The 144,179-nt window shown below is 43.1% G+C and overlaps 2 protein-coding genes across 2 annotated transcripts; one reads left to right on the top strand and one right to left on the bottom strand.

Moving 5' to 3' along the window:
- Window positions 1–34,703: 34,703 nt before the first annotated feature.
- On the bottom strand, window positions 34,704–117,165 carry TRAPPC11 (trafficking protein particle complex subunit 11). The gene is made up of 30 exons (XM_082243437.1): window positions 117,036–117,165; window positions 112,025–112,249; window positions 111,780–111,949; window positions 109,904–109,974; window positions 107,675–107,789; window positions 107,358–107,457; window positions 103,430–103,503; window positions 101,215–101,311; window positions 100,977–101,110; window positions 99,549–99,696; window positions 98,028–98,121; window positions 90,413–90,492; window positions 90,131–90,209; window positions 82,245–82,299; window positions 81,857–82,002; window positions 79,142–79,203; window positions 78,924–79,056; window positions 73,502–73,632; window positions 71,924–72,079; window positions 66,793–66,980; window positions 66,548–66,696; window positions 65,407–65,528; window positions 60,551–60,670; window positions 56,991–57,056; window positions 54,306–54,462; window positions 45,885–45,996; window positions 44,556–44,647; window positions 41,894–42,027; window positions 41,552–41,719; window positions 34,704–35,293 (listed from the first exon to the last, which is right to left on the bottom strand). The coding sequence occupies exons 2-30, from the start codon at window positions 112,226–112,228 to the stop codon at window positions 35,249–35,251; spliced, it is 3,402 nt and encodes a 1,133-aa protein (XP_082099563.1). The 5' UTR covers window positions 112,229–112,249; window positions 117,036–117,165; the 3' UTR covers window positions 34,704–35,248.
- A 428-nt stretch (window positions 117,166–117,593) lies between these two features.
- RWDD4 (RWD domain containing 4) lies at window positions 117,594–143,847 on the top strand. Its single transcript, XM_082243849.1, has 6 exons — window positions 117,594–117,754; window positions 122,160–122,240; window positions 132,262–132,371; window positions 132,464–132,614; window positions 135,562–135,679; window positions 143,746–143,847. The coding sequence occupies exons 1-6, from the start codon at window positions 117,731–117,733 to the stop codon at window positions 143,829–143,831; spliced, it is 570 nt and encodes a 189-aa protein (XP_082099975.1). The 5' UTR covers window positions 117,594–117,730; the 3' UTR covers window positions 143,832–143,847.
- The last annotated feature ends 332 nt before the right edge of the window (window positions 143,848–144,179 follow it).

Here is a 144,179-nt window from a genome sequence, read left to right as displayed (position 1 = left end):
AGTAATGAAAGCCCAACCATACAATCCTATATACACAATCCTATACCGTTGATCCAGAGGAAGGCGAAAAAATCCCAGCAAAGCATGATCCAATTTGCTACAGCAGGGGAAAAAAATTCCTTCCTGATCCCCCGAGAGGCAATCGGATATTCCTATTAAGTCCCGATTCACATTTGTGCGATGCGGGAACGCTGCGAATATGCAGAGTGATCCCACATTGCATCCGCACCCCTGGCAGCTCACACTGCCATATGCAATACGCAGGGAGTGTCAATTAAAAGTTAACGACACCCCCAGTTGCGATCGCATATCGCAATGCGATCTGCAAGTTCGCACAGAATCGGATCGCACTAGTGTGAACCACTATGGGATCCGATGCTGCTGCAAATAAAAAAAAGGGTCAGGTGCGTGTTTAGTGCGGATGCGGTGCGAATTCAGCCGTACAAAGTGTATGGCTGAAATTTGCACCGCACATGAGATCACATGTAATTTAGGAGCAGTGCGCTCCAAATTACATGCGATCTCCGTGATCGCACTAATGTGAACCGGAGCTGAACCCTAAATTGAATATTGAACCCTAAAAATTAAAGACTGGGATGCCATTAAAGTTTAAGTGCGTTTGCAATATGAGAAACACAGACACCAAGGGTTGTAACATAGCTGAAAGGAATGGAAGCACAGTTTTATTTTTATTTATTTATTTTTTTATTTTACACTATAATGAATATGAATACTATGAGGAGTATGAGAAATACAGGTATTAAGGGTTGTAGGACAATGGAAAGGAGTTGTTATTTTTTCATAGTTTTTTGCACTTTTTCCTGCACATCTTTTTTTTTTTTTTTTTACAATGATAATTATCAATACTTATCAATAGAGTTGAGCTGACACCTGGATGTCCGTGTTCGGTCGGTCCGGCCGAACTTGAAAAAAAAGTCCGGGTCCGTGACCCGGACTTTTTCCGAACTTGACCCGGACACCGAACCCCATTGAAGTCAATGGAGACCCGAACTTTCAGGCACTAAAATGGCTCTAAAAAAACAATGGAAAGGGCTAGAGTGCTGCAAATGGCAGCAAAATGTAGTTAAGAGCATGGCAAGTGCTCTGCAAACAAATGTGGATAGGCAAATAACTTAAAACAACAAAAAAAAAACAGAAAAATAAAACAATTTTCTTCATCTGTGAAGGACAAGGCCCATATGGAGTAGGAGGGAGGTTGATGTGGCGGTGTAGGTGGAAGCGGCGGTGGAGGGGGACGAGGTAGCCAACACTGCTTTTTTTTAGTCATTTTAAATTAGGGTACACCCCAAAAGAATGAGAAAGATCAAAAATATAACAATGGCTGGGTAAGGCCGGTATCCATCTCTATTCTGCACAAGGTACGGAAAAGTCCTGTGGGATCCATGCCTGGTTCATTTTAATGAATGTGAGCTTGTCCACATTGTCTCTGGACAGGCGGTTGCGCTTGTCTGTGATAACGCCCCCAGCCGTGCTAAATACACATTCAGATAATACACTGGCTGCAGGGCACGCCAGCACCTCCAAGGCATAAAGGGCAAGCCCAGGCCATGTGCCCAATTTGGAGACCCAGAAGTTGAAGGGGGCAGACCCCTCATTCACTACATGTAGGCGTGTGCACACATACTGCTCCACCATGTTGGTGAAATGCTGCCTCCTGCTAAGATGTTCCATATGAGCTGCTGGTGCTGCTGTTTGTTGTGGCGTGCTGACAAAGCTTTTCCACATTTCGGCCATGCTAACCCTGCCTTCTGAGGTGCTGGCGGTGCCCTGGTTGCGTTCTCTTCCTCCTCCTCCTCCTCTGCCTTGGCCTTGTGCTTCCACTGTGGCCCCACTGTCAGGTAGGAATGCCAACAGCATCGCGTCTACCAGCGTGCGCTTGTACTCGCGCATCTTGCGATCACGCTCCAGTGAGTGAATTAAGGACGGTACGTTGTCCTTGTAACGGGGATCCAGCAGCGTGGCCACCCAGTAATAAGCACAAGTTAGAATGTGGGCAACTCGGCGGTCGTTGTGGAGACACTGCAGCATGTAATCGCTCATGTGTGCCAGGCTGCCCAGAGGCAACGAAAGGCTTTCCTCTGTGGGAGGTGTATCGTCTGTGTCCTCTGTATCCCCCCAGCCACGCACCAGTGATGGCCATGAGCTGGCCTGGGTGCCACCCTGCTGTGAACATGGTTCCATCTCCTCCTCCATCTCCTCCTCCTCATCCTCCTCATCCTCCAGAACTGTGCCCCTGCTGGACAATTGTGTACCTGGCGTTTGTGGGTGCAGGAACCCACCCTCGCAGCCACTTGTGAATGACTGCCCTGAAAGCCTTGGAAATGATCCCTCTTCCTCCTCCTCCTGTGCCACATCCTCTTCCATCATCGCCCGAATCGTTTTTTTAAGGAGGCAGAGAAGTGGGATAGTTAAGCTGACAACGGCGTCATCGGCACTGGCCATGTTGGTGGAGTACTCAAAACAGCGCAACAAGGCACACAGGTCTCCCATGGAGGCCCAGTTATTGGTGGTGAAGTGGTGCTGTTCTGCAGAGCGACTCACACGTGCTGCAGCTGAAACTCCACTATGGCCTGCTGCTGCTCGCATAGTCTTTCCAGCATGTGCAAGGTGGAGTTCCACCTTGTGGGCACGTCACATATGAGGCGGTGAGCGGGAAGGCCGAAGTTACGCTGCAGCGCTGACAGGCGAGCAGCAGCAGGGTGAGAACGCAGAAAGTGCGCACAGACGGCCCGCACTTTCTGCAGCAGCTCTGACATATCGGGGGAATTTTTAAGGAACCTCTGCACCACCAAATTCAGCACATGCGCCAGGCAGGGGATGTGCGTCAAACCGGCTAGGCCCAGAGCTGCTATGAGATTTCGCCCGTTATCGCACAACACCATGCAGGGCTTGAGGCTCGCTGGCAGCAACCAATCATCGGTCTGCTGTTTCATGCTCCTCCACAACTCCTGCGCGGTGTGTGCTTTTTCCCCCAAACAGGCAAGTTTTAAAACTGCCTGCTGTCGTTTACCCCTGGCTGTGCTGAAGTTGGTGGGGAAGGTGTTACGCTGACCGGATGAGGAGGCGGTAGAAGATGTTCACCCCAAAAGGGTGTATATTGAATAGCGGAATAGAAAAAAGTATATAAAAGGTGTATCTCACACGTACCGATACAGACTATGCCGCAATTTAATTTTTTTCACCCCAAAAGGGTGTATATTGAATAGCGGAATAGAAAAAAGTATGTAAAACGGTGTATCTCACACGTACAAACACAGACTAGGACCCGATTACAATTTTTTGTACCCTAAAGGGAGGATGAGGAAGAGGAGTAGGAGGAGTTCGGAACAGGAGGCAAACTAAAGCGCCCTGCAATCCTCGGCAGTGGAAGGAGATGCGCCAAACAAATTTAAAAGGTGTATCTCACACGTACCGATACAGACTATGCCGCAATTAAATTTTTTTCACCTCAAAAGGTTGTATATTGAATAGCGGAATAGAAAAAAGTATATAAAACGGTGTATCTCACACGTACAAACACAGACTCCCCTTTAAATTTGTAATTTTTAAATAGCAGATTAGAACAGCACTGTGTGTAAAGGCTGTATGTCACAGTAACGTATGAATGAAAACATGAATAATTATTTTTCACTTTAATTGGTGATTTTTCAATAGCAGATGTGAACACAGCAGTGTCTTATGTTTTATGTCATGGTCAGCAGCAGGCTATGAAGGGAAAAAAAAAAAATTCCCCTTTAAATTAGTAATTTTTAAATAGCAGATTAGAACAGCACTGTGTAGTAAAATATAGCTGAACGCTGCACACAACAGACTGATAAAAATATTTTTTTTTCTCCCTCCTCCTCAGTGGGCTCAAGTGAGGGCAAAAAGATTGTTCACTGCACCACCCCCCACACAGCAAAATCGATGTAGATCGCTAACGGACGATTGTTCTGTCCTGTGTCTCCTAATCTCTCCCTGCCTACTCTCTCCAGCCTGTCCCTAAAATGCTTTTCTATCTTTCCCTGCCTACACTCCGACCTGTCCCTACATTCTTTTCAGCCACAATGTTTATTTTTCCTGTCTCTGTCCCTAATCAGCAGCAGCCAGCACCGTTGTGTGTGCTCTCTCCCTACACTAGAACAGACTGACGCACACCGCGCTGTGTCTCGAGCTTATAAAGACCTGGGTCACATGCTTCAGCTGGCCAATCACAGCCATGCCATTAGTAGGCATTGCTGTGATGGCTTCTATGGCACACCAGTTAAACGCTTGTTGATTGGCTGTTGAAACCGCGCCATTAAAAGCGCGCCATTACATACAAAACAGGAAATAAAATTACCGAACACGGATTTTAAACCCGAATATACAGTAAAGTAATAATAACAGTCCGTGTTCGCTCAACACTAATCCCTACGTGAAAATATCCAATTTGGGCCCAAATAGCCATTTTCCCTCCCCGGTATCATGTGACTCATTAGTGTTACAAGGTCTCAGGTGTAAATGGGGAGCAGGTGCGTTAAATTTGGTGTTATCACTCTTACTCTCTCATACTGGTCACTGGAAGTTCAACATGGCACCTCATGGAAAAAAAAAACTCTCTGAGGATCTGAAAAAGGAAAAGAATCATTGTTCTACATAAAGATGGCCTAGGCTATAAGAAGATTGCCAAGACCCTGAAACTGAGCTGCAGCATGGTGGCCAAGACCATACAGCGATTTAACAGGACAGGTTCCACTCAGAACAGGCCTGGCCATGGTCGACCAAAGAAGTTTAGTGCACGTGCTCAGTGTTATATGCAGAGGTTGTCTTAGAGGTTGTCATAGACTTATGATGCATTATGAGGGAGGATTATAACACTTGTCAGGTTTTTTTTTTTTGCCGTCTGTGTCCCATTTAACCGCTTCCATACAGAGCAGTTAGACACCCTTCCTGCCCAGACCAATTTTCAGCTTTCAGCACTCTCACACTTTGAATGACAATTGTTCAGTCATGCTACACTATAACCAAACAAAATTTTTATCATTTTTTTCACACAAATAGAGCTTTCTTTTGGTGGTATTTGATCACAACTGGGGTTTTTTTTTTTCGTGATATATGCAAAAAAAGAGCAAAAATTTTGAAAAAAAAACACTTTTTTTTAGTTTCAATTATGAAATTTTGCAAAAAATAAATTTTTCTTCATACATTTGGGCCAAAATGTATACTGCTACATGTCTCTGGTAAAATTAACCCAAATTAGTGTATATTATTTAGTCTGTGTGAAAGTTATTGAGTCTAGAAGCTATGGTACCAATTACTGAAAATTGATCACACCAGATGTACTGACTGCCTATCTCCTTTCTTGAGGCCCTGAAATGTCAGGACAGTACAAATACCGACCAAATGACCCCTTTTTGTAAAGTAGACAGTCCAAGGTATTTAGTAAGAGGCATGGTGAGTTTTTTGAAGTTGTAATTTTTTCCCACAATTCTTGGGAAAATGAAGAAAAAAATTTTTTTTTCTTTTTTTTCCCACAAAGTTGTCAATTTATAAGCTATTTCTAACACATAGCATGTACACAGCAAAAATTACACCCAAAAATACATTCTGCTACTCCTTCCGAGTATGGCGATACCACATGTGTGAGACTTTTACACAGCCTGGCCACAAAAAGAGACTCCACGTCCAAGAAGCACATTCAGGCGTTCTAGGAGCATAAATACACATAAAACTTTCTTAATACCTATCACACTTTTCAAGGCCCTAGAGCACCAATACAATGGAAAAGTCCACAAAATGACCCCATTTTGGAAAGCAAACACTCCAACGTATATTCTATGAGGCATTATGGGTCGTTTGAACATATCATTTTTTTCCACAGGTTTTTGGAAAATGTGGGAAAAAAATGAAAACTTTTTTTTTTTACACAAAGTTGTCAATTTATAGGATATTCCTAACACATAGCATGTACACAGCAAAAATGACACCCCAAAATACATTCTGCCACTCCTCCTGAGTATGGCGATACTACATGTGTGAGACTTTTTCACAGCCTAGCCATATAGAGGGGCCGAACATCCAAGGAGCATCATCATGCATCCTAGCCACTTGCCTAGGCCTATTTTTGACATTTGGTGTTTACAAGCTAAAATCAGTTGTTTTGCTAGAAAACTGCTTAGAACCCCCAAACATTATATATTTTTTTTTAGCAGAGACCCTAGAGAATAAAATGGAGATTATTGCACTATTTTTTATCACACCGTATTTGCGTAGCGGTCTTCCAAACGCAATTTTTTTGGAAAAAATTCACTTTTTTTAATTAAAAAATAAGAAACCAGTAAAGTTAGCCCAATTTTTTTCCATAATGTGAAAGATAATGTTACGCCGAGTAAATAGATACCCAACATGTCATGTTTCAAAATTGCGCACGCTCACGGAATGGTGACAAACTTTGGTACTTAAAAATCCCCATAGGCGACAATTTAAAAATTTCTACAGGTTGCCATCTTTGAGTTACAGAGGAGGTCTAGGGCTCAAATTATTCCCCTTGCTCTAACGATCGCGGCGATACCTCACATGTGTGGTTTGAACACCGTTTACATATGTGGGCGGGGTTTCCGTATGCGTCGCTTCTGCGCGCGAGCTAACGGGGACAGGGCGCTTTAATTTTTTTTTTTTTTTTTTTTTACTATTTATTTTATTTATTATTTTTTATTTTTACACCGTTTAAAAAAAAAAAAATTGATCATTTTTATTTCTATTAAAAGAAATGTAAATATTCCTCGTAATAGAAATAGGCACGACAGGACCTCTTTTTTGTGAGATCTGGGGTCAAAAAGTCCTCAGATCTCACAAGTACACTAAAAGATAGAAAAAAAAAAAAAATAATTATAATATAAAATGAAAAAAAAAAAAAAAAAGGACCTTTAAACCGGTTGCTAGGCAACAACATTTTCCGTAGCTCCGGTCCTCCAAGACCATAGAGTCAAGTGAGGGCAAGCTTGCCCTCACTCGACATCCTGTCTGTGAGGATTCGGGACCGGATCGTTTTCCCCGCTGCCGGCGGGTCCGGTAAGCGGGGAAAAGGACCGGAACGCGTCGGGAGGGGGGGGGGGGGCGCCTCTTCCGCCATCCCGGAAGGGTGATCCCACGGCGAATCCGCCGCTGGGACCACCCTTATCGGAAAGCCAACCGTCCACCGTTTAAAAAAATACCAGGGTTATGGCAGCTATCTGCTGCCATAACACCGGTATTTAGGTTTAAACGGACGACGTATATAAACCTTTTTGGACTTGGACATGGTGGCTGTATGAAGGGTGACAGGTACTCGGGTACTGATGAGCAGGTGGCAGGTACTCGGGTACTCCGATAGGCAGGTGACAGGTACTCGGGTACTCTGATGGGCAGGTGACAGGCAGGTGATAGGTACTGATGAGTAGTACTCACTGACTGATAGGTGATAGGTGATACTGTACTGATGGGTACTGATGGGTACTGATGATCAGTACTGATACGTGATAGGTACTGATGAGTACTGATGAGTAGTGATGGGTACTGATGAGCAGGCGGCAAGTACTTGGGTACTTCAGGCGTCAGGTACTCTGATGAGCAGGTGGAAGGTACTCGGGTACTCTGATGGGTAGGTGACAGGTACTCAGGTACTCTGATGACGGGTACTCCGTTGACAGGTACTCAAAGTACCCGAGTACCTGTCATCAGAGTACCCGAGTACCTGTCATCAGAGTACCCGAGTACCCGTCATCAGAGTACCCGAGTACCTGTCATCAGAGTACCCGAGTACCTGTCAGAGTACCCGAGTACCCGTCATCAGAGTACCCGAGTACCCGTCATCAGAGTACTCGAGTACCTGTCATCAGAGTACCCGAGTACCTGTCATCAGAGTACCCGAGTACCCGTCATCAGAGTACCCGAGTACCTGTCATCAGAGTACCTGAGTACCTGTCATCAGAGTACCCGAGTACCCGTCATCAGAGTACCCGAGTACCTGTCATCAGAGTACCCGAGTACCCGTCATCAGAGTACCCGAGTACCTGTCATCAGAGTACCCGAGTACCCGTCAGAGTACCCGAGTACCTGTCATCAGAGTATCCGTCATCAGAGTACCCGAGTACCTGTCATCAGAGTACCCGAATACCTGTCACCAGCCCATCAGAGTACCCGAGTACCTGTCATCTGAGTACCTGATGACAGGTACTCGGGTACTTTGATGGGCTAGTGACAGGTGCTCTTTATTGGGGGGGGGGCAATCAGTGTGTTTGGGGTGCACTGTAATTGGTAACTAGCTGTTACCACACTCTCTTCCTCACACAGGATCAGTGTGTGAGGAGGAGAACACGGTGACAGCTAGTTACCGTGTTCTCTGTTGACATTTGTGACCGGCTGTGATTGGACACAGCCGGTCACGTGGTAAAGAGCCAATTTCATTGGCTCTTTACCTAGATCGGGGATCGACTCTGTCCGAGGGACGAGCCTCGTCCCCGATCGCTGCTCTGCGCGCCCCCGGGGGCGCGCATTGCAGAGAGAACGAGCGGCTCGTGCTGGAGCCGCTCATGTGATCGGCTGTGATTGACACAGCCGATCACGTGGTAAACAGCCAATTTCTATTGGCTGTTTACCTTGATCAGTGATGGGCTATGTCCGAGGGACGAGCCTCATCCCTGATCGCGCCGCTGCGCGCCGCCGGGGGCGCGCAGTAGCAGCTAGAACGGGCCGACGTCATATGACGGCGGCCCGGATCTAGACAACCACTTTGCCGACGTCATTTTACATGACTCGGTAAGGAAGTGGTTAAAGAAAGTTCCCTTCACTTTTCACTTTCTGTCCCATAGCAAAAACAGGAAGTGAGAGGAAATCCCTCCAAAGTAAGGGGAATCCATGATTTTCACCTGGGCCACCAGAACTAGTGTTCATCAGGCAGGAGACTAATGAAACATTAGAAAAATTGTGAACAAATAAACAGAAACGTCAAAAAACGTGAAGTCCAATTATATGACAATCAATCAATGAAAAAAACAGAGAGAAGAATATTGTGTTCACTGTTTTAGAAGTGGTGTCCCTTCACCACGTTAAAACACCATCACCTTAGGTAAAGATGTAATCTTACCACAGAATATGGACCCTTTATTATGGAAGGACACATGTGCTTTGGTATATCCTCCATTACTGGTCAACCATTGGAGACAAACAGCATCGGTGTTCAGTCAGCCAGAGGACACTTCCAGTCAACTAGCCTCAGGTTGTCCGTAATGATGGTATTGAACCCAATAAATAAAAAGGATCTAATAGTGTAAAACCCTCTTACGAGTGGGAGCTTATTTGCAACATATTGCATTTACATGACTCCAGCCAAATAAAAGCATGTACAGCATAAACAACAGCAATCAGTTGAACATCCAGGTAACGCGATGATAGATGTAGAACACTCAGCCCGACTAGTTTAGTCACAAAGAGGACTTCTTCGGGGGCACGTGCTGGCACATTTGACCTTCCATAATTGTGGGTCCATATTCTGTGGTATGAGTACATCTTTACCCAAGGTTATTGTGTTTTCACGTGGTGAAGGGACTTCACTTCTAAAACCGTGAACACAAGATTCTTCTCTCTGTTTTTTTCATCAGTTGGTTGGCACATACATCCGACCTAATACTTTTATTTGATTATTTTCAGATGGAAAAAAGATTATTTGGATTGTCGGTCATTCGTATGTCTTTTGGGCGTTCAAGAGGGCGAGACAGAGGGTTTACTCTGAGAATTTTGGACTGGACCCGGAGAAATTCAAAGTGTACTGGTATGGTAGGAGGGGCATGATTTGGGCTGATCTATTATTTGAGTTAAACAGGTTACAATCGTTGTTTCCTCCCCCGGACGCACTTATAGTGCATTTGGGAGGAAACGATATTGGCCAAGAAAAAACTTTAGAATTCGTTTTCAGAATCAGGAACGATCTTTTTAGTTTTGGGTTTTGTCATCGCCTAATACTGTTATTATCTTTTCTGAAATCGTTCAAAGGCTGAGATGGTTATTTTCACCTTCTTTGAAGAGTTTTGAAAAGATTAGAAGACGGATTAACAGGTCATTGGCTAAACTTTTGCCTAGGATAGGTGTTTTGTCTTTCAGACATAAGGAATTGGAAGGGGGTACGGAAGGATTGTACAGGGATGACGGGGTGCATCTTTCCGAAATAGGATTGGATGTTTTTAACGCAGACCTGTCGGATTGTGTTGAAATGGCCGCGGTCCGGGGTCGTTGGTGACAGAAGGGGTTAGTTTTCCCCCTTCTGTCTTTTGGAAGTTGATGCTTTAAATTTGATTTTATTTATCCGGCCTGAGCTGTGGTGGCTAGGCTGTTGAGTGTGTTTAAATGTTTATTATATATTTATTTATTGAACGTTTTTAAAAAAATTAACCAATAATAAATGGCCGCGGCCTATATATTTTCCAAATAATACAGGTGTCTGCCTTTTATTTTATTTAAGTAAAGTGTTAAGATGTTATTGGATCCTGCCTACTGTCCCATGTGTAAGGTGGGGACACCACAGTGCACTAATGAGGGTAGCAGCTTACCAAAAAGCCGTGACTACTCAACTTAATGAGAAAGCCTCACCAGGTAAAACAAATCAAAACGACTCCAGACGCAACGTCCACACGCCCCTTCTCTGAGCCGGCTGTTTGTCCGATGCTGATGAGTTACTTGCGGGACGCCGCAATCGAATCTCCAGCATACCGTTTCCTATGTGCTTGTTTGTGCTAAATACATGTGAGTAGTTTTTTAATAAACATCATTTTATATCTTGATGGGATTACGCGATGGTCTTTTCTATTACTTTTCTTCCATATATCCATCTGACCACTATGGAGCTTCCTTAAGGAATTCATTTTCCACGGCGCTGCTCATGGTTCCTTGGATTTCCTGTGATTTGTTTTACATGGTGAGGCTTTCTCATTAAGTTGAGTAGCCACGGCTTTTTGGTAAGCTGCTACCCTCATTAGTGCACTGTGGTGTCCCCACCTTACACATTCCCTGGGTGTCACAAAAGGAAGGACTGTTATCATCATTTTTTGGATTTGTTTCACTTTGGACTTTTCTTGGGAACTTATAAACACTTTCTATTCTTTTACATGCAATTTTTGTGTATACTGTGATATTCATGTTTTCACTGCATCTATGATCATTTTTTAAGTTTAGCCCTGCACTTTTTGTGAATATTCATACTAGCTCATTATGTGTTTCTCTTTCAGCTTGTAAAAAAAAAAAAAAAAAATTAACTGAGTTTACAACCTCTTTAACTTGTTATATTATTTGCAATTGAAGGGGTTGCACATATTCCTCATATAGGCCCTCCAGTGGTTGCTTCTTTAAGCCCACGTTCACATTGGTACAGTTTGGCATGCGGTTTGACATGTCAAATCAGTGCAACGTCGACTTTGAGGCGCCGCACCGATTCCCAAAAGTAGTTTCTGTATTACTTTTGACGGCTTCGGGGGACGATTTCCATAGACATCTGTGCAGGGACCCACATAGATGTCTGTGAAATCGCCCCTGAAGTCAGACTGAAAAGCCGGCTTGAAATCGTGCGAGTTCAGCTGAACTCACACCATTTTAAAACGGCCTCAGTGTGAACCTAGGCTCAAGGACCAGTGCATTAGAGTTCTGTAGTGTGCACTTTTAGCCAATTTCATTTTTTTTTGTTTATTTGTATAGACCAAATTGAATCTAAAGGGTCTATTTATAAATATTTTTACACAAGATTCACCAAGGATTTCGCCCATTTTTCCCATTGATTCGAATTAGAAAATTGTGTGAATCTTAGTGAAAGATGTATGAAAACATTCTGTAGAGTTCTTCTTTACTGATTCTCTAATAGGAGGCAGGAAGTCCAAAAAAAATTTGATAAGATTTGTTACAACCATTTCTTGATAGACTGGTCATCCCTAGATTTCTTAGGCTCAATTCACACCTGAGCGTATTGTTTTTTAGACTTTTTTTTTTAGACTTTTATGGGCGTTTTTTTGGGCATTTTCCAGACGTTTTTAAGACATGTTTTCAGGCATTTTTTGCAGGCGTTTGGAGGCAGGCATTGACATCTAATAAAAACGCTTGTAATCTGCCAAAAAAGAAGCTCATGCACTTTTTTGAGCTTCAGGCGACAAAACGCTGATATGTGAACAGGGGCCATAGAAATTAATGGGATTTTGCTTGTTAGGCATTTTGAGACTTCAGAGATGAGCATTTTATGAGCTAAAAAACGCTCAGGTAGAGTTAATAAAAATGAACCCCCTGATCACCTCTTTGTTTTGTAATCACAACAGCGAGTGGCACTGAAGTCTGAAATGGATAAGAAAATATAACAAAAGTACGTTCATGTCATGAAAACCTATTTGGGATGTTCCTCTGCAGCCGGTCTCTTTGAAGTGTGATTTGTTGAACAAGTTCTGCCTAGTTTTTCTGCTTTCACTATTCTATTATCAGTGGGTTTTAGGCCCTTGAGGCTCTCCTAATGCAGAAGGTGTGTTCCTTGTTACCATACTGGCCCTATTTGTTTATTGTCAATACACTTAGCTCTCATGTCCCACACCCACGGCCCTAAAGAACATGAATGGGAACAAATGACCCCTGTTGTTATCAATATAGTGAAGTCTCCTCCTATGATGAGTGTCCACAACAGCAGTGTCCTGGTCAGCAAGGTACGTGGTGACAACTTAACACCTCATCTTGTTGTGGAGTGAGTGCAACATTATCAATCAATGCAAACGGAAACCAATTCAATACGCCCTTGTCATTCTCCTCAAACAATGTAAAGAACACCAAAGGCTGATTAAAGATAAACCCCAAGCTGTCTACTTTGCTGATTCTTAGGTGTGTAATGGTAAAAATATATGACAAATGGGACCACTCTGATGCCGTTCCCCAGAAATCTGCACGCATAGTTACCTTTTATTGTTTTGAGGAAAGCTTCTGGGCCTGCATCCCTTTAGACGTGATTTCCTATTGGAAGTATCTCACTTCTTTTCTGTATCTTTTGTCTTGTATTGTTTATTGATACTGGAAGCGTATTGTATTGTTTTATATGCCCCCATTGGTACCTTTTATTTCAAATCCAGCAGTACATGAAATGTGCCTTAATTTAGATCCCTTGTGTACATAGAGTATGGGGCTTTTTCAATAAACTGTGCAAAGAGCTGTAACCAATAGCAGACTTATGCCCTGTACACACTATCAGATTATCTGAAGACTTTTGTCTGCAGACTTACCAAAACCATATAATATGAGGTCAAACCTAAACACTTTCAATTTGTATGCAATCCGGCAGGCCCTTGAACTACATAGAAAAGGTAAATCTGAAGACAAAAGTCTTCAGATAATCTGAGTGTGTACAGGGCATTACACTAGCACAATAAATGTCTACAGCTAAGGGCACATAGGGGTTGATTTTCTAAAACTGGAGAGTGCAAAATCTGGTGCAGTTCTGTTTTTGTCAAAACTTAAAGGGTAACTCCACTTTTGTGGGGGAAAAAATAGTAAATAAAGAAAAAATAATAAAGCATGTACAATACACAAATCATATTGTAATTGGATGTTATTAAAATTTACCTTTCCTTTTCAATCTGCAGCTCTGAAATTTCCTGAAAATGCAATACAATATGGCTACCTGGAGGTGTTTTGTACACAGAATGCGTAGTGAACCCCCCCCCCCCCCCCCCCCAGAAACATAATTCCCTGCTTGTATGATTGGCTCAACAATTTTCCCAGAAGTTTGCCCTAAGATACAAGTCAGATTTCAGGCATCCCCTGCAACAAAAATGTAATTTTTGGTGAGATACTTCCAATAGGATGTAATGTCTACAGGAATGCAGGCCCAACAGCTTTTCTCATTGGAGCCCTGCAGGTGCACTGCTGATTGCTAATTATGAAACCACTTCCATTAGATCGGATGATCTAATGGAACTGCCTGTCCGTTATCATCCGATCCTATCCGATCCTCCAGACGGATGGAAAATAGGGTTTCCATCCGTCTGGATTTCACGCACAGGATCGGATGCCATGCTGTGTTTCAGTTGGTCTGTCTAGGGGATAGGAGTCACACCGGTGCAGAGATTCTGTCAGCTCTGCAAGGGCAGGCTCAGAGATGGTTGACACCACGACAGCTTGAGCCAGGAATGGTTGTATGCGATAATGGCACCAACCTTCTATCCGCCCTCCGACCGGGATACTTGACACATGTTCCATGCTTGGCACATGTTCTGAATCTGGTGGTGCAGCGTTTCTTGAGCAGATACCCAGGCTTCCAAGATCTCCTGAGGCAGGCCAGGAAAGTCTGTGGCCATTTCCGCCATTTGTTCAATGCCAGTGCTCGCTTATCTGACATTCAACGGGAATTCAACCTGCCCGCCAATCGCCTAATTTGTGACATGCCCACCAGCGGCTACACATGCAGCAGAGGGCCATTAATGAGTACCTGTGTGAGTATGGCACAAGGACAGGGTCAGGGGAGCTCGGCTTTTTTTTCGCCACGCAAGTGGATTTTGATTAAGGATGCATGCATTGTCCTGTCACCATTTGAGGAGGCCACTCGGATGGTGAGCCGTGACGATGCATGCATTAGTGACACTATCCCGCTAGTCTACCTGCTGGAGCACACGCTGCGTGGAATCATGGACAGGGCACTTGAGGCAGAACAGCGGCAGGAAGAGAAGGACTTCCTTTTCTCACCAGGCCCCCTTTATGCAGATATCATTCCTGCAGGGCCACAAAACACTCAGGAGGAAGAGGAGGAGGAGGAGGAGGAGGATTTCGGCAGTATGGATGTAGAGGATAGGATACAGCAGTCTTCAAGGGATGGTTTTTATTCTCCAGAAACCCCAGGAGTTGTACGTGGTTGGGGAGAGGTTGCTCCTGCTGACAATGTCATCCTTAGTGACACAGAGGACTCAGGAGCTCATGCCTCCTCCAACTTACTTTGCATGGGCTCCCTGATTCTGCAAAGCCTGCAAAAGGACCCGAGGATTCGTACTATCAAGGAGAGGGATAATTACTGGTTGGCAACCCTTCTTGATCCACGTTACAAGGGTAAAGTTGCAGAGCTCATTCTGCCTTCGCAGAGGGAGCAGAGGATGAAACATCTTGAGGAGGCCTTGAAAAAAAAAAATTGTGTACCGCCTTTCCAGACACTGGGAGGTTTAGATTTTCCGGACGTGTTTCTGAGGCGTCGTTCAGCCAAAGGAGGAGCGGTGGAGAAGACGGCCAGCTGACCGATGCCTTTAAACAGTTCTTTTGTCCTCAGCAGCACCCAGGGCTGTTAGGTTTAAGCAACCATCACCTGCGTCTCCATCATATGGTGTATGATTATCTAGGCGCAAGAGCAGACTTGGAGACCTTTCCAGCTGCGTATCCACTGGCTTACTGAGTCTTGAGGATGGACAACTGGCCAGAACTTGCTCAATATGCAATGGAGCTACTGGCCTGTCCTGCTTCCAGCGTGCTTTCCGAACAGACGTTCAGTGCCGCTGGAGGTTTTGTGACAGACAAAAGAGTGCGTCTGTCCACAGACTCTGTTGATCAGCTGACTTTCATCAAAATGAAGCAGTCCTGGATCAGCAAGAGCTATCAAGCCCCTGATGCTGATGTAACAGATTGAATTTGCTAGGGGTCTGCCATTCCTTGAAGACTGCATATGCTGCCTATCCTATTCCTCTACCTTGATTCTGCTAACTTCCAACAATGTTTTTGGTTTAGGTCACTACCAACCCCCAAGGCCTAATTTTTCTGCACTTGTATGACAGGTGCATACAATTTAAATGTCGTATGTCATTTTTAACAGCAGGCCCTGTTGCTGTGCCCTGCTAACTGTGAGGGGTTATGGTGTTCAGGCACCACCAACACCAAAGGCCCAATTTTTGGCACTTGTGTAGCACATAAGAATTCCATGCAAATTTGAAATCACACCAGCAGGTCCCATTCCTGCACCAAGCAAGAGTAACTGCGATGTCTTGGTTACGGTTTTCAGGCACCACCTTTCACAAAGGCCCACTTTTTGGCACTTGTATAGCACATGCGATTTCAAATTTGCATGGAATTCTTACCAGCAGGTCCCATTCCTGCACCCAGCAAGAGTAACTGTGAGGCTTTGGTTAAAAAAAATACGGAAAAAAATAAAAATAATGAATAGCAACAATCATATTTCATTGACTTGACTAATAAAAAAATAAGGATAAAATATGATTGGCTACTATAGGCACTGTACACATCATTACTGCCTTGTTAATATTGTCATGCTATATTAAATATACCATTAAATGTCTTATGTCATTTTTAACAGCAGGCCCTGTTGCTGTGCCCTGCTAACTGTGAGGGGTTACCGTGTTCAGGCACCACCAACACCAAAGGCCCAATTTTTGGCACTTGTGTAGCACATAAGAATTCCATGCAAATTTGAAATCACACCAGCAGGTCCCATTCCTGCACCAAGCAAGAGTAACTGCGATGTCTTGGTTACGGTTTTCAGGCACCACCTTTCACAAAGGCCCACTTTTTGGCACTTGTATAGCACATGCCATTTCAAATTTGCATGGAATTCTTACCAGCAGGTCCCATTCCTGCACCCAGCAAGAGTAACTGCGAGGCACTTGTATAGCACATGCGATTTCAAACTTGCATGGAAATCTTACCAGCAGGTCCCATTCCTGCCCCAAGCAAGAGTAACTGCGAGGCCTTGGTTACGGTGTTCAGGCACCACATACGGCAAAGGCCCAATTTTTGGCACTTGTATAGCACATGTGATTTTAAAATTTACATGGAATTCTTACCAGCAGGTCCCATTCCTGCACCCAGCAAGAGTAACTGTGAGGCCTTGGTTAAAAAAAATACGGAAAAAAATAAAAATAACGAATAGCAACAATCCTATTTCATTGACTTGACTAATAAAAAAATAAGGATAAAATATGATTGGCTACTATAGGCACTGTACACATCATTACTGCCCTGTTAATATTGTCATGCTATATTAAATATACCATTAAAAATAAAAATTAAAACAAATGAATGACACTTTCACTGATTTAAGATGCAGAGAGACTTACAGTGGAGCATAGCACTGGACAGGTGAGAAGGAGCTGCCAAAGTTAACTTTTCCTATTAACAAGCTGGTGATTGGTTGCTAGGTGGTCCGAAAATAAACTTTGGCAGCTCCCGTCCTGCCCCCACCTCATCTAGTTATTTGCCAATTTCCACTGTATGCTAGGCCCTGCTAAGAGAATGACAGGGGGGCGGAGGCTGGGAGGAGAATCAGCTTCCATTCAACCCTGCCTTTTCCCCCTTCCGATGCCGCTCCACACTTGCCCTCAGCTTATTTCCACTCACCTAATGCGAGCAGGCAAGTGGAAATTTTGAGGGCTGCTGTAGTATACTTGGACTTTGCAAAAACAATTGCAAGGTTCCCCATAGATGGCGAACATGTCTATAGGCAATGAACACTTTGTCTGTAAACAGATAAAAAACTGGCTTCCATGGACGTCCTGGGGTTGCAGTAGTTATACCGGGATGATGCCTGCATCTACAGGCATCATCCCAGTATAAAACGTTTCTCTCTGTGACCCCAGAAAGAATAAGCAGTGAATATGTTGTCACTTTTGGTTCCGCCTCTTTGTTCACCTGGCCGTTAGCAGCCAGGTGAACAAAGAGATCAGTCTAATTGGCTGCATTGGAGGCGAGAGGAGAGATTTGGGGTCTAATAGTGATAGCAATAAAGGTTATCCCAAAAAAAGAAAGCGTAAAAAATTTAATTTGGTATGAAATAAATAAAAATAAAATAATGGAAGCACCCCGCCCACTCAACCCCCCCCCCCCCTTCCTGTGCAACGCATACGTTACTCCTGCACGCTGAAAAGGATTCAACTGAAAAGGATGTCACAAAATGAATACTGTTACTGAAATGTTTTTGGCCCTTAGCAGTTGAATGGGTGTTCTTTTTATATTAATGCTGCACGGTCTTGGCTGATGACTATATCTTTTCATTTAGAGATCCACTGCTACTTATACCCTCGAAACCGCAGTCTTCCAGAAACTGCCTCACATTCACAAGCGAAATCGTTTTGTGTGGAGTAGTTCTTTTTCACTCGTATAAACTCCCCTGTGGGTATTGCTCTTAGTGTGTGTTTTTGGTAGCAGTTGGAGGCTAACCAGAGAGAATTCCCTGCACGTCTTTCTTCAAGTGCTGCTCCTAACTGTTCCAGTGGCTGCTTCACCTGTAAGGACCAGATTTACATAATGGATCTGTTCAGGATGAAATGTGCTGGTAAATTCCAGGTTGCAGTCATTTTGATTTAAATACATCAAAAAAGCAAACTAAAGCTTGTTTGGTGTTAGTTCATACAAAGATCAGGTCGTCTATTAAGTGACCATGCCATGCGATGCTGTTGCTAAAAGAATTTCTCAAAAACAAAACCGTTTTCTCCTAGAATGCCAGCTGGTTTAAACAATAGATGGGACATAGACTTATTTCTGAAGTAAATTAATGTAATACATTATTGAACAAAAAACTTTCTTTGAAAGGTCTATAGTCATTTATATACTATTGGTTTTCTGATGTGGTGTTATCTGGTGTGCACCCTCCATGCGTAACCATTTGATGTTAATTGGTTTTAATTGTAATTATGTTCAGTCCTGCCCCCTTCATTGGTTGGGGGGTGGGTTTTTACAATATTTAAGCAATGCCATTTTAATGTTAATCATGCTATAAGTAAGGCTCTGATAGTCGAAACATGTCGGCATTGATCCTGTGTATATGATGTAGCCAAATAAAGGATAATACCAAGGAGTTATTGAGTTAATATCTGCTTTAAATACTCTACAAGGAGGCCAAGATATTTAGCTGGTTGCCTGGAGGTCAGTTTTAATTTAGTGCTTTTGTGTATACTTTACTAGAATTTTCAATGTATTTGCAAAGTGCATTTAAACAGGATTGCATAGACACTAGAACACTCAAGGTCTAAAATGAAAAGATCACTTGTTTTAAGTCATGGCTGTGCCCCTTGGCCTATTGTAATATTGGGATCCCTAGCAGATACTACAATGTCAAGGGGAACATGGCAGTATAGTAGGTGGATACTGATCATTTTCTATAGCAACCTCCTTTCTGGGCAGTTGCATGGATACTTCCATAGACGAGGTCCTATGTATCCTAACCACAAGTTCAGGCCTCACAACTATGTAGATACTTATGGCTCAGTAAAGTTTGGAAACCTCCTCATCCACAACATTAGATGTATATTTCGCTCATTCAGGATTGAGGTGTGGAAGCAGATGTCTGTAAATAATCACAGGATTCTAACTAAATCACAACACTAACTCAGAGGATAAGCAGCTAAGTCAATGCCTAACTCGTATACAAAACAATGGCTGACAGAAACCTTTATTTCAGCATTAAGGTAAGGACACAAATCTGTCAGTGTTACGTGCTTTCACCATGCTGCCAGGCAGTTGGCTGTGTTTGTATACCAATGTTCCATGCATCTTCCATTCAAGCCAACCGTGGGTGGGTCATGCTTATCAGAATACTGTTGCAGTAACAATAATCACTAAGTAAATGAGGAATTGTGTGCAGGCTTTGCTTTATTGCACGATATCACTTTGTATTACTGTTTGGCAACAAACAATTTACGTGTCTGTTTTAGAAGAATCTAATTGAAAGGAATAATTCATAATGTACCTAAAACTGAAATTCTGTTTAGCATGGAGTGAATACAATAAGTACACTTTTACTTACATTTTTTTTTTCTGCTTCAGCTTGGATATTCTTACACCATATAACCAAAAGTATTGGGACCCCTGCCTTTACACACACATGAACTTTAACCACTTGCCGACTGCCGCACGACTATATACGGCGGCAGGCAGCCCCTCACAGGCAAAGTGACGTAGGGATACGTCACTAGCCTGTGAGGCTCTAGGGGGCAAGCGCGCGACCTGTCCCTGCTCGCTTGCGGACCCCCCGCGCGTGTGACCGGCGGACCCGATGTCCGCCGGTCACTCGCAATCGTCGGGTGAGAGGGAGAAAGGTAGGCGGCTAATGTAAACAAAGCCGCCTGTCATTCTCCCCTGTGTAAGAACAGAGATCATACGGTCCTGCTATGCAGGATCGTATTTCTCTGTTGTTACACACAGCCACATCCCTGTACAGTTAGAAGCACGCCCCTAGGGACAGACTTAACCCCTCCTTCTCCAATAAAGTTAACACCTTCCCTGCCAGTGTCATTTTTACAGTAACAGTGCATATTTTCAGCACTGATTACTGGAGTAATGTCACTGGTACTCCCAAAAGTGTCAAAAATGTCAGTCAAGGGTCCGATCTGTCCGCCGCAATGTCGCAGTCCCGCAAAAAAAAAAAAAACACAGATCGCCGCCATTACTCGTTAAAAAAATTAAAATGACAAAAATCTTTCCCTTAGTTAGTAAACGCAATAACTTCTGCGCAAACCAATCAAAATACGCTTATTGCAATTTTTTTTACCAAACATATGTAGCAGAAAACAAATTGGCCTAAAATGTTAAAAAAATTTAGATTTTTACATTTTTTTTGGGAATTTCATATAAAAAAATGTTAAAAAATTATTGTTATTTTTGCAAAATTGTTGCTCTTTTTTTATTTATAGCGCATGATCAAAAAATTGCACAGGTGATCAAATACCACCAAAAGAAAGCTCTGTTTGTGGGAAAAAAAGGACATCAATTTCATTTGGGTACAGCGTCGTACGACCGCGCAATTGTCCGTTAAAATCACGCAGTGCCTAATCGCAAAATAGGCCCTGGTCAGGAAGGGGGTAAAATCTTCCGGGGCTTAAGTGGTTAATAGCACCCTATTCTTAGTCTTTAGGGTTCAATATTGAGTTGGACCACCCTTTGCAGCAATAACAGCTTCAACTCTTCTGGGAAGGATGTCCACAAGGTTTAGGATGTGTCCCATGTGTCTATGGGAATGTTTGACAATTCTTCCAGAAGCACATTTGTGTGGTCAGGCACTGATGTGGACGAAAAGCCCTGGCCTGCAGTCTCTGCTCTAAATCATCCCAAAGGTGTTCTGTTTTGTTGAGGTGGGGACTCTGTGCAGTCAAGTTCCTCCACCCCAAACTTGCTCCTCTATGTCTTTATGGACCTTGCTTTGTGCACTAGTAGTTTGGTATATTAGATTATGGTGTGGGGTTGTTATTCAGGGGTTGGGCTTGACCCCTTATTTCCAGTGTTGCCCTTAGTAAGGCGTCAGCATACCAAGATATTTTGGAACATTTCACGCTCTCAACTTTGTGGGATCAGTTTGGGGATGGCCCCTTCCTGTTCCAACATGAATTCACATCAGTGCATAAAGCAAGTTCCATTAAGACATGGATGAGCGAGTTTGGAGTGGAGGAACTTGATTGGCCTGCACAGAGTCCTGACCTCAACCCAATAGAACACCTTTGGGATGAATTAGAGCGGAGACTGCGAGCCAGGCCTTCTCATCTACATCAGTGCCTGACCTAACAAACGCACTTCTGGAAGAATGGTCAAACATTCCCGTGGACAGCCTTCCCCGAAGAGTTGAAGCTGTTCTAGCTGCAAAGGATGGGCAAAATCAATACTGAACCCTTGGGACTAAAGCTGGATACACACTATACAACTTTTGTTGGTAGATTCCCATTAGATTTACCTTCAATTATGTAGTGCAAGGGCCTGCCTGATTGCATACAAATTGAAAGTGTTTAGGTCTGACCTCATATTATATGGTTTTGGCACGTCTAAAGGAAACGATCTAAAGAAAATTGTATAGTGTGTATCCAGCTTTAGACTGGGATGCCATTAAAGTTAATGTGCGTGTAAAGGCAGGCGCCCCAATACTTTTGGTAATATAATGTGTCTGTATAGTCATTCTATTCATACAGACATACAGTGCATCCGGAAAGTATTCACAGCGCTTCACTTTTTTCACATTTTGTTACGTTACCGCTTTATTCCAAAATGGATTAAATTCAATAGATTCCTCAAAATTCTACAAACAATACCCCATAATGACAACATAAAATAAGTTTGTCCAATCAACTGAATTTACCACAGGTGGACTCCAATCAAGTTGTAGAAACCTCCCAAGGATGATCAGTGGAAACAGCGTGCACCTCAGCTCAATTTTGAGTGTCATGACAAAGACTGTGAATACTTACAGTAACACACGAAAGTGACTACACCCCTCACATTTTTGTAAATATTTCATTATATCTTTCATGTGACAACACTGAAGAAATGACACTTTGCTACAATGTAAAGAAGTAAGTGTACAGCTTAGTGTAAATTTGCTGTCCCCTCAAAATAACTCAACACACAGCCAATAATGTCTAAACCGCTCGCAACAAAAGTGAATATGTCCAAATTGGGCCCAATTAGCCATTTCCCTGCCCGGTGTCATGTGACTCGTTAGTGTTACAAGGTCTCAGGTATGAATGGGGAGCAGGTGTGTTAAATTTGGTGTTATTGCTCTCACTCTCTCATACTGGTCACTGGAAGTTCAACATGGCACCTCATGGCAAAGAACTCTCTGAGGATCTGAAAAAAAGAATTGTTGCTCTACATAAAGATGGCCGAGGCTATAAGAAGATTGCCAAGACCCTGGAACTGAGCTGCAACACGGTGGCCAAGACCATACAGCGGTTTAGCAGGACAGATTCCGCTCAGAACAGGCCTTCCGAATGCACTGTACAAGCCAGTACTCACAGTGACATTTCGGTCTGCATGAGCATGAGTCACTTCTGACAGGTTTTCCTGGCATCAAGAGAAAAATGGTGATAGGGAGGGACCTCCAGCTGATTGACAGCCTCAGCTCTGTTACTGTGTGAAGGGGTGTGTGTCCATTCCTTCCAATTAGCTCTCCTAGTCCTAACTGATTTCATTTCAGATCTCTGGCCCCTGCTTTTCAGAGCTGAGAGAACCTGTCTAAATTATGGATGTAGGGAGAAGATGGCTGTAGATAAACAGGCACAATTGACGCAGGAGGATTTCTTTCATCTCTGTGTATCACCTGAGGGCAATCACTTCACTGGGTATTTGTAAGGATTTATAACCACCTTAAAGGAAATGCAGTGAGAGAAGGATGGGGGCTGCAACTGCTGACATTTTTCCTTAAAAATGTAAAGTTTCCTGGTGGCCCGGTGTCATGCACCATCTAGACCCGAGTATACTACATTCCAAGACTGCTTTTTCATAAGACAGCTCCTATGCTACCAAAAGAAGTACTTCTTAATCTACAACCTGCTGGGATCACTAAGCACCAATTCACTTTGTGACCCATCTCCTGACAGCTGTGAAACAGACAATTGCAAAAGCCTGGTTAGCTGACACCCTGTCAGAATCTGAAGATAAATGCTGTATGCAGTAGGTGATGATAAACTAAAAATTCACAGCCAATTTACAAGGAAGTAGGACTAAATTTCACCAGATCTAGGAACCCTGGGTCTACCACCTCCTCCTGAAGGACTTTGATCGTTGCTTGAACTCTAGTGCACATGGAGTTTTCTGGCTAGGATCCCACAGCGAACTGTGGACACCATGTCCATCTTCACCACTCTTCAAAACATCCCTGCTTTTTTTTTATATATTCTTGCTTTCTACCCCTTTCTCCTAAACCGTGATTGAGCAGATTTTCTGCTCGTCTGTCATTAATCCCGAACAAGAGGATATCAACGAAGACAGTGTTACCTGTTATTTCTATGTGCTTCTAGAGAGGAGGACCCTCACCTTGCCAACATCCAAAATATACACTGCTCAAAAAAATTAAAGGAACACTTTTTAATCAGAGTATAGCATCATGTAAATTTAACTCCTGGGATATTGATCAGGTCAGTTAAGTAGCAGAGGGGGTTGTTAATCAGTTTCAGCTGCTTTGATGTTAATGAAATAAACAGGTGCACTAGCTGGGCAACAGTGAGATGACCTCCAAAACAGGCGTGGTTTTACATGTGGAGGCCACTGACCTTTTCCCCTACTCATCTTTTCTGACTGTTTTTCACTAGTTTTGCATTTGGCTAGGGTCAGTGTCACTACTGGTAACATGAAGCAATACCTGGGCCCTATAGAGGTTGCACAGGCAGTCTAACTCCTCCAGGATGGCACATTAATATGTGCCATTGCCAGAAGGTTTGAGGTGTCTCCCAGAACAGTCTCTAGAGCATGGAGATTCCAGGAGACACACAATTACTTTATGAGAGCTGGACAGGGCCGTAGAATGTCCCTAACCCATCAGGAGGACTGGTTTCTGCTCCTTTGTGCAAGGAGGAACAGGATGAGTACTGCCAGAGCCCTACAAAATTACCTTCAGCAGGCCACTGGTGTAAATATCTCTAATCAAGGAGAAACAGATTTCATAAGGGTGGTCTGAGGTCCCGACATCCTCTAGCGGGCCCTATGTTCACAGCCTGGCACTGTGGAGTTCGATTGGCATTTGCATTTCAACACCAGAATTGGCAGGTATGCCACTGGCACCCTGTGTTTTTCACAGATGAGAGCAGGCTCACCCGGAGCACATGTGACAGCCACGGAGAACGTTATGGTGCCTGTAACATCAGCATGACCGGTTTGGTTGTGGGTCAGTGATGGTCTAGGGAGGCTTATACTTGGAGGGACACACAGACGTCTACAGGCTAGACAATGGCACCCTGACTGCCATTAGGTATTGGGATAACATCCGTGGACCCTATGCTGGTGCAGTGGGACCTGGGTTCCTCCTGGTGCAGGACCATGCTTGGCCTTGTGCTGTGAGTATGGAGGCAGTTTCTGGAGGATGAAGGAATTGATACCATTGAAAGGCCCTTATGCTCGCCTGACCTAAATCCAATAGAACAGCTCTGGGACAATATTATATGTATGGGTGGTTCCTGCGCTATCCGAAGTCGTATATGTTTCCCTTCCTGCTGCTGCACCACAATACTGGTACCAGGAACCAGTCAATACAATAGTGTAATTTGGGTGGGTGGTGCGCTTCAGAAGTGGAAATGTAACTTATAAGGGTGTGGCTTAAAACATGGCTTAAAATAGTGAATATATAAAATAAAAACGTGTTCCTGTGATAAAATTGTGTTATCGTTAAATTATGCCGTGGTGATCAAACAAATTCAAATGTAAATAAACTATTACAATATATCTTCTATACGAAAAAAGTGCTGAGTACTTCAATTTCATAAAAAATCAGTGAATCAATAATCCGTTAATAAAGTATAAATATATAGATGGAACTTCAAAACCAATTAAAGGTGCTTTGTGCTTTCTGAAATAAAATAAATAAAGTGCACTGTTCAAGGTGTCCATTCATAAAAATCCAAAAATCAGGTACAATTCCCTTCAATAGCTTCAAAGAATAGTAAACGTGCTCTCATGCAAGAAATAAGGGTGTTGTGACTTGCTGCCTCCACCAGGTGTCACATCTAGGTGTTCTATATTCTCACCTCAATAAGGTGTATATTGCGCCTGTATGTAAAGCTTAGCCTCCGGGTAACATGTAGGCTTTTGCTAATTCCAATCTCCTGTTTCGACCTCCGGGTGTTTTCCTGTCCTGTCCTTTCAGCTTTTGGGGTGTTAAGCTTTCTGACGTCCTTAACTCCTTATCGTAACCTCGGGCTCAGTTAAAATAGAGGGCAATCATGGTGCAGTATATCAAATCAGGTTTATTGTTAAAAACATAGTTGCACTTACAATTTGTAGATCATTCATTCGCAAATAATATATGAATGCAGCGTGGGGAGCGATATCGCTCCGATCTCCAACGTCACTTCCGGTAGTCTGGCGGCTCCTCCTACGCGTTACGTCACATCACGTGACTTCCTCAGGGACAATATGTTTCAGTCCATCCAACATGCCCAGGTTTCACCTCAGTCTGTTTAGTAGCTCAGTGATACCCTGGTCCAGATCTGGGAGGAAATACCCCAGGACACCATCTGTCGTCTCATTAGGAGCATCAGGCTTGCATACAAACTACTGAGTACCATTTTGAGTTGCTGAAATTTCAGCGAATTGGACTAGCTTGCTGCATCATTTTTTCACATTGATTTTCGAGGGGGTCTTTGAATTTAGCCCTCTGTAGGTTAATAATTTTAATTTCCATCAAGCGATGTGGCATCCTTTTGTTTCTAACACATTACCCAGCCCAAATCAGTATAGATATCCAGCATGATATTTTTCCCCATTGAGATCTGATGGGATTTAAAAATGTTCCTTTAATTTTTTTGAGCAGTATATATATATATATATATATATATATACACACACATATATATATATATATATATATATATATATATATATATATATACATACACACACATACATACACTCTACTCTACTACGCCTGGCTGGCTCCTGTATTGGTAGTAGTGGGGATTCCCTTACTGGGAGTTTCACATACCTCCCTTTCCTTCCCTTGAGATGACCCCTATGCCCACCCCACTGATCATTTATCGCCCTCTTCTCCGCATCTGAAATTGATCAGGCAAGCATAATATATGTCTGAACACAAAAATATATGTGGATAATATGTAAAGATAGAAGTAATAACTGAAAATATACCTTATATGTGATTTTGATATGTGTATAATATTGTATAATTCTGAATCCAATAACAGCACCCACCCAATCAGTCCTGAAGAAGCAAGTTTATCTTGAGAAACGCGTTGACGTTAAAATATGGAGCAACATTGGGCCGCGTCTTGGTGATCTACATTGACACTATATCTATTGATTCCACTGTTGGACTTCAACATACTTTATGATATATTGTGGCTTTTTATCTCCATAGAATAAGATTGGGTATCTGTTGACTCCTTGTAGAGGGAGGGTGTTTTTTAATGCTTTCCTGTTTGTCAACTTTTAATGTATTTCTAACAAAACTTGGTAACTTTTTAAATATACAAAATCTCACAAAAGTGTGTACACCTCTCACATTTTTGTAAATATTTTATTATACCTTTTCATGTGACAACACTGAAGAAATTACACTTTGCTACAATGTAAAGTAGTGCGTGTACAGTTTGTATAACAGTCTAAATTTGCTGTGCTGTCCCCTGAAAATAACTCAAGAGCACAGCCATTAATGTCTAAACTGCTGGCAACAAAAGTGAGTACACCCCTAAGTGAAAGTGTCCAATAGGGTCCAATTTAGCCATTTTCACTCCCTGGTGTCATGTGACTCGTTAGTGTTACAAGCTCTTAGGTGTGAATGGGGAGCAGGCGTGTTAAATTTGGTGTTATCGCTCTCACTCTCTCATACTGGTCACTGGAAGTTCAACATGGCACCTCATAGCAAAGAGCTCTCTGAGGATCTGAAAAAAAGAATTGCTGTTTTACATAAAGATGGCCTAGGCTATAAGAAGATTATCAAGAACCTAAAACTGAGTTTCAGCACGGTGGCCAAGATCTTAACGCAGTTTAACAGAACAGGTTCCACTCAGAACAGGCTTCGCCATGGTTGACCAAAGAAGTTGAGTGCACGTGCTCAGCGTCATATTCAGAGGTTGTCTTTGGAAAATAGACGTATGAGTGCTGCCAGCATTGCTACAGAGTTTGAAGGGGTGGGGGGTCAGCCTGTCAGTGCTCAGGCCATACGCCGTACACTGCATGAAATTGGTCTGCATAGCTGTCGTCCCAGAAGGAAGCCTCTTCTAAAGATGAAAGCCAACAAGAAAGCCAACAAACAGTTTGCTGAAGACAAGCAGACTAAGGACATGGATTACTGGAACCACATCCTGTGGTCTGATGAGACCAAGATAAACTTTTTGTTCAAGCGTGTGTGGTCGCAACCAGGTTAGGAGTACAACAAAGACAAGTGTGTCTTGCCTACAGTCAAGCATGGTGGTGGGAGTGTCATGGTCTGGAGCTTCATTAGTGCTGCTGGCACTGGGGAGCTACACTTCATTGAAGGAACCATCAATCCCAACATGTACTGTGACATACTGAAGCAGAGCATGATCCCCTTCCTTCGGAGACTGGGCAGCAGGGCAGTATTCCAACATGATAACGACCCCAAACACACCTCTAGGATGACCACTGCCTTGCTAAAGAAGCTGAGGGTAAAGGTGATGGACTGGCCAAGCATGTCTCCAGACCTAAACCCTATTGAGCATCTGTGGGGCATCCTCAAACGGAAGGTGGAGGAGCGCAAGGTCTCTAACATCCACCAGCTCCGTGATATCATCATGGAGGAGTGGAAGAGGACTCGTGGCAACCTGTGAATCTCTGGTGAACTCCATGCCCAAGAGGGTTAAGGCAGGGCTTGAAAATAATGGTGGCCACACAAAATATTGACACTTTGGGCCCAATTTGGACATTTTTTTGCTAGGGGTATACTGCCTTTTATTGCCAATGGTTTAGACATTAATGGCTGTGTGTTGAGTTATTTTAAGGGGATAGCAAATATTCACTGTTATACAAGCTGTACACTCACTACTTTACATTGTAGCAAAGTGTAATTTCTTCATTGTTGTCACATGCAAAGATGTAAATATTTTATTATAACAATGTGAGGGGTATACTCACTTTTGTGAGATACTGTATACCGCCTCATGCTGTGCCTATAAAGTAAATTTTTTTTTTGAGAAGTTAGTTTAGCTTCTCTTTTTTGTATATACTCTATGTACTTATCTTACAAGGCAGAAAAGCATTTTTCTGTATTACTGTATCCGTTGCTATATACTTCAGTACACTGATACAATCTCCGATGTTCAATTTCAGACATTCCCTTTAGTGCCTCATTGTATTTTGTACTTTTGCGCTTAAATTTAATAAAAATATTAAATCAAGAAAATGTTAAGGAGACTGGCTATATCACTGATCCAATGGCTTTAATAATTTAGGTCACTGATTAGGAGCAAGAAGGCACCAAGTAATGTCAGAACAAAGTCACAACTCGTAATCTGGAAACTTTTTCTAGGTGAGAAACTCACCCAGCATTGGAGCCACTGGATCAGTGTAATAGCCAGTCAAGTGTTTTCAAAAGAAGTAGGTGGCCATGCCAGCCTCCATATTTGTCGGTGCAGTTTTTTTTTTTTTTTTTTAAATACATTATAACCTGCGTGGAGTTTGCATGTTCTCCATGTGCTTGTGTGGGTTTCCTCCAGATTCTCCGGTTTCCTCCAACACTCCAAAGACATGCTGGTAGGTTAATTGGCTACTGTATAAATTGACCCTAGTATGTGTATGAACGTGAGCTAGGGACCTTAGATTGTAAGCTCCTTGATGGCAGGGACTGATGTGAATGTACAATATGTGTAAAAGTGCTAGGTACTAAATAAATACCTGAAATGATTAAAAATAAATAAAACAAATTACAGCACATGAAATAAAACATGGTAACTATGCTATTTATGGTATACCCCCTTGATGATATTGTTAGGCTTACCTCCTTCTGTAGGTTAATACATTACTACTGAGGGGTGGTGTTCAGGGGCCGAGGTCAGATATACACATAATTGCACTGCTGGCTTTGTTCATGGCTACAGTGTCATTTGTTTCAGCATCTCGTGACATTGAAGCTTGGGCCTTTGTACCCTTTCCTTTTGCATTGACCCTGCTTAGCAACTGTTTTTGCATTATGTGAAGTATGCTGTAACACTGTTTAATGATGGTGCAGTGATGTTCTGGTTTACTGTAATTTATGCCCTGTGACCTCATTTTTTTTACACTGCTTTGGCTCTGTGGTTTTGTATGCGTGCATCTTTTCTTTCTGTATGTGCTTTCTTTTTTTTTGTTTGACAAAAAAGTTGTTAAAAAAAAAAAATTATCCATTTTTAAAAAAAAAAACAAAAAAACAAAAAACAAAAATATGCTATCTATTCTATATACACAGACAGTAATTTATGCCCTGTGACTTCATTTTTTACACTGCTTGGGCTCTGTGGTTTTGTATGCGTGCATCTTTTCTTTCTGTATGTGCTTTCTTTTTTTTTGTTTGACAAAAAAAGTTTTTCAATAAAAATGATCTGAAAAAAAAACTATGCTATCTATTCTATATACACAGACACTACCCTATTGCATGGGAATTCACATACAAATGCTGCCACCTGTTGATGAACAAAGGTTTTGCAGATTTTTCTTAACGGAAATACAATAATGGGATTCAGGTCAATATTTTTTTACAAGCTTTACAGTAATGAGAAAACAGTCAGTGAATATATTTTTTTCTAACCTATAATAACTTTGAAGCTTAGTGTTCTCTGCACTCCAACCTATGATCAGCGAAGTGCACTGTGTAATAAAATGCTGCACTAATTTAACACAACTAGAGGATGATCAAATGAAATGTAATCAGTATACGGAGGTTTACTTCTTCTGAGAGATAATAAAGGAACACTCTAACCACCATCACCACGTCAGTGATTTGAAGTGGTCATGGTGGTAGGAATCAGAAACACTGCACATGCTCGCCTCCCCTCCCTTCCGAGGCAGCCTCTGCCTACCGTTAGTTGGAAGCCGCTTTGGCCATGCCCCCGACCCGACTTCCTTCCTCCCCAGCAAAAAAAAAAATTGTCAGTGGGCAATGGGCCGCTTTGCCTGGGGTTCCGGGCCGCATGTGGCCCCCGGGCCGCAGGTTGGACATGCCTCATGCCTGTTTTAGAATAAAAGGCAGCATTGATTCTCAGGGACAGTCTTTTAGGATTTCAACCACCCAGCAGAAAGCTCATATTTCCTTGGGGGGTCACCTATCACCTGCAGCTGGAGATCCCTTACAAAAGAAGAAAACACTGACTAACCAAAGACTAAACACTACAAAATAAATTGCCCCCCCCCCCCCCCCCCCATAATTCTTCAGTGCTGCAATAATTTACTACTTAGAACTGCAGAGAGAACCTTTAGTTGGCAGAACAGTTTTGCAGAAGGGACTACAGTATTGAGGATCTGATGGTCAGTGTTCTGATAGGGGGGCCCTAAAAACGTATGAGTGTAAAGGATATGCAGATAAAAATAAATGCAGAATAATTAAGGGACACATTACATGCAGGGAGCCTTATGGTCGTGAGAACACAATAATTACTGCTAGACAGAGGTGGGGGACTTGAGTCACATGACTTGACTTGAGTCAGACTTAAGTCACCAGTTTGAGGACTTGAGACTTGCTTTACTAAAATTAATAAAAGACTCGACTTGACTTTGACTTGGTATTCATGACTGGAGACTTGACTTTGACTTGGTATTCATGACTGGAGACTTGACTTTGACTTGAGACATGTGACTCGAATTGACTTTACTTTTTAAGTTATTAAATATTTGCATTTTCTCAAGATGTTTTAAAGCAAAATGAATGTGCCTGTTATGTTTCTGTCACCACAGTCACTAAAACACCTCAGTGTGTTCTGATTTTTAGGACACTGGCTGTTTAACAATGGAAATACTTAATATGTTTTTAGTGACTGTGGTCTTGAAACATGACCGGACAAAGGATTTTGAGCTGTTTGGGAATTCAAAGTGTTTCTTTAATATGCCAAGAAAAAAGCACTAAGCAGTTTTGTTAATGTTGAAAATAAAACAAAAACCTTTCCTGACCACTGGCTTAACTGATTTAAAGGTGAAAATTGGGGTAGATCAGTATTTTGACTTGACCAAAATAACTGACTTGACTTCTAGCAGGGACTCGACTTGACTTGCTTGCTTTTCGCCACAGTAACTTGGGACTTGCTTGAGACTTGAAGGTTAAGACTTGAGGCTTGCACATGTGTGACTTACTCCCATGTCTGCTGCTAGTGGCTATAGCCGCCAGCAGTAATCTCATGCAGGAAAAAAAAAAAAAATTGATGGATTGACTTGGGTACAATCAGCCTGCCCATACATGGATTGAATCTTGATACTTGTAAGGCCAGCTTTAGTGGTCATATTGGTAAAGCTTACAACTATAATCCTTGACAAGTAACAGGACAAAACGTTGTGATCAAAAGGTGCTGATATTACCATCTCTGCTTCAATATCTGGACTCTTTCAAACAGATTTCTTGCTTTACTGATCCGTATCTTCTAATCTAGATCTTGGTTTGTAGTTTACCTTTTGTTATACAGGTATGCAATCTTTCACTTAACTACTGGGACTCTTAAAAGCATGTACTACAAATTATATTAACCCCTTTGCCGACGTAATGCAAATAGGTGGCCTTCTGCTTCAATGGGTTGTACTGAGGTGATGCCTGCAGTTTTTTTTTTTAGAGCCAACGATCGGCTTTCTTGTAATAAAAACCGATGCAGCTAAGCAGCCACTTGCCTGCTATTATGAGCAGCAGCAGGAGGGGATAACACCCCGCCTCCCACCAGTGGCTCGCCCAGGTCTCCCCTCCCACCAGGAGGCCCGAGCGACCAGCCAGCACATCCGCTGGCTGGCTGGAGACCTAAAAAAAGCCAGAATTTTGCTTTGATAGGGTCTCGGATCTCGTAACCTAGAAGCGATGTCATGACATCACTTCCAGTTAACTGAAATCTTAAAGGTGCCAGATTTAAAAAAAAAAAATGTCAGAGTTCAAAACTGCCAAACTTGACATTTTGAATGCTTTAAGTGCAAAAGAGGGATTTGGGGTTTTATAGATCCCCCAAAAAACACCTGACATGTTACTACTGCTGTCACAAGGGATGTTTGCATTCCTTGTGATAGCATTAAAAGTGATAAAAAAAATAAATACATTAAAAAGGTACAGTGTAAAAAAAATAAAACAAAAAAGAAAAAAAAAATTAAAATTAAAAGCGCCCTATCTCTCTGTGCTCGCACGCAGAAGCCAACGCATACGCAAGTCACGCCCGCAAATGTAATCGTGTTCAAACCACACATGTGAGGTATCGCGGGATCATTCGAGTGAGAGCAATAATTCTAGCTCTCCTCTGTAACTCTAAACTGGTAACCATTAAATGTTTAAAGTGTCGCCTATGAATTTTTAAGTACCGTAGTTTGTCACCATTGCACGAGTGTGCGCAATTTTAAAAGCATGACATGTTGGGTATCTATTTACTCAGCATAATAACACCATCTTTCACATTATACAAAAATATTGGGCTACGTTTACTGTTTTTTTTTAATTTGTGAAAGTGTATTTTTTCCAAAACAAAAGCGGTTAAAAGACCGCTGCGCAAATACAGTGTGACATAAAATATTGCAATGACAGAGAATTTTATTCTCTAGGGTTTCTGCAAAAAAAACAATATATAATGTTTGAGGGTTCTAAGTAGCAAGTGTCAGAAGTGGCTTAGTCTTCAAGTGCTTAAATTGGCCAACACAAGGTATTGCTTTTTTTCCCTATACTTACTTGCTACTATGGTTGAAGCTAGCCATACACAGAGCTTTCTCTCTCAGCCTGTGCTAAACAGCCTGAATCTACGCAGTGGGCTATTGTATTCTGACAGGCAGCAGTAAGGGCTGTCAGAATACTTAAATGGTACCTGCAACTGACTGAATACAGCTGCTGTTTAGGTCAACAATTTTCAACTCGCCTCCTTCAACAAGAGACAGTAGAAAAATGGACTTTTGTTGATCTTGGTGTTTCCGACAGGACCATCCACTAGGCGAATTTCTGCTGATTCAGCATGAATTAGTTGTAATGAGATGTCTTTATGGCCAGCTTAACAGGTTAAAGAACTTTTCCTAGGAGTCAATGTAAGTCAGCGACATTACAAGAACCCTTCTGCTTGTAAATCTTCTTTGGTGGAGTCACCACATGTTGTCACGTTAGGCTCCCATTAGGTACTGAAAACTCATTGATTTTGCACTGCCCACCTCCACTCAGAAATATGAAATCCATTTTGTATAGCTTTTTTAGCTAAAAGTTTTATTGAACAAGTTTTATCTTTCAAATTTATTTTTATTGAGTTTGTTTCACATTATGATGCATGTGCACCTATTGCTGGCATCATTGATAGGTGGTACAATGTGTTTACGTTGATATATATATATACGGAATACCATATAAAAATTAACACATAATTTACTTTTAATAAACTCTGTATAATTTAATTCATATTGTGAGTAGCAAATTCTTAACAAAGGAAAGGGCTCCATCCATTTCGATCAGATAATACAAGTGACTGCTACATCGGCATTATTAGAATGCTAAGATGAGTGAAAATAAACACAAATGTTACCAAACAGGCATACTTTACTGCAGATGTTGGATCCATTTGAGATCACCAACATATATATATATATATATATATATATATATATATATATATATATATAACCCCAACCAATGACCATTTCAGATCCTTCCAGAAGCCCTTCTATAGGCTTGTTTGACCTGCAACCACCTGACCATCTGACCGATTTCAGTCTAAAAAGAAGCTGTTTTTCATACAATGGCATCACTTCATTCTCTTTAGCCTCCTACATACAGTTAATCATCTGTTAGCCACGCTGTTATACAATTTACGCCAGCCTCTCTCAACCTTTTTATCTCTAAGGAACCCTTAGAAAAAAATTTCAGGTCTTAGGGAACCTCTGCTAAAAACAGTTTATTGGTGGTTAATGACAAAAATGCACCTAACATTGGTGGTCAGTGGGAAGAAGTCCCTTTTTACAGTAATGGACAGTGGCATTGATCCTGGAACTATGGAGGAACCATCAGATGGGAGGCCAATTAGTCACAGCTCAAGGAACCCCTATCAACCTCTGGAGGAACCCTGGTTGAGAATGGCTGACTTACAAATTCTGCCATTTCTAAAAAGACCCGGCTTTGATTGATATCATTTGCAAATAGGAACATGTACACAGGGAGTTGTTTAGTCTTACAAAGAATCATGAGATATGCATTTTAGCTAATGTTGTACTGCCATAAACAGCCAATAAATACAAGAAGCTGAAGTTGCATACAAAAAGCTGGCTGCTTAGCAGACAACAAAATGAAAATACTTACTGTTAGTTTGCGCCATGTCTATATGAATGCCAAGGTAGGACTGAGGTGTGCATGTAGTACGTAGCTTAATCCTAGCTTTCTAAATATAGATGTTGACTTGAAATAATGAACAAGGCTCCAGTAGCCAAGCAATAAATTTGCAGAAAGCTACGCAATCATATACCGACTGCCACAATAGTTTTGGGAGTAGTGCTTTGCCCAAATGTTGATACTGTTAAACAAAATTAACAAATACATCTTGTAAAAGAGCACTTCACACAGTCCCAATAATAAAAAGTTGTTTTCAGTTTTAAGAAAACATTATCAGTCAGAAGCAAAACTTAAGAGATGAACAGATATGAGAGATAGGAAAACACTGGATTTGTCTTCCTATGCGGCCTCTATGGAGTCCTCATCCACTCGACGGCCTTGTGGCTGTAACAACAAACAAGAATTACTCATAAGTCTATTCCTTATGGATATGTTTTCATTTTTGTACAAAAATTTAGGACACTCATACCCTACCCTTTTACACTAATTATTTTAATACCAAAGGTAATAAGAAAAAAAACAAATTTAAAGGCAAATAAGCAATACAAAATATTAGCAGTATGCATATGGTATAGACTTCAACTGAGTGTTGTTCCAGCATTGTCCTGGGACCTCAAATCCTCCCCTACCACTTTTCTTTTTACCACTCTATTCCTATATTGTGCTCCTTCTCCTACCCATTTTTGTTTCCCAGACCCCAGCCTTTAGTCCCCCCCCCCTCCCCAATTCGTCCATATATCTATATATTCTTGTCTTTTTGAACTCTGCCCATTTTCTCTATTTATTAGAAAAACTGTCTACTTGTTCCTCATCTCTACTACTCAGATATTCCATGTTATATTTATATATTCAGTTATGCGACACCACTCTTTACTGTGGGACCTTCTGTCTCTAACCATTTTTTTGGAATTGTCACTTTCGCTGCATTCAACAGGTTTGGGGGCGATCATATTTCTATACTGCTTTAAGGACATGTCTATGGAACAGGCATGTCCATGGATCATCCGTGATGTTCACACCTATAAATTTCACTAATAAGTTGTTTTACCTTCAACCAAAATTCCTGAATCTTAGGGCATTCCCACCAGATATGAAACATTGTACCATGTGCCCTGCAGCCCCTCCAACACAAGTTTGATTTTTATGGCTTGCTTTTTTGCGCTTTTACCAGTGTTATATACAGTGGGTACGGAAAGTATTCAGACCCCCTTAAATTTTTCACTCTTTGTTATATTGCAGCCATTTGCTAAAATCATTTAAGTTCATTCTTCTTCCTCATGAATGTACACACAGCACCCCATACTGACAGAAAAACACTGAATTGTTGACATTGTTGCAGATTTATTAAAAAAGAAAAACTGAAATATCACATGGTCCTAAGTATTCAGACCCTTTGCTCAGTATTTAGTAGAAGCCCCCTTTTGATCTAATACAGCCAGGAGTCTTTTTGGGAAAGATGCAACAAGTCTTTCACACCTGGATTTGGGGATCCTCTGCCATTCCTCCTTGCAGATCCTCTCCAGTTCTGTCAGGTTGGATGGTAAACGTTGGTGGACAGCCATTTTTAGGTCTCTCCAGAGATGCTCAATTGGGTTTAAGTCAGGGCTCTGGCTGGGCCATTCAAGAACAGTCACGGAGTTGTTGTGAAGCCACTCCTTCGTTATTTTAGCTGTGTGCTTAGGGTCATTGTCTTGTTGGAAGGTAAACCTTCAGCCCAGTCTGAGGTCCAGAGCACTCTGGAGAAGGTTTTTGTCCAGGATATCCCTGTACTTGGCCGCATTCATCTTTCCCTCGATTGCAACCAGTCGTCCTGTCCCTGCAGCTGAAAAACACCCCCACAGCATGATGCTGCCACCACCATGCTTCACTGTTGGGACTGTATTGGACAGGTGATGAGCAGTGCCTGGTTTTCTCCACACATACCGCTTAGAATTAAGGCCAAAAAGTTCTATTTTGGTCTCATCAGACCAGAGAATCTTATTTCTCACCATCTTGGAGTCCTTCAGGTGTTTTTTTAGCAAACTCCATGCGGGCTTTCATGTGTCTTACACTGAGGAGAGGCTTCCGTCGGGCCACTCTGCCATAAAGCCCAGACTGGTGGAGGGCTGCAGTGATGGTTGACGTTCTACAACTTTCTCCCATCTCCTGACTGTATCTCTGGAGCTCAGCCACAGTGATCTTTGGGTTCTTCTTTACCTCTCTCACCAAGGCTCTTCTCCCCCGATAGCTCAGTTTGGCCGGACGGCCAGCTCTAGGAAGGGTTCTGGTCGTCCCAAACGTCTTCCATTTGAGGATTATGGAGGCCACTGTGCTCTTAGGAACCTTAAGTGCAGCAGAAATCTTTTTGTAACCTTGGCCAGATCTGTGCCTTGCCACAATTCTGTCTCTGAGCTCTTCAGGCAGTTCCTTTGACCTCATGATTCTCATTTGCTCTGACATGCATTGTGATCTGGAAGGTCTTATATAGACAGGTGTGTGGCTTTCCTAATCAAGTCCAATCAGTATAATCAAACACAGCTGGACTCAAATGAAGGTGTAGAACCATCTCAAGGATGATCAGAAGAAATGGAAAGCACCCGAGTTAAATATATGAGTGTCACAGCAAAGGGTCTGAATACTTAGGACCATGTGATATTTCAGTTTTTCTTTTTTAATAAATCTGCAACAATGTCAACAATTCTGTGTTTTTCTGTCAGTATGGGGTGCTATGTGTACATTCATGAGGAAGAAGAATGAACTTAAATGATTTTAGCAAATGGCTGCAATATAACAAAGAGTGAAAAATTTAAGGGGGTCTGAATACTTTCCGTACCCACTGTATACCATCTCGATAGACATTTGTAGCTCATTTCAACGGTATTCACATCTATAGCAGTACACTGTACGGCTCTCAGTATGGTACTCACTTCATGCTCTTTTAACCGCTTGCCGACCGCCGCAAGTACATATACTGCGGCGGTCAGCCCCGGCCAGGCAAAGTGACGTATATATACGTCACTAGCCTGTCACCAGCTTGTGAGCCAATAGCGGGCTAACGCGCGCCCCGGCTGAGGCGTTCACTAAGGAGTCCGTGCGTGTGACCGGCGGACCCGATGTCCGCCGGTAACACTGCGATCGTCGGTAGAGAGGGAGAAAGGCAGGCGGCTAATGTAAACAAGCCGTCTGTCATTCTCCCCTGTGTAAAAATGGAGATCAGACAGTTCTACTATGTAGGACCATTGATCTCTGTTTTTACAGTAGTAGCCACAGCCAATCACAGTTAGAAGCATGCCCCTAGGACACACTTAACCCCTTCCCTGTCAGTGTCATTTTTGCAGTAACAGTGCATATGTATAGCACTGATTACTGTAGTAATGTCACTGGTAGCCCCAAAAGTGTCAAAAATGTCAGTCAAGGGTCCGATCTGTCCGCCGCAATGACGCAGTCCCGCAAAAAAAAAAAAAAAAAATCGCAGATCGCCGCCATTACTCGTTAAAAAAAACCCACCAAAAATGACAAAAATCTTTCCCTTTGTTAGTAAACACGATAACTTTTGTGCAAACCAATCAAAATACGCTTTTTGCGATTTTTTTTTACCAAACATATGTAGCATAAAACAAATTGGCTGAAAATGATTTTTACATTTTTTTTGGGAATTTCATATAAAAAATGTGAAAAATATTGTTATTTATGCAAAATTTACGCTCTTTTTTTGTTTATAGCACATGATCAAAAAATCGCACAGGTGATCAAATACCACCAAAAGAAAGCTCTGTTTGTGGGAAAAAAAGGACGTCAAATTCGTTTAGGTACAGCGTCGCACGACCGTGCAAAATTGTTCATTAAAGTCACGCAGTAAAAAAAAAAAAAAAAAATCGCAAAAAAAAAAAAAAAAAAAAAAAAAAAAAAAAAAAATCGCAAAAAAAACCCCTGGTCAGGAAGGGGGTAAAATCTTCCGGGGCTTAAGGGGTTAAACATGATCCTATTTATTTTTCCCAAATTTCTATGAATGGAGGTTTCCTCATTCCCACCATCTCAGTTAACATCTTGTATATCTGAGACATAGTATGTTTTGTATTTGTTAATGGATTACAGAGCTTTTCCACAAGGTTCAGCTCTTTCTCTGATCTGATGGGCTGAGGAAGACATCCTACAAAGTGTTTTAATTGAAAATATCTCCATTCATGTTTCTTCCCCTTGTGTTGAGTTCGTGGTATGACCTAATTTTTGTGGGTTATGTCTTTTAGCTTCCTGTTTTTACCCAATTACCAAATTGTTTCTCATTTCCTGGTGCAAAATATTTTGCGCCTTCTAATGGTAATAAAGGAGAGTTGTATTCCCACTTGGCTTGGCTTGTCTGTAAATAATATCCCAGATCTTATATACAACTCTCGTTATTTCATGTGTGTCTGTGTGTATTTCCCTATACTTTGGTTGAATTCAAATGTTTTTATCCAATAGTGTACCGCTTAATGTGGTTTCAATCTTAACCCATCTTTTATTCAAATTTTTTTTGTCCATTCTATCATACGTGAAATTATAACTGCCGTGTAATATCTTTTAATATCTGGTGCTGAAAATCCTGCCTGTGATTTATCTCTACTGAGCATACTGCACTCTTGGTTTTTTTCCCCTGCCACATAACATTTAACAACATTGTTTTTATGGTTTTAAAATATGCCGGTGGTATGGCAATTGGTAACATTTGGAATCTATATAGTATTTTGGGCAAAATTATCATCTTAAATGTATTTATTCTCCCTAACCATGAAAGTGGACAGCTCGATATTCTTCTGATGTCTGATTTTATCCAAATTTAACATGGGTTTATAATTAGCTTGGTACAGATTTCCCAATAATGGGGTTAAATTTATCCCAAGGTATTTTAATTTTGATTTTGCCTAGGTGAATGAAAATTCCCTCTGCATTGCCTGCTCTTCTTTTTTATTTAACCCGATATTCAAGATTTCTGATTTTTTGGATTTATCTTCAAATTTGATAGTTCCCCATATCTCTTCAACTCCTTAATAATTTTTGGAATAGTTGCTCTAGGGATGGTGATATAAAATAATACATCATCTGCATATGCTGCGACTTTGTGTTCCTCCTGTCCAACCTTCACTCCCCTTAGAACCATATTGTTCCCAGGGCCGGACTGGGTATGAAAACCAGCCCTGGAAAAAATTACATACCAGCCCCATAGCATTGCGTCGTCATACCAGCACAACGTTGAGTTCTTGTTCATAAAAAGGTAAAATCATGCATTTTAAAGCACATTTAATGAGAGCATTATTTATAGATAAGACCGATATAAAAGCACAGAACGGACTTGTATATAAAGAGCACAAAAAAGCTGCTGGCGTGCGTGCAGTGTGGGAGACTGGGAGGGGGAGGGATCGTCGGCGCCAGACGATGCACCAGCCAGAGCCAGCACCGCCGTCCACCGCGCAGGCGCAGCCGGCCAGCCGCCCCGCCGTGATGTCATGCCGCTCACAGCGGGAGCGCAGAGGGGGCCGGGGCAGTGCACGCAGCCTGCATAGCGTCAGCGGCCGCCGGCCAATCAGCGGCGAGCGCGAGCGGCCAATCAGCAGCAAGCGGCCCCAATCAATGCAATCCTTAAAGCGGCACTGCGGGCGGCCGCCGGCCGGCAACACTTAAAGCGGCGCTCTGCGGGCGGCCCTATTAAAGCGGCCCCAGGGTCGGCGGCCCACCGGGAATAATCCCGGTATCCCGATAGGCCAGTCCGGCCCTGATTGTTCCTTATAGTCACCAATAATGGTTCTAATGACAGAACAGGGCGAGAGAGGACATCCCAAACTCCTCCCATTGTGCTTTTCAAAGCGGGGTGATAGATTATCATTCACTTATACCAATGCTGTTGGGTTCCTATACAATGCTCCTATCTCCACTGGGTCATCTTTGGGCCAATTTCCAAATCCTTTATTGTTTTGACCATAAAGTCCAAGTCCACCCTATCGAATGCTTTCTCAGCATTGATTGACAACTAGAGGGCTGGGATGTTGTGGTCTCTAGCCTTATGTAGCAGCAGTTGTGTTCTTATCCCATTGTCTTTCCCTTCTCTTCCTGGGATAAAACCTGTCTGATCTGCATGGATCCACTCTTGTCTATAGTTTTGTATCTGCGTTCAACAGTGCTATTGGCCTATAACTAGATCATAAGGTTCCATCATTCCCATCTTTAGGTAGTACCGTTATATAAGCCTGCAGTGATTTAACTCTCATCTCACCCTTTTTCCCTATTTCATTCATATATGAGCAGAGTTTTGGGACTAATATTTCCTTGAACCTCCTATAATAGCGAGTAGTATACTCGTCCGGACCTGGACTCTTCCCAGTTGGAGAGTTTTGTAGGGCCTCCCTTATCTCCTTGAGATATTGGTGTCTCCAATACTAATTTATCTTCTGCTACTTTAGGCAATTTAGATTCCTTTATATATTTTTGTATCTTTTGTATTCTATGCTGTTCCACTTCATATATTTCCTTTTGATGTACGGTGTATAGAGTTTTAAACAGGAATAATTCAAAGGTAAATTCAGTATTGTTCAGACTGTTTAAGCTCTAAAAATTTTTGTCTACTGTTACTTCTGCAGGGACCGTATACAACCTGGCAATAGAGTGATATCTTAAAATGGCTGAACTCACCTTCACAAATATATGAGTGGGTAGGAAACGCTTCAGCATATGACTGGTGTAGTTTGGAAACCTCAAAAGACTGATGTTAAGAGATGGCAGTGGTTGGTATCCTGCCATTAGTGGGTAGAAATTGTACAGCATCTCCTGCTCAGTGCCAGGAAGGATTTGGAGTCGAATCTACAAAACATGACTTATGCTGAGTGAGAAGCCAAATGATTAGGACACCAAATATGCAGCGTCTAGCCAAAAAAAGCAAGATTAACTATTATATAATGTACTTGAAAAAAAAATTCAGTAGCTCAAGTAAATGTGAATGAATGCTTCCATTAAACATGAAATGACAAGGCTTACTTGCTTAAGTCCAGAAAACATGAAGGCGTCGCTTGGCTCCACTGCAATTTCAATATCCTGAACTAGCCCTGTCTTGTTCTGTAGATGATACTTTACTGGCAGAGACTCTCTTACTCTTCCAAAAGATGGGAGATCTAGGAAAGAATAAAAAAAGTTAGCCTTTAGTCACACATATTAGATCAATCTCGGTAACAGGACATTTCAATGTAACAAGCTGCAAGGTATGCAGGGTGAAACACAAAAAGTAAAAGAAACCTATTACCCTTCCGCACACCTTAACACCTCTAGCGCATGGGTGAAAAAAAACCCCGAGTTTGTTGCTGTGCAGTGTTGTCTATAGGACGGTGCACACAGCTGCAAAAAGATTCGTAATGCAGCAATGCGTTCAGTCACAAAAAACCAAATAACTAAATTTTACATTTGAGCGCAGTAATATACATTTATACACATATACACTGTATAGACATGGATGAGCAAGTTTGGGGTGGGGGGAACTTGACTGGCCTGCACAGAGTCCTGACCTCAACCCACCTTTGGGGTGAATTAGTGCGGAGACTGGGAGCCAGGCCTTCTCATCCAACATCAGTGCCTGACCTCACAAATGCCCTTCTGGAAGAATGGTCAAACATTCCCATAGACACTCCTAAACCTTGAGGACAGTCTTCCCAGAAGAGTTGAAGCGGTTATATCTGAAAAGAAGGGCCAACTCAATATTGAACCCTACAGACTAAGACTGGGATGCCATTAAAGTTCACATACGTGTAAAGGCAGGTGTCCCAATACTTTTGACAACATAGAGTGTGAGTGCGCATATATATATATATATATATATATATATATATATATATATAAGTAAAAAAAATAAAAATATATATTATATATATATATATATATATATATATATATATATATATATATATACACACACACACACACACACACACACACACACACACACAAAATACTAAAATACTAGTGAATATACGTAAAACACTGGCAGCTAAAAAAAAAATTCTAAATTTGCATATGTGCACACACGCCTGTATAGAAAACGCGAGGTCTTTATGGAATATCACTTGTGTTTTATACTCTGCAAGCAAGATTCTGTTCCTGTGTATAAACATCAGAAAATTATTACGTCTGAGCGCAAGATTCCTTAGTGTTGGTTCACACCAGAATCGCACAGGAGCGTGCTGCGCAATTAAGTGTAATGGTTTTTTTAACCCATTCATTTGGGTAAAAATCATACTGGATTGCACCAAAAGTAGTGCATTTACCACTTTTTAAAACACACTGTAAACAGACTGCATGGTAATACGATACTATATGATCCGATGCAGGCAAAGGTACTGTGTTTGGGGTGTTGTTAGGACTATATTGGCACCCACAGCAGATCGCATACTCAATGCAAACAAATGTGCACTTTACTGCAAAGGCTCGTTATAGATTAGGGTGGTGGCCACTTTTTTGTACAGTTGGGTGAATTTGATGCAGGTAAACCTGCCCTTAAAGAGGAAGTAAACCCGCCTCTGCAACTTTTACCTATAGGTAAGCCTATGATATGGCTTACCTATAGGTACTGTAAATATCTCCTAAACATGTACCGTTTAGGAGATATTTACCTTACATGCAGCCAGTGACGTCACTGGCGCATGCGCTCTGAAGGAACAGCCGCTGGTGCCGTTCCTTCAGAGCCCCGTGCCGTGACCGTCGGCTCCCGCGCGGGTGCGCGGGAGTGACGTCACCGCGGCTCCGGCCAATCAGATGGCCGGATGTCGTGATCCCAGAAGACGGGCGACTGAACATGTCGCCCGTCATACAGGTAAGCGGGCGGCACGGCGGGGGCTCGTTCTAAGGTAAGTATTTCATAATGAGCTAGTATGCGATGCATACTAGCTCATTATGTGTTTCTCTATCAGGTTGAAAAAAAAAAAAAAAAAAAATTGTAATGGGTTTACAACCTCTTTAATCTAGGCACTGCTTTAGGACAGCTGAACACAGAAAAGCCTTGACAAAGGCACTGCAGCTTACGCATATATTTGCAAATGTGTTTTTAAACATGATCTGTTAGACACAGTCAATTGGATTTTTTTTTTCACGTTTTTTATTTTACAAAGCAGCAGGTTCCAACAACAAAGAACATAACAAGACAAATACAGTAATGCCAAAGTATCAATAACACAATGAACCTTCTTGGCAGTTACTCAATTCGATTTTTTGCACGCTAGCTGGTGAGGGTGCTGGGAAGTCTTTGCTTATGATGTGCATTGCCCTTCCATTTACACCTTACTGCAAAGGCTAGTTAAAGGGTGGAGGTGGCTGCCACTTTGTTGCACACACTGTGCACAGAACGCGGGTTGCCCCGCACTGCGTTCTGGTGTGAACAAGGCCTTAATCTAAAAGCTGTGCATCACAAGCCTTTTCTGTACACCTTGGCAGGACTCAAATCAGTTTTTGTTACTAAAGATTTCTAGTATCCTGCATGTCATACTTTTATTTTTTTAGTTACATACTTTATATTAATAGCTGGTACATTGGTACCTCTCATCTACAATAATATTTTATAGAAAAAAAAAAAAAAGCTAAAGCTGCTGCTAATGCAAAGACAGAATGGAAGATAGGACAGAGATGACCTTGCAGCAGAGGTTATTGTGTAAGTTACCTGCTTTAATATGGAGTGGAATGCTTTCTACCATCACATGTGGCAGTGTTACCACGGTGTTAACAATGGGTACATTTTCTCCAGCTGAGCTCCTATAAAATAAAATATGCAACCGTTACAAAAGCATGTTTAGTTAAAAAAGGTTTAAAAGCTCAATGACTGCTTGTTAACAATGGTGCTATAGGATCTCTGCTGACAAAGATTGGTAAAGCAGTGTATTTGGATATGAGGTATGGAACTTGATAGTTTAAAACTAAACGAGACCATATGATCATGACTTCAGTCACATTAGCTCAATTCCACATTACACCAGGAATATAAAAAATCACTTAATTTAGGTCCACATATTTTATATGGGCAGATATTGACTTTCCATATGGCTAGTCTGACAACCATGTGAATATAGACTGGCCAACAAAGAGGTTTGTTGCGTCACAATCACTGGGAAATAATGCTTGCAACTACTTAATCTTTGCTAATAATGGGTTCCCTTAAGGTGAAACCAGACATTTTTGGTCAGTCCTAATTAAAAAACAATTGCAAGTGTACAAAATGTATTTGAATTCACAGTTTTTAACATTAGTAAAAAAAAAAGTCTTATACAAATAAACAATAAATATAAGGTGCTTCTGTGTTTCAGTGTATGTAGTACTTTGTGCTTGTTGACTGCTCCTGTAGACGGACAGTACCATCTCTACTCAGAAAGGGGAAGGTGCATGTGCCCCTTTTCGGAGTCATTCACCTGTGTGTGACTGCCATTGAGGTCTGTAATTCTCAGCACAGTGGTAAACCAACTAACTAAAAATGTGTAGGTCACTCTTAACAACTGGTGGCTGGAAGGGGTATGCACAAATTTTAGATGATTAAAAGAAAAAACATTTAAAATCCTAATTACAGAAATGAATATAGAGCAAGACCAATATCTATCTATTTAGCCTGCACAGACTTCTACTAAATCAGACAAATAAATTATCAATGCAAAAATGCTCTCTGTGGCTAGTGGATTTACACATACACAACACCTACAATTCTTATCCAATCATTTTTATTCCAGTCTTGGCTGCATGACCGTTTAAAACTGTTCAAATACAGTCTTTGTGAGGTTCTACTCTGATTTAGTACTGGAAGAAGTACTGTAGTCTATAAATGCATCAGGAAGGAGTGAAAGTCCTCAGCCAGTTCACCGGCTTTTTTTTTTTTTTATTGTAACAAGTCACTGAAAGGGATGCATAATATGTCTTGCCTTTTGTACTAAAAACAAGAAAAAAAACAAAATAACAGACAAAAAAAGGAACCGACTCCAAGGTATATACCTATATACCCACTTACCGCTTCCAAGATATAATATAGCTGCCAGTGGCCACACCATTCTGAGGATTTGCTACAGGAGGACACTGGAGGCAAAAACATTCACTGGCACTCTCTCCAGTCTGTAAGACAACTGTAAGCAGAAGGGCAATTAGAATCCAGTGTGTATATATATATATATATATATATATATATATATATATATATATATATATACACACACACACACACACACACACACACACACGCATCTATGCTCTTTGTTCAGATTTTAAAATAATGGAATTTTTGTACTTATCGTAAAATCCATTTCTCTGAGTTCATTGACGGACACAGCGCTCTATAAATCATAACTAGTGGGTTATATTGCCTCCTCCAGGAGTAGGACTAGGCAGAACAAAAAACACCTGGCTACACCCATGGGCCATCCTCAGCTGGTATTTAACCCCCCTCTCTGCTCTAGGTAATCAGTTTTAGTACCAAGCAGTATTAGATGTTTAGAGGGGTGGGTGCTGTGTCCATCGATGAACTCATAGAAATGGATTTTAAGTACAAAAATCCCATTTTCTCTTTCGTTCATCAACGGACACAGTGGTCCATAAATTATAACTAGTGGGACATCCAAAAGCAGTGGCAAAAGGAAAATGAGGGGTTGGGAAAAAAACCCAAGGCTAAACATAGGAGCCCTTAACCAGAACACAGGAGCCTTAACCGGGTCACAGGAGCACAGTCTGAAAAATAAAGGTTTAAAGAAAAAACACCCCTCAAGAGGGAACAGCCCCTCTTAAACAGTAGCCTGCAAAACGTTGCGGCCAAAAGAAGCATTCGCAGTTGTCAAAGGATCTACCTTATAGAATTTTGTAAAGATATGTTACGGGTGACTAAGTGGCTGCTTTGCAAACTTGCGATATCGAAGCCTGATGACGGTAGGCCCAAGAAGCACTCAGCGCCCAACTTGAATGCGCCTTGAAAGGGAAAGGTGGAACCTGACCTTTAATGGAATAGGCCTGAGCCACCGTCTGTCTGATCACCTGTAGATGCTAGCCAAAGAAGCAGCCAGCCCTTTTCTTGGTCCATCCATAACCACAAAAAGGGAGTCTGACCTCCAAGAAGACTCAGTAGCTGCTAGATACACCCGAATCGTGCAAACCACATCCAAGGTATGCAAAGCAAGTTCCTTGAAATGAGCCGGCTTGGGACACTAGGAAGGCAACACAATGTTTTCATTCAAATGAAAGTCAGACAACTTTGGGAAGGAATGATGGACAGGAACGAAGAACCACTTTTTCCGATACCCTGCAGGCTGAGGTAATAGCCACCAATAATGTCAATTTCTGGGATAACGTAGGCAAGAGAATCTCCCAAATATTCTCAAATGGAGGTTTCTGGAGAACCAAAACCACTAAATTTTAATCCCACGGCGGCAAAAAAACCCCAAAAAAACATACAGGTGGGGCCCCCTGTCGAAGGTACGAACTATGTACCCCCTGAATGAAGGTACGAACTAAAGAGTGCATGGCTAGGGGTCGCTGAAGAAGATTGCCAAGGCAGACACCTTGCCCTTGATGGTACTCAAGGCCAACTTCTGATCAACGTCCTGTTGAAGAAAGGTTAAGATCCGAGCCACAGAAAAGGATCGAGTAAGAGCGCCAATCGACTCACTCCAAGAAATGTACACTTTCCACGTACGATGGTAAATCTTGCTGGAAGACGACTTCCTCACCTTCACCATAGTAGGGATCTCTGATCCAGACAGACCTCTATCCCTCAGTACCTGGCTTTCAATAGCCAAGCCATTAAAACCAGCGACTGTAAAGCAGGATGGTAGATCACCCCTCGGGACAACTGGTCTTCTCTGAGAGGAAGCCCCCAAGGGACGTTTACAGCCACAAGAATGATTGGAAGATCCTCGCTCTTGATTCCTCGCAGGAACTGCGGAAGAAGCCTTAGCCGAGGAGGATACTGGTCTTACCGTGGCCCTTGGACGCCTGCGGCGTCTGTCAGAGGAGCCCGTGACTTCGTCACGAACTTCAGTATCCTCCTGTGGAGCTGAACCTGCTAAAGGACCTGCATGTAAGACTGTGCAAACAGAACTGTCTTGAAGGTGGATACCACCAGACTCAGAACCTGCATGCAAGATGGGAGAGAGAACTATCTGTGTGACAGCAGCCCGTGAATCACGGCCTGTGGTCCCTGAAGTTTGTGCAGAGGAAGGACCAGCCTGGTCAGAAATAGAATCAGACCTAGGTAAATCAATTCCCTGGACAGGGATAGGAGGGATCCCTAGGTAGTTCAGACATCACCTGAACCTTTGCAGGAATTAAATCCGCACAAGGAGGCTCGGGACCTAAAAAAACTGAAAATTACAAGCTTTGTCCCCCTTTCTGGGTACCCCCCAAAAAAACATTTTATGGATCTTCTTGACGCTCACCAAAGTCGTCCACGGGGCCGGAAACCAGCAAAGATGTTCCCCCACCCCAATAATGGGTGAGGGCAGACCTTCAAGCTGAAGGAGTCTTGTCTACAGGTCTGGGGAAGCTAGCGCTAGGCTTACCCGACCAAGGTTGCTTGGAACCTCCCAGGGAAGATTTGAAAGATCTATTTCCCTTATTCTCCGTCCCAGAAGCACAAAATAATTTTCTATGGGCTGAGAATGAGGGCGGGCCCCTGTCTTTGCAGTGAGGCTCCTTCCCTTTCCTTGACTGTGGCAGGAAGGTACCCCCCCCCCCGTGATACCCTTAATGATGTCATCCAGGGTAGCCCCAAATAAGCGATCGCCTTTGAAAGGGCAGATCAATGAGAGCTTTGTTAGAGGCTTGGTCTGCGGACCAATTCTTAAGCCACAGCACGCGCCTAATCACCACCGCTGAAACAGAAAGTTTGGACAGCACAGGAGCTGTATCCAATGCTGAATCACAAGCAAACTGCAGCCCATGGACCAACCGGGTCGCTAAATCAACATAAGCAGCGGGGACCTCTGGTGCAAAAGTTTGGCTCATTCAGGTTGGGGTTGAGACACTAGGGCTGAGGCAAAGACTGGCCGCAATATCTAGGCATAGTAAACATGCTGCGTGCCACAGCCTCCGCTTTTTGTCAGCCAGGTCCTTAAAGGATGGGGATTCCTCTACTGGAATCATGGTTGCTTTATTCAACCTGGAAACAGGATTGTCCACCACTGGTGGACTAGCCCAAAAGGGTAACGTACAGCCAAAATGTTTGGGGACCACAAATGGTCATTTTGGTTGTAAGGCACATAAGGAAACACCTTTGGAGTACGATGCGACTTGTGCGTACCAAACGACACAGCCACGTCCGAGGCATTCACCAGCGCTTTTTCACTTGCTGCTGTGACCATGAAGGAATCAGCCTCAATATCGGATGGATCAGGGGGTATGATATTAAATCCCTCTGGATGGGCCGCGTCTATGGCAGCATCATGCTCAGAATCAGATGAGACAGCCTGAGCAGGGGATGCTTCCTCCTGGGCCTTTTCCCACACTCCACTTTCACCCGGGACACTAAGGACTGCAGGACCATTGTCAGTGCAACCAGCTGGGGTTCTGAGGAACCTGCCACCTTCATGAGGGGGTCAGTGGGGGAGATGTGACCCTGAGGCTCCATAAGGAAAGGGAGACCTTGCAGTACAAAAAACGATCTTTTGGTACCACTAAAGGATGCCCTTGAGGCACCTATCAGCAGAGAGAGAGACAACAGGGACCCCCAAAGACTCACCCTATCGACCGGAGGAGCGCCAAGTATTCGAACACAGCATCATCATGGACGCTATCCCTGTTCATATGTCCCGGGCGCAGGAAGAAGAAACGAAGGAGGAAGAGGAGGAGCTTCGGCATCCCCATGAGGCTTCAGTTGTTTCCAGTATCTCCCAGACTAAGGGAAAATGGCCCTTGTGACATCATCCGGCTACACAAACCTGGCCGCCAACCGGAGACCAGCCAGACTAAGGGAAAATGGCCCCTGTGACATCATCCGACTACACAAACATGGCTGCCAACCTAGAGACCAGCCAGACTAAGGGAAAATGACAACCATCAGCAACAAAACACTGAAGCATGCTGCCAGGATCTTTCCTGCACCCTCTGCAATGCTGCACCCTCTCCAAAGGGACCCCCCTGAAAGTAGGACACACGTTTAGGGGAAACTCTGCTGTGCACTCTGAGTGCACCTAGGGGTCTCCTACACTGGGACCCCTCTAGACTACCAGGGCAGGAAACACACTATCCCAGGACCCTTATAGAGTGGCAATAGTGGAGGAGACCCCCAGGGGTCTCTGCGCATTCTCTGCTCTGGGACCCCCACCAGACTCTAGGTCCAGACAGGAGGGAATGGGAGTGGGGGAATCCCAGCTCAGTGAGAGATATAAGGATGGGAGGAGGGAGCCTGCAGGCAGGTCTGACCGTCCCTGGAAGTTACCCGCGTCCACCCCAAAGAAAACCACCAAAAGGGGAGAGGGGGGGGACTGTACTTACACTTCCATTGTGCGGGTAACGCTCCAGACAGAACTCTTTGCCATCAAAGTAGGGGAACTGTCAGCCAAGAGACCGCTATGACTCACACCAAAGCCCGGTCATTTACAACCCTGCGAGACGTTTACCTCGCAGGCCATCCTCTGTCCGTAAAGCTATGTCGCGGCCGACCTAGTGCGTAGCTGCGGTCTGCACGTGCTCGCTGGCTGGGGGACCACTGGATCTAGATTATCCAGCCCGTCTCCCAGCCGGGCAGTTGACTGTAGATCTCCTGAGAGAAAATGAAAAAGATGTAAGGGAGGAGAACATTTCTAGGACCAGAGATCCCAGCCAGGAGCCTAGGTCCTTACTCCTGACTAGACAGATTAAAACTGATTACCTAGAGCAGAGATGGGGGTTATATACCAGCTGAGGACGGCCCATGGGCTTAGCCAGGTGTTTTTTTTTCTGCCTAGTCATACTCCCGGAGGAGGCAATATAACCCACTAGTTATGATTTATGAAGCGCTGTGTCCGTCGATTAACGAAAAAGAGAAATATTTTTTAATTGTTCATACAAGAATGGATTGTGTTTTTTGTCTGCTACAGTATTTGTGGTTAGGCAGTGACAATGTACCACATTTTTAAAAAGCCTTCAATTGACTTGTAATTAAGTTTGCCATGCATTTTGCCAGAAGCAAACTTTGAGTGTCACAGTATACAATTATTTTAAATTGGATTTTAAAATGGTTTTAAACTGCTCACTGGTCAAACTGGAAAACCTTTGCATTTTCTAAATGTATTACTTTTTTCCTTTAAAACATAAAACTTGAAAGACAATACCACCAAAAAAATCTTGATTTCCCACTGAAAAAAAAAAGATGTCTCTCTCTCCCATACAAAGGTTATTGCTAAATAAACATACAGTGCCTTGCGAAAGTATTCGGCCCCCTTGAACTTTGCAACCTTTTGCCACATTTCAGGCTTCAAACATAAAGATATAAAACTGTAATTTTTTGTGAAGAATCAACAACAAGTGGGACACAATCATGAAGTGGAACGAAATGTATTGGATATTTCAAACTTTGTTAACAAATAAAATACTGAAAAATTGGGCGTGCAAAATTATTCAGCCCCTTTACTTTCAGTGCAGCAAACTCTCTCCAGAAGTTCAGTGAGGATCTCTGAATGATCCAATGTTGACCTAAATGACTAATGATGATAAATAGAATCCACCTGTGTGTAATCAAGTCTCCGTATAAATGCACCTGCACTGTGATAGTCTCAGAGGTCCGTTTAAAGCGCAGAGAGCATCATGAAGAACAAGGAACACACCAAGCAGGTCCGAGATACTGTTGTGGAGAAGTGTAAAGCCGGATTTGGATACAAAAAGATTTCCCAAGCTTTAAACATCCCAAGGAGCACTGTGCAAGCGATATTGAAATGGAAGGAGTATCAGACCACTGCAAATCTACGAAGACCTGGCCGTCCCTCTAAACTTTCAGCTCATACAAGGAGAAGACTGATCAGAGATGCAGCCAAGAGGCCCATGATCACTCTGGATGAACTGCAGAGATCTACAGCTGAGGTGGGAGACTCTGTCCATAGGACAACAATCAGTCGTATACTGCACAAATCTGGCCTTTATGGAAGAGTGGCAAGATGAAAGCCTTTTCTTAAAGATATCCATAAAAAGTGTCGTTTAAAGTTTGCCACAAGTCACCTGGGAGACACACCAAACATGTGGAAGAAGGTGCTCTGGTCAGATGAAACCAAAATCGAACTTTTTGGCAACAATGCAAAACGTTATGTTTGGCGTAAAAGCAACACAGCTCATCACCCTGAACACACCATCCCCACTGTCAAACATGGTGGTGGCAGCATCATGGTTTGGGCCTGATTTTCTTCAGCAGGGACAGGCAAGATGGTTAAAATTGATGGGAAGATGGATGGAGCCAAATACAGGACCATTCTGGAAGAAAACCTGATGGAGTCTGCAAAAGACCTGAGACTGGGACGGAGATTTGTCTTCCAACAAGACAATGATCCAAAACATAAAGCAAAATCTACAATGGAATGGTTCACAAATAAACATATCCAGGTGTTAGAATGGCCAAGTCAAAGTCCAGACCTGAATCCAATCGAGAATATGTGGAAAGAACTGAAAACTGCTGTTCACAAACGCTCTCCATCCAACCTCACTGAGCTCGAGCTGTTTTGCAAGGAGGAATGGACAAAAATTTCAGTCTCTCGATGTGCAAAACTGATAAGAGACATACCCCAAGCGACTTACAGCTGTAATCGCAGCAAAAGGTGGCGCTACAAAGTATTAACTTAAGGGGGCTGAATAATTTTGCACGCCCAATTTTTCAGTTTTTTATTTGTTAAAAAAGTTTGAAATATCCAATAAATTTCGTTCCACCTCATGATTGTGTCCCATTTGTTGTTGATTCTTCACAAAAATTACAGTTTTATATCTTTAGGTTTGAAGCCTAAAATGTGGCAAAAGGTCGAAAAGTTCAAGGGGGCCAAATACTTTCGCAAGGCACTGTAGATGAAAATGTGAAATAGATGTCCATAGATGAAATGTGAAAATGACCCTGAAACTTTACTGGTTAATAAACCCCTAGCACAGAATACTAATGGTGTCAGTAACCCCATAAATGCACACAGGGATTTGAAAAAAATGCTGTAGACCCTAATAAACATTTATTTTTCACAAGTTAGGATACTGCATAAAAGCCAAAAAAACAGACTGGAAAACATGGATTTACACAGACTAACAGACACACTGTGCTGATTTTAAAAGTAAAATTAGGCCATAAACTCTAGCAACCTCCAAACCTACCCAGAAGTGTCTGAACTTTGCAATTAAAGTTAACTGAGATACGGCCTTATTGGCAAGATTATAGAGGTTGCTGCAGGTCATGTGCTGGTACCTATAGGTGAACCATAAAACAAAAATGGGGATAAAGTAATATTGTAAATAAACTGTCCACTTTCGTGGTGTCCTGCTATAAACCAAAAAGCATAAATATTACAAAAAGTCGGTTGAACTAAGGAGCGAAGGTTATTGAGGCAGTAACAAGACTTGCTGGAAATTAATCATATATTTATTGTGTGATCAAACTTGGATAAAATGTTATCAAAAAAGTGTGTCACGTGCACTGAAGCAGGTAACCCCTTCCCATCCATAAAACACATGCCACCAATATAACGTCTGGAATAATGTTAACATTTTATCGTAGCTTGATCACACAATAAATATGTACCGTAATTACGGTAATTACCAGCAAGTCTTGTTACTGCCTCAATAACAGCTTGGTTGCCAGGGAACAAACTTTCGTTCCTTGGTTCAACCGACTTTTTGTATTATTGGTACCTATAAAGTGGCTACATTTTACATCGCAGTAACTTTTTATTTTTAAAGAGCTACCAGTACTGCAACTCCTCACTTGTAAGAAATGGATACTTTCCAGCTCATGCAGTCCAACGCTATCCTCCACCACCAGTACTTCTCAGAGCCAACTGTCACACCTTGTTCATGAGACTGGTCCTCTAGCTACCTGGGATGTGTAATGTTATCCCAGGGAGCTGTGTGTGGGAAAGATTGGGGAAGCTTCTTGAGGTAAGGAGTAAAGAAGTGGGATCAGGTACCACCAAAATATAAATACATTTTTGTTGGGGAAGAAAGATTAGGAGTTGAACTTTTATTTTTGTATTAGGGAAGGTCTGGTTTAAGTAACTTTTGAGCAAAGGATACCCAAAGGGAGTGGCTATCTGACTTATATGAGCAGGGTGTAAGCCTAATGATGGCAGATGGGGCTCACTTTAACAATGGTATCACCTAATAATTTAACATTACTTCAAAGGGGATATGTATTTTTTTCCCCTTAACCTGCATTGCTATCCTGCCCCCTCAGTGGTTGCTATGGACAGAAGATTCACTTTCCTTTGCAATTCTGGTTTTACATACTAACCATTTTCCACGTTGGATTCAAGCTGGTCCACAGGTGCGACAGATGATGAGAGCTGGAGCTGACTGGACAAGATGGTAAGGCCCCATGGGGAAGCGCTCAATATATCCGTCATTAGCAAAAAGGGTATATCAGCATAGACACGATCTAAATGTTCAAACTGCAAAAACACAAAACCATATAACAGACACTTCTAGCAAACACAGTAATATAGTATACATTAAAAGGTGTAACATTTATAAAGAATGCATTTAAAAAAAAAAGTGTGATGTGGATTCTCTCCTGGTGTTATAAATTCCTTCACAAGGAGAGTTTAGTAAATCAAGCTTAAAGAGTCACTTTCTCTTTGCCAGAGCCTGTAAAAAAAAACCCCACCCCACTCCCCCAATCACTTTAAACTCCCGTTTTCACCAGAGGAAGAAGGGCAGTGAGGTGAGGGAGGATTTTACAGATGCTTACTTTGCCCAGAATAGGCAAAGTGATAGTGTCTCTTTAACAACTTGCCGACCAGCCGCCAAAGTTTTACCATGGCAGGTGGGCTCTATTGCGCTAAACGACATACCTGTACCTCTCTTCATGCAATAGCCAATAGGGGCATGCGCTGATTGGCCAGAGGGGAACCAATCAGCAGGTCTGGTGGAAGCGATGTCCGCTGGCCACCCGTGATCGCTCCCCATAGAGACAGAACACGGTCTGCCGAAGTAAACAAGGCAGACCGCCATTCTGTCACAGATGAACACAGGTATCCTGTGTTCCTGCTATTGAGGAACATAGGTTCATTTAGTGAGTCCATCCCCCACACAGTTAGAAAGCATCCCCTAGGGACACACAACCTTAGATTGCCCCTGGTGTTAACCCCTTCCCTGTCAGTGTCATTAGTACAGTATCAGTGTATGTTTTTAGCACCGATTACTGTAGTAATGTCATTGGTCCCCTCAATAGTGTCAGTTAGATGTACGATCTGTCCGTCGCAACGTCGCAGTCCTGCTAGAAATTGCTAATCACCGCCATTAATAGTAAAAAAAAAAAACAAACAAACAAATAAAAATGCCATAAATCTATCCCCTAGTTTGTAGACGTGAGAACTTTTGTGCCATTCAATCAATATACACTTACTGGGATTTTTTTTACCAAATATATGTGGCAGAATACATATTGGCCTAAAATGATAAAAAATAAATAAATAAATAATTAATTTTTATTGGCTGTGTTTTATGGTAGAAAGTAAAAAATATTTTTTTCCCCCCCCAGAATTGTCGCTCTTTTTTTGTTTATAGCGAAAAAATAAAAACCACAGAGGTGATCAAATACCACCAAAAGAAAACTCTATTTGTGGGAAAAAAATGACAATTTTATTTGGGTACAGTGTCGCATGATTGCTCAATTGTCAGTTAAATTAAGCCAGTGCCATATCGCAAAAAATGACCTGGTCATTGGGAGGGTAAAACCTTCCGATCCAGAAGTAGTTAAAGAAATTTTGTCAGGACACTATGGATTTGATTTATTAAAACTGTAGTGTGCGCAAAATCAGGTGTAGCTGTGCATCAGCTTCTAAATGAATTGGTTCAGTTAAGCTTTGATAAAAAAAAAAAACCTGGAAGCTAATTTGCTATGCAGAGCTGCACCAGACTTTGCACTCTCCAGTTTTAGTAAATCAACCCCTATGGGAGCTGACATTTTTGAATATGCTAAGGCTGTCATACATACTTCTGACTATGTAGTCAGCCTCTGACCTATTACAGGTGCATGCATAACAGGCGTCCTAGAAAATTGCTTGGCTCAGGTTAGCAATTCAGTATTTAGCAATGAAAGAAGAGAAGAGGACAGCGCACCATCCACTTTTACAAACACATCAGCTCCCACATTTATATTTTGACAAATTCCCTTTGAGGGGTGGTGGTACCATTACATTCTACAGAACAGATGTGTTAAAGCTACTTTTAACAATAGCCTAACAACTTCTCAAACCTGAAAGCAGTCACTGAACAAACCACACTCATTCTGGACAAGCAAACATACTTCAAAAACATATGATACAAGTGTTAATTTTCTTATTTTGTTCTGACAATTGTATACCTATAAGCTTCTTTTAGTGGTCACCATAGGACATGTAATAATATAACGCTATACCATAAACAATATATTAATCCGACTGCAAATCTTCACATCTATGATTTCAAGCCTGTTGAATATCTATGCATTACTGTTATACCCTGTTTGTGATGCGAATTATCTTCAGTGCCGGTTCACATATGTGCGGCTGCGGCGATTGCATATAATATCGGAGCGCACTGCTCCTTCATTACATGCGATCGGCTGTGCAGTGCAAATTCAGCCATACACTTTGTATGGCTAAATTCGCACTGCACCCGCAGTAAAGTCGCACAGGACCCTTTTTTTGAGCCGCATCAGGATCGGATCACACAGTGGTTCACACTTGTGCGATCCGATCCTGTGTGAACTGTCAGATCGCACTGCGATATGCGATCAAACTGGGGGTGTCGTTAACATTACATTGACACCCCCAGCGTATCGCATAGGGCATTGTGAACTGCCAAGGGTGCGTTTGCGATGCGGGAACAGGCTGCAAATTCGCAGCCTTCCCAAATCGCATAAGTGTGAACTGAGCCTCAATACCAAAAAAAAAAAACAAAAAAAAAACCTTTTACTGAAAAAGGCAACACTAACCTTTATGGATATAAATTTCACAGCAACATCAAATGGATATACAGTCTCAATGGTAACGGTTTCATCCTGCAAAGAAAAATGAAGAAGCACTGAGAACAAAGCCTATAATAAAAATTGTCATAGACCTAAAAATGTAATTACTCCTTTTGCAAAAGATCATACATTTAGTCAACAAATATACTTCTTTTTCACTAATGTTTTATGTGCTGCTCCAAGGCAAGATTTGTAACAAGTGACTGCATTGGAATCTGCAATTTAAAGTGGTTGTAAACCTCTGACATAAAATTTGAACTGTATCCCCTATCCCTCTAACCTTTTTACCGTGGAGGAACCCTTGGCAAAAAGTCTGAGATCTCGGGGAACCCCTAAAAAAATATCTACAGCTCACGGAACATTGGATCTGATCAGCGAGCTGTAGATGTATCCACAAATATTGTAGAAATAGCTTTCAATAATAGAATAAATATTAGAACTCACCTGACACCAACATTAGTGTGAACAGGGCACATAGAAATCAATAGTTTTCTTTGTGTCCATGCAGAGACCTACGTTAGAACAAGCCCAAAATATTCTAAGTAAGTCAAATTTGCACATATTTTCCATTTGTTTATTTGCACATATGCTTTGAACGACGCCTTACTGAATTTGAACTAAACTCCCAAATATTGTGATTAATAAATAGGATAGCAGACTATGGGAACAGTTGGGCCTTGTTCACTACATAAAAACATAAAAATTGATGGGAAATAGTACAGATTTGACCTGCATAGAATACTTTGGTCTTGCACATCATGCACAGAGACATGCATTTTCCTAACATAGATCTCCGAAAGGCCATAAAGAAAACAACTGATTTCTATGTGCCCTGTTCACGCCACAATGTTGGGTGTCATTTGAGTATTCTTCTCTGCAGAAAAATGCATACCTGTTGCATATTTCTGTGCAGAAGAAATATGCACGATACCAAGGTTGTTTTCAGTGTGCACTGACAGCGAATATTGTCAATGTGCATTGATACTTGGTGCATCCTCTATAGCAGCCTTTTTCAACCAGGGTGCCCAGGCACCATGGTGTGCCTTGAGGCTTCTTCAGGGGTGCCTTGGCAGAATGCTGAAAAATTGTATACAAGCCAGCAGTTGGATGAAGCCTGCCTTTGAGTATGCACCATTACAGCTTTCTAGACACCGGCATCCTAACAACCAATGACGTTATCAGTTGATAAGGAGGATGTCTTTCGCCTCCACAGCATCCCTGTTTGACCCTCCTGTGCTCCTCTCCCTCAGGACTGGGGTGACATTAGCTGACTGATGGAGAGAAATTGAGGGAGAAGAGAAACATTGGAATACTAGTCAGTACCAGTTTGCAAACGCAATGTTGGGCGTCCTACGTGTGTGGATGTTGCTGCATTATGTAAAGCTATTAGGCTTGGTTCACACTATGGCGACACGACTCCTTACTACTTCGGGGGCAACTTGTGCATTACCATGCACCACAACTTCGGAGCGACTTGCAGGGACATAATGGAAGTCTATGCAAGTCGCTCCGAGGTCGCCCCGAAGTAGTACAGGACCCTTCTTCTAAGTCGGAGCGACTTGTGTCGCTCCTATTAGAAAGGGTCCTGTAGCGGTCAATGGACCGCGAGGGAGCGCGACTTGTCAGGCTGACAAGTTGCCTGAGAAGTCGCGCTAGTGTGGACCGGCTCTTAGAATAGTTATTTACATTTTAGAAAGGGGTGCCTCGAGACTGCTCATAATTTTAAAGGGTGCCTTGAGAATGTCTATAATTTTAAAGGGTGCCTCGACTGAAAAAATCTTGAGAAACACTGCTCTATAGTTCCAGCTCCTCTGAACCTGGGAGGGTAGTGCCAGGAGGAGTGATGACAGTGGGAGCACATGGCTGAATGTTGCAAGGGGCAAGATCCTGTGTATACGACTAAATGCAGACTGCAGAGGGGGAGCAGAGTGCAGGGGCATGTGGCTGGATGAGACTGAATGTAGATCATAATAGCATTATGTACATTTACAGCATAAAATAAAGCTATTATAATCTCACATCCTGCTACATTCAGCCTTATCCAGCTGTTTGCCCCCACTCTCTGCTCCCCTCCTCTGCAGTCTGCATTCAATGCTCACTGCATGTTATTCACAGGATGTCTCCTTCTGTTCTTTGCCCCCCCCCCGTCTGTATTCACCCCTTTTGTACACAGAAACTCCCCTTTTAATCCAGCCACGTGCTCCTTTTCTCTGCTCCCCCCTCCACAGTGTGCATCACTGATAACATTCAGACATGATCTCACCTTCTGATCTGGTGCTCCCCACCTCCAGTTTTCATTCTCGGCTCCCCGCTTCCATGGTCTCCATTCTGGGCTCCCTCAGCTCCATAACTCTTTTCTCGGCTCCCTGCCTCCATGGTCCCCATTCTGGACTCTCTTGTCTCCCCCGCCTCCATGCTCTGAATTCAGAACTCCCGCTCTATGCATTCCTTTTGACTCCGCCCTCTGAGTTCTCTGAGCTGGAACTACAGAGAGGGCATCGAGTATCAATGCGCGCTAACAGTACTCACTGTCAGCGCACATTGGGAACACTGAAAACAACAATGGGCGAATATACACCTGCCACAATGTTGAATTGCAGCGGAACCCATGTGGACTTCTCGCTGAACCCCGGTTGAGAAACACTGCTCTATAGTGTCCACTTGTCTCAATTAAGAGCACTAAGTTTCATTTCTGTCTGTGCTTTATTTCTCTGCTATCAGCATGAATCACTAATGGCAAGTTTTTCTGACACAGAGGTAAAAAAGTGGCAGGGGAGGGACCTCCAGCACACAGCCTAAATATGTGAGTCCTAGTTTTGTTCCTTTGTGCTGTGCGACTGGAGTGTGTCCCTTCCCTCCAAGCAGGTCTCAGAGCTCTTATCAATGAGCTCTGCAGAGTAACTTCAGCTCTGCCCCTGCTTTCCGATTTTGTGTAAATTTTGGACTTTTGGGGATGAAACGAAAAGAGGAGAGGAGATAAACAGGTATAACTTATGTAGGAAGATTGGTTTCATCTCTGGGTATCGCCTAAGGCATGTCACTTCGCTGGGTATATGTGTGGGTTTAGAACCATTTTTTTACAATTTTCTGAAGTCTCAACAGACATACCCCCTCCATCACCTGTGCTAGGTAAATTAGTCATCAATGCGGGAAGGACATGGGGCTACATTGCTACATCGATTCACAAGCTCTGAGCACATTCCCAATGCAGAGCCTTTTATTTATATTTTTAAAAAGAAGTAATTTCCCTGGTTATGCAGCGTGTAAAATGTTGATTAGAAATATAAACCCTTTAGCATGCAGAACGGTTTACATATATGTATCTTATTTGTTCATTTGTGTTTTGTATGGAGTTCGGATTTAAAACTGGTCATATAACATGTTGCTTCGTTGGAATGATATTAACAGCACAATAAAAGCAATGATAAGCAGTGACTTAAAGCAACTAAGTGCCACCAGTGTAGAGCAGTCAGTAATTACAGATTGCTATATACTGTAGATAGTTCTACATGGAAGGAGTATCTTACTCGGTGACATCTGCAGATGATATCCTTGCCCTCGACAGATGTGTCTATCAAGTATGAAACATAAACCAGGAAAACACGTGTGCCAACAGTACCGCAGCGGATGTATAGAGGCATCTCCAGCTGTAAAAAGAAACCAACAAAGCTACTGCACTGTCATATATAAATGCAAAAGCATAACACAATATTATCGAGAAGAAAGCCAGAGGCATTGTCCAAACATCCTGTACTTTCATTTTCTGAACTGATCTGGTCACAAACAGGAAAATCTTCCTCATACAAGGCTATTACACTGTGACTGACTGTCTTTATTTTCAGCACACGCTAGAATTAAAAGGGTATCACCCACATAGGAAGAATACACTTATCTTTCTAGGAACAATTATTCAAGTGTACCTGTGGTCAAAATGTAAATCATACATTTATTTTCACATGGTATTTCAATATTTCTAATCTACTACTATTGATCTGAATTATCTTGAAATTTGTAAACTTTGTGAAGATTCCCACACATTTATTCCCTTGAATTCTGTGACATGTATTCACTATACCCAGTAGGTAGGTACAGTTGTGTCACACATTTCACAGAGCCTGCCTTCTGAGCTACAGAAGTGCTGAGAGATGAGATAGGAGTTTAAAGAGGTGGAGTCAGTACAGGCAGACTGCTTGCAGGCAGAAACGTACCACGGGACATGGAAATGGAAAGTAAACCATAGAGGAGAAGCTAGAAAGGTTGCTAGGATGTTGGGTAAATTTAGTTATTTTTGGCTTCTCTGCAATCAGTGCAAAAGTTATTGATTTATTTTGGTGATTCTGGATTTCACCGGCTGCAAGTTTGATTGCTCTTCCCTACCTGCTAGAGAATTCTGGAACATAGGGAGTGAAACAAGACAAATAGACAGCATATTTAGGGTGCTGCAGCCAACCCCTGGGTAGGTGGGCCCAGAAGGTGGCTGAGAAGCACATAAATCTCCTCATTGTATAGCCAATAAATGTGCAGTTTTCAAGCTGCTTCCTTTAGTTCTAGCAGGAAAGGATGGGAGAAGGATTTGGGTATTTTTTCAGACGAGGAATGGCAAACTATTTTAGAGATGGTTCCCTCAGTATCACTATCATCTGCACAAGCCTGACCCAATTGTTTATTATACATAGAGCTTACCAAACACCTGCAAAGCTGTTCCTTCGGGGCAGGAGAGACACCATGGAGGGCCCTTGATGTCAACAATCTCTGGCTGACTTACTCCACATGCTATGGAGGTGCCCTAAGTTGTTCAGATACTGGAGAGAGCTGGTAAACACAATAAATAGGGTTTTTCAGACACGCATTGCCCTGGATCCTAAATTATGTTTATTAATGTTTATTGCCTTGATGAGGAGATGTTTTCACCTGAGGTATTAGTGGCACTTAACAGATTGCTGTTTATAGCACGTAAAAGTATTGCTATGAAATTGTTGTCTCCCAGTCCTCCATTCTTTGAGGAATGGCACCTCCAAGTAAACAACGCCCTCCTGAAAGAACAACAGATCTACAGAAACAGGGGTACTCCAAAGAAGTTTTATAAATTATGGGAGCCATTGCTGGCGTGCCTGGCCCCTTTTTCTCTAGTTTAATTTAGATTACTACAATGCGGATAATTTTGTAATGATAACATAACTACCACCTGTATGTAGGATGGAATATAGGCTAGTCCTTAAACAGCTATTCCAGTAGTTCGTCTGACACATAATGCTTATAAATACTAGCAAGGAAGGGGATTCATTATTTTGGGAGAACAATAGAGGCACATCCTGGCTTTCAAGTCTGGTAAATATCTATTTTCAGCTGAGATGTTACCCGGTATACGTTGTGTTGAAACCCTGCAGATGCACCCTCTGAGGCCGGTACAGCTACCTGTTTTAAGTCAAACGTAGATACTTCGGGGCTGGTGGTCCACATGAATTTTAACTGAGAGAACGTGTATATATATTGTGAATGGTATGACCACAGACAATGTTTTCTTTCACTTTTTTTACTTTCTTTTGGTTATATTGTATGTTTGTCTGTATACTTGCATAAACTCTAATAAAAAGTTATTGCTAAAAAAAATAACAAAAAAAAGGAGAGAAGCACATAAATAGTCTGAGCGAGAAAAGCAGGTGTTTTCCTGTTGCAGGAATTCCATCTGTCCTTCATCAAGCTGTTCAACTATTTAGGCTGTTGTTCATCAAGGTCCTGGCTGTGGAGGAGCCAGGGGGGCGTACACTTTTATTTCCTCAACACCCTACTCCCCCTAGCCTTGTGAGCACTACTCTACTACTGGATCCTGGTGACTGTGTACTATTGGGATAGTTGAGCCAAGTAGTTCCTCCCCTGAAGAGTTCATACCTCTGGCCTTCCCTAGTCTCTCACGGGAGAATCATCCTCTGATCTTGGGCCAAGTAGTTCTTTTCCTGAGGGGTTTATACCTCTGCCTCTATCTGATTTTTTATGGGAAGATTGTACTCTGAGCTTAGCAGAAGATCTGTTACTGAAGTTTGCAACATAGAGAAGCGTGCCCTCCTTTTACTGGTAATTGTTTCTAGAGTATCACATACTTGTCCAGAGACTAATATTGGAAAGGGCAGAAAGGCTTATACTACTCACTTATATGACAGCAAAGGTGAGAAAACCAAAGCAATCAGAATTTTACTGAAATCAAACCAGAACAAGGATTCGTAAAAATCCAGCAATGGTGAAAAAACACAGTCATACAAACATGTTGCTATGCATAGAACCCAGTTTGATGTCTGTGTGTACTTTTTACTCCTGGTATACTGAAAAACGCCTGTGTGATCTGAGTGATCATTATGGATTACTCGAAAGCTACGTTCTATAATTAATCGTAAGTGTAATAATGTTTTTTTAACATATGAATAGATACAAACTTACAAATAAAGGCTCTGCACTACATCGCAGCCAACTAGAACCCTTTTTTTCTTCAAGCAGCATGTACTATGTAATCATTTAATATTGGTCACAGTAATTATGTTTTCACATTTACACCAAGGATGTACATCTATGTTAGCCATCATAAGTCTTATGTGATAACTGCTATGTGCAGACAATAAAGCATGAAAAAAACACATGCTTTACATGGGAAAGTAACAATGAGGATCAGGTGGCCATATTTCCTATTTAGAAACTTATAGGAACAATGCCCTTTTTTTATTCCTATTTTTTGATGAAGACCAAACATGAAATATCTTCTGAAAATGGTACAAAAGCTAGCTACAGATCAGGGCCATATGGGTTTCAGTCTTGGGTAGTCAAAAGTGAATGAGGCGGGGGACTATGTGTGCTAAGACAAATTGTGAGCATCAAAATTGTGCCAACAGTTTACTCTATATGAACACACAGTAATGTATGGCACAATCCACTAAAACTTTCTCTTTACATTTGCTTTTTAAAATAACAAATGTATTACTATAGAAACTAGATGAAAGATTTAGGATCCATTTACACCTCTCTGTTCCTGTGTGTTAACACAGGTTGAGTCATGCATTAGAATGTGTCGCATTAAGGTAGCCCAATCATTTTGAAGGGGCTGTCAACACACAGGAATAGGCATGTAGAATTTTTTCTGACACAGTGTATCGCAGCACATGGCAGTGTTACTGTGCAGCAATGCATGTGAATCAGAGCTGTGTTGTCCTAATGCACGTGGGTGCAATTCAAAATGAGTGTCGCTGCAACACACTAATACACATAATACATGTTAATCGCGCCTGCATCATGGTACCGATAATAAATGTGGCAAATTAGAATCTTCCCGTGCCTCAATCCCAGCTGCCTATCTGCCTTTCTAAAGAGAAGCAACTGTGCCGGACTCCTCAAGTGGGGAAACTCGAAACACACTTGAAAAGAAACACAGGAGGGCACAAACGCCTATGGCGTTATCACCAACATCATTTTTTAATGTTATAAAATTCCCAAAAACATACTCAAACATGAGAAGATAAGAGCATATCAAGTCACAACTCTAGCACAGGTGATGTCCTAAGTGTTGTGGTTGGAAAGCTGATGTGTTTCAGGGGACAAGCCCCCTTCCTCAGAGCTCCTTGGGGAGCAATTTTTTTTGGGGGCAATTTTATAAAATAAAAATGATGTTTGTGAAAATGCATTAGGAGCCTGCGCCCTATAATCTGACTACAAAATAAAATTTTCTTTAACAATCTTTCAATCAACCTAAAGCAGAGTTTAACATTACATAAAGTCTTTAAAATGTTGTCTCTCCCCCTCCTTCTTACACAAATGGTTAAACATTTTTATTGTTATGCTCTTTTTTTGGTTTCCAGCTTAGGCCAGGCCCCTCTGCCTTCTGGGATTGCTACTTGACAGATATCTCGCATTACTAATCATCAACATCGCAGAAAACCTGCGATCACTTGGTTGTCGGTCAAGAGCACAAATGCTGCCAGATGCTAGAGTGGTAATCTGCCAGGGCTGGCGGCATTTACACTTACGCAAAGAAATCCTGCCATGCATGTACAGATGTTCCGCCAGTCTCTGCTGGCTCCCAACGTGCTGGATTTTATACACTGGTGGTGCAAGAGGGGTGGGTGGAGGACGTACATGCAGCAGTTAAGTTCCATTTTAACACACACTCTTGGAGTGCCTGGTCATGCAGGAACAGCAGCCAGATCATAATATAGAAAAAATACTTTGCTTTTACTATTTATATACTTGGATCAAGCTACTCCTAGAAATATTAGTATATTTATCCTTCTGCACTTATGCTACTGATATTCAAAACAGAGGACATTTTTTGCTCGTCTTCCTGTAGTACAGCTGACTGCACACTGGCATAATATATTTGATGCTAGAAAGGTCAGAGTGGCACCTTTTCTCCGGGCTGCAGGTTTCCTATGGGGACATCAGTGAGCAAAGCTGGGCTTGAGTCATCACACGTTTCTGCTCCCTGAAGCGTGACCAGAGTCTTCTGTGTCAGATTGGCATCCTGCCCTGTGAGAGACATTGTTTTCCTGGGTTATGACACAATACATAATTTGCTGAAGGTCAGGCTCAGGTGATCCAAGCCCATAAAAAAAAAGAAATGATTTAACACTATGACTGCCACTGTGTTTCTTTTACCATAAACTGCATTTTCATAGTTGGAGTCGTGTCAGCCCTTCCCACTGTTTTATGCTAAACTACTTATCCACTCTTAATGTCTTCATGTCCACAGCATAAGAACTAACTGACTTGATCTTGAAGTACATAAAAACAGACAAAAAGGGATAAAACTAGAGAGGTTTGTAAGTAGAGTTCACATACACTTTAAAAGAAATCCCATAATATTCCTAAATAGATTAATGCAAGACTGGATGCTGTATGGGTATAGCTGGCCAAACATGGCTTAATTTTTTTTTCTTCAGTCAGCTGACTGAATGAAAAAAAAAAAAGTAACAGGTTTCCCCATCCACACATTTGAGGTGGATGCGGGAATCCTCCGTACTCTGTTGTTTTATTCTGACAGCGGGACCCCCCCCCCCCACTGTCAGAATACAGTGATCAGCACTGCAGCGGATTAGCTGCATGTGTGGATCAAAGCAACATTTTCCAACAAGCCTGTTCATGAGAAGTTAACCGTTACAGCGACTTCTCATTAATGAAAATGGGCATAGATATCCCTCAGTAGGATCCCTCTATGGCCAGCTTCAGTTTTCTCCTTTTCCATATAGAGCAGCCTTTATCAACATTTTCAACACAGAGGAACCCTTGAATCAATTTTCAGATCTCAGGGAACCCCTGCTAAAAATTACTATATTTATAATTCATGATACATTAGTGTGATGGTCAGTGAGATGAATGTTCCTTACACCTGTGGACATTGTGAAGAATTACCTTCTTGCAGATGGTTAAAATGATCAATGGTGTCAGGGGGAACTTATTTGAGAGGCAGAAATTGCTCAAGGAACCCCTAACAACCTCTGGGGGAACCCTAGTTGAGAACCACTATAGGCTAAAACTACAAAACACACCTGGTTTAAGTCCTGCAGTCAGTTTTACATCCTTGATGACCGTCTCCTCTTGAGATTGTATTGTTATCATTAGGCAGTAAATTTCATTATTTAGTGCAGGCGGCTCATGACGTAACAGGACAGACAACTTAGGTGTTCTAGAAATAATCCTAGATAAAAAAAAAAAAAAAAACAGATGGTTAGATACCATTAGATGTGACATTACATTTTAAAACCGATATAGACTTCATTCAAGTATTCCTCACATGGTGCTGGCTTGGATTGTGATACTGTCCCAATGTACTTCAGTTTCTGGTAGTTTTGGTCTTCGCTTAAAAGAGCGTGACGCCTGAACTGCCTCTTGAGCCGAGGCTGCATCTCCTCCACCCCCTCGCCAGTTCAGAATCACACAACGACCTGTTTCACTCCCCAGGATTAGATCCACTGATGTAATCTGACAAAAAAAAAAAAAAAGATATTAACATCTCAACAACAATAAGATATCAAATATTCATGAGATGGTTTAAGAATAACTCCAGGTGGAGAAATCAATGAATAGATTACTAATGCCATCCAGAAAACAATGAGAATAAAAAAAAGTCAAAGTCTACTTTGTTTACCTCAGTTTTAAGTAATATGCTGCAGCTTTGATTTGGCACAATTGTGGGAAATTGACTTCTTAGCGTAAAGCATCAAAAGAATCATAGACATGGAGATGTCCATGTCTCTTTGAACTTGGGCTTCAACAGCCATGCAGTTAAATTCAGAGACTGAGAAACAAAATGGTAAATTGGGGCTTGGGAAAGCAGATCCAGACAGCTTGGCAGGGTCTATGGTGGGTTTGATAGAAGTCTTACTACCAGGTCATCATATTAAATCCACCTAGGCCAATGCGCAGCCATGAGGGTCACCAAAATATCCTCCATCTCGATCCTGCAGTGTAGGTTAAAAAAGGGGGAGGTTTTAGGGGAGGAAACGCACAGATCATGGTCTATTGATCCCACAAAGCTACCAGAACATCCACTGCTTCTGTCATTGGATCCTAGTACCTGGGCCCAACCAATCCAGTTTGTCTTTGAAACTGGAAGACCAGGAGATCCCCATCCAGGGTCCCCCTCTTGTGATCCCCAGGTGTAGAGATCACTCTCCCAGGTGCAGACATTACCGGCTGAGAATTGGTTACACCTGGAGTGTACACAGATGACAGGGCAGAAATGTAAAGTGCCCAAGGCAGATCGAAGATTGAGGTTTCATGTGACTCCTTGCAACAGGAGCAGCCACATTGAGATGTTTTCTCAAAGCTGTATGGTGGGAGAAAGAGAGCAGAGTGCATGAGTGACAGTATATCTGGTAGATGATGTCAGCATTCTGTCCCACAGCGCTAGTTCCTTCAATGACAGAAACTGTGAAAATGGAGAATATAATAGCACCAAGGGGCCAATGAAAATGAACCAAATCCCAGTGCTCAGCCTGACTGGCCTACTCACTAGGTGAGTCTTCAGAGACAGTGGCTCTGAATCTGGAAAAGTGCTTTGCAGCTAACATTTACCAGAACAGAGTCTGGAAAATGCCCCCCATAAAAAGTGCCCCGAAGGTCATTCTGAAGGTAGCACACAAACGTGCAGTTTAGTGGAGCCGTATATGGTACAGTCCAGAAAGCACAAGCATGACCATATCAATAGCTTCGAGGCACAGTGGAAACTTCCTTCAGCAATACATTAGAGTCTTGATTGAAGAAAATGTGAAGATGACAAAAAAGGCCAGAAAAATCACTGATTAAAGGGATTGTAAATGTTTTTTAAAAACACATTATAATTACAGGCTCTGTGCAATGATTTTGAACACAGTAGCTCCAATCCTACTCTATCGGGGTCCCCAATTGGCACCCCTGGCTCCTCCCCCCTGCAGAGTGCCCCTGTAGCAAGCCACATGCTGCCTGGATACAAGTATAAGGGGGGATTGGGGGGCTGCACACAGAAGTTTTTTTCACCTTAATGTAGAGAACCTTTTACTTTACTAACACTTTAATTTTTACAACAACAAAGCTGAAGAAAGGATGTCTATCCTGCTAGAGCACTGGGACCTAGGTGTGCTGGTAGCAGAATGGATTATACTCTGGGCTTGCCTACAATTTTTTTTAATCAAATATGTTTAATTAAGTAAAGCAAGCGTACAAGTTTGAAGAAGTCTAACAATACAATCCAGAATAACATATAGCTTATATCAGAAGGGGGATGTCCATTACAGTAAACAAAAGAAGACTTGCATATGACTAGGGATGATCGAACTTTTCAAAAGTTCGGTTCGACCAGAACACCCAAACTTCCTGAAAGTTCGGCAGAGATTTCAGAACCCCATTGAAATCAATGGGACCCGAACTTCAGTAATCAAAAAACACCATTTTGAAGCCCTAAAACCCAATAAATGCCCCTAAAAAGTGCCTAGGGTTCTGGGTCATGCCCCAGGGACTATTAATCACACAAAAAAAAGTTCTTAAAAATTGTCATTTTTGATAGAGAGCCAATTATTGAAAAAATTATATATAAAAAAAAAAAAAAAAAAAAAAAAAAAAAAGATTTCTTTGGATTTAGTGTCTGGGGGGTCTAAAAAGTGTACCTGTGAAGTTTCAGCTCTGTAGCATGTCCAGAACCAGAAAAAAAAAGTTTGTTTGCATTAGAATTGCAATAGAACAGGGATATGGCTCCGCTATTTTCACACCTTGCCGGTTTTGTAGCAAGCCTTTTTTGGGGGTTATTGGAGGCAGGCATAACATCAGAACTTCTGTGTAGGGGTATATACACACACACACGTATGTATATATATATATATATATATACACACATACACATATATAGGTGTGAAAGTAGCAGAACTCTATGCTTGCGCTAATGAAATAATTAACACCCATATGGCTTCTCTGCTATAACAACACCTATATGTGTGTATGTGTATAAATACATACAAGTGTGTATATATATATATATATATATATATATATATATATATATATAAATATATATATATATATATATATATATATATATATATATATATCCCTATACAGAAGTTAAGATGTTTTGCCTGCCTCCAAAGACCCCCAAAAAATGCCCAAAAAAAAACACCTGCTGCAAAAACAGGTTAAAACATGCTTGAGCTGAGGCCAGAATGATGTGTCCCAGATCAAAAACGCCTCGAAAATGTTCGAAAGGCAAATGGAAAAGATGGGTTATCCATTAATTGGGCCAGCGGGCTATGTAGGGACAAGAGGGACAGAGACTGTAAATTTCGATGCAAACAGGGAAGAACCTTATGGACTAGCGGGGGGGGGGGGGGGGGGGCACAAGTTTCGAAGTCTAATATTGCAAAGGCGGTCCATTCTGCGGCTCTAGGGTGAAGAGGAGAGGCATCCACTTCCAACTGAACCCAATGTTTATTCTGATGTTGGTGAAACCAGTCTAAAACGCAAAAAAGTGCAGTTTTGTTAAAAAAAAAACTCATCTGGTAAGCCTGCACCTCCAAAATCTTTTTTTTTCCAACATAAGATCCTCTGGCTACGGCTACATTCACACCTGAGCGTAGCGTTTTCGCGCGTTTTTTACCGGGATTTTTACCGCGATTTACAGGCGTTTTTTGTGCAGGCGTTTTTAGATTGAATAGAGACCAATGGAAAACGCCTGTAATCTGCCCAAAAAGAAGCTCATGTACTTTTTTGAGCGTTGGGCATTTTGCTCACAGCATCAAAACACTCAGATGTGAACAGGGGCCATTGAAATGAATAGGATTTGTCTTGTTGGGCGTTTTGAGAGCTGATCCAAGAGCAGAAAAACTCCCCAAAAACGCCTGCATGTGAACGGAGCCTAAGACCAGGTTTGGATGTCTTCCATATATTTGCAAGGTAAGGCCATGTAGTTGAGTAAAAAATGGCTTCACCAATGGGGAGAGTTTGAAATAAATACAAAATGTTTTTTAGGTATAGTGCCTACAGTTTTTTGTTAGCAGTGCTCCATCCAGTATAATGCCTTCAATATAAAATAAAATAAATAAATGATTTTGCCAGATTTGGGCATGCAAATTATTAGTGCATTGTCAGTGAAGATAAAATAGTGGAAAGATTCTGAGAAAGAGATCGCCCATAGAAAACTGAATCCATAGTTCCTAAACATAAATCTATGAATTTTGACCTTTGAGTAAATAATACGTGCGTTAATTATTATTATATATAATTACTACATTAAGTGTTTTTTTTATAATATTATATATATATATATATATACATACACATACACACACACACACACACATATATATATATATATATATATACACACATATACATACATACACACAGGGCAAGACAAACCCCAGGCGCCAGGTCGCCATGGTGACCAGAAACCGCGTCCTGGTGCCTGGGCTGCCGCCAGCCTACTCACTGTAACTCCTGACTGAGTGCCCGGACATGCAGCTCAGAGGTCAGACCTTGGTGAAGGGTGGGGAGGAGGGGGACCCGGCAACCTGTGTGGCCTTTACCTGACCTAGCAGGTGGACTGTCACTACTCTTAGAGGGACCTGGAGGTTTTCTGGTGGAGGATGGAGCACGGGGCTGCCTGGGCTGTGTGTTCCGGTGTCCATACTGTGACATGCTGAGCTGGTGTTCTATCGAATAGTGCACTTCTTGGAAAGTTGTTTACAGTGTGCTGTGAAGTGGAGGAGGGGAGATGAGGCAGGTATGTTTTAGAAGAATCCTTTTATGTACTCTGATATTATTAACAATTACCACAGGGTGACTCCGCCACAGTAGAGTCACCCTGGGGGACACACAGGTAGGCAGGAAATAGCTGCAAAGAGGCAGCAGAAGATCAGCAGCTCTGGGATACTTCTTTCATCTTTTTTGTATTTTATTTAAAGTGTCACAAAGGCTTTATTTAGATGTGCAGTTGGGTGGTAAAAATGTGCAGTAGAGACTTGTTTTTGCCACCCACCAATGGTCACCTTTAAGCTACAATAAGCAGCAGAGGAGTATGTTACATGTCGCAGTCACAATGCATTTGCATAACAAGGAGTTTCCCCTATAACAGGTTTTTTGTGTCATTCTTTCTGGCCTGCCTATAACCCTGACGTAACGGCGTATGGAGTTATTGACTGGCCGCTCTGCTGTAAGTTAGGGTGCGCAAATTACTTACCCTTTCTTACTGGCTCCTAACTTTCTTTAGCGGCCACCTAGATTCATAGCAAATTTGTCAAGCTATATATATATATATATATATATATATATATATATATATATATATATATATATATATATATATAGCAGAGTTCACCAGAACCCCCTATAAACATACAATTCACAGGCTCTCTGCTGCTCGGTACATAAATGAAATACACAGTATTGTCACTGACCTCCATTTTCTTTCCAACATCTTCAGTTTTGGCCACAAATTTAAATGTGAATTTTCTGGTCTTTCCTGGCACCAGGCACATTGTCCCCTGTACGGACTGCTCCAAAATATCGCTTGTTTGGTACTGCTCTTCCACAACACAGAACTGGTTATATTCCTGTTATAATGTAACATCAGAAATACATATTTAAAATTATGTATCGTAAATTTTTAGGCCCAGCAAAGTTTTCAGTTGGGCAGTCTGGGTCCTACTCTGACAGTCACTTTGTATTGATGAGTGAACCAGTTTAAATACCAGCCAAGTCAGCAAATGCTAATATTTCTATTCTAATAAATGTATGAATAAAGATTTGTGTAAGTGCGAAGCCATACTTAAACTGTGTACACAAGGCCTGAAAATTGGTTGAAAACTGTCGGTTAAGTAGGAACCAGCCGACTTTCAGCCTGTGTGTACAGCTGTTGAACAAGCAAGCTGGAAAACCAGCATCTGATCAGCGCTCATTGCCAATGGCTGCGAACGCTGATCACAATGTTCTGGCGGGGAGCAGTCCCCCTGTCACAACACAATAGCTCAACAGGGAGATGGTTGTACTAACATTGGATGTGTTAGTACAGCGATCTAGAAGATTGTTTTCGTTCAGCCCACTGGAGCTCCTGTGTGCCCAGCATTAGGAATTGTGAGTGCCTGGGATTTCTAAACTACAATTTCCTGCAGATCTACATGCAAACATTCAGTTGTATAAAAAAAAAATGGTAGTTTCTCCTAATTTAACATCACCACGTAAAGGCACCGTGTTACCCATCTAGCCTGTACTCCTATTACTAGTAAGAGTTTGAGCAGGATAACAGAAAAGTTTGGAGGTGTAGGGAAATGATTTATTCTTCACTAGTTTATCATCTGGTGACTTATTAGCAGTGCCTTGCTAAGAAGTTAGAACTGCTGATATGGCTGTCAGTCAGTCACAGCATTGAAGTCAAGAAAATAATGTCATGTAAGTTATTTTTGGGGGGCACAAATGCACAAATGTGGAAGCATTGATTTGTAAAAGGGGCTTTAAGAGCTGTGACCTCTACCAACTAACAATGATGTGCGGCTCTTGGGTGATGCTGACCATCACTGCTCTAAGCCCTGCCACCTCCTTACTCAAAGTCCCCCCCCCGTCAATATCATCATTCAACTAATGCCAGAGCCTCACTCACTCACTGAGGCTCAGTTATTTGTTATGCTGGAGCCCGTACCAAAATTCAAATATGACAAAGTGAACTTTAAAGCAAATCTGTCAGCTGTTAACTAAATTCTGCTCTTGCCATACACTGCCATTTGTAGCTCCAAATTTTGATCTAAGATGTGCCCCAAAATCAGCGTTTATTTGTCACTCTCTTTTACTAATTGCATGATGATGAGTGGACTGGGCTGCGTCAAATCTCTATGGCGTGTACTTGAGGTTCCCTAGGGTTTGGCCAAATTTTGAGATACTCAAGGTTTCATAATGTTTAGTAACTCCGTAATGTTTTTTTTCGAAAGTACTACTACACACTGCACAAATTTAGCATAAGAAAGATAACTGGTGTATATTACCTGGTTACTAAACCCAACACAAAGCTTGGAGAAGCGGATTGGATGTGGACAATCTGTTTTCAGATAAACATACAGCTCAACCGGAGTATCAACATGAAAACTTGGGGCCAGGAACTTGGTCTTGCATTGCACTAGAAAGGAACAGACAAATGGTAGTAGAGATCCAAAAATGGCAGGCTTATTAAAAATATACAGGAAGTAAAAAGTGTTATAATGTACAATAAATCAGGACTTCATATGGTAAGGTACGTTTAGCTAAAATGATAGCTGTGCTTCATAATCCTATGAAACCTTTAGAGAATTTGATAAATTATTCTGGATTACACACACATCTGTAAAAATCAACTATCATGTCCCTCACAAGCTGGGGTTTGAGGCATTTTGTGCCTTCCATCTCCAGACTCATAGCCTATTATACTCACTAGACAAAAAATTTATTTTTTCTACATACTTACCTGTACAATCCATTTCTTGGAGTACATCACGGCACACAGAGCAGGCTATATACTTATCTGGGTTATTAGCCACCTATAGGTGAATGGACACTGGCAGATCAAACAGAAAGTCCTCCCCTACATAACCCCTCCTATACAGGAAGTACCCCAATTTTCTAGAACATTTCTATAAAAAAGGGGGAAGGACCATTGTGTCCAGTGATGTACTCAACAAAATGGATTTTACAGGTAAGTATGCAGGAAAAATAAAATTTTCTGTATCGTCCATCACGGGACACAGAGCAGGCTACATAGCAAACTATCTGGGATGTCCCAAAGCAATACCCTTGAGGGGGGGGGAGCCACCATCACAAAAAATGCCGGCAGAGAAGGACTTACTCTGCTGTTTGCAATATACTGAGGCCAAAGTCAGTATCCTCTGCGGTTTTGACATCCACATGGCAAAAACCCTGAGAATGTATGAACCAAAGACCAAGTAGTGGCCTTGCAAACCTGAGCCACTGATACTTGATAGCGGATAGCCCAAAATGCGCCCACACACCTGGTAGAGAAGCTCTCCACAGAAAGGGTGGGGTTTTTCCCTTTCAAACCATAGGCTTGAATGATTAACTGGCCGATCCAATGAGAAATAGTTGACCTGGATGCCGCCTGCCTTTCCTGAGCTCTTCTGGCAGCACAAAAGCAGAATTCAAGATCTGTGCCGACAATTCAAGTGAACCCTGACCGCCCAAACTACATCCAGAGTATGTAGCAATCTTTTTCCTGCCAATTGTGGACTAGGAAAAACAAAGGCAAGACACTGCCCTAATTCCAGTGAAAACTAGAAACCACTCTAGGCAAGAAAGGGGGATGAGGACGCAACATCACCTTATCATGATACAAGACCAAGAATGGCTCCTTACAGGAATGATCCGCCAGCTCAGACACTCTTTTTGCTGAAGTGATAGTAACCAAAGAAACCACCCTCCAAGTCAAAGGACTGACGGAGTTTCTCAAATTGGTTAAAAAGGTGGCTTCTGCAAGGAAAGCCAAGACCAAATTCAAGTCCCAAGGACACAAGGGTGGCCTGACAGGCAGAACTGTCTGCTTTACATCCTGCATTAAGTATGAATCAAGGGGTGTGAAACAACAATCTCTAGAAAAAAATGGATAAGGACAAATCTGACACTTCAAGGTACTTAAAGCGGAGTTCCACTGGTTTTTGTGTTTATTAAAAGTCAGCAACTACAAAAAGTGTAGCTGCTGACTTTTAATAAACACATGCTTACCTGTCCCACGGTCCAGCGATGCGCCCGGAGGGAGCCCCGGTTCTCTACCTCTTCTCCCCATGGCACTGGCATCACTAGTGTGGGCACCCGGCTTTGACAGCTTGCGGCTTCACAGCCTGATGTGCAATCTTCTGGGACCTCTGATGTGTTCCAGAAGATCGCAGGGCGGGAGGGGGAGAGTAAAAATTCTGCTCGAACCGCCTAGGTGGCCTGAGCGGAAGTGGGAGTGGGTACCTGTTGAATCTAGGTACCCGCTCCCCCCCAAAAAAAAATTGCATGCCAAATGTGGCATGTCAGGGGGTCAGGAGGACTTAAAGCGGAAGTTCCATTTTTGAAGGGAACTCCGCTTTAAGACCAATCTCATTTCCCTTTCCTATTGGAGAAAGAAAAAAAAAAAAATCTCCCACTCACCTCTCCACGGGTGCCACTTCCTGGCTTGATCCCAGGCAAATAAGATTTCCAAGTCCTGTAATAGAAACTCGCTGAAGACAGCTCCCTGGTGCTCAACATCGTGGAGATAACAGGACCAAAAAGAACATTAGATCTGGCTGGACCGGAAGTGACTAAGGAGCGTCCCCCACACGATTCACTGTACCAAGCCCTCCTGGTCTAATTCGGTTCACACTATTATCACTGTTACCACATCCCAGGTTCTTCACAAAAGATGCAGTAGTTAAAACAGAGGGAAGGCATAGAATAGGGAGAACTGGTCCCTAAGTGTTACCAGTGCATCTACCCCTATTGCCAGGGGGAATTTCATCCCAGACACAACTTGTCTAACTTGTTGTAAAACCTGGAAACCATTAGATCTACCTACAGAGTTCTCCAATGCTAGCAGATTGCCAAAAACGTCTCAGGATGCAGGGATCGCTGTCCCAGTATTAGTCGCTGACGACTAGAAAAAAAAACCCCTGCCAGAGACGGCACCTGCTGTTCTGCCCCAGACAGAATGTGGTTCACCTTCCTGTGCTGCACGACTCCTGGTGCCACCCTGGTAGTTGATATATGCCACTGTAGTGGCATTGTCGGATTGAACCTACAACTGGTTCGTCCGATAATCCAGAGTAAGGTGTACTGCCCGAAGTTCCAACATATTGATGGGCAGTATTCGCTCCTGTTGAGACCAAGTCCTCTGAACTGTAGCCACCCTCAAACCTCCAACCAACGATAGAGACTGGCATCAGAGATTATCATCTTCCATATCACTGAAAGGAAAAATTTCCCCTTCTCCATTCTGATTCAACCATCAATTCGAGCTCTGCAATATCCCAAGGACAGAGCCCTACAGCAATCCAATGCTAGGACCTTCATGTTCCAGAGAGAACAAAAGACCTAGGGTAGTACTGCACATAGGGAACCTGCTTCAACCTACATATAATTGCAGAAAAGTATCGAAGGATACCCCTTGCTTCTTACATTTTGCTTTAAATCTGGAACCAACTGCTCCCTGAGCAAAGAATATTGAGGTATACTGAGACTGAAGTCCCTTGCGTCTTCAGCAAGTCCAACACCGGGGGGCTAGGAGCTTTGTAAACCCTCAGGGTCTGTGGTCACCCCGAAGGGCAGGGTCACAAAACAAAAATGGCGACTTTCTACTGTAAATCGCAGAAACCTATGATGAGCCTGGAAAAAACTGGCACATGAAGATGTGTTATTGATGACTACAGATACCCAAAATCTGCCTTTTGCAGAGAGGCCATTACTGATCGGACCGATCCCATATGAAACAGTAGGATGTTAAGAAATTTGTCTAGTGCCTCGAGATCTAGGATAGAACATTGTATCAAGGATCATGTTGTTTTCATGATTTGTAAGTAGTTTTTTGGCTTTTTAATAAAATAGTATATACAATATCACACTATTGGAGCTCTCCTTCTATATCATTACTATACGGGCATGGCTGACTGGGACATAATAACGGGAGTCTGACTCCATTGGAGGATTCCCCTTTTTCCAGCGTGTTCTAGTGTTTAGTTGAAGACCCTATCACATCACCCTGCAGAGGTCTGTTTGCAGGTGTAATTTGACCATTCTAGAAATAGATGGTCCATTATATTTGGTAAACATTTCCATTATTAGGTGACGGGTGTCACAGGAGGGTTCTTCTGTCTTTGGTGATGGAATTCTTTCAAAGCATTTCCTTTCTGGATTCATATACATAGAATTCACGTGGACTCACTTCTAGCACATTTTATCTAACTGATCACTATTTATATGGGATGTCACAGGGACATTACCCGTATATGTTTTACTGTTTAAGATTACTGCATTGACTCAACTTTTTAGGTTTAGTAGATGTTTTAATATGGTTAGATCACATGGTTAGTCACGGTCACCCACTGTATTTTTGATTTATCACTTTAGCGTCAATGCAAATACGCATGTAAATATGCAACTCAATGCAAACAAGCATATACGTATGCAGTCTAATACAAGCAAACATAAGTATGCAGTTCAATGCAAATATGCATTTTTGCAAGTATGCAAACATGCGTTTATGCAAGTATACCTTTATGCACGTATGCAAGCAGGTGTTTAAGTTTGCAAGCATGATATACTATGCTGCACCTGCCCAACTGCACCTGGCCCCATACTAGTTTTGCAGGATTAGCCAAGCACATATGCATCCAATGCAGCCTCTATGCTGTTTCAGGGCAGCCTAAAAGTAAGCCCCTGCAATTCAAATGCACGCTATACTGGAGACACATCTTCTTAAAGTGCAGATACCTGTACAGTGATGTATCGACAGACAGTTGTACAAGTTCCCAGATTAAGCAGTATATAAATTAGGTCTTGTCTGGTCAGGCAGCTCTCCTATAGGAAGTGCTCACACCTCATTATATAGTCATAGGCTTGCTGATCCTTCAGCCCACATGGTATTTCAACAAAAAATGGGCGCCCTTCTACTTCCTGCCTATCCCGACAAGAGTAGGCCATACCGAGCGTTTCCGCATCCTCTAGCGGCTGGAGGAGAAACTGCAGCCCAATACCCCTGAGAAACACACAGAGCATGACCAAACAGCACATTGCCCCCAGAAAAAGACCAGTCAGTTAAAAAAGAAGATACTGAAAAAGCAGGCTTATCATTCCTACTGCAGGACTCTGAATCATAACAGGAGTCCAACCTTCACCCATCACGGCGGTCTCGGCCATAAAAGACCTTCAGGGACTCGGTCCCCCTAATCTGGGGTCCATCCCCTGGACCTGTTATAGCACCCAGCTGGAAAGCTCCATTTTAGCTGACAGCTTTTTTCGAATAGATCTAATTCTGATGGCTAAATGCACTTGCTAACCCCCCTAGGTAAAAACCTACACGGTCAGACCCTTGCCCAATAACCAGCCAGGTTTTCTCATAGTATGGAGACTGTTGTGATAGCCCCAGTACACTAGAACAAGTTTGCTATCTCAGGCTTGATTTGGTTTTCTAATGAAATAAAGCGCTCACGGTGGAGGAAAACATTATGTTTACACTTTTGCCATTTCAGGGCAACATTGTACAAAAATAAACTCTCAAAATGTGGTGTTCTCTGAAACTCTTGTATCGACACAATATGCTTGTTATTGGAGATGACTGAAACAGAGTGGTAAATAATAGGTTTAAAACTATAAAAGACTGCGTAAAACTAAATTAAATGAAAATCGAAATACAGTATAATATACTAAAGATCGCAATATGTTTTAACTCCAGGTGATACATACCAAATGGTACAAAGTCCTGAACCTCAATGGTAAACACATTGCTACCCGCTAGAGAAACTCTGTCTGCCCAAAGCCGTTGAGCAGTTTTTACCATGGAGGCATCACAATCTGGCTCTGGCTCCGGACTTTCGTTCTGCAAAACAAGGAGATTACATAGTAAGGCACATACTTGCCTTTATCAAGAAACATTCTCCACTTATCTCTGCTGGTGAACTCACCATTAACACATTAATCAAGTTCTTCTCAATCCTGGACTTCTGATCATCTTTCAGTGTTGAAGCTGTTTGCAGAATTGAGAATCTATTATACAATCTGGTGAATTGAACTTGTATATACAGACATTTTATTTCTCAGTTAAAGAGGTTGTATATCTCTGACATGAAATATGAACAAAGCATATCCCTCTATAGTGTGTACTTGTCTCAACCCAGAGCACTATGTAATTTCTGTCTGCTGCCTTGTTCCTCTGACAACTTTGAACAGGTTTTTCTGACACCAAGGGGTAAAAGGTGACAGGGGAGGGAGCTTCAGCACACAGCCTGTGATTGACCATCTCAGTTTTGTTTCTGTGCGCTGTGTGAAAGGGGGTGTGTCCCTTCCCTCCAATCAGCTTTCAGAGCTCTTCTCACTGAAATCTGCAGAGTAACTTCAGTTCCCCGCCCCTGCTTGCTGAAGCTCAGAAATGCTGCGTAAATTCTGGACTTTGAATGGCTGTAGAGACGAGAGGGCTCCAGATAAACCTGGGGCTAGTCACTTTACTGGGTATATGTAAGGGTTTAGTACCACTTTAAGCAATATCATGTTAGCATCTTTAACACCCTAGAGTAAAAGACATATTAGCAGGGCTTTTTTTCAGCGGGAACATGGGGGGGGGGGGGGACGCAGTTTCAGCACTGAATATATCTAATGGCAAAGGGTGCTGGGGTGTGCTGTAGGATCCTTTGATGCTGACTGCTGGAGTATCTATTGGTGCTTTCGGGGGGTGTATTGTTGAGGGAGGGTCTATTGTTGCTGGGAGGTCACGTTGCTCAGAGGGATCTATTGTTGCTGGCATGTCTGTTAATGCTAGCTTTTGGTAGATCTATTGTTCCTGGGGTGGGTCTGTTGTTGTTAGGGTGTATTTTGTAGCAGGAGGTCTATTGTCGCTGGAGTGATCTATTGTTGCTGGAGTGATCTATTGTTGCTTGGGGGGGGGGGGTATTGTTGCTGGCTGCAGAGGATCTATTGTACTGCTTTTTATAATATCCTTAAAAAAATCCATACAAATTACTTAGCACCACAAAATGATACTTGGTTCTCTTTTCTCTAAAAGGAGCAGTACTGGGAGGTGGGTAGGGGGTGGAGACATGGGGTGACTTTGAAGACGGGAGTCCCTGCACCTCTTCTCTGAGAAAAAAAAGCCCTGCATACTAGGGTTGATTTACTACAGAAATATAATCTGTTCACTTAAAGGGGGGGGGGGGTCATAGTAAATAATGTACAAGGTACAAACAAGAAAAAAAAAAAACCTTTTTTTTTTTTTTTTTTTTTAATTTGATGGAGTGATTAAAGTGAACACAACTTCACAATATTTGCAAAGCCCAGCAAACATTTTAAATCACATTGCACTGCGAACAACCCCTACTCCTGTAATAAATTAACCCCAAAGTTCTCCATGTAATAAACCCACTTAGTGTCCCTAATTGCAGTTTGCACAATTGAACGTTTCATAGTGCACTCTACAATTGTGCTTTTTTTATACCACCAATCTACTTTAAGTAAAAGGTGTGTAAATACCCATTTGTATTATTTTCTGTAAAAAACCTACAAGTCTTGTTAATTACACTCCTATAGATTTGGGTTTGTGCTGTGAATGATGCTTTTTAAAAGTATATATAAACTCTTACAATGTACGTCTCTTATTTGCTGCCTTTTGGTCTGTTTGATATACCACTAAAAGCATTTTGCTATAGATTGTTAAAGTGCTTAAAAAATACTGCATGCTTAGCTTTAATGTTGTAGATATCTGAGAAAGGAAGTGATTGAGTAGTTTAGTAAAACAAAATGAGAGGGCTGACACTACTTGCAGCTTCTTTAGTGTCGGTTCACATATGTGCGGCTGTGGCGATCGCATGTAATGTCGGAGCGCACTGCTCCTTCATTACATGCGATCGGATGTGCGGTGCGAGTTCAGCCATACACTTTGTATGGCTGAATTCGCACTGCACCCGCAGCAAAGACGCACAGGACCCTTTTTTGCAGCCGCATCAGGATCGGATCGCACAGTGGTTCACACTTGTGCGATCCGATCCTGTGCGAACTGTAAAGATCGCACTGCGATATGCGATATGGGTGTCGTTAGCATTTCATTGACACCCCCAGCGTATCGCATATGGCAGTGTGAACTGCCAGGGGTGCGTTTGCGATGCGGGAACAGGCTGCGAATTCGCAGCCTTCCCGCATCGCGTAAGTGTGACCCGGCACTTAAGGTTTAAAACAAGTAATAATGAATTGCAGAGATGTACTGCATATTTTATTTTTCCTAGATTTCAGCTATAAGGTTACATTCTTGACATAAAGGAGATACCAGAATGAGGATTCCCAATTCCTAAGTGACAAAGGCAGTCCCTTCATTTGGCATCAGGAGATGGTCCTGACACAGTTCTGCTTTAAATTTAATTTGTGGTGAAAAGAATATAAAAACTGCCACTTGCTGAAAGGTTTTTAAAGGTGCAAGCTGTATGCATTCTGAAAAGTTGCATCAAAATGCGCGGAGCTGTGACAATTTTTCCATACTGAGATTTCAGATTTAGCTGTATAATTTCAGAAAGTTTCAGCATAATTTTTATCAGTTTGTTTATCAACACATGTCCAATATGAATTTGGTATTTTTTTTTTCTTACTGAACAGACGACCCCTGACTATTCTGACTAAAGAAAGACAAGACAAAGTACCTCTTCCGAGCAACTCCAGAGAATAGGTGATATAGTCCTTTAATTGTGCCATGAGATAAGCACACTTTAGTGCGGTGGTCAATATAGAAGTCAGTAGCGTCCACCATCTCTCACTGCGATAGTCACACATGACATAGTCCAACAATCTTATGAAAACAAGACAGCAGAGTTTAGTCTTCACAACAGTATAGAATGTATATTTTATTATTTGGACACAAATGCAAAGAGTTAATCTATGATGTACAGACCTACATTTCCCAACATGCTATGGGAACATAATATACAGAAAAGACCAATGTTTGTTTTATTTGTGACATGTGACAGTACAATAATATGGTGTTCTGTATGCCATAGCAGTTAAACAGATCATTTCCAAATTGAGACTTACTTCAAGGCCTTAGTGTAGTCTTTAGAGAAATAATATTCCTCCCCCATCTGCACCACTATAGAAGAAGAAAATAATTATATGTAGAATGACCAGAAAATGTTATTCAGCTTTACTTGTAGATGATTGAGCCATGGGTTGAGGGAAATGGAAGCTGTGTTTGCAGTGCTATTATTTTGCATTCAGTGTTGGGGACCTTCTCCATTGCTTTACTTTCCATGCTATCTAGATTATTAGGATGCCTCATATAAGCTAAAAGGCATTTTTTTTTTTCTATTAAGGAGGGAACAGCAGGAGCAGCTAAGGGTGGAAAAAGATGGAGCTTCATGTCAATCATTCATCCACAACAAAATAATAGTTATAAGGAGAAGGGGAAGACAGAGTTATTAGAGTGGGTTCACACTGATCCGACTCAAAGTCCCCCCGACTTCGGGCGACTAATGAAGTCGCCCGTGCAGCGCAACTTCAGCACGGCTTGCAACGACTTCTCATAATAGAAGTCATGGCAGGTCGCTCCAACTTTGCCAAAAAATAGTGCAGGAACCTTTTTCTAAGTCGGAGCGACTTGAGTCGTTCTGATTAGAGCGGTTCCATTGCACAGCATTAGAAGCTACTTGTCAGGCGACCAAGTCGTCTGACAAGTCGGATTAGTGTGAACCGGCAGTTAGGGATGATTAGAGTAAACAAATAGTTAATTCAGGATTAGATGGGAACAAATTTTATTTAAAAAAATAAAAGCATTTTTTTTATTTTCTCTTTTTACCATCAGGTAGCCTTAAAGTTGTTAGAATGTTTCTCTGTATTAAGATAAAAAACCTTCTAATACCAGTGCCCCCAGCCCCCCAATAAACACCTCCCAGAGTCCTGTATCGATTCAGCGCTGTGCCTGGCTTCAGTTCTTCTCTCCCCTCTCTCTGCTTTCACAAGCCTTGCTGAGACCAATGGGAGCCATTGGCTCCAGCTGCGGTCAGTCAACTCATTGTGAGGAGGGAGTAGTGGGCAGAGTCGAGCCGCGTTGTATGTGTCTATAGACGCACACCCAGCTCGGGATCAAGCCCACACGTGTGCCCCCATAGCAAGCTGCTTGCTATGGGGGCACGCAGAGAAGAGGAGGAGCCAAGAGTGCTGACAAGAGACTTTAAAAGATGTTTGGGACCACTCTGTGCAAATCCATTGCACATAGCAGGTATGCATTAGGGCTCTTTCACACACGAAGTCCGCCAGGCGGACTCAGTTTTTCTCAGCGGGGGATCGGCGGAGACACAGCTGTCAGGTCCCCATTTATCTCTAGGGGGGAATCAGAAGGGAACGGACCGTCTTGCCATTCTCATCCGATCCAATCCACCAGACGGATGGAAAATAGGGTTTCCATCTGTCCGGTTTTGACGGATCGGATTTCAGCGGACATGTCTCCGCTGACATCCGATGCCCCATAGGGATGCACGGGGCGTCTGTTCAGATCCGCCAAAAAAGAAATGACAGGCGGATCTGAACTAACTCCATGTGGGCCTTACACGTTTTTAAAAAAAAATAAATAAAAAGAACAGCCTTTACAACCATTTTAAAACAGACTTCAAATGCAGATAGAGGCTCATACTTTTGATCTACAGAGTTAAACAGATTAGATGCAAAAGTAACAGTGTAGCTTTGTATCTAGCTCCTGTCTAAACAGTGTTTTTAAACATTGTGCCAGACTTCCTTTTTTTTTTTTCGTATTTACAAAGCAACTCCCCTCCTTTCACATGGGCTGTCCGATCGGATCAGTCAGTTTTTCAGGCGGACCCGATTGGACACTTTATTCACTCCAATGGAGCGGTGGATGTCAGCAGTGACATTTCCGCTGACACCCGCTGCTATCGGATTTGATCCTGTCTGCAAAATCCAGACAGATGGCAGTCCTATTTTCCATCTGTCTGGCGGACTGGATAAAAAAAAAAAAAATGGACAAGCGGTCCATTTTCATTCGATCTCCGCCTAGAGGAGAGCAAGACTGCGTCTGTCGCCGCTCTGCACAATGAGCGGAGAAGGACCTGGCATCCATCTGCTCAGTGGGGATCAGTGGATCCCGGAAAAATGGAGGCACCCGTGTGAAAGGGGCCTAAGACTCTGAAGTCTGTTGAAACAACTGCTGTTAGTTTACATAAGAAGGCTGCAAAAAAAAAAATAAAAAAATTCAGTGCCTCCATTGTAAACCTTTCTGCAGAAATTTTTTTTCTCTACAATGCCTGAAAGGTGCAGAGGGTGAATGAGGGCTTGCTTTTAGTGACTTGACTGCTTGCTTCATAAAGTATAAATACTTTAGTGTGTATAGCCTAGGCAAAAAATCACATTAGGCTAGTTTCAAATACTTGTCCCAGAGGGATTCATGTAATGGAAATACCTATTCAATCAGTTTTATTTTGTTTTTCTGACCCACAAAGATGTTTTTTTATTCGCCCTTCCCCATTAGACCCATGAGATGGAGAATTCTTGACCCTTGGTAACATTTGATGAATTACTGCCAACATTTTTTTTAAATATACATTAGGGTAGCTGTACGTAAAACTGGAGAGTGCAAAATCTGGTACAGCTCTGAATAGAAAAACCAATCAGCTTCTAGTTTTATTTTTTCCTCAAAGTTTAATTGAACAAGCTGAAGTTAGAAGCTGATTGGCTATCATGCACAGCTGCACCAGATTTTGCACTCTCCAGTTTTAGTAATCAACCCCATTGAACTCTAGAAGAATGGCAATATTATGATGTTAAGGCCAGCCAAAAACAAATAGAATACAGCTAAGCAGGAAATTTGTAATCAATCATATAATCAACTGCACTTCTTACACAAAACCCCAAGGGCATTCTAGTATCCTCAGCATATCACTGCTCAGCTGATACAAATGTGCTCTTTGTCCCCTCCATATATGTAGGCCGTACACAGCCTGTCAGCAAAAACTCATAAGTGCTCAATCCCCCTTCACCTTGCCTAAAACAGCAGGAGAGGACAGACGTCTAAGTGGATGTAAACCCTCACGTATATCCATTGAAGTGAACAGCCCCAGATGATACAGAGATGAAACACATCTCCCTAAATAGGTTTTACATGCAAATCTGCTGTCTTCAGCTTGCTATATTTTTTAGAAAGTGCACATCATGTTACAAATTTCCTGTTCAGCACTGGGAGTGTAGTCTTGGCATACACTGTCACATCTGATTGGAGGAAAGGCAACCTCCCCCCCCCCCCCCACATAGGCAGAGAAAGGAAGGAATGTGCTATGAATAGACTAGCTCTCTGCTAATCTATTTATAGCACCCACCCCGACACAAAATTCAGCCTGGTTTTTATCTCAGTTGACTGAGTACTTGTCAGAAGTTATGCTGATAACAGAAGAACGGAGCAGCAGAAACACGCTGGACTTAGGTCTTTTGGAGAGAGATAAGAAAACACTACAGATATATGTGCATAGGTCTGATTTGATGAATCAGGTTTACATCCACTTTAAAAGTGTGCCCCCAGGAGCCATTTTGGTTCATTCAAACTGTGCGCTTAAGCAGTGTGGTCCCTCCCTCATAGCAGCAGCGGCTCAAGAGAAGTGGGCACACTGCACATGCACAGTCAGAATGAGCCGGAGCAGCTGCTGGGAGTGCACTTCCAAAGTCCAAACTCAGCAACAAGGTGTTTTTGATGACAGGCCACATACAACCTACACTAAGGTTAAGTTCACCTTTTCCAGAAAACCAGAGTTAGACTTCAGGTAACTCTACATACAGTTGTCTTCCAGGACAGCCCTTAAGAAGCAACTCCTCCCACGGGGACAGGAAACACATTGCCAAGAGTTCAAAAAGGTGGTCTCTCAGGCACATGGTCACATGGTAAACACAAGAACCGACGGACGCCACTGAAAAAACAAAATCACATAAAAACAGCACTAGCCTAACAAAAACAAGGTGGGAACGTGCTGTCCTGGAAGACTACTGGAAATAGAATAACCGGTAAGTCCAACTCTGGTTTTCCTCCAGTTGTCTTCCAGGTCAGCCCTTGAGAGGATAAGCAAGCACTCGCCAGACTAATGGAGACCACTACTTGGAGGCACTTCCTCCCAAAACCCTCATCCTGGCTGGACAGAAGGTCTAGCAGTTAATGACAGACAAACATGGAGAAATTTGACAAAGTAGCCGCCCTGCAGATCTTCTCTGAGGTGGCACCAGCTTTTTCTGCCCATAAACCCACTAATACTCTTGTAGAATGTGCATTGAGGAAATGCAGGGAATCTACTTCCATGATCTTGTAAGATTCTGCAATGGCAATTTTAATCCACCTGGCTAAGGTGCATCTGGAAGCCTGCTTGCCTTTGCAGCTACCTGAAAAAACTACAAATAAAGCTTCTGAAACCCAAAAGCTTTGGTAGCTAAGCTGCCAGGTAGGCAAGGAGACACCTTCTAACATCCAGGAGGCTGAGCTGCTCCTCCCTAACATTATATGGGCTGTTACAGAAAAAGGGAAGAATTAGGTCTTGTGATCTGTGAAACACAAATGAGACGTTAGGGAGAAATCCTAGAGTAGTCCTAAAAATGACCTAGTCTTCCAAGATCAATAAGAAAGGATTGCAAACAGACAAGGCCTAGATCTGCCGGCTGTCTTAAAGCAGATCTTCACTGCATCTGAGCACCACAAATCAAAAACACTATTTAATTCAATTTTAAAATTCAAAGCAAACTCATATCAAATTTTGTTGAGAAGTGACTCGGAAAAACAACTCTCTAGCATTTCTGGCCATGGCCATTTTGAGTAAGGGCAAATGATTCATGTAGCATTTACTTCCGGGAATCCATCTGCCCTTAGCTCAATCATGCATGGAGGAGAGGGTGATTAACTGAGAAAACCCCTCCTCCTCTCCTTCCCTCTCATAGACTCCTGGAATGTATGACATAATTTGCTTAGGCAAGAAACCAGGAAGTAACTAAAGAAATGTAAAAAAAAAAAAAAAAAAGTTTAAAACAAGTAAATATGATATACTTTCCTATCTATTTACCAATGCTTGCAGCATGTGGATTAAAAATAATCAATGTTGATTGGGAGAGTGAAGTTCCACTTTAAGATTCAAAAACCTCAAGGAAGCTTCTGAAAGAGGCCCAGAAAAGGAGACTTGATGATACCTCTAAGGACTAAGGATACGTTCCAACTAGGATACTTCCTGTTCTTTGACTGGCCTTTTCCTGGATGAAGCCCTGCAAAACCTAGCAATCAGACGGTCTTCTTGAAGCGGCTTCTGGAAAAAAATGCTAAGGGCTGCTATCTGGACTTTAAAGTGTGTAATGGTGTGTAACTCCTGCGCTACCACTTGTGCTCTAAACATATTATATATAAATTAAATGTGACATTTAGGCCCCTTTCACACTTGTACGACCTGAAAGTGACATGACTTGAAGCAATACCAGTGTAATCTTGAGGTCAATAGACCTCAAGTCGCATCAAAGTCAGGCCAAAGTAGTGCAGGGACTACTTTGAAGTCGCACAGATATGAATGGTAGTCACTGGAAATCATGGGGTTTGATTTGTCATGGGACTTTGCAGTCCCAAGTCGCAGGACAAGTCGCACAAGTGTGAAAGGGGCCTAATAATGGGTTGCAGCTTGCAATGAATGGTGTTCAACCAATCACTAAACAATAAACAAATAGGATAAAGATGCCGCGCTTCCTCTTAAAGTGATTACATAGAGATAATTACATCAAATTAAACAGTGCATCACCAGCAGTGTATACATGTACTAAACAATAAACAGTGAATAATAATGATCCAATAATGAAAACAATGGCATTGCAGTTCATAAAATGTCAAATAAACGTGATTTTTGTAAAGAAGTAGTCATGTTTATTTCACGTTGTATGAATTGCAATATCATTGTTTTCATTATTGGATCAATATTATTCACTATTTATGGTTTAGTACATGTATACACTAATGGTAATACACTGTTTAATTTAATGTAATTATCTTTATGGGCTTTAAAGTGTACACCTCAGATATGAAATATGAACAAAGCATATCCCTCTATAATGTGTACTGGTCTCATTTGGGAGCACTAAGCCCCCGTTCACACCGGTGCGATTTGACAGCTCCAAATCGCATGACAAGTCGTACCTCATTGTCAGCAAGGGAACCATTCAAATTGCAGTGAAAAAAATAAAAATAAATAAAAAACACGACTTTTTGCCGATTTCATTACAACTTGCATAGACTTTTTCTTGTATGCAGTCGCAATGAATTTGGCAGTGCATTTTGCACTAATGTACAGCTTTGAAATCGCGCTGAAGTAGCACAATTTCAAAGCTGCACCGGTGGAAACGGGGGCTCAGTGTCATTTCTGTCTGCTGCTTTGTTCCTCTGCTATCAGCATGAATCACTTCTGAAAGTTTTCCTAACACCAAGAGAAAAATGGTGATGGACCTCCAGCAGATCAACAGCCTCAGCTATGTTCTATGAGCTCTGTGAAGGGGGCTGTGTCTTTTCCCTCATCAGCTATTAGAGCCCTTCTCACTGAGCTCTGCAGAATGTGAAGCTCTCCGCCAATAGACACTGAAAATGACTGAATGGTTGGTTGAGCTTTGCGTTTTGGAAATAACTCTGCGCAAAGCCTGAAACGTAGATGCCATCTTATCCTTCACTGAAGAAAGAAATTTTGAACGTACAGAAGCGGATTCCTCTTTAAGCAATGTTTCAATGCAAGAGGGGCAGAAAGTCTTGGAGTAAAGGCTTTTCTTTTGTAGGGTCTCTGACATTAAAAAAAATCAATAGGAGAACAAATGCTCAACTTCCTGGCTCACCTACTTGGCCATTACCAAGGTAAAAAACACCACCCAGACTGCTAATGTGACCTCAGCTGAAAGATCCACCATCAAGGGGCCCCAGGTGACCTAAACACTGCCATCAAAACACACAGAAAAAGGCAATGACAATAGAATGCCTTTCTGTGCACTGCTGGTGCTCTGCATCGCTGAGGGTCTGCATCTGGGAGGAAGCCTCCATGACACCCCGTGTCCTCTCCTGGACGCTCCCAAAGCCTGTGGCACCTGGATATGACACCAGCTAGGCTCTCCCCTTCCTCTCTGTACTGCCTTAGACTGAAACTAGAATCTCCAACGCTCATTGACAGCATCTCTACCAGAAATGATGCCTGGCATCTTTTGGTCAAGTGGGCTCAATCTGGTGGAAGGAAGGAATGCCCCTCCCCTCACACTACCGCCACATTCAACTGGGAACAGAGCTCTCACCAAGGAGGTGGGGCACTGCCATTTAACTCCCTCACTTGGGCACTGAGAAGAAGTGGAAGTGTGTCTCCTTCTGCCCGTAAAGAAGAGGGAACCCCTGGCCAATAGAAAGAAATCAAGACAAGGAGGAACCCAATCAAAAGGGAGCTCCTAAAGAGATAGGGTTCCCTCACCAAAAAAGCTGGTTCTGCAGGCAACATGCCCCCTCCGGATGGAGGAAACACACAAACTTGACCATGAGGAGCTTCATCTCAAGGGCTGGTGTGTAAGGGGACTAGGGGAAAATAGCCTTTTCAGCCAAGGGGCCCCAGTAGATATTAAAAAACAGGAGGTGGGGATTGCTAAAAGAGTTTTTCAGTCAGGCTTCTGGGGTGAGGGGCTTCTGGGGTGAGGGGGGTTTGCTCAAATAGCTTCTGGTATGACAATAAAATTAATAAACATTTTACAAAGTTTTTACTATCTACTGGGGCCTCTTGACTACATAGGTTTTTTTAATGGAAAAGGTGAACTTAGCCATTAAAGGTGGATTTTGAGTGGTTCTCATATTGCGGTTTGTCTGTTGTACGGCTTAATTTTATAATTAATTCTCAGTTTCAATTTACTTTGCTCTACTTATCTTTTATTAACAAATTAAAAGTACTTACTTAAGTGGCTCTTCATTCGGGGACACTTGTATTTCTTGAACTGAGCTACAGCACTGCTCAGGAGGCTGATAATGAGCTCCTAATACAGAAAATACAAAGATAAGGGTTGAGATCACAAAGCAATAAGTAAAAAAAGATAGAGATTAGAAAATCTGTGGGCTGGGCATTACAGCCTAAACGCATAATTCTTCAGAGTGACAGCTGCCACATTTTTGGAGAATGCGCTATTACCAGATGCATACGGGGCTGGCATAAAAAAGGCAAAACTAAAAAGCTGCTTACTGAGTGAACGACATCTCTTTCTTTAAGCTGCAGAGCAAGAATGCCTGCTTTTTCTTTCTCTGGATCAGAAAGATCAAAGCCTGTAAACAATAAAGAATATAAAATTAATAAGGTGCACTATTATGGTAGGAAACACTATTGCAACAAGTGTGTTCATGTGACCTTTTTTACTCTGGAACAAAACAGTTATAAACATAAAATGTTTTAACAGCTGACCCAGTTACTTATCATCCATTTTTATTCTGGTAACGCGCAGGAGGGTGAAAGTGGGATGTACAGCTCCCCTGCCATTCATCTGCTCAATCTCATAATGGAACACCACTAAAAACTATCACTTTTTTTTTTTTAGTTTTTGTATTTAGTGGAAATCACTGTATATACAACTCTCCATGTGGTATATTATTGCCACTTCAACATATCAGGTATCAGGATTTACACAAATGGAGAGGCTGCGAGAAGTGACTCTCAGCCAAATTCAAGTGCACAGAGTCATCATTCTGCTGTGGCGATATTGAACAGAAATAAAAATGCAGCTAATGAGGAATCACAACTGACCAACAGAACAATATGAAATACATAGCGGAGAAAAAAGTACATTTGTAAAGTGATTGCCATCGATCACATTGTAAAACAACCCATTCAGTTTAAAATAGAAATGAAAGGCAAAACATTTGTTTATTGATATAAAAAAACATAATAAATGTTTAAGTGATCACATTCCTCTGTTCTCAACTGCAAAGGAGCCAGGGGGCAGGAGAAGCAGCAGCACACTGAGCTCCCCAGTGAATGGCTGTGCAGCAGGGGCATTTCAGGACAGGTCTGATCATTGGAGAAGAGTATACTGAGTTCCCAGTACAGCTAGAGAACTGACCACAGGTGTGTTCTCCTGCTTAGTGTGGTCAGTTTTCATTAGGAAAGCAAGTGGACTAGCAGTAACACCAGGGATTTCACATAAAGGAAGCAAAACAAAGAGAACAGGATATTTTTTCATACAATTACATGATACAGCATGCACATATCGAGAATATGAAGTGTTGGGGTACCAAACTCTTCAAGTCATGTATAATGTAAAGGTTCCCGACTCTCTGACTACTGCCAGTCACATGGCAATTGCATCACCATGGTAACTCACACAGACCAAACCCATATATATTAGTATTCTTTTTCTGAATATTTAAAACATATAAAAAGTTGTGTTCCTCCCACTTTCTCTCGGCATCACTATGAAAGAATGCTCTAAAAACCTTAGACTTATTGGTGATGGCATTTCTAAGAGCCTTTCAGGACAGCACCTGCAGAGAGCGTAGCTCCACCTAATTTTCCCAGGAAACACTGGATCCTTTAAAATCCCTCCTCTTCCACCATGCCTTCAGTTATAGAGTAGCCTCCAACATGCTGGAAAATGGAGCACAGAACAAACCATAACAGACCACTAAGTCATTTAAAAAAAAAAAAACCTTGGGGAGGATGGCAGCTGCTGTCCTGAAAGGCTCTTGGAAATACGGTCACCGGTAAGTCGAACTAAGGTTTTCCCAAATCGCCTTTCAGGACAGCACCTGGAGAGGATAACGGAAAACCTTACCCTAGGGTGGGACCATTGCCTGCAGGACCTTCCTACCGAAGGCCTGATCTGTAGCCAACAGTAGATCCAGCCTAAAGTGCCAAAAGAAATGTAGAAAAGCTGGCAGATTTGTTCACGTGAAGCACCAGTACTTTCGACCCAGGAGGCGGTCATTGACATTGTAGAGTGGGCAGCAGTACCCTCAGGAGGTCATTTCCCCTCGAGCTATGTAGACTTCTCTAATTGCCCATTAAAGCCACCTTCCCAATGTATTTTCTGAGGTCTTTTCTCCTTTGCGGGATTCCGCGAAGATTATGAAGAGTGCATTTGACTTCCTGAGTTCCTTAGTTAAGGTTAGATATAGTATCAGGCATCTTCTTAAATCTAATGTATGCAAAGCTTCCTCCTTAGCATTAGCTACAGCAGAAGAAAAAGTAGGTAGTACTATTTCCTGAGTACGATGAAAAGACGTAGAAATCTTAGGAAGGAAAGCCGGATCTGTTCTGAGAATTTCTCGGTCTGGAAATATAACTAAAAAAGGAACTGAGACTGACAAGGCCTGAATTTCACTTATTCTTCAGGCCAGGTGATCACCACCAGAAAAATTGTCTTTAGAACTAAATTCTTAGAGATGCTTCCTCTAAGGGTTCAAACGGCGCTTTCATGAACCCTTGTAACACAAGAGACAAATCCCATTTGGGAAAAACTTTAAGGACCACTGGCCTATTTCATGCGAAGGCCCTGAAAAACCTAATAATTAAAACTTCTTGCGATAAGGTTTTCTCAAAAAAAAAAAAAAAAACTGAAAGAGCTGCCACTTGGGTTTTTAGGGTGCTGGCTGTCAGCCTCTTCTCCATTCCTTCAAGGAGGCACTCCAAAACGGAAACTATTTTTAACTTAAAGGCCCTTGGAAGAACACCAGGAATTCGATTTCTTCCACACCTTCATGTAGATTGCTCTCGTCACCTTTTTTCTACTAGAAAGAAGGGTGGCAATAAGTCTTTCTGAAAGACTCCTGGCCATTTAGGAGGTCTTTTTCAGAAACCAAGCTGTCAACTTTAGACGATCCAACTCTGGATGGTTAAGGGTTCCCTGCGTTAGTAGGTCCCTCATGAGCGTAAGTTTCCGGGAGGGTTTTTGTGGCTAGATTTAGGAGAGGCACAAACCATGGCCTCTTCTGTCAAAAGGGAGTGATCAAGATCAAGTCTGTGGACTCTTCCTTGAATTTCCTGAGGACTAGAGGTAATAGCTGGATGGGGGGATGCGTAGCACAAGGGGAAGTCCCATAGATGAGCAATGGCATCTAGTTCCCAGGTCTGATCTTGTGATCTCTTCCTGTGAAGAGAAAAGAATATTGGCGCTTTGGCATTTTGTTGGTTAGCGAATAAATGGACCCGAGGATGACCCTAGGCTTCCGCAACCATCAGGAAGAATTCCTGATTTAGGCTCCACTCTGCTTCTACTATCTTCTTTCTGCTCAGGAGATCCACCAGGAGATTTTGGGATCCTTTCAGGTGAAAAGCTGTTAGAGAAGCCACATTTCGTTCTGCACAGGTAAGTAGCTGCATGGCCAGATCCGAGAGACTCCTGCTTCAACACATAAGCCACTGCCATCAAGTTGTCCGACAGAACCTGAACATGTTGACCCCTGATAACTTGTTTAAAAGGACAAGAGGCCTGGAAAAATGGCCCTCAACTCTTGCCAGTTGGACGACTTCCTGACCTCTATCTTGGACCACCATGACCCTTGTACAGTACGATCGCCTAGATGGACCGCCAGCCCCAAGCACTTGCGTTTGTGGTCAGCCGTTTGTCTAGAAGGAAAGACCATGAAAGGCCTCCTGTCAGATTGGCCAGGTTTTGCCACCCCCAGAGAACCCTCTTCACCCTCGTGGCAATCTTGATTGACTTCTCTAGAGGCTCTAAATGTGACCATTTCTGAATAATATCCAACTGGAGAGGGCGAGAATGTAGTCTGGCTCACTGGAGGGCTGGTATGGATGTGGTAAGCAGCCCTAGCACTGCCATAGCCACCCAAACAGTCACAATGAGGTTGGTCTGAATCTGACCCACAGCAGACTGGACCTTTTTCTTGTGGGAGTAAAATCTTCTGAACTACTGAATTTATCTGTAACCCAAAAAAATGAACCTCCTGTGCCAGAATCAAGTTGGACTTTTCCAAATTTAGAAGCCACCCCAAGCTTTTGAGGTGAATCTGGGTCTCCTGTAGGTTTGCTAACATCTAATTCCTGGAGTCTGCAAAGAGCAAGAGGTCGTCCAGATAGGGGACAAAGAAGATCCCCCCTCAATCTCAGCGGTTCCAGTGCTTCTGCAATCAATTTTGTGAATACCCTGGGGGAAGATGACAGACCAAAGGGAAGAGCCCTGAATTAAAGATGCCATACAGATTTCCCCAAGTTGACAGCGAGCTGGAGAAACTTTTTACAAGACTGGACTATTGGGACGTGTACTTATCCCTCAGGTCTAATGATGTCATGAAACACCCTGGGGACAGAAGCTTTGACACGAGTATATTGTGTCCATCTTGAAGTGTTAGTACCATATTGATTTTTTTACTAATTTTTAGGTTTAATATTAGCCGATATTTACCAGAAAGATGCGTGAATAGAAGCCGTGGCCTTTCTGTTCCTTGGGGACTTGGATTATAACTTCCTGCTGCATCAGCTCCTGCAAAAGGGACATCATTGCAGAAGCTTTTTCTTTGTCCCTTGGGAGAGGGGTGACATAAAACCTGCTTGGGGGGGTTTCTGAGAACTCCAGGATGTAACCCTGGGTGACGATATTCCTGACAAAGGGGCTTGAGGTTTTTTTCTCCCACTGTGGGAAGAAAACAGATAACCTTCCTCCCACCAGGAGGAGGCTGTCATTTGCTCTTGGCGAACTGATCCAGGGGTCTAAAAAAAGTACCCCACCTTTTCACCTGCCCCTCTGCGAGGACCACCTGTTCTTCTGGTCCTGTTCTCTACCTCTCTGGGACTGAGGAACAGCATAAAAATTCTTCTTGAGGGGCGGTTTCTTTTTAGAAGGGAAGGCTTTCTTCCTATCGGCTGTTCCATCTAAGACCGTTTCCAGATCGGGATCAAAAAGGAAATCACCCGAAAACGGTATCCCGCACAACTTGATCTTGTACACAGAGTCTACCGACCATGTTTTGAGCCCATTTGACCAACGCTGAGGATCTTGCAGACATTTTGATTGATTCTCCAGAAGCATCAGCCATATATTTAACTGCTTTCAACAGCACTGGGAAGGACTCAAGGAAATCTTTCATTGACATTCCAGACACCACATGCCCTTTAAGCTGTTCTAACCAGCACTCCAAATTTCTTGCAACCACTGTGGATGTCATAGCCGGCTTAAGGCTGGACGAAATTGAATCCCACACTTTTTTTGAGAAGGAAATCTGCTATCTTGTCCATTGCGTCTATTAAGAAACCCCATGTCCTCGAACTCCAAATCTATGCGACGAGAGACTTGAGAAAAGGCCGTGTCTACTCTGGGCCTTTTATTCCGCACATGGGTCTCAGCCTCTTCAGAGGGGAAGCTTCTCCTAAAAGGTTTTGGAGAAAAAAGGGTCCCTCTCAGGATCTCTCCATTCTTTAATTGTCTCTGACAGAACCTTATGGACCGGGAATACCCTGTGTTTGAATTTATCCAGACCCTGATACATTCTGTCATGTACGGCGAGCTGAGCCTTCTCCTCCTGGATTTCGAGGATAGTATAGATTACTTTAAGCAAATCATCTACTTCCTCTAAAGATAACTTGCACCTGGATATTCTACTGAAAAAAATAAATCTTTGCATTGCTGTGAAGATTCCTCTTTAACAAAGTCTGCTGTGCAGGTTTTGCACAGAGGTTTTAGCCTTGAATCCCTGAGAGGGTTTTTGCAAGGACACTTCCTTTGATCTGAGGGAGGTCCTTCAGATTTAACTGCAGCTTTGACCTGAAACCCAAACCCAAAACCACTAGTCACCTAACAGCTGGAACTGTATACCCCACTGTGAACAGACTACTACCACCTCAGAGAAGGAAACGTGACCGAACTACCATTCCTTTAAAACAAACGCTTCCCAATGTCCCCACTCTCTGAGAAGCGGAAGCACCGACCTTTCGACTCGCCCCCTGACCCTTGCTTTCCAGCGACCAGAACCATTGCCGCTACGCCCTTGCCGGAAGTCCGGCCTACCGTAAAAGTCACTTGCCCGCCGGGATTGCTGCAAGCTGCGGCTCCCCGCCTGGACTGCCTACCAGCCCAAAACCCACGACTCCCGGGGACACAGGCTGGGCACTGCTACTACCAGAGCTGGAAGGGCCAGAGGCTCCGGAACACCCCCCTCCACTGAGCTGGAGGGGGTGTTGGGATGGTCACCAAAACACTAAATAGCCTAGGAGGTAAGCCTAACCTTTCTCCACCTGGAGAGAGCGCAGCCCCCCTAACTGGTTCCCTGTAGCGCTTCCATCATGGCGGAGAAAACACAATAACTGAAGGAATGGTGGAAGAGGAGGGATTTTAAAGGCTGCAGTATTTCCTGGGAAAATTGGGCACAGCTACACTCTCTCCGGGTGCGGTCAGGAAAGCTGATTTGGGAAACAAAGCAAAGGAAATGATATGAATGAAGTGCTGAATTAAAGTACAAGTTCACTTTTCTGAACAGACCCGTATTTAATAACATTTACCAACCTCAGTAGGATAAACTGTTTTCTACGAGCAATTATATGGCCTGGTGACCGAGCACACACAATATCTCATGTAACCCAAAAAACTACAAAACTAAAAAAAGGAGGGGGAAAGCAGCTACCTTAAAGGAACTAATATGGCATATATCCAGACTGGTTAAAATTGTGATATTTTGTAGAAAATATAAAAACTTTGTATATATGTGTACGTATCAAAAAAGGTAATATACACAACAACTATCACCAACCGGGAGGCAACGTTGTCTAAAACTAACAAATATACAAACGTTACTAGTGGCCACTTGAAAGGTAGTCCCTTAAGGTAACCACTTCTTTAGGGTGGGGCCTTTCCCCCTCCTTTATTTGTTTAATTTTACGCTCCGCAACCTCCTCCTGCACCCACGCAGGATTCTCTTCTTGCACTCACTGTCACAATTTGAAAACAGCTGGGCCACACAGGGCTCTCCCCACACAGCATCTATATTCACAGATTTCTAAGTAATGTCTTCCACTGCAGCAAATGGCTTGTAGTTGTGAAAGAACTGTCTGGGGGGGGGGGGGGGGCCTGATGAGCGCTCTTGTGGTTCATTAAGTCTTTCTGCTCTTCAGTGACTGTCTGCCCGTAAGGGAGGTACTAGCAGACAGCTATACTGAGAGTCTGCATGAGCCTGGCATTGCACCCATGATCTTCTAATCACAGGTGTAATGCGCTTCAGGCTCATAAGAAAAAAGATAAATAAATGCACATTTTTTTTACCTGCAAAAAAAAAAAAGTGCATTTATTACTTTTTTAAAAAGTCAACTTATCCTTAAAGGATACAGAAAGTGCAAGTCGTGGCCGCTTGACTCAACCGTATCAAAGATGCAACGGGGTGCGTTTTTTATGCGTTTTATATTTATTCCAATGGAGAGGTGCATTTTTGCTGCGCTTTTTAACCAGGCTGAACTAAGAAAAATGGTCAGCTGCGGTAGGAGCAGCTGTACTAACTATCCAAAGTTAGTACAGCGATCTCCCCCGCTGAGCTGTTGTGTTCTGACAGGGGGACAGCCCCCTCTCCCCCCTGCAAGAACACTCCGATCAGCACTCTCTGCCATTGGCATTGGCCAAACTGCCAGTTTCTGTTGGACCCGCTGGCATACACATGGCCCAAACGTCAGCAGATTTTTTTTTTTTTTAACCTGCCGGTGTCACCTGGCATTCCGCCCATATGTACGGGGCTTAACAGGGGCACATACAGCAATAAAAAAAAAAACCTGACAGGTGTTTTTATACCTCCCATTATATCCAAAATTTAACACGTTTTGCCTTAAATTATACTTTAACCCAACTGAAAATGATGAACAAGTTACTTACTTAGTATTCCTTGCCTCCATGCCCTCTGCCCATAGAAATCCAGAGCTCCATTAGGCGTCTCTAGAGGGTCTGGGTTAGGATATATCACAGAGGGCTAGAAAAAATAAGAAAATCACAAAATTTACATAAAGTGGTATGTTTATCGGTTTAACCAGACAAACTGAAAAAGGGTTTACATAACCAGTCTAACTATAAGACTTACAATGATTTATGAAGAAGTTCGCAGGACATTGAACATCTCTTTCAAACTGAACTGTTTTAGTCTGACTGCTGTATTACACAAATGAGGACTAAGAAGAACTAAACTCAAACATCTCATGTATCATTCCAAAACCACAACTGTGTTATAACTCTGAGTACTCTGGTAAACGTAGAGGGTGTCTATTAACACTGAGTATTGGAAGAGAACTTAACCTAAAGTCAATTTAAAGCTTAGTCTAATTCCGACTTTTAAATAATTTGTTTGGGCAAAGCTGGCAAAAACAAACTATTTCCTTTACGAATTGCTGCGGCTGCTGTTAGTGCTGCATAAAATGTATGTAGAATCAGCTACATAAAGTATACAGTGTTTTGCATACAGGAACTTCCTGTCCACTGCCAGAATATAATCAAGTCAGGCTGAGTGCTTCTCAGCCATTCACAAGAAGCCTTGCATTTTTATAAACGGATGCAAATCTGATTGACTAAAGGTGGACAGATAATGTAACTATCTTCACCACAGCCACTCATAGGAAGCCATAAATTTATTGATAAAAATACAAGGCTTCCTGTGAATGGCTCAGCAGCACTCAGCCAGACTCGGCTTTGTTGTTGCAGCCAGCAGACGGAGGTCCCTTTACCACTGCCGACAAACAGTGGTCCATTCTGTATGTAGCTGATGCCACATACAGTATATACAGCAAAGACAGCTGTTGAAGCAATAAGAAAAAGAAGCAGCTAGTTTGGGCCAGCTTGGCCCAAACGATTTAAAGTGAAAGGAAAGATGGAGTTAGGCTTGAATATTTTTTTTTATTATGCATAGGGTGAGTAAAGATCAGGTTTTTCTTGTTGTCCCCACTGAGGAGATCCAGTATCTATTTCTGTCTGTTTAAAAATCTGATTTGTCACTATGTCAGAAACAGGAAAAATATTACATATAAAAACATACATACACAATGTATGTATGTAAAAAATGCTGGGCATTATCCCCTTGGTGCTGACACCTCCTGGCCCTTTAAGGGGTTTCAGATCCCGGGGGGCGGGGTTTAGGATCATGTAATCACATGATCGGAAAGATCCCGATCGCAAGCAGCAATCGGGAGCTATCTGCTAGTAACTGTCCCAGGAGCACGCAGGGCACGCGCTCTCGGCACAGCTGTTTTTGAAATGTGGTATTCAAATATGTGACCGCCCAGCACCAAGGTCCACCCGCTGAGAGGCCGCATATTTGTATGCCATCGGCGGCCAAGAGGTTAACATCACTGACACATTCTTACTACTGTAACAACAGCTCTAGCATGCCGGAACTGGAAGCCAACTTACATTGTGATTACAAAGAAGAGCAGCTTGATGCTTGCGCTCCTGTGCGTAATATGCAGCCTGTTGGTAGTAGAAGCCGGGATTCTGGGTCTGAATGGCAGTCAGCCCCAACTTAATAGCTTCATCAAACAAGTCCCCAAAAGCCTGAAACCTGTAAGAAACAGTCAGAACCAAAATGTAAGTTCCCTAATTATGGGCAGTTAAATGGTGGAAGTTCTTGATGTTCAGAACCCCATTTTGTGAGGCAAGAAATACATGAGTAAGCTAGACTTGGAAGTATAATTGTGTTATTTCTAGGCCATCATGATGAAAACGACATACATTGCAAGGTAATCTGTCCTAGACATAAGAAATATTACAAAAAATGTAAAGCAATCAGAAAAAATAAATCTGATGCGTTCCAGGAAGTCATTAATACAAAACTATAATAAAAATCCCATTAACAATACTGCCTGAATGTAAACCACTTACTGTAACATAAACCAATATTTCAGCTTTGCCCTTCTGCTATCTCAGTGTAATTTCAATTATCTGCTGGTCGGATGACAAGACCCTGTGACTTCTCAAGACCAATCACAAGCTTCTACTGCATGCCAAGAAACTGCTCTTTTGTCCAAAAGGCACGCAGTAGCTGTGTGACCATTGTTTATGCCAATTCATGGATAGCCTACCAGTGACTCCATCTACTAATATAGATTGATACTTCCTTTAGAACTGCAACAGGATAGGAATGTAAAAACACTAAGCAGATGCATCCCACAAGTGTACTTAGAATTCGGACACATACGGGAAAATTCATAAAGAGTATTGTAGACACTGCAAACTGGCAGTATTTCTTTCATAATTTGTTACAGTCATCGCACTAGTAAGAGGCTCCTGAATTTGGCACACATAATGGTACTAGTACCAAAACTGGTGCACAGCTTTCATGAATTAGTCGCAGGCCATATTAAAGGATAAGTTCACCTTTTAAAAAGGATAATAAATGCACATTTTTTTTGCAGGTAATAAGTGTGCATTTATAATTGTTTTTGTTTAGGAACCTAGAAAGCATTGCACCAGCGATCAGCAGATTGCTGATGCCATGCATGCCTCCTGCAGACTGTCAGTGAAAGCTGTCTGCCTGTACATCGTACAGGCAGGCAGTTTCAGACTGACAGGAAGAATCAATGAACTCATTAAGAACTACAAGCCGACAGTGTTGTTGTAGTCCATGCATTCACAGAGCACTGTGAATGAAGGACGCTGTCAAAAAGGGGGATCAGGAAAGGGGGAGTTCGGGGGCCAGTACATTTGTAACGTTTTACACCCTGAACATGGGTTACATGTTACACGCTGAACTTATCCTTTAAGGGGGCTATACCATCATATACATTTTGTTTGCTTTATTGAACTCCCCCCACCCCACCATAGTGTGTAGAGTTTGCATACTGTTTAGACATCCAGGCAGCATGCTCAAAGGACAGCTCAGCACTGCCCATCTTCTTTTTGCACAAATCAATGTGCTTTCTGAACTGAGCAATGGCATCTAAAGGGGTGTTGTGCTGGAAACAAAGTCGGCAGATCTGAAAAAAAAAAAAAAAAAAGAAAAGACATAATGGAGTGGTAAATTAATAAAATACTGCCTAAAATCTAAACTGTGCTTGTAATTCATAAAATGCTATCTCACCTTATAGTTTATAAAGCCAGCCATAGTTTTAATTTCCAACATGTTTGTTTCATGAGCCCTCAGTTCATGTACCAGGTTATAGGCTGTTCGGTAATTCCTAACACAAGCAAATGACAAATCATTTGAAGAGAATAGTAAATATGTGAGAAATTATTTTGGCACATGCCATTTACATGATACTACTATGTTCTCCAGGAAGCTTATGTTTTTTTTCATAAATATTTTTCATTGCTTGAAATGTCTTCTAAATAAGCAAACCATATTCCCAGCTCCAATAGTCCCACTGCTGATGCTGTAGCTACTAGTTTGAAAAATGTTCTGCTGTCACCCCTGTCAAAGCCAGCCATCATATCATACTGGCAGCAGTATAGAGAAGGACCATGGGATTTCTGCAAGATGGATAGGCAGTGGGACCTGGGATCAGAGTACTGTGACAAAAGAGGCAGGCTGCAGGTGTAAGGAGGAATTTTAGGAATAAACAATACCAAGCTAAATACTAGGGCAAACAAGGGGAGGAGGAGAGGGAGAGGGAGAGGGAGAGAGACTAAAGGTACAAAAACATATACACTTCCTTTGAAAATGAAGAAATGTTTGGGTCACATTCAGATATGAGAAGCTTTTGGCTTTCCACCTTTTCTCCTCTGATGCAGCATTTGGCGTTAGGCTGTGTTCATATCGGTGCTCTGCGGTTTCAGTGCAGCACAACTAAATGCATGATTTACATGTGGTTTTAGGTGCGATCCCATTGTCTTCTATTAGACGATGCGCTTTCATGAAAAAGCATGAGCTAACAGAAGTCGCACCAAAACCACATGCAAGACATGCATACAATCATGTTGCACCCAATCGCAGTGCAGATTGGGGTTACGTATTAGGTGTTATGGTTACTTATTAGCGTTAAAGGATAAGTTTAGTCAAAACCTAACTAATGCTAATCCTGCTCTATGCCTCATTCTAAACCTAGTCTATCTAACCCTGTAAAGCAAAAATCACTGCACTTACCTTTTCTGTGGCCAATCTGGTCTGGTCCTTCGCTGAGCTGTCAGCAGCGGCTTCAGTGTGGAGGTGGCTGCAGGAGAGGCACTCAACAATGAAAGCCCCATACTAAGTCTATGGATCACATTACTTCCCATTCATTTCACAGCCATGGTCGGTCCTCTCTAGCACACAGCTATCGTTGCTGGGGAGCAGACCAGATCGGGTGCAGAAAAGTTAAGTACAGCGATTTTTGCCTTACAGGGTTAGATAGATTAGGTTTAGAATGTGGCACAGAGCAGGTTTAGCATTAGTTAGGTTTTGCCTGGACTTATCCTTTAAGGTTAATTTTCTAGAATAATTCAGGGCTTGGTTAAGGGGGGAGGTTATGGGTCCATTCACACTAGCGCGACTTGTCAGGCGACTTGGTCGTCTGACAAGTTGCCGTGGGTCGCTCGCCATTGAATAGTACAGGACCCGTTCTAATAGGAGCGACACAAGTCGCTCTGACTTAGAAAAAGGGTCCTGTACTACTTTGGGGCGACCTGGAGGCGACTTGCATTGACTTCAATTATATGAAGTCCGTGCAAGTCGCGCCGAGGTCGCGGTGCACGCTGTGCACTGCGACTTAACAGGTCGCCCCACCAAGTCGTGTCGCCGCAGTCTGAACGGGGTCTAACTGTGGGCTAAATGAGGAGCTACATTACATTTAGGTGTCGGAGTACATACTTTTGTTACTTGTTTGTAGTCACTGCTACAAACTTAAGCTAGGTGCACACTGGAAGTTTATATTTTCATTCAACCCAGTGGGCTGAATAAAAAAAAAATTGAGAGGTCACCATATTAACCGATGTTGGTGCAGCGATCTCCCCTGCAGAGATATTGTTTTCAGACATGGGAGCAGTGGGAGGAAGTGGGGAGCAGCACACACTGATCAGCGCTCACAACCACTGGCTGAAAGTGCTGTTTGGATGATGGTTTTCCAGCATACTTATTTGACAGAAGACTGCTTCTGTCGGACAGGCTGCTGCACACACTGGCTGAATGTCAGACGGTTTCTGTTGAACCGGCCAATATTTAACCCGTGTGTACTAGCCTTTAGGCCCTGGAATCTGGGCACCTCAAAACAATATATAGCCTACCTTTCTCTTGTCCTAAATAACAAACCAACTGGCATTAACAACTTTGTATACCATAGTAACCCTATAATACTGTATAGAAGACAAAGTGCATTACTCACTTCAAGGCATTCTGTGTATCCTGCTTCAGTTCACTGAAGAAAGCAATCTTAAATTGATGTCTTACAAACAGCAGCTATAAACACAGAAAACAAAAAGGTTGTAATGTTTCAAAAGTATACTTCAATAATGAGATTGTATATTTATAACAACTGTCAGTTTTCATTCTTAAAATGTTAGCACTGTACATCAGCGGGCCACTGGCCTTTAGGCCCCCATTCACAGCAGTGCGATTTTATCCCCATAGACTTCAATGGAAATGCACCAAAAGTATGTAAAATGCATGGAAATGCACTGTGAAATACATCATGCTGCAGGCGTACAAATGTGAACAAAGGCTTAAGCTGACCATACGAAGTTTGTTTGGTTTTTTTTTTTTCCATTCAGCTAGCAGGCTGAATGAAAAACAAACTAACAGATTCCTCCATTCATCCAAACATGGTGGAATGAGGAATCTTCCTCACCACTGTCCGGATACACTGATCAGCAGCTGAAACCACTGATCAGTGGAAAATTTTTCAACATGTTCCTTATGCATAGTACCCAATGTGCTGAATGTCGGGAGACCATTGGCCGGTTCACTAAAAACCGGGCGACATTCGGCCTGTGTGTATGTTGGCTAGTCGGCTGTTGGACGAGCTTGATGGAAAACCAGTAGCCAACTGACTCCTGATCAGTGCTCTCAGCCAATGACTGAAAGCGCTGACTGCTGTTCTGGCGGGGAGCGCGTCCTCCTGTCAGAACACAACAGCTCAGCAGGGAGATTGCTATACTAACATTGGACTGTAGATACAGACAATCTGACCAGTGTGTACCAGGCTTTAGACAGAAGTCGATTAAACAAAACAGGGGAGCCCACACAACTGAAAATTGGCCAGTCCCTGCTAGACCGGCCAAATTTCATCAGTGTATGGTACGCTTAAGAAAAATAGTTCACACCTACATGTGGCTGCACCAGCAACCACCCACAGTGAAAATTCGCTGCTCTTAGGAGAATGACACCCCACACATGTAAAAACGCAATGCATTTGCAGGTACCAAAGGGAACTTGCATAGTCAAAAAGGCCATGCGATCTCCCTGCGCCTGTGCATGCACCTTTTTTTGTGGAAACACAGGCACGGCAGCCCATTCATTCATGGGCTGCCGTGCCCACGCAAACGCGGGCCACAAAAGCGCTAAGGTATGAACCTAGCCTAAACCAGCCTATACAGATTTACAAAATACAGTCTTTTTGTTCAACCAGTGGGTTGAATGGGAAAAAAAAAGAAAGAAAAAAAAAAAAAAAAAAACAGACCCAAATCCTTTATCTACACATTCAAGGTGGATGGAGGAATCACTTATGCTGAGCTATTGAAGTTGATTTAATAAAAACTGGAGTGCAAAATCTGGCGCAGCTGTGCATGGTGGCCAATCAGCTTCTAACTGCAACTTGTTCAATCAAAAATTTAACCGAAAAAAAAAAAAACCTGCAAGCTGGTTGGTTTCTTTAGGTGCCTGCACACAAATGTGGTTTAACATGAAGGCACTACATGACTTTCCTCAACCTAAACTGTCTGCAGGGTGCTATATAAACATGCCTTTTAGCCAAGTGTCAATGAAGCAAATACAGGGAGTGCAGAATTATTAGGCAAATGAGTATTTTTGAGGATTAATTTTATTATTGAACAACAACCATGTTCTCAATGAACCCAAAAAAACTCATTAATATCAAAGCTGACTATTTTTGGAAGTAGTTTTTAGTTTGTTTTTAGTTTTAGCTATTTTAGGGGGATATCTGTGTGTGCAGGTGACTATTACTGTGCATAATTATTAGGCAACTTAACAATAATCAAATATACAGTATACCCATTTCAATTATTTTTTTTTACCAGTGAAACCAATATAACATCTCAACATTCACAAATATACATTTCTGACATTCAAAAACAAAACAAAAACAAATCAGTGACCAATATAGCCATCTTTCTTTGCAAGGACACTCAAAAGCCTGCCATCCATGGATTCCGTCAGTGTTTTGATCTGTTCACCATCAACATTGCGTGCAGCAGCAACCACAGCCTCCCAGACACTGTTCAGAGAGGTGTACTGTTTTCCCTCCTTGTAAATCTCACATTTGATGATGGACCACAGGTTCTCAATGGGGTTCAGATCAGGTGAACAAGGAGGCCATGTCATTAGCTTTTCTTCTTTTATACCCTTTCTTGCCAGCCACGCTGTGGAGTACTTGGACTCGTGTGATGGAGCATTGTCCTGCATGAAAATCATGTTTTTCTTGAAGGATGCAGACTTCTTCCTGTACCACTGCTTGAAGAAGGTGTCTTCCAGAAACTGACAGTAGGACTGGGAGTTGAGCTTGACTCCATCCTCAACCCGAAAAGGCCCCACAAGCTCATCTTTGATGATACCAGCCCAAACCAGTACTCCACCTCCACCTTGCTGGCATCTGAGTCGGACTGGAGCTCTCTGCCCTTTACCAATCCAGCCACGGGCCCATCCATCTGGCCCATCAAGACTCCCTCTCATTTCATCAGTCCATAAAACCTTTGAAAAATCAGTCTTGAGATATTTGAGTGGCAAGTGGCATCTTGGCAGCTGCACGCTTGACTTTTCTCAGCTCATGGGCTGTTATTTTGCGCCTTGGTTTTTTCCCACGCTTCTTGCAACCCTGTTGACTATTTTGAATGAAATGCTTGATTGTTCGATGATCACCCTTCAGAAGCTTTGCAATTTTAAGAGTGCTGCATCCCTCTGCAAGATATCTCACTATTTTTGACTTTTCTGAGCCTGTCAAGTCCTTCTTTTGACCCATTTTGCCCAAGGAAAGGAAGTTGCCTAATAATTATGCACACCTGATATAGGGTGTTGATGTCATTAGACCACACCCCTTCTCATTACAGAGATGCACATCACCTAATATGCTTAATTGGTAGTAGGCTTTTGAGCCTATACAGCTTGGAGTAAGACAACATGCATAAAGAGGATGATGTGGTCAAAATACTCATTTGCCTAATAATTCTGCACTCCCTGTAGGTGAATAGAAAAACAGGCCAGATTTTGTTAAACACTGTCTATCTCCCAGGTAAATAATAGCAATCAGAACAGGTTTTCTAACCTGTCTGATCAATTGTGCCCTCAGGAGAAGTGAGCCTGGATCTACAAACATGACTAGATCACCCAATCCAACTGCAAATAGTTAAATTGACCAACTCTCATAACCGGTCTATACGTTCCTTAATCTAATGCTGGCCATACACTAGCCGAAAAATCCTTCGAAAATCTGTCATTTGGTCCGATCATTCGTTTTTCGTCCAGTTAATGGGCACAAATAGAAAATCGTTTTTAACTTTTCAGAGCCCAAAAATTGAAGGAACAGTTTGGAAAATTCTGCCGAACGATAAATGGAAAGGGTAATGTGTTTCTCGGCCAAACTGTTTGCATTAGGCATATGTGACAAACTGAACGAAAAACGTCCATTGAACAATTTATCGTTCAAAATTCGGTCATTACATGATGGCACGATCGTCTGCTCTCACGGCCGATTTTTCTTTTTTCGAAAAGGAGTTTGAACGATTTGTCAGCTAGTGTATGGACAGCTTAAGGCTGGATACACACTATATAATTTTTGTTGAGATTTCCTTTAGATTTACCTTCAACTATCTAGTGCAAGGGCCTGCCTGACTGCATAAAAATTGAAAGTGTTTAGGGTTTCACCTCATATTATATGGTTTTGGTAAATCTAAAAGGAAGAGAATCTAAAAGACAATTCTATAGTGTGTATCCAGCTTAAGTCAAGGGTATATGTGGGGAGACTTTGCATATTTAAAATAAAAAAAAAGGGATTAACATATAAAAATGACTGAATTTTATCTAAATCAGCAGACTAAACTATATACTTTGTTTACATTGCAATATTAGTATAATCACTGTACCTGATGAGTGGTTTTGTTTAAGAACTCCTTATGGGACTTTATCCTTCTGATTTCAGTGTAGTAATAGGTCTGCGCATGCTCATAAAATGCATTTTCTAACCTAGAGAGAGAGATCAATAATAATAATAAATACTAATAATGTGGGCACCCATATAAAATTGATATGCACATATGGTTTTATGAAATAAACTTGAAGAAAAGAGACAGCAGCCAAACATTAGAAATTATCTGTAGTAGTATGGTACTTGAGATCTGTTTGGCTCCATGTTTCTTTCAGATTTTTAAAAAGTACCTGACATGAACTAAAAACTGCATACCTAATAATGTAGCCCACCAAGTGGTCAGTGTGCGGGAGCACAAAGAGAGATTTTCCCGAAAGATCACAGGCATTGCAAAGAGCAGCAGCCCGTTCTGAAGCAATCAGATCTTCACCTGGATGACAGACAAAATAACAGAAATAAGAACTGGCAGAATAAACAAATGCACATACAAACAATAGTAGACTCTCACTAGGGTGCAGAAGGAGTCTCCTGGTTTTAAAGGACAGGGGAACCTCATTTAAAAAATAAGTAGCACAGTGACAAAGTGGTTAGCAATTCCACCTGGCAGCACTGGGGACATCGACTGGAATCCCAACCATGGCACTACCTGCCTGGAGTTTGCATACTCTCCCCGTGCCTCCGTGGGCTTCCTCTGGGTACTCAAGTTTCCTCTCACACTCCAAAGACATGCTGGTTAATCACTTAAAGACCGCCCCACGCAGATATACCGCGGCTGGGCGGCCCTTCTGCATGAATTACGTACATGTTAGTGATTTCATGCAAAGGGTCTGGGGTGCGCGTCCAATAACAGCAGGAGCTTATCAGCAGGTCCGGCACGTTAGAGGTCTGCCAGGACCTGCCGATCGTCACAGGAGAGGCAGAATGGCAGTCGGCCTATGAAAACAAAGCAGACTGCCAATCTATCAGAGAGGAAGTTGGAGATCTTGTGTTCTGGCTTAGCAGGAACACAGATCTCCGTCTTCCTCCAGTTAGGCAACCCCACACACAGTTAGGAAGCACCCCCTAAGGACACACTTAACCCTTTGATTGCCCCTGATGTTAACCCCTTCCCTGCAAGTGTCATTAGTAGAGTGACAGTGCATATCTTTTTTAGCACTGATCACTGTATTAGTGTCACTGGTTCCCAAAAGCATCACTTCGTGTTAGATATGTCTGCTGCAATGTCGCATTCTGGCTAAAAAGTGCTGATCGCCGCCATTACTAGTAAAAAAAAAAAAAAAAAAAATTCCATAAATATACCCCATAGTTTGTAGACGTGATAACTTTTGCGCAAACCAAACAATATATGCTTATTGTGATTTTTTTTTTACCAAAAATATGTAGCAGAATACATATTGGCCTAAATTGATGAAGAAATTTGTTTTTTTTTATATTTTTTTATTGGATGTTTTATAGCAGAAAGTAAGAAAAAATGTGTTTTTTTTTTCAAAATTGTCAGTCTTTTTTTGTTGATAGCGCAAAAAATAAAAACCGAAGAGGTGATCTAATACCACAAAAACAAAGCTCTATTTGTGGTTAAAAAAGGACATAAACCTTAATGGGGTACAGTATCACACGTGCACGCAATTGTTAGTTAAAGTGCTGCATTGCAAAAAATGGCCTGGTGATGAAGGGGAGTAAACATTCCGAGGCTTAAGAGGTTAATTGGCTCCTGCCTTAATTGGACCTAGATGTGTATGCATGAATGTTGAGTTGAATGATAAGCTTCTTGAGGGCAGGGAGTGATGTCAATGGGCAATATACTGTATATATAAAGTGCTGTGTAGATTGACGGTGCAAAATAAGTACCTGGAATTTTTTTTTTTTTTTTGGATAGAATACGGAAATCAAGGCTGAAATGTCACTTGTAAGAAACAAATATTTAGGGGAAAGTGCAGATCCTGGATAGAATATGTTTGACACTTCTTTATTTGTTTAACAATTTACTTAAATCTTTATCTCACAGGTTCTCTTAAGGAAATATTAAAAACTAAGGCTCAATAAAGTGAAGTTAATTTAGTTATTCAATAAGGTATGAATCAGTGGCAAGTATATACCTTCTGAAATGTATATGTTCTTACACCAGCGGGCGACAGTGATATATTTAAGTATTGATTGATGGCCAGTTCACACCAAAGAAACGCATTCCAGATGCTTTTCTGTATGCATGTTTTTGATGCGTTTCAGTGTGTTTTTCTATGCAGTCCAGTGCATTCCCCCCCCCTTTATTTCTTAACTTTAAAAAAGGACATGTGTGCTCCAGTGCATTTAGATGCATGACGGTGTGTTTTACCATGTCCCAGTACAGTTCAGTGAAGAAAAAAATATAGCATGTTCCACTTTTTTTTTCTGAAATTGGAAATGACCACATTGGCATGAACTATGCCATTGAAAACCATATAACCTACTATCCATGCGTTTTTTATGTAGAAAACAACCGTACTGGACTGCATGTGGTGTGAACTGGCCTTCAGTCTAATATTTTTTAACATTACATAGGAGCACCTGGTGGTAATGGTGTTTTCTTCTGAATTAAAACCACAGCAACCTTTGTATTCCTCCCTTGCAAGCTTTGCCTAAAAAAGAAAAAGGGTGTTATGATGCATGGCACATTTACTTTTATTCATCCATGGTGCTAGATGAAAGGCAGATTAACAACGGAGCACCAATCAGAGTGGTTCTTGATAAGGTTATCTCTGTCACCTATGAGATATTGATTGCATGCAGACTGGAGGCCTAATTTGAATTAAAATAAAATGGAAAGAAAAGTATTAGTCTGCAGCCTGAAGATTGCAAAATACTTCCTTTATTTTCCCTGACTGAGCCAAATTCTCCTTAATTTGTGTCTTACATGTTCCCCCTCCCAGACACTGCAGTTTACAGCAGGAGGATTTTAGCAACAAAAGTACTGCTGTCAGTTCAGAAAGCATTGGGCAGGTGCTGATTGATCATATAATGCAGAGGTCTTCAAACTATGGCCCTCCAGTTATTCAGGAACTACAATTTCCATCATGCCTAGTCATGTCTGTGAATGTCAGAGTTTTACAATGCTGCAACAGCTGGAGGGCCGTAGTTTGAGGATCCCTGATATAATGGATAAGTTCCCCTTTTGGAACATGTTACAAAGTTAAGGTGTAACATGCTCCACTACATATTCTCCTCAACAACTACCTCCCCCCTCCCCCCCCCCATCCCTCCTTTCCCGGTGACAGCGAGTGGTGGATCCTCTCCCCACACCTGCTGTCACATTTCAAAATCCGCACAGCTGTGAGGGGCTCTACCCGCACAGCCACATCATGTATTGACAGCAATCTATGAATGAATAAATTACAAGTCCTGCCTTCCACTGCAGAAGGGGGCTTGTTCTCAATGAGCTGCTTCCTAGTTCATTCACAAGCCCGGGAGCTTTCAAACTGACAGCCCGTACCTCTGTACCTCAGAATGTTTTAGGACTTGTCTGCAGGAGCTGGACATTGCACCCATGGTCCACTTCTTATACAGTTATAATTAAGCAACTGAGACAAAATTAAACTGTTAAATTTGACCTGGGCACTTAGGCTTCATTAAGCTCTGGTCACAAAAGGTTTAAAGAGGTTTTAAAGCCAGGTTTTTTTAATTTTTTTTTTTTTTACCAATAATACCTCCATTAAAGTTGTAGTAAACTCTGGAATGTACTTTTTACCTACAGGTAAGCTTATAATAAAGCTTACCTGTAGGTAAAATTAATATCTCTTAAACGTGCACCGTTTAGGAGATATTCTTGCGAGCAGCAGCTGGTGACATCACCGGCGCATGCGCTTTGAAGGAACGGCATGCCCGTGCCACTCCTTAAGAGCTGTGTGCTGCGGGCGATGTAAATCGTGGCTTGGCCAATCAGACACCCGGAGTCCCTGAACCCACAAGGAAGACCGGGTGAAGATGGAAGCCTCTGCAGTGGTGACAGCGTGCAGCTGGAGAATTTCGTTTTAAGGCAAGTCCTTCATAATGTCTAGTATGCATACTAGCACATTATGGTATTTCTTTGCAGAGTTTACTTCCCATTTTCAGTAAAAAACCTTCCACTAATTTCAATACTTACCCGAGTGAGTCCTGTATTGATCCAACGCTGTGACCATATGCAGCAGCACTGGTTCTCTCTCTCCCTTCTCACAGGCTCAGAGAAAGCAGCGGGAGCCACTGGCTCTTACTGCTGTCAATCAAATGCTATGAGGAGGATGGGGGGCGTGCTGCACTGTGTGAGTCAATAGTCGCACACAGCCTAGCTCAGGGGCAAGTCCGCAGATGCGACCCATCAAATCGTTACTTTTTGAGTGGAATGTTCTATTATCAAATATATTTAACATTAAGACTATAGACACAATAAGGTGTCCGGGTTACGTACCTTACAATTTCCACCCTGGTTGCACATTCTGACTGCTTCTCCTTCCACTGGGCCTCATCCCAGTCCAGTTCATAAAACACAACAACCAGAGCAGGCACCAAGTTCAGATGTTTATTCATCCATCCAGTCTTCAGAATGCCTTTAGGAATGTACCATTCATATGATGTTCTCTGAAGAAACAGGAATACATTTACGATTTATCCAAAAGCATTGAAGGTAGGTGTCAAATCACAGACTGTGCTTACCTTTGTCCTACATTTTGGATATTCATGATCACCGGGTAGCACCTTAAATGAGATGGGCACCCGGTCTGCTCTTCTGTTGGCACAAAATGCATCCCATATCGCTCTGTGGACAGCATTGTATGTTACATCTAGTCCAGTGAGAGTCACAAAGGCCATTGGACGACAGCATAGCTCCACAGGGAAATCCCACTGTGTGGGGCCCATTTTTAAAATAATGGTGCAAACCTTAAAAAGAAAAAACAAAAAGTTAAGAAAAGTAAATGGAGAAGAACAATTATGTTGTTAACAATGCAAAAGGATTTATCTTTTTATACACTGCTCAAAACAATTAAAGGAACACTTTGAAAACACATCAGATCTCAATGGGGAAAAATATGCTGGATACAGATATGGAATGGGTAATGTGCTAGGAAGGAAAGGATGCCACAACATTTAATTGAAAATGATCAACCTACAGAGGGCTGAATGAATTCAAAGACATCCCGAAAATCAAAGTGAAACAAATTATGCAGCAGGCTAGTCCATTTTGCTGAAATGTTTTTTTTTCAGCAACTCAAAAAATGGTACTCAGTAGTTTGTATGGCCCCCACGTGCTTGTATGCATGCCTGACAACGTCATGGCATGCTCCTAATGGGACAACAGATTGTGTCCTGGGGTTTAACCTCCTAGATCTGGACAAGGGCATCACTGAGCTCCTGAATAGACTGAGGTGCAACCTGGCGGCGTCAGATGGTTTGAAACATAATGTTCCAGAGGTGTTCTATTGGATTTAGGTCAGGTGAGCGTGGGGGCCATTCAATGGTACTAATTCTTTCATCTTCCAGGAACTGGCTGCATACTTTCACCACGAGGCCGAACATTGTTGTGCACCAGGAGGAACCCAGGACCCCCTCCACCAGCATAGGATCTAAAAATGGGTCCAAGGATTTCATCCCGATACCTAATGGCAGTCAGGGTGCCATTGTCTAGCCTGTAAAGGTCTGTGCGTCCCTCCATGGATTTGCCTCCCCAGACCATCATTGACCCACCACCAAACCGGTCATGCTGAACAATGTTACAGGCAGCATAACATTCTCCAGAGCTTTTCCAGACCCTTTCACGACTGTCACATGTGCTCAGGGTGAACCTGCTCTCAATCTGTGAAAAGCACAGGGTGCGAGTAGCAGACCTGCCAATTCCAGTGTTCAATGGCAAATGCCAATCGAGCTCCACAGTGCCAGGCAGTGAGCACAGGGCCCACTAGAGGACGTGGGGCCCTCATGCCACCCCATGAAGTTTGTTTCTGATTGTTTGGTCAGAGACATTCATACCTGTGGTCTGCTGGAGGGAATTTTGTAGGGCTCTGGCAATGCTCATCCTATTCCTGCTTGCACAAAGGATCAGATAACGGTCCTGCTGATGGGTTAAGGACCTTCTACGGCCCTGTCCAGTTCTCCTGGAGTAACTGCCTGTCTCCTGGAATCTCCTCCATGCTCTTGAAACTGTGCTGGGAGACACAGCAAACCTTCTGGCAATGTCACATATTGATGTGCCATCCTGGAGGAGTTGAACTGTTTGTGCCACCTCTATAGGGTCCAGGTATCACCTAATGCTACCAGTAGTGACACGGATCCTAGCCAAATGCAAAACTAGTGAAAAACAGTCAAAAAAGAGCAGGTGAAAAATGTCAGTGGCTTCCACCTGTAAAACCATTGCTGTTTTGGAGGTTGTCTTATTGTTGCCAATCTTGCGCACATGTTGTTTATTTCATTAACACCAAAGCAACTGAAACCGATAAACTTCTCTGCTACTTTACTGACCAGATCAAAATCCCAGGAGCTTTATTGACTTGATAAAAAAAGTGTTCCTTTCATTTTTTTGAGCAGTGTATTTTAATATAGCAGGATACACATTCATAGGACCTGGTAGGTACTGTATGTATATTCTTGTTCATGCATCAGTCAGCCTGGACTGCACCGTTCATATAACAAAAGTACATGTAATCAATTTATTAGAACAGAACATATTTGGGGAACAGTTTTGTTCTGCAAAAAATCAAGTTAAAGGATTTAATTCAGGCACTCCACATCCCCTTTTTTGAGATTCTGCATTAAAGTGAAAAACCTGTGAGCAGCTCCCCCCCCCCATATTTACTCGAGCCCGATCTCAGTCCAGCACTGTGCCGAGAACAGTGGCCCTCTTGGCTTTCTCTCCTCACTAGAGATCGAGGCAGCTATTGTCAATCATAGCCTGTGAGGAGAGAGCGAGGGGTGGCCCAGGATCCCGCATGAGTTCCCCCATAGCAAAAGTGGCTTGCTATGGGGGGGGGGGGGGGGAGCCAGCCAGCGACACCAATGGGGGACCCCAGAAGAGGATTAGGGCTGTTCTGTGAAAAACCATTGCACAGAGCAGGTAGGTGTTTATTATATAAAGATTTCCAATAATAATTTAATAAATCCATTCACCATCATAGTGAATAATAAATCCTGACCCCATGTGACACATGCTGACTGGACTTTTTTCAGAGTTTATATTTGTGTTAATTGTTGTTTGGATTTATTAATCACTAGGATGTTGGTGTGTTGATTCATTCATTTATTATTGCTTATAGAGGATTTACATATTTATTTAAAAGGGGTAGCACAACATTTCCTAAGGTTTGCTAGTGTTTTTTTGTGCATTTGTCACATGTATACATGCATCTTTGAACTGTTTAAAAGAGAAGTACGGGAATGCCTTTTTTTTTTTGTTAGAACCATACAGTCCAATGCTACATCTGTCCCCCACCAGCTCTGACACTGAGAACTGAGCGATCAAACACTGCCGATCACTCAGTCCCTACAGCTCTGTGAGCAGAGGGCTGCTGACTGTCAGTCGCCGCCCCTCTACTTACTGTGCACCCACCTTCTCGCTCACTGGAGCGCGGGGGGGGGGGGGGGGAGCTGCTGGCTGAGAGGCTGAGTCGGGTGCCAGTCCAGGTATATGGGCGGATAACGACCATATGGTCGTGTTCTTTCCCCAGCCTGGACAGGCTCTGTGACATCAGCGGGCTTCAGCCTGCTGTCTGCTGAAAACGGGTCACGGGAGTACAGAACGAACTGCATTCCTGTGATCCACAGCAGAAGTACAGCCAAACAAGCTGTGCTTCTTCTTTAACATGGGTTTTGTTAGCTTCAGGCTGAGATAAAAGAGACCCGCTGTCAGTCACAAATAAACACTTGTGTACTTAATATTCAGATGCCCACTGAACTCTATGGGGCTTAAAGAGGTTGTAAACCTCCGATTTTTTTTTTTTTTTTAAACGAACACCTGAAAGAAAAAACACATAATGAGCTAGTATGCATCACATACTAGCTCATTATGAAATACTTACCTAAGAACGAAGCCCCCGCAGTGCCGACCGCTTACCTGTCCATGGGCGACATGTTCTGTCGCCCTTCTTCCGGGTTTGCGGCATCCGGCCATCTGATTGGCTCGAGCCGACGGTAACGGCACGGGGCTCTAAAGGAACGGTGTTCTATCAGAAAACCCTACCCCATCAGATTTCCCTACCTCCGTAATTTCCGGTTTGCGGATCAGCTGTGGCTTTGTCATGCACCAGCTGTAGCCGCGTCACACATCCTAGTGTGCATGCGCGGACTAGGTAGGGAATTTTGATAACATCACAACGTCAGGTAAAATTCCTATTGCGCATGCGCACCAATGGGTCGGCCACGGCATCTCTTATAACAAACATGCATACGATCTCCATGCCCCACACTGCACCGACCAGACAATGGGACGATCCTATTCCCTACCCTCACACGCACGCCCACTGTCCATTTGATAGCTATGTGTCATTGTCGGGTCGGTGCAGTGTGGGGAATTGAGATCGGATTGTCGGGTCGGTGCAGTGTGGGGCATTGAGATCGGATGGATGTCTGTTTTAAGAGATGCCGCTGCCCAACCTGTTGGTGCGCATGCGCACTAGGACTTTTGCATGATCCATTACGATGTTACCTAAATTCCCTACCTATACAATGCATGCGCACTAGGATGTGTGACGCGGCTACAGCTGGTGCATGACGAAGCCACAGCTGATCCGCACCGGAAATGACAGAGGTATGGAATTCTGATGGGGTATGGTATTCTGACAGAACAACAGCACGAGTGGCCATTCCTTCAGAGTGAATGCGTCAGTGATGTCACTGGCTACATGCAAAGTAAATATCTCCTAAACGGTACATGTTTAGGAGATATTTACAGTACCTATAGGTAAGCCTTAATATAGGCTTACCTATAGGTACAAGTTGTAGAGGGTTTCTTCCTCTTTAAATACACACCAGTCTTCTAAGAAGAACCTCCTGTACCTCTTTCTGTGACACGCTATAAGCAACACAGTGTACTAATCTGAAGAGGTGCAATTTAAATAAACGGATTTCTACTTGTTGAGTGCCGTCCCGTGCAGGCATAAGCGTGTCAAAATGCTCAGGCCCCATTTACACCTGTACATTCAGGGAATGCATGCAGAAATGCACATTCCTATATGTGCTCCTGAAAACGCACAAAAACACTCATTGCGCTTGCACAGTTCATTAATGCGCAAGGATCGGTGCCCACAAAAAGTACAGGAGCTTCTCTGGTGCGTTTATCACACAAAGGGCGGGACAGTCAACTAAACAGGCTGCCTATGCTGTGCTGCGGGTATGAATGGGGCCTAAAATGCAGCACTTTAGTGTGCATGAGCTTTTAAAGGAATAAAATGTTGTCACCCCTTAGCCTGCTGATATGAAGTCTGTGTTCAGTCTGCTCTCTCCTCTATCAGCACATGTGTATGCAGCAAAGTCTGATTGGTTCCCACTGATCCCTCCCCCTGTGTCAGAGAGGACAGCAGGTGAGATCATGGCTGACTCTGCAATCTATTCTATATAAAACACATTTCAGTGTCGGTATATGAAGGAATACACAGATGCATTGAATGGTGTTGTTTATGGATTGTGGCATTGCAGCAGGGTGTGCACATGATGGCAGGTACTGGTTCTTCTCTAATACCTGATCAGAAGGCAAGGTCCTCTCCTCTGTACATGTCTCCAGTGTGCGGCCTGTCACTATACAGCTCCCCCATATACAGCACCTATCATCCGGGCTCTACTCCTCCACCTCACACCGACTGTCAGCTGACACACCGCACTGCCCGCCGGGACATCCCCCTGCCTCCATATTTACTTTGGGCAATTGTTTCCATTACACCCTAATATCATCTGAACACAAACTTCACAGAGTATGTCACCCTCCTGCGTTTATAACATGCAACATGTTTATAACGTGATAAATTCCTTTTACTACTACACCAATATTATTTTGGTAACTTTCCATTGTATTCACCGTCGAATTACATTAGACGATGTTCTGTTGCCTAAATATAATGTAATTAGACGAAGAGTGCTATGGAGGGATGTTAGGAATAAAGTCAATGTTATAAATAGAATATATACTGGTAATAAGTGAGTTAAAGGTTTATTTTTTTTCCCTTAATAAAGATGGCCGTCCTGGTCCCGACAGAACGTAGAATTTGGACGAGTGACGCTCTGACACAAGACGTCGGGCAACGGGCATGCGCAGTGCGGAGAAGTGTGGACTAGGAGCAATGGCTGGCGGTGTATGTTGTAGAAGGCTGTGAGCTGTAACCTGTGATTACGAGATCAGCGCTGTTATCTGTTTATTGTATCAGCTGCACTGGTTACATCATGACTGCTAATGAGGACCAAGAGGTGAGTCCCACACTGTGTACTTACAGCTACTGTAGAGTGCAACGTGACTACTAAGAAACTCTCCCAATTACTGCACGTAACCTGCTGCCATAGGATGCAGCCTGCTGCTCCTGTTGCTGCCGCACTCAGCCTGCCGCCGCACTCAGCCTGCCACCACCGCAGGACGCAGCCTGCTGCTGCTGGACACAGTCTGCTGCCGCCGCTGCAGAACGCAGCCTGCCACCGCCGCAGGACGTAGCCTGCTGCCGCCCCTGCCGGACGTAGCCTGCTGCCGCCCCTGCCGGACGTAGCCTGCTGCCGCCCCTGCCGGACGTAGCCTGCTGCCGCCCCTGCCGGACGTAGCCTGCTGCCGCCCCTGCCGGACGTAGCCTGCTGCCGCCCCTGCCGGACGTAGCCTGCTGCCGCCCCTGCCGGACGTAGCCTGCTGCCGCCCCTGCCGGACGCAGTCTGCCCCTGCCGGACGCAGTCTGCTGCCGGCCAGAGCCTGCTGACGCCTCTGCTGCCGGCCGGAGCCTGCTGACGCCGCTGCTGCCGGCCGGAGCCTGCTGACGCCGCTGCTGCCGGCCGGAGCCTGCTGACGCCGCTGCTGCCGGCCGGAGCCTGCTGACGCCCCTGCCGGATGCAGTCTGCCCCTGCCGGACGCAGTCTGCTGCCGGCCGGAGCCTGCTGACGCCTCTGCTGCCGGCCGGAGCCTGCTGACGCCACTGCTGCCGGCCGGAGCCTGCCGGACGCAGCCTGCTGCCCCCTCCCCCTGCTTCTGCCGGACGCAGCCTGCTGCCCCCTGCTTCTGCCGGACGCAGCCTGCTTCCCCCTCCCCCTGCCGGACGCAGCCTGCTGCCCCCTCCTCCCCTGCTACCGAGCACACAGCTTCCGAGCGAGCGCCCCCCTCCTGAACCATACCAGGCCACATGCCCTCAACGTGGGGGGGTGGGAGCTTTGGGGCACGGGGGGCTCTGCCCCCCCACCCGAAAGCACCTTGTCCCCATGTTGATGGGGACAGGGGTCTCTTCCCCACAACCCTGGGCTGTGGTTGCGGGGGGAGGCTTATCGGAATCTGGAAGCCCCTTTAACAAGGGGACCCCCAGATCCTGCCCCCTCCCCCATGTGACTAGATATCGGGTACATCGGACCCCTACACATTCACCAACAAAGTGTACAAAAAATAAAGACAAAAGCCAGTTTTGGAAAAGTATTTTATTAAAAAAAAAAATACTGTCCCCCCGATTATCAGTCGCCCGTCCACCCGAAAAAAAAAACGAAGGTCCTGCTTCTCTGGACGCTTCCCACGTAATGAGCTGATGTCACAAGCCGCCCCACAATGCACTGCTCAGCTGCAGTGAATAAATTACTGACGTATATGTATCAGCAGCACTGATACATATACATTTTAGAAAGGAACCCCCTTTTTTCTCAGCAGCAGCCCTTTTCATATATAGATAGCTTCACATACAAGTATATTGTGCAATATTTAATCCTGAGCGCAGGTACCCATACATGACTGACATCATGTAATTTTTTCACTGCACCTGAGCAGTGTATCATGGGGCGGCTTGTGACGTCGGGTCACTATAAAAGAGCTGTAAAATCAAAACCGCTCATTACGTGGGAAGCGTCCGGAGAAGCAGGAGCTTCTTCCTTCTTTTTTTTCTATTATTCGGGGGGACGGGCGACTGATCATCGGGGGACATTTTTTTAAATTTTTTAATAAAAGACTTTTCCAAAACTGGCTTTTGTCTTTATTTTTTTTGTACACTTTTTTGGTGAATGGGTAGCGGTACGATGTACCCGATATCCATTCAGATGAGGGGGGCTGGGATCTGGGGGTCCCCTAGGTAAAGGGGGATTCCAAATTCCGATAAGCCTCTCTCCCCCCCGAAGACCCCCACAGCCCAGGGTTGTGGGAAAGAGAACCCTGTCCCCATCAACATGGGGGCAAGGTGCTTTTGGGCTGGCCCCGCTGCCCCAAAGCACCCTCTCCCCCATGTTGAAGGCATGTGGCCTGGTATGGTTCAGGAGGGGGGCGGGTGCTCGCTCGCCTCCACCCCCATCCTTGTCAGCCAGGCTGTGTGCTCGGATAAGGGTCTGGTATGGATTTTAGGGGGAACCCCATGCCATTTTTTTTTTTTTTTTAATTTTAGCGCGCAGTTCCCCTTAAAATCCATGGGGACCCCACGCCGTTTTTTTCAGCAATACTGATATAAACTGAAATGTATATATCCATAGCACTCTTATATCAAAGCGATTTTCCCCGTAAGAAATAACGGAAACTCAGATGATTCGTTCCTCAAGTCCTTCAGTTTATAGTCTATATACAAAGATTATAGCAATGTGATAGGTTGTGTAGCCATAAAATGTCCATCCACAATATGCAGCCTTCCCAAGGGGATTAGAAGCAAAATTTAGCAGAGCTACAGAATATAAGAGAGATGAGAGACGCCTCTAGTGTAGCAATATGGTTACATTTAATGAAGGTTCAACATTTAGCAACTCACATGGTTGATGATTAAAATAGGCACATCTAAGTATGCAGGCATCCGGGGTAAAGCTGTCTACATAGACCATCTTTTGAACCACCGACTCTCACCACTGTCAGTCTGCAATCGTGACCGGGAAGAATAGCCTGCAGTAGAGTGATCTGAAAGTGAGGCTTTGAATCACTCGTGGAGTGCAGCGGGAAAGGGATGATGAAGATGGCTGTGCAGAGGATGATCTATGTGGACAGCTTTACCCCGGATGCCTGCATTCTTAGATGTGCCTGTTTTTTAATCATTAACCATGTGAGTTGCTAAATATTGAACCTTAATTAAATGTAATCATATTGCTACACTTAGAGGCTCCTCTCTTCTTTTTTATACATGACGCTACTTGTATATCAAGACATCGCTTGTATATCAAGTCAAAATTTATTTAAAAAATGTGCTTGTCTTGCAAAGTGCTCTCAAACCAAGGTTTTACTGTATATATAACTTTGTGGTATACACTGCACTATCTGATCTCAACAAACTGTAATAAGCCTGCTAGCAATGTAATATTAATTATAAAATTCCACTTATAAATCACCTGCTGGCCAAGGGATTCAAACCCACAACCATCGCAATTGCAGACCGTCAAGTATGCTTAGGTTGAACACACTTTCCCTGCCTAACTGACTCCTATCTCACCCTACATACAGTGGATGAGATAACAGTTAGGAATAGTGTGTTCAGCTTAACGGTGGCGTAGGTGGTAGAATACCAGGCTTGCAATGAGAGAGCTGTGAGTTTGATTTCCCCTGGCCAACCAGTGATTTATTTATTGGAATTAAGAGGCCAGAGTCCATGATAATGCAGGAACTTGAATTTCCCACAAAAGAAGCCCATTTGTTTGTCATTCGACGAACGAGCAAATAGCCAATGTTCGACTCAAAGCTTATCCCTACATATCAGTTTTTGTTCCATGTTTACTTTACCAAAGGTGGAAGAAAAATGCCTAATTGTTCTACTATGGAACTCTTCACACCAGTCATTTGCGTTTTTGGTGCATGTTTGGTACAGTAAAAAAAAAACACACCAAAAAAGCACCTTGCCATTGAAATGAAAAGAAAACGCCTCTAAAATGCATCAAAAACGCTTCCACAGTTGCATTTTTAGTGGCTTTTGAGTTGTGTCCTTTTTTCACAGGTGCAAAACACCAAAAACTTGGCAACAATGTGGCAAAAACGCATATGCGCTTTTTACTGCATTTTTGCAACAGAGCTGTGAAAGAAGCCTGAAAGAAGGATTCTATCTTTGACCAATGTAACTATGTATTTTCCATACCTGTGGATCCCACTAGAAGCTGGAAAGCAGTCCCTGTAATAAGCACTGCATCTCCATTATGTTCTGGGTCCTGTGCCCTGCAGCATTCTGAACACAGGAGGTTGGCCACTCAGCACTGGTGCCATTCAAAGCATTCTCTCGTGAGATGAGGTGGAGAGCGGGACGTCTCCCATCCCCCTCCACCTTGTCCAATCGTTAGGAAAATACAAAATAATCTATGAATGGCATTTGACTTCTTTGTTCAGAATGCAGCATGGTAACCACTTGGCACCGGACCCAGAAACTAGAGGAGATCAATGGGTAGTAGTGTCCAGAGGGATCCTGCGGGTATGGTATATACAGACTTGCATTGGTCCAAGCTGCACCCATGTAACTATGTAAAAATATTCATAACTGGAATTCTAATTGGATGCCTGGAATTCATACCTGGAAGCTAATTCTATTCCTGTCTATTCTAGAAAGTAGCGTTTACTCTATTCAGATGTTCACAGTGCTGTGCTGTCTCTCCTTAGCTTAAATATCATCAGGTTCTACCTGTGAACCACAATTTTTTTGACAATGCACTGAACTTCCCCATAACCATCTTGTCACTATTTGCTTTTCTTTAGATGGAACTGGAAGCTCTTCGGTCTATCTATGAAGGTGATGAAAGTTTTAAGGAACTTGGGCCCACCGGTTTCCAGTATCGGGTAAAACCTAATTTTCTTTTCCTCCTTTTTTTTTTTTTTTTTTTTTTGATACTAATTGGGTTTAATTTTAGGGAATCGAAGAAAATAAATTGTGTCCATATTTAGCAGCAGTATCTCTAAAGCACAGTGCTTCTTTAGTAAAATAATAGATTCATTTAAATATCACATCCCTGTCTTTATCCGTAGGGTTCAATATTGAGTTGGCCCACTCTTTGCAGCTATAACAGCTTCAACTTTTCTTGGAAGGCTGTGCACAAGGTTTAGGAATGTGTCTATGGGAATGTTTGACCATTCATTCAGAAGCGCATTTGTGAGGTCAGGCACTGATGTTGGACAAGAAGGCCTGGCTCGCAGTCTCCACTGTGATTCATCTCAAAAGTGTTCTATCAGACTGAGGTCAGGACTCTGTGCAGGCCAGTCAAGTTCCTCCACCCCAAACTTGCTCATCTATGTCTTTATGGACCTTGCTTTGTGCACTGGTGCGCAGTCATGTTGGAACAGGAAGGGGCAATCCCCAAACTGTTCCCATAAAGTTGGGAGCATGAAATTGTCCAATATGTCTTAGTATGTATGCTGATGCCTTAAGAGTTCCCTTCACTGGAACTAAGGGACCAAGCCCAACTCCACACCATAATCCCCCCCCCCCCTCCTCCTCCACCACCACCAAATAATTTGGACCAGTGCACAAAGCAAGGTCCATAAAGACATGGATGAGTGAGTAGACAGCCTTCCCAGAAGAAGAGTTGAAGCTGTTTTAGCTGCAAAGGGCGGACCAACTCCATATTGGACCCCAATGGACTAAGAACGGGATGCCATCAAAGTTTGTGTGCATGTAAAGGAAGGTGTCCCAATATTTTTGGTTATCTAGTGTATATTGCAGTAAAATGTGTATCTCAATAATATATATGCCATGTGCATACTGAATCTTAAAAAAAGTGAGAGCATGAACCTCTTATTTGCAATAAAACCAGTAGTGTGACCTGTAACTATTAGCAACCACCACGTTAATACTCACCCCAACCACCACCACCCAATGTGTCAGTTGTTGAAGAAAATTACAACAAACATAAGTGTCTGCTTCATTGAATAATTTGAAATGATTGAAAACTAGAATTTCCCAAATCATCTTCCAAGACAGCAGCTTGAGAGATGATTGGTTCCGCCTTTAATAGGTAACACAATCCAGAATGCATTAAAAAAAAAACCCTCCTTCCTCCATCCTCGATTGTTTTGTGTTTCCGACCATCCAGTAGTACAATTCCTCATGTTTTGTCTTGCTTCCACTGGCTCTGGTAATTGTGGTCATCAGGCCCCCCTCAGGAGACTAGGTTTTGGTGTGCCTGTGTTTCTGCCCAAGGTGCTTACCTGAAGACATGCTGGATCTTGCCGCTTGACTGACCAGGCAACTCAAGCAGTCCGATGTATTTTAGTCTGCTCTATTGGTTGCGGTAAAGGTGCTGGTGGTCATTGGGCCTCCTGGGGGGGGCTTTTTTTCCCTGGTTTCCTGCAAGTATTGCGCGACTGGACAATTTCCCTGTATGGTAGGTCAAGGAGGATCAAGATGGCAGCAGATGATGATGCACTTCTGCCTGGCCACTTAGAAGCACGAGCAACCACGCTCCATTCTTCTCAAGGCTCTGATTGCTTTAGGTTACTGGACTCTAAGCAAGGCTTTCCTACTCATTATATTTTTAAGGTAGTCTACCCTGTTAAAAATGTGGAGGTTGTAAAATCAAGCTTTCCGAAGTATATACTGCTTAAAACAGGACCAGAATCTGCCATTTGCATACATTTTTTACTGTATTATGTCCATGTGTGACGGAATGCTTTCATCAAACTCATACTCAAACCGCCAGACTCATCCACCTCACCAATCGCTCAGTGTCTGCCGCTCCTCTCTGTCAAGCCCTCCACTGGCTTCCGCTCACCCAACAAATTAAATTCAAAATACTTACAACATCTTACAAAGCCATCCACAGCCTAGCCCCCAGCTACATCACTAGCCTAGTCTCAAAATACCAACCTAATCGCTCTCTTCGTTCTTCTCAAAACCTCCTGCTCTCTTGCTCACTCATCACCTCCTCCCATGCTCGCCTCCAGGACTTTTCCAGAGCCTCTCCAATCCTATGGAACTCCTTACCCTTATCTGTCTGATTATCCCCCACTCTATTAGCTTTTAGGCGATCTCTGAAAACCCTCCTCTTCAGAGAAGCCTATCCTACCAACCCCTAACAAATGTACCTCCTTTTTCTCCATCAACCCATCCCCCACAGTTATTGCCTTTTGTTTCACTTGACCCTCCCTTCTAGATTATAAGCTCTAACGAGCAGGGCCCTCTAGTTCCTCCTGTTTTGAACTGTATTGTAACTGTATTGTCTTCCTTCACATTGTAAAGCGCTGCGCAAACTGTTGGCGCTATATAAATCCTGTATAATAATAATAATAATAATAATAATCAAACTCATGCGCTTGGATTGTACACTTTTAGTTCTTGTTTATTTGCCTTTGTAATTGTGGACTCACATGTGGTGGCTGCAGTTTGTAGTGTCACGGCTGACTGATTTCACCTATGTCCATTCATGAATCCACCTACCATGTTTCTGTTTTCACCAGAGGGACAATCCACTTCTTGTTCTAGGGCTCAGGCACGCCTTGCCTTTTTTTCTGTGTGCTTCACAAATGTTTTCTGAAACAAACACATCTCCTCCAGCATGGTAAGCTCTGTTAAAGTGTTACTAAACCCACAACAGTAAAATCAGTCTGTATATGCAGTAAAGCATGCTTGTTCTACTCAATGTGGAACCTAAGGGTTCCTCTACATTGTGTAAAAAAAAAAAAAAAAAAAAAAAAAAAAAAAAAAAGCTGTTTGTTCCTGTCTTCTCTGATTCCCTGCCCCTTATACTGTCCCCAATTCATCTGCTGATAGTGCAGAGCCTTGGAGGCACTCTGCACATGCTCAGTATTATGTGTATTGCTAGAGAGTTTTTTTTTTTTTTTTTGGTGAGGGTGCATGTGATCAGCACTGTCCAGACAGAGGGTCAGGGGTCATGCAGCCTCATAGGACAATCAGAAGAGAATGAAAAGCCCTACAAGCTTTAACCAGTGCTGGGCCGGAAATTGATAGAAGTCACAAGGCTATATATTGCTGGTGAGAAAAGATATTTAGCAGTTTATATTTACTAAAATGCATTTACTGCGGGAGACCAGATATAGTGAATGCAGGGTCCTGGGTTTAGTAACACTTTAATTTCTTTCGCTTGCACCAGCACTAGACTGCAAGTCCCAGGATTGTGGGACATGTCGTTTCTTCACAGGAGGTGTCAGTCTTTAGCCTACAGACAGGGCTTTTTCATTAACCTCTGAAGTGCCATGTGGCATGCCTTGTGTTTCAAACAAACATAAACCTCTGACGCTGGAATGTGAAGATTTATTCTACTATAACTTGTCTGTACAGACCAACAAATGGCACCATTGATCTACATAGTCATAGTACGTCTTTAGACAGTTGAAAGGCAGGTAGGTAGATTTTATAATGTCTTTAAGGGGGGGGGGGTTTAGGTTGGGGTATGCATTTCCCCAATGTCTTTGCTGCCCCTAGTGGTCAGGAAGATCATCCAGAATCGAACAGAAGTACATTTGATAGTTTCATGGGTGGAGGGAAAATAAAAAAGGAGCTGGGTCTCAGCTTTGGAGTCTCTGGTCGGTCCTCCTTGGTTTCTACAGAATTGTCTTCTGCCTAATGGCCTGGAGGCCGAGAGGAGGATTCTTGGGATAAGATAATGCTTGTAAACAGAGATTAACAAACTTCTCCTTAGCTTTAAAGTGTATACTATTAAACCACACACTAAAGTTTTTGGCGGAGGTTTTGATTCCTGGCAAAAAAAGAATTTGCATGCATTCATAATACATTCGTAGGCCTAATGCACACAGTGCATTTTTACAGCTGCTGTTTTGAGCATCAGGCTGGAAAAACTCAGAACTGCTGTGTTTGAAGAGGAGTTTTTCAGGTGTAAAAATGCTCTAATGCTGAAAAATGTAGCTATCTGGCATTTAGGAGGGTTTTTGAGTCTGTGGGAGTATAGTTTTGCTAAAAAACGCTAGTGCAAAAACATTAACATGGCAAAACTTGTGTTTTTAATGCAGCATTCTACAGCTAATGATGATGCTGTTTTTATAACATCCAGTACGCCTGGGGCCTTACAGTTCTGGATTTAATCCATGAAGGAGTTAGTTTATTGCCCTTTTTGGGTTTTCTGGAAATTTAATTGACAAAGCTCTATCTAAATTTTAGTCTTGTATAGTGGTCCCATCTAGTGCCTCCTAGAGTACTTTAGTCTGATGGATTAGAGAGATTGTGTTTCAGCATCAGTACTGGTCAGTTACCACCTGACCTCACTCTTTAAATCTCTAAAGTCAGATGTGAACAGTCCCAATTTTGACCAGTTCAGCAGGAACAAGCCAAGTCTTGAACAATATATGGGCAGGCTGAATGTACCCAAGTTAATCGAGTACAACCAGCCTGTCAAATTTTACATGCATATTATTGCTAGTGGCTATTACTGTATAGCTGCTAGCAGTAATCGCTGTGTTCTTCTGGCAAGGTCCGCTCCCTCTGACATTAGTCCCCCGGAAAAGATATGTTTCCTTTGGAAATCCTCTCAAGTATCTGTCCTGGAAGATGATTTGGGAAAACCTTGGTTAGACCTACCGTTAATGATTTTGCCAAGAATCTTCTAGGACAGTGTTCATATTCCCACCCAGATGTTTTGTTTTAAAGTGATGTTGTTTGGAATTGTTGCATTTTTACCTAAAAATTCCCCTTGGGCACATTGGTGGATGTTCCTTACTTGCAACAACTGAGGATAAGGGGGAGGGAGGGGCTTTGTATTCTTTCTGGTTTGTGTTTCCTGTTGAATGTAAAACCGATCATCTCTCAAGTTGTCCTTGACATTTCTCAGAAATATCATTACTGGTAAGAGCCGGTTCACACTACCGCGACCAGAAAGTTGCCCCGAGACTTGTTTAGAGACTTGTTTAGAGACTTGTTTAGAGACTTGTTTAGAGACTTGTTTAGAGACTTGTTTAGAGACTTGTTTAGAGACTTGTTTAGAGACTTGTTTAGAGACTTGTTTAGAGACTTGTTTAGAGACTTGTTTAGAGACTTGTTTAGAGACTTGTTTAGAGACTTGTTTAGAGACTTGTTTAGAGACTTGTTTAGAGACTTGTTTAGAGACTTGTTTAGAGACTTGTTTAGAGACTTGTTTAGAGACTTGTTTAGAGACTTGTTTAGAGGCTTGTGCACTACTTTGAAGAGACAGGCGACTTTGTCTGTGGGGAATGCCTGGCTAATCTTTCTTCTTCCTGGAAAGTCTGATAACAAGTCGTGTCAATTAAGATAAGGAGGCGACTCCCATTGAAGTATATGGGTCAAGTCGGATCACAGGTCACCTCAAAGTAGTACAGGACCCTTTTCTGAAGTCGGAGCAACTTCAGTAGTGGCAATTAAGATGGCACTGATTAACATTGCTTTTGTTATGTCAAGCGACCTGGGGCGACACAAGTCGCCTCACAAGTCCTGCTAGTGTGAATGGGCTCTTAGTATAACAAAGGTGTGTTTTTTTTTTTTTTTTTTTTTTGCACTCTGCTGGCCAAGGTCCATAAAAATTGATGATTTAAAAAAAAAATCTATCTAAAGATACATTATTTAGTTTATTCAGCATGAAATGAAGATTAGTTATGTAGCATGAGGCTGCAATATTTACATTTTTGGTAAACTCCTTTAACCACTTTACCACCGGAGGATTTTGCGGTCTTCCATCCAGGCCACTTTTTGCGATTCGGCGCTGTGCGACTTCAACTGACAATTGCGCGGTCGTGCGACGCCGTACCCAAACAAAATTTACGTCCTTTTTTTCCCACAAACAGAGCTTTCTTTTGGTGGTATTTGATCACCTGTGCGATTTTTACTTTTTGCGCTATAAACAAAAAAAAGCATTTATTTTGAAAAAATAATAATATTTTTAACATTTTTTTTATATGAAATTCCCCCCAAAAAAGATGTAAAAACCAATTTTTTAAAAAATTTTTGGCCAATTTGTTTTCTGCTACCTATGTTTGGTAAAAAAAATCACAATAAGCGTATTTTGATTGGTTTGCGCAAAAGTTATTGCGTTTACTAACAAAGGGAAAGATTTCTGTCATTTTTGGTTTTTTTTTTTTTTTAACGCGTAATGGCGGCGATCTGCGATTTTTTTTTTTTTTTTTTTTTTTTTTTTTTTTTTTTTTTTTTTTTTTTTGGGACTGCGACATTGCGGCGGACAGATCGGACCCTTGACTGACATTTTTGACACTTTTGGGGTTACCAGTGACATTACTGCAGTAATCAGTGCTATATATATGCACTGTTACTGTAAAAATGACACTGGCAGGGAAGGGGTTAATTTTATTGGAGAGGGAGGGGTTAATGTATGCCTGGTGCTTACTGACGTGTAGGGGGGGAGGTGACTGAGTGAGTCATGGACAGATCGGATGTCCAGCTATGCTGAACAGTCCGATCTGTCACTCCCTGTCACTATGGAGATCCGCCCGCTTGTGTTTACACAGGCGGGCGGATCTCCACACTAGATCCCCGGCAATCGGGGCAGAGCAGCGGCGATCGCCGCTGCTCCTCCCCTGGCCCGACTCCCGCTGTGAATGAAAACAGCGGGAGCGAGCCTCCGGCGGCGCGCAAGCGCCGCCCAGAAGGGGGAGTGTCTGACGACGTTAATACTACGTCGTCAGACGATAACGAACCACTTTGCCGCAGTACTATTACCGTACTCGGTCGGCAAGTGGTTAATGAATTCCAGCTCTGTTAGCTGAAATAACATGTACTGCATTGATGTATTCACACAATTTCACATTAACTACCTGCAAGAATCCTTACATTTAAGGAGCACCTATCATTTCAGATCCATCATGGCAGCGCTTGTTAGCGGACATCCACTCACCTGCTGCTGCCACAACCCTCGCCTTGTTGAGTCACTGCCTCACCATCAGCCATCCCATTAAAGTTAATGGGACTGTCGGTGAGTCAACAGCGGGTCAGAGGAGGCGCTGCTGCGGGTTAGAGATGACAGTTGCTGTTTAAAAATTATGTTCTAAATCGAGTTGATTTAAATCAAGCCTTTTTACAAGTAATTTAAATCCATGATTTAAATCGTGATTTAAATTGACCTAAATCAAATCACCCCTGCTGCTGGCACTTGGGAACGATTAGAAAATAATAAACAGTGAGACAAATATGTATTTTTTTTATTTTTTTACTGGGTTTTTTTTTTTTTTTTGGGAAGCTACAGTTAAAGCGGAGTTCCAGCTTAAACACACACTCACCTGTCCAACGATGCGGCCGCCCGAAGCGTCACTCTTCTCCCTCTCTGCTCTGCGGCACCGGCATCACTGGTGTGGGCACCCGGCTGTGACAGTTTGCGGATTCACAGCCAGGTACGCACTGCGCATGCGCGAGTTGCGCTGCGCGTCGTGATTGGCCGGAAATTTTCTGGGACCTCTGACATGTCCCAGAAGATGGGAGGGAGGGGGAGAGGAGAACTTCCGCTCAGGGTGCCGCGGCGCTCCGAGCGGAAGTGGGAGTGGGTACCTGTTAAAACTAGGAACCTGCTCCCCCCCCCCAAAAAAAAAATGACATGCCAAATGTGGCATGTCAGGGGGTCTGCCTAAAGCGGAAGTTCCACTTTTGGGTGGAACTCCGCTTAAAGGTTTATGGTTGTGACACGTGTTGCATCCTGATTTTGTAATCTCCTTTAGATTTCTTCAGAGCTATGAAAGTACCTCACTTATTGTGTATGAATTGAATAAGTTATTTAGGTTTGTCCATGCACTACCTTGTTGATAAATCAGAAGGATATTGTAGAATTAGATTGTAATGTTTATGGACTGCTTTTGACCTTTTAGTTTACGTTTTCAGTTGGTATTTTTTTATTTGAATAAATCATATATAATATTTACACACTAGTAGTTATCTGTATTCCAGACCTATGACTTAGGACTACTGTGTTAAAATCAATTGCATGAATACCCACTTGGAGATTAAATCATAGATCGAAGGTGTCCCAGATGGTAGCCATTAATAGCCTTGTATTTATTATTCTTTCATCACTTGCAAAGATTGACCCATGAAGAGATGGCGTCAAGGGTAATGACTAATGACCGATTCCTGTTGCAGAAGGAATATGTGTCAGTAGTTCCTGTTTCAATGTAGGAAAGGGATGAAGACTATCCCCATACTTGCACTGCCATCACCCAAGTCAAAGAGAATATAGAAGTGATTCCAGATCAGTGAAGTGATGCAGATACATGACCATCCTTGTTAACTTTTTAAGATGTATACCTGTGTGTGTGTGTGTGTGTGTGTGTGTGTGTGTGTGTTCAAATAAATGGTTTGAAAGACAGTAACTGTGCAGCTGGTCCAGACTTCTGTTCCGTACAGGGCTGTCTTTAACGCAGGGCAAAAGGGGCACCTGCCCAGGTCCAATTATTGTTGGGGGGGCCCCTTGAGCCTGCAAAAAGTTTGGCCACCTCTGGTGCTGCTCACACGCTGGCTGCTCGCTACTATCACTTGTGAATACAGAAGCGCTGCTTCTGTATTTACAGGTGACAGCTCTCCCATCCCCGCGGCTGCTCTGATCCCTCTCGAGTACACACTGATCTATCATCTATGAGAGCAGAGGAGGGAGGAGGAGGAAGGGGGCGGGGAAGCTGCGTCTGGAAGAGGAAGGCTGCACGAACATCAGACAACATGCTGTGATGTGAGTAACATTTGCTCCGGGTCCCACCTCATCCCTGCACTCTGCTCCGGGTCCCACCTCATCCCTGCACTCTGCTCCGGGTCCCACCTCATCCCTGCACTCTGCTCCGGGTCCCACCTCATCCCTGCACTCTGCTCCGGGTCCCACCTCATCCCTGCACTCTGCTCCGGGTCCCACCTCATCCCTGCACTCTGCTCCGGGTCCCACCTCATCCCTGCACTCTGCTCCGGGTCCCACCTCATCCCTGCACTCTGCTCCGGGTCCCACCTCATCCCTGCACTCTGCTCCGGGTCCCACCTCATCCCTGCACTCTGCTCCGGGTCCCACCTCATCCCTGCACTCTGCTCCGGGTCCCACCTCATCCCTGCACTCTGTACCCTGTACCTACCTCACCTCTGCACCTACCTCACCTCTGCACCCTGCACCTACCTCGCCTCTGTACCCTGCACCTACCTCGCCTCTGTACCCTGCACCTACCTCGCCTCTGTACCCTGCACCTACCTCGCCTCTGTACCCTGCACCTACCTCGCCCCTGCTCTCTGTACCTACTTCACCTCTGCACTCTGTACCTACCCCACTAGCAATAACCTCTAGCAACTAATCAGTAAGCAGTAATGTGGGTTGACCTCTGGCAACTAATCAGTGAGTGGTAATGATGTGCTGTAACCTCTTGCAGCCAATCACAATCGCTGCCTGATCTTCTGCAGTAAAAACTCATTTTGAGTCTAGTGGGGGGGCCCCAGGAAAATTTTTGCCCAGGGTCCAATCAATAATAAAGACGGCCCTGGTTCCGTACCTTCAAGGCCTCCTATAACCACAGGTCTTAATGACTATGAAGTTCTGTGCTGCTTATAAAAAGAGTACATTCTACTGGGGTACACTTTTAATTCCTTACAGTCCACATAAGCAAGACCTGAACAAGTAATAAAACATTGACATGACCTTCCATTAAAGAATTTTGCTGGTTTTGGCTCTCTGCATGGACTTTTTACAAATCTGTGTAAGGTATGTAGCGCTGCTAAACAGAATGTATAAACTGTATACGTAATTGACAAGTATAGTTACCTTCATACATGTCATGTATTTATGAATTGTATACAGAAATGTAGTATTAAGCATTGATGCATTAATTTAACTATTTGCATTAGCGCCCACACACACATAGTGTGTGTGTATAAAACAGCTTATCATATTTTTGTTTTTGTATTATTATATAGGTTGGTGATGTGGGGGACTCCAAGGCTTTTCTGATTGAAATATCCTGGCCAGAAACCTATCCAGAAAGTGCACCAAATATATCCATGAATGCATTTTTTAACAATCAGATGTAAGTGTATATTTTTGCAGTCCTTTGATATGTTGTTGTGTTTTCTCATTTTATGTAATTATTATTAATGTTTATTGGGGTTTCTCTCCCAGTTCCCCACAGGTCAAACAGAGTATCTCAAACAAGCTAGAAAAGCAGGTGGAAGCCAACCTTGGTACAGCCATGACTTATACCTTATTTGAATATGCCAAAGACAATAAGGAGGAGTTAATGGAACATCACCAGCCATTCAACAACACTATAGTGAGTGGTTGGCACGTAGATGTTGTCTTTATTCCCCGAATGAAAAGTGTTAGATAATTATTCCACATGTTGATTCTCAGTGTTTTCATACAGTGTTCTGGGCAAAAACCAGTTTGCACCAAATGATTGCCACAGATGGGATCCTGTAAGGGTCCCATGATTTGTAAAGTATATCTTAAGCCAAAATGCCAGTTCGTTTTGGATAATGAAGGTAAAGGTTAAATCATCAGGATTTTTTTTACTGCTGTGTTCAGTTGGTTACATTCCCATTTTACGTCCTGTCTTGGAAACAATAAAGGAAGTAAGAAGTAATTTCTACCAGTTGAGGGGAAATATTCTCATATATATATTTGTCAATGGAACAGTGACTTTTTTGTTTTTCCCAGTGGCCGCTCTAAATTTTGGATCTTCCATTTGAAATATAAACCTGACAGGCTTTAAACCCTTTCCTACTCTGCCCCAAACTAACGAGAAATTTTGGCTTTACATACAGTATACCATATCCCTCCAAAGCCCTTGTGTAATGGTACTATTGTTCCTCAAGGTGATCCTATTGCTATACAAGAGGTATTCAGCAAAGCTCTCCCTATAAAGCAATCTAGCTCAGAAACTAACACTTTCAGGGGTGTCCATCTCCTGGATACCACCAGCTCTCATGGGTTCCTACTGCTGAACCCTATGTCCCTACTAACCTATAGTGATGTGGAGATCAACCACCTATAATCTTTGTTAAAGGCTTGTTGGGAACAGCTTGCGGTGGATTATGTACACCAGTAATCAGATGAATCCTACTTTCTGATCTTGGCATTGACGTCCATTCTGGATATCTGTTAACGGACTGAATTTTGTTTTTTGCTGATTTAGTCAATAAATATGTAAATCCCAGCACCTTCTAAACCTCCTTAAACATGCTAGTTTTGTAATTTACCTTAAGAGGTCAACAGCTATTTAAAGGATAAGTTGAATTTAAAAAAAAAAATAATAAATTCACATATTTTTGCAGGTAAAAAAATGTGCATTTTATTATTTTTTTGTAGTAGAAGCCTGTAAAGCATTGCACCAGCAATCGGTAGCTCACTGATACCATGCAGGTCTCCTGCACACTGTCAGTGTATCTGCTTGCCCGTACATCCCATGTGATATTCTAAAACCTCCAAGAAATCAAATAATATTTTCTTGTAAAAAGACAAGCTAGGGGTGCTCTTTGCTTTTTTATATAGATTTCCCTCAAGTAATCTTTTAAGCAGATTAAGCACACTTAGTGTTTGTTTTTGTTGTTTTTTTTTTCTTCAACCAGCGGGACCTCAGTTTCCCCGCATCAACGCAAATGATGTGCAGGGTTTTTCCCACTGTGCTATTGTATTCTGACCGGACTCATTTCTGTACGTTTATTATACCCAGCCTAGAGGTTTTGTAGGTAAAATTTTTTTTTTTTAAATAAAATAACAAACACGTTACACTTAACTGTTCTGTGTAATAGTTTTGCACAGAGTGCCCCTGGATCCCCTCCTTCTTGCGTCCCCTGCAAGCTGCTTGCTATGGCGTGACTGAGACCCACCTCCTGCCCTCTGGTCACAGGACTTGATTGACAGCAGTAGGAGCCAATGACTCCAGATGCTGCCTCTGTGAGCAGAAGAGAAAGCTACTGCAGACGAGCACAGAGCTGTATTGAGATAGGACTTGGGTAAATATAAAAGGGGGTGAGGGGCGAAATAAACTCTGGGACGTTTTTTACTTTAATGCAGAGAATGCATTAAAGTGATTGTGAAGCTTCAGATTTTTTTATAGTAAAATATTAAACATGTTATACTTGCCTGATCTGTGCAATGGTTTTGCACAGAGCAGCCCTGATCCTTTTTTTCTGGGGTCTCCAGCCAGCGCTCCTTGCTCCTCCTTTTTGGCGAGTGCCCACCATAGGAAGTCTTTCTATTGGGGCACATGTGGGATCTCAATGCCTTTTGAGTTTTATAGACACAGACAGGATGGCTCGGCCCCGCTCCCTCATCACAGAATTTGATTGACAGCAGCAAGAGCCCAAGACTCCCACTGCTATCAATATGCTCATTGAGGAGGGAAAAAGCTGCTGCTCACATGCACGATGCTGGATCAAGAATGAGCTCAGGTAAGTATAAGCAGGGCGAGCTGGGGAGGAATCCTAAGACACATAAGGTTTTTTATCTTTAATGCATAGAATGGGGGTAGGTGCCAGGAGCGCCACAATGGGACCTGAGAAGAGGAGGATCAGGGTTGCTTTGTGCAAAACCCTCGTACACAGAGCAGGTAAGTATAACATGTTTGTTATTTTAAAAAAAGTGGGGTTTACAATCACTTTCAGGTGCTAATAATTAAGTCACATCCTCCCATTTGTATTCTGTTTGAAAAAGAACATTGCAAATATCAATTTCTCCACAACAGAGATGGGCAAGAATGCTAAACACTTGCAGTAGTACTCTAGTCAAGGGAAAAAGGAATTCTCTTCAAGGGCTGGTAAACACTATCTGCCTTTTTCCCCACAGAGAATAAACTCAGGTCACCTCTAGGGTACATGAAAAACAATTGTTTTCTATGTGCCCCATCCGCACCGCAACAGTGGAGTGATATGCTGTGTAATACAGACTAGGTGCAGGTAACGGTGCCTCCATCCTTTATTCTGGCTTCACTGTCTGATAAGTCTGTGACCTAGAACAAGTATATTCTGGCTTCACTGTCTGAGGAGTCTGTGAACTAGAACAAGTATGCAGAACGGGTTCATACATGCTTTATTTAGGTCAGTGACCCACAAAATGGCAAAACCAGGATCAGACTGATGCTCCCAAAACCTGTACCTTTTAGCAACAATTCTGCATTACCAGCATGCAAAGCTTTATCCAGATTATTTTTTGTACTCAAATCTAAAAATGCATTGAAATAAAGTTGCATTGTGAATGACCTTCTCTTTTTATTCCAGACGTTAGCAGGAATTGACGGCACCTTAGAACCAACAAACATAACTGCATCTAGTAAGAAAAAAGACAAAAAGGAGCAGTTGACAAAAGCACAGAAACGCAAACTAGCAGACAAAACAGGTACATGTACCTTCTGGATGTGATTATGTGGGGAAATCTCACAGTGGCCACATTAATGCAGCAATGGCACTTCATTCAGACCGAAAATCCATCTGTTATGCCTAACAAGGAGTTTAATTTCTTATTCCCAATTTTCTAGGCCTTGCCCAAAACAGGGCAGTGTAAAGCCATGGTTTAAGGCCTCTTTATTGGCAAAGGACAGGTTTCTTTCCCATCAGTAATACCTTTCCACTCCCCTCCACCCCACCTCAGATCTTCTGCCTTAAATTCAGGAAGAAATGAGGGAAAATTTTATATCCACTGCCTAGTTACGCTGGTGGGAGTGGTGTAAACATTAAAGGATGTGTACAGCCATTGCTCATTTGGCTGTACATCTATGAATCAGAGTGCAGTTCGTTCTGCACTCCTGTGACCTGTTTACAGCAGAGAGCGCTCTGAAGTCCGCTCTCTGCTGATGTCACAGATGACGGTCCAGGCACCGCGTCATCACAAACACTGAGTCGGGATCCGCCAGGTGCTTGGACCAACACCCGGCTCACCCACCTAGATGAGCCGCTAAGAGCCTGAGCCGACCGCTCTGCCATCTCCACAGCCCAGTGCTCCAGTGAGTGAGGAGGGGGCAGAGCAGATGCTGCATCCACCTAGGTAAGTATAACTGGGGGGAAAAAAAGAGAAACCCATACTTCTTTTAGGGCTTCCGGTTACTTCCAGGAGCAAATTCAATGTGGCAAAAGGTACTTGAGAATCCTTGGTGCCAAATGACCAAAATGTATACATACACGCGTGTGTGTGTGTGATTATACAGTTTCTCACAAAAGTGAGTACACCCCTCACATTTTTGTAAATATTTTATTATATCTTTTCATGTGACAACACTGAAGAAATGACACTTTGCTACAATACAAAGTAGTGTGTACAGTTTGTATAACAGTGTAAATGTGCTGTCCCCTCAAAATAACTCGACACACAGCCATTAATGTCTAAACCGTTGGCAACAAGTGAAAATGTCCAAATTGGGCCCAAAGTATCAATATTTTGTGTAGCCACCATTATTTTCCAGCACTGTCTTAACCCTCTTGGGCATGGAGTACACCAGGACTTCACAGGTCGCCACTGGAGTCTTCTTCCACTTCTCCACGATGACATCATGGAGCTGGTGCATGTTGGAGACCTTGCACTCCTCCACCTTCCATTTGAGGATGCCCCACAGATGCTCAATAGGGTTTAGGTCTGGAGACATGCTTGGCCAGTCAATCACATTTTACCCTCAGCTTCTTTAGCAAGGCAGTGGTCGTCTTGGAGGTGTGTTTGAAGTCGTTATGTTGGAATATTGCCCTGCGGCCCAGTCTCCGAAGGGAGGGGATCATGCTTTGCTTCAGTATGTCACAGTACATGTTGGCATTCATGGTTCCCTCAATGAACTGTAGCTCCCCAGTGCCAGCAGCATCCATACAGCCCCAGACCATGACACTCCCACCACCATATTTGACTGTAGGCAAGACACACTTGTCTTTGTACTCCTCACCTGGTTGCTGCCATACACGCTTGACACCATCTGAACCAAATCAGTTTTTCTATTACGTCCTCCGACAGTCGCCGCCCCTTCATAATCTTTACCAATGGGTAATTGACCTTTGCTCCGCAGGAGTAGCTAGGCAACAAGATTTGTTAATATCAAAGCTTTTAGCATATCACACCCCTAGGGGGCGGTCCCCTCAGTCAATACCTCCCTGCTTCCAGCATTCTCAACTCAGTTTTCAATTGCCTAGCTTAGGAGTAGCTGGCTGTTCCTGTGCTGGGGCTTTCAGTCTCAGCCTTCTATCCTCTTTTTGATTTTATTTCAAGTATTTTTCTCTTTCTTTTACTTAGCTGTTTTTTTCTCAGCATTAGTTTAGTTTTCTTCGGATGAAGATGATCATGCGGAGCTGGGTCTCGGACTGGCCACCCTGCATTCCAGGGCTGAGAGCCAGGGGTTTCCCCAGCCTGCCATTGAGCGTTCAGCTCAGGTTTCCCTGGCATATTGAACGACCCATCCCTGTTCGCTGCAGGGATGCTGCCTGTGAGGTGGCTACCTCACCGGACGCCATTTGCGGTTTCGCACCGCAGTCCACTGCGTCCTGGCTGCGACACTCCCTGTCCTCAGTACAGCGGTTTGGTCGCTAGAGAAGGCTCCCCACTCCATCCGGAATGGTAAGTAAATTTCTATGTGTGGACCTGTCTGTTTGGGTGTCAGTCTGTGACTGTGTGACCCGCATGTCTGTGTAAGTGCTGAGCTCCCTGTCAGATTCCTGTGTTAGCATGCCTTTCTGTGGGCTGCGGGGGGGCTCTCCCGCTCTGCTGTGAGATGTATGGGGCAGACTGGGCTCAGACATGCTGTACAGCGACCGCTAATGCGGCCCGCCATTTTTTTCGGCAAACTGTGGTGACCGGCCCTGTGTGGTACAGCGCGGTGGTTTGGCGCCAAACGCCGCCATTTTGGCGGCGATCGCTCCTGCAAGCACATGTCGGCGCCATTTTTCTTATTGCCTAGATTCTCTCAGCCGAGCGGCCATGTTTGTGAAGCCTTCATAGGCTATATAGGGCGGTCAGTCATTGCACCACTTCCTTTTTCACTGGAACGGCGATCGGTGGCAGCAGCTGTGTGCTCTCTCCAGGTTTTTACCTTCCTTATCCTGTATTTCCTTGCTCAGTGCTCCTTATCCCTGCGGGGGTCGGTACATACAGTAGTGTGCGGTGGGCTGCGCTCGCCGCGGTCTTAAAGGGGCAGTCCTTTATTTCAGTTGATACTGGGGCATGGATTCTCAGGATTGCAAGTTTCCTCCCACCCTGGTGGGGGGCCAAGGGGCTGCTGCATCCCCCGAGGGGGCTGATCTGGCTGATGTTGTAGCGAACTTGGCTTCTCAGGTGCAGATGCTAATGGCTGATCGATCCGCAAAACGCCCCAGGTTATCTATTTCCTCTGATTCAGAGGGCGATGGGGCTGCTATGGCTGGAGTGCCCTTCTCAGGGTCTCGTTCATCTCTGGACCTTGTGGGGTCTGAGGGGGAGGCTGAGGTAGAAGGAGTTGATACTTCTCCCCCTGGCTCGCCTGAAGAGCTTGCACTCATGGATGAGTTTATTACTTCTATCAAGGAAACACTGCATCTGCAGGATGAACCGTGTCCTCCTGCTTTGATGTCCTCTTATGGGACGAAAAGGAAACGCAAATCAGCGCAGGTTTTTCCCTGCCCTGCGGAATTTCAGCGCGCTGTTGATGAGCAATGGCGCAATTTGAAGAAGCCCTTTACTGTGCCAAGTAAGTTCAAGCTACGTTATCCATTTACACCCGCCACTGATGAGCGTTGGTGTGTGCCGCCTCAGGTGGATCACGCGGTGGCAGTTTTGAATAAATCTACTGCGATTCCTGCTGAGGATACCCCGGTGTCCCGGGATCCTACGGACAGGAGATTGGAGTCTCTGGCCCGTCATGCTTATACGGTTGCTGGTTCTATGCTGAAGCCTATTTTTGCTTCCATTATGGCAGCCCAAGCTATTGCGGATTGGACGCAGGTGCTCAGGCGCACCCTGGTGGCTGACTCTGCTCCGCCGACAACATTGGCTATGGTAGATCAAATTCATCAGGGTGTCATGTATTTGTGCGATGCGGACTTGGATTTAGTCCCTTTGGCTGCACGCCTCTCCAGTGTAGCGGTGTTGAACCGTCGCCTGATATGGCTGAAATGTTGGTCGGTTGACCAATCCTCTCGCAAGACTCTAGCTAATTTTCCCTACGCGGGATCTCGCCTTTTTGGCGAGTCTTTGGATACTCTGATAAAGGGAATTTCTGGGGGTAAGAGCACTCTCTTACCCCACACTCACAAGAATAAGTTTGTTCGCGGTAAGAAGAATACCTCGTTTAGGCCCTCTCAGGGGTCCTTTCGTGCCTTTTCGGTCGCAATACAAGGGCAAGCCCTTCAAGGGCCAAGGCTCCCAGAAGAAGCCGTGGGCAGGTAAGCAGAAGTCCGGCCAGTCCATGTCCGCTGCCCATGCCAATTCGGCCTGAAGGGGCGCCCTCACCCAGTTCTGGGGTGGGGGGACGTTTGCTCGGTTTTCTTCAACCCTGGCTGGCCCGCATTCGGGACAGGTGGGTTCAGGAAATCGTTCGATCTGGATACAAGATCGAGTTTCTCTCTCGGCCGGCGAGCAGATTTTTTCCCTCAAATCTTCAGCTGTCTCCGGAGCGTTTGCAGGATCTGCACCTGGCGGTGCGGGACCTGCGGGCCCAGGGAGTGGTGGTTCCGGTGCCTCATCGGGACAGATTTCGGGGGTTCTCCTCCAATCTGTTCACTGTGCCCAGAAAGGAGGGCAAGGTACGTCCGATTCTGGACTTGAAAGCTCTGAACCGCTTTGTGCGGGTTCGCAAGTTCCGCATGGAATCCCTGCGCTCAGTGGTGGCTGCCCTGAGTCAGGGGGAATTCATGGCCTCCATCGATCTGAAGGATGCGTACCTTCACATCCCCATTTTCGAGGGTCACCAGGGGTACCTTCGATTCGCCATTGCGAAGGATCATTACCAATTCGTGGCGTTACCCTTCGGTCTCGCTTCGGCTCCGCGGGTTTTCACCAAGGTGCTTGCGCCGGTCCTGGCTTTATTGAGAGCCCAGGGCGTCTCTGTCTTGGGATATCTGGACGATATCTTGCTTCGGTCTGCGACCAGTCAGGGCCTGGTGAACGACCTGTCCACCACGATGCAGACTCTGCAGGAGTTTGGTTGGACGATAAATTTTCCAAAATCAACGTTGTGTCCGTCGGTTCGTCTTCCCTACCTGGGGATGATCCTGGACTCTGCTCAAGCGAAGGTCTTCCTGCCGGAAGACAAGCTCCGGACACTTCAGGACGAGGTCAGGTCCCTCAGGGACACTCAGTGCTCGTCCCTCCGGACATGTATGAGATGTCTAGGTCTAATGGTCTCGGCTTTCGAGGCGATTCCCTTTGCCCAGTTTCACACGCGGGGTCTTCAGGCGGAGATCCTGGCCAAGTGGGACGGGCGTCCGCAATCTCTGGATCGGCAGCTTTCGTTGACCCGCCACACCTGAAGAGGTCTTTTGTGGTGGCTCCAGTCCCCGGCGGTGTCGGGGGGCAAGTCCTTTCGTCCTTTGTCGTGGACGGTGATCACCACGGAAGCCAGCCTGTCGGGCTGGGGTGGTGTTCTGGGCGTTCTGTCCGCCCAGGGAACTTGGTCGGAGGAGGAATCCTCCTTTCCGATCAACATTCTGGAATTGAGGCCGGTAAAACTTTGCCTTCTGCATTGGTCGGAACGGCTTCAGGGCCGTCCGGTTCGTGTTCAGACGGACAATGCCACAGCGGCGGCCTACATCAACCATCAAGGGGGCACCAGGAGTGCCCGGGCTGCTCGGGAAGTAAACGGCATTCTGTCGTGGGCCGAGACACACGTCCCAGCGATAACGGCTGTGCACATTCCGAGGGTGGAGAACTGGCAGGCGGACTATCTGAGTCGCCAGACCCTGGGCCAGGTGGAGTGGTCCCTTCACCCGGATGTCTTCCAGAAGTTGTGCGCGAAGTGGGGTCTTCCGGATGTGGACCTGTTCGCGTCTCGTCTGAACAACAAGGTGGAAAGGTTCGTGGCAAGGGCGCGCGATCCTCAGGCAGACGCCTCAGACGCGTTGGTGGCGCCCTGGCATCAGTATCGTCTGATGTATGCCTTTCCACCGATTCAGCTGCTGTCCAGGCTGCTTCGCAGATTGGCCTCGGAACCGCATGCGGTGATTCTGGTGGCACCGGACTGGCCTCGCCGGTCTTGGCACGCAGACCTCGTAAATCTGGCAGTCGACGCTCCGTGGCGCCTGCCGCTTCGGGAAGACCTTCTATCTCAAGGGCCGATATTCCATCCTGCTTTACAGTCGCTGGCTTTAACGGCCTGGCTGTTGAAAGCCAGGTCCTGAAGGATAGGGGTCTCTCCCCTGAGGTCATTCCCACTTTGATCAAGGCTAGAAAAGCCTCTTCGGGAAAAATTTACTACCGTACTTGGAAAGCGTACTTTGCCTGGTGTGAGTCCAGGGGGTATTCCCCTCGCTCATACTCGGTGTCGAGAGTGTTGGCTTTCCTCCAAACTGGAGTGGACCAGCGTTTGGCACTGGCCACAATTAAGGGTCAGATTTCTGCGCTGGCCGTTCTTTTTCAACGCCCTGTGGCGTCTAATTCATTGGTTAGCACCTTTGTTCAGGGGGTGCGACATTTGGCCCCTCCTAGGAGGGAACCTTTGCCTCCATGGGACTTGAACTTGGTTCTGTCCGTGTTACAACAGGCTCCCTTTGAAAAGATCAGGGAGATCTCGTTGTCTCTGTTGTCCAAAAAGGTTGCCTTTTTGGTGGCGATCACTTCGGCTCGCAGGGTGTCGGAGCTGGCGGCTTTGTCCTGCAGCTCTCCCTACCTGGTGATTCACAAGGATAAGGTGGTCTTGCGACCTAACCCATCTTTTCTTCCGAAAAGGATCTCGGAGTTTCACCTGAATGAGGACATTGTCTTGCCTTCGCTTTGCGCGAAGCCTAAGCATCCGAAGGAGGTGGCTTTGCATGCCTTGGATGTTGTTCGGGCGATCAGGGTTACCTTTATGCGCGGCTGCGTTTTTTTTCCCACCCCTCATGTCTACAGTGCTCTGGGACGTCCCATTGGTGAAGATTATGAAGGGGCGGCGACTGTCGGAGGACGTAAGAGAAAACGGAATTTTCGTAAAATCTTACCTTAAAATTCCTTTCTCTGAGTCCCCCGACAGTCGCCGCCCCCGCCCCTCTTTTGGGGTTTGTTTATGTACTCTACTGCTATGCTACCAAAACTGAGTTGAGAATGCTGGAAGCAGGGAGGTATTGACTGAGGGGACCGCCCCCTAGGGGTGTGATATGCTAAAAGCTTTGATATTAACAAATCTTGTTGCCTAGCTACTCCTGCGGAGCAAAGGTCAATTACCCATTGGTGAAGATTATGCAGGGGCGGCGACTGTCTGAGGACTCGGAGAAAGGAATTTTACAAAAATTCTGTTATTTTGGTCTCATCAGACCACAGGACATGGTTCCAGTGTCCTTAGTCTGCTTGTCTTCAGCAAACTGTGCGGGCTTTCTTGTGCATCATCTTTAGTGGAGGCTTCCTTCTGGGATGACAGCCATGCAGACCAATTTGATGCAGTGTGCGGCATATGGTCTTGAGCGCTGACGGGTTGACCCCCCCTTCAACCTCTGCAGCAATGCTGTCAGCACTCATACCTCTTATTTCCCAAGGATAACCTCTGGATATGATGCTGAGTACGTGCACTCCACTTCTTTGGTCGACCATGGTGAGGCCTGTTTTGAGTGGAACCTGTCCTGTTAAACCGCTGTATGGTCTTGGCCACTGTGCTGCAGCTCAGTTTCAGGATCTTGACAATCATCTTATAGGCTAGGCCATCTTTATGTAGAGCAACAATTCTTTTTTTCGAAACCTCAGAGACTTCTTTGCCATGAGGTGCCATGTTGAACTTCCACTGACCAGCATGCGAGAGTGAGAGCGATAACACCAAATTTACACACCTGCTCCCCATTCACACCTGAGACCTTGTAACACTAACGAGTCACATGACACCGGGGAGGGAAAATGGCTAATTGGGCCCAATTTGAACATTTTCACTTAGGGGTGAAATTAGACATTAATGATATGTGTTGAGTTATTTTGAGAGGATAGCAAATTTACACTGTTATACAAGCTGTACACTCACTACTTTACATTGTAGCAAAGTGTCATTTCTTCAGTGTTGTCACATGAAAAGGTATAATATATTTACAAAAATTTGAGAGGTGTACTCACTTTTTTTGAGATCCTGTACCATTTGAGTGTATAAGTTTTTCCAGCACCATTCTGATAGTTCTGTCATTGCTATGGGCAATGCAGATCCCTTTTTTCTTTCTGCAACATTTATTAAACAAGCTTTTGCACTACTGCTCACTGAATTTAAATGTGTTGTGATACTGCTGTGGTAGTGTTAGTCTGTTTAGGCTGCTGAACAGTAATAAAATAACTGGTGTGTTTTGCATTTTTAGATCATAGAGGTGAACTACCACGGGGATGGAACTGGGTTGATGTTGTTAAGGTAATAACTAAAGGTTTTGTAGTGTTGATGAGATAAGTGAGATTTTAATTTGATGTCTCTGAGTACTTATCAATGTCGTCTTCTTCTTCTTTTTTTTTTTTTTTTTTTTTTTTTTTTTTCTTTCATGTCCTACTACTTTGTCTTCACCATGAAATCGATGGGTTCCGTGAATTGTGTAAATCTAGCATGTAAGTAGAAAATATTATTTGTACATGTTGATGTTTTCTAGTTCAATGTTGGGCTGAAAACAGTTTAAATGAAGAGTGTTATCAACATGTTACAGTTAGGGTGTACCTAATAGCCGATATATTTTACATATTACTGTAAGTAGCATGTTACACAACCGTTTGTAACTTTTCAGAGAGATCACAGATCCCTTCTTCC

This window comes from Pelophylax lessonae (genome assembly GCF_965119305.1).
Source record: "Pelophylax lessonae genome assembly, chromosome: 1".
NCBI classification, from domain to species: Eukaryota; Metazoa; Chordata; class Amphibia; order Anura; family Ranidae; genus Pelophylax; species Pelophylax lessonae.
The sequence above is the reverse complement of the archived record's forward strand: the minus strand, read 5'-3'. Positions and strand labels throughout refer to the sequence as shown.

What these genes read in the sequence shown, in the direction of transcription:
- TRAPPC11 (XM_082243437.1), bottom strand. Translation starts at nt 112,228, where the DNA reads ATGGGCCCCACACAGTGGGATTTCCCTGTGGAGCTATGCTGTCGTCCA. An exon ending in GACTACACTAAGGCCTTGAA is followed by an intron (nt 82,003 to 82,244) that starts GTAAGTCTCAAT and finishes TGTTTTCATAAG; the next exon opens with ATTGTTGGACTATGTCATGT. An exon ending in ACTTGATTAATGTGTTAATG is followed by an intron (nt 79,057 to 79,141) that starts GTGAGTTCACCA and finishes CTTGTTTTGCAG; the next exon opens with AACGAAAGTCCGGAGCCAGA.
- RWDD4 (XM_082243849.1), top strand. Translation starts at nt 117,731, where the DNA reads ATGACTGCTAATGAGGACCAAGAG. An exon ending in CTGCTAATGAGGACCAAGAG is followed by an intron (nt 117,755 to 122,159) that starts GTGAGTCCCACA and finishes GCTTTTCTTTAG; the next exon opens with ATGGAACTGGAAGCTCTTCG. An exon ending in CCACCGGTTTCCAGTATCGG is followed by an intron (nt 122,241 to 132,261) that starts GTAAAACCTAAT and finishes ATTATTATATAG; the next exon opens with GTTGGTGATGTGGGGGACTC.